Raw genomic sequence first — 143,568 nt, 5'->3', positions numbered from 1 at the left:
AAACTTGGCTGGTTGCAAAAATTTATCAAAAGAAAAGGCAGCAGTGGCACAGCCCTGCCGTAGCTGACCCACCGACAGTGGGGGCTAAAGTCTGCTTTTGCCTGTGCTCAGCTGCAGTGCTGCAGCGTGGGGTTTGCTGGACCCATTCCTGGTGTACATGGGTACGAGAGTCTAACAGGGTGCTGGGGAAATAGCTACCCAAAGAAAACTCTGGTTTCTTGATATATTCACTAGTCAAAAGCGAAAGTTCCTTACTTACAAAAGGAAGAAGTAAAGTTGTGAGCCTGTGGGACATTTGAATTTAAAATAGGATCTGGTTGGGATCTGTATCTGGTTGGGATTCGTATCTGATTGCTGGTAGACTTCCAGGAACTGGTCAGTCCTTGGCACAAACCTGGCGTAAAGGACCAGGACTGTGTAACTGCGGGGACTGCATTTTTCTAGATTTTCCTGACTATCAAAAGTCTCATTTTCTTTCTTTCTTTCTAAATAAATGTACTCAGAAAATGTTACAAAGAGCAGTGAGTGGTAGGCCTGTAAGTTGAGAGTCTCCTGCTTCTTACTTCTCTTAAGTTGTAGCGAGAAGGATGATGAAACGAGGGACAGATACTGTGAGGGGAAATCTAAAATCTGTAGTAAGAGTAGTTCAGCTAAAAATGCTGGATTCCAAAGGCTCCTTACAATATGTGGGTTTTTCACATTCAAAAAGCAGTAGTGCATTTGTGGCCTTGATGGTGTCTGAGGTCTGAAAAACCCTCGCTATCCTTTCTATGGATTTTCTTCAGCCTTCTAAATCTCAGTGATATGAATCAATCATATCTGAGCACCTCTGTAAAAAATCTCACGTCCTTCCCACTATGAGTTTCACCCATCATTCCCTTTTTCAATCAATAGAACAAAAGCCAACTTCAATCTTCATTCACAATTGGTACAAAAAACAAGTTTGAGGTTTGAAAAGAAAGTTTTGCTCATTTCTTCTTAACCCAACGCCTTTCCCTTCCCTCTCCTTCCCCCAGTATATTTGGTTTCTGCCCAGGTTTGGTAATGAGAGGGGCCTGGCAAGAGACTATGAGTTCTCATGGGGTTTCTGACGCCACGGGAAGCAGCACCAGCCTTGCCTTTCATGATAACTGAAAACATTTTAAGGACGTGTGATCAGAAACCCTCTGAGATTTACCAAGATGGAAGTGTTGAATGACCAAGCAAATGCTGGAGCGGTCATCTGAGCTGACGCTCCAGAGGCACCGTCACCTCTTGGTTGTACAGACTGGCACAAAGCTTCGTTAAGTCAGACGCCAGGTAATACCTAACCTGAACTTTTTATAGACCACCTGCTCAGGAAGTTTCATGGACAACACCAGTGGTAAGATCAACGTTTAAAGGGTTTGTGGGATTTCAGGGGTGTTTGGACTTGGGAGATGGAGTTTCAGAATTTTCATGGCTCTTTGGCACCACAAGCATTGTGAAGCATGGGCACCAGGTCAGAGCGATCTCAGGGTCATTCGTAACCATTAACGAATGGCCCAACCTTTCTGCACAGTGGAGGTTTGGCTTTGCTGTGATTTTTGCAGCAGGGAGGAGAGTTAAAGAGCAGATAAAGGAAAATACAGATTTGTGTTTGGTTTGTACTTGAGTGACTGGAGCCCAGTCCCATAGCCCAGGAGCCGGCATCCCTGTAGCCCTGTGTGCTCAGAAGGAGGGGACAGAAAAGGAGGTGGCATGAGTAAGGACAGGATGTCACTGCTGCGGAAACGCTGGGAGCTTTAGGTGAAAATTAGAGCAAAGCTTGGATTTTTATGCTCGTTAATTAAGGCTAGCTGATTCCTTCACTTGTTTTACTAGACGCCCTGGCCGACATGCAGAATAGCCACGCAAATTACCATCGTCACAGACAACCCCTTACTTCACCCACTGCCTGGTCTTGCAGTGAAGCAAGCCTGCTTGGTTTTACAGTGAAACTGTAATTCTGTCCTCTATATCACAATCACTGCAGGGCACGAGGCTCCTGGAGGTGACAGAGCCGGGGGCTGACATTTCCTTCCAGGCTGCCATGCCTGGCCTGGCTGTGCTGCAGCGAGAATCAGCAACCACGGGAGGAGGGTGGAAAATTACCTGCCGAGTCATTTGGTTTCCATACGAGTGGTCCCCTCTCAGTTCACTCCGCTGCAGAAGTTTTCTCTAAACACGTATTCCTGCAGCTCGCAGCCAATTCCACTTGCTTTCCCTCCTGCAATTTCTCCTGTCCTTGAATTTGATCGAACCAAGCTGTAACCAGTGCGGTATTCAGGGCTCGGAGGATATCGTTTCATGAGCTGTGCTCCGAAAAATTAAAAGAGTTGACCCATTGCTCCTCCTCACCCGTCGCCCCCAGCCCCAAACATGCAGCAAGGCCTGGGCTTGACTTGGGGAGTTGCTGAAATTTTATTATCTTAGGCAGTTTTTCTCTGCAGATTGATTTCCGTGAAACACCTCAGGGTATTTACTAACATAAGCATTGCTCCAGTGGCACAGGCTGTTTGTTTACATCGATAGGAGGAAAAGAGCCCTTATTACTGAGATTTTGCCTTATTCCCTCAAGCTTCTCCCTGGGAGCCAGCACGTAGGCAATATTGATACCTGCTTTTTTAATTTAGAGCCAATTTTCTATATAGATGGATGTGACGATGCATAAATAATACACCGCTTTGCTGCGTGGATTGTTTATTCCAGACCTCATTGGCATGCACAGCGCACAGGCAAACCGAAAGCTTCTCTGGATGGGTATTGTCAGATAACTTGCCAGGTTGTTCCCTAGAGAAAATCGTCAGGCACACAGAGCTGGAGTTTGTAAAGTCCTTTTCTTTTATCCTTTCAATGTACTCTGTGCTGGTACAGCAAAGTTCAGGCTGAATCAGCACTCCCATTAAAATTCCTTATTTTCAGGAGTTTATACATTGCCCATGAAAAGAAAGAGAGCAGGACACAATGTGCGAGAGCGGAGCTCCCGGGATGAAGTCGTTTGCACTAAATTTTAAAAAGCAGACAAAACCGAACGAGAAAAGCTGTTTGTATAGCTCAAACCGTCGTGCGGGGCGCTGGGGAGATCGCGCCGCGTGACTCGGAGTGTTTGGCCTTCTGGGCAGGCACCCCCCTGCCTGTGCCCCGTCGTCCGCCCCTTGCCCCACGGGCGGGAGAAGGGGCCCTTCGCGTTTCAGAGGGCTTCTGGGCTCCGAGGGGACACAAATGCCTGGGCAGCTTGTTTGCTGAGGAGTTTATCATGGTACATGAAACATTCTACTTAAATAGATTATGGAAGGCCCAATTTTCCCATTAATTGCAAAAATCTCAAGAACTTCATTATAAGCAGGCCTTAAATGTGCAGTTTAGTGCCTTAATCACTTGATATGCCATATGCCATTCCCCAAATCAAATACTGTGAGCAAAACCTACTCCTAAGTGCTTTATGATGAACTCAATTTACAACTGGTACCAAATAATGTTCAATTCTTTCTTACTGTCTCACTGCTGGGAAGTATCTATATCTGCTGCATTTTTTTCTATGGAAGTACATTATTGAATTTGCTGAAATGTGGAGTGAAAGGGGGTGGATTTAGAAATGTTGGATACTAAAGTCTGACCTGCTCTTAGTCTGAGGGCAGTCTTGGTGTTTTCTGAAAAAATGGGGAATGGCGACCAACCCCTCTGTCTCTGCCTGGCTCGCAGAATACTGGTTTGCATAATGACAGCATATTAAATTTACATTAGGTTTATAGTTTATAGCAGTGCCTCACTGGCTGCATAATGAATGGAAGCAGCCGCAGCATCCAGATGCTGGAATGGCCCATGATTTTGGAAGCTAATGTGAGTATAAAGCATCTTCCTCAGCTGACTGCATGCTGCTTGGTGTTAGATGTTTCAGATTAGCAAGAGCCCACCTCTTGTCTCAGCACCTAGAGATGACAAGGGAAAACACTACTGACTGGATTAATTTTTTTTTAAATATTTGTTATTAAATTTTGAAAAACGCAAGCGTGGAAATATAGGCCTGAGCAGCTTAGTCAAAGCAAGCCTATTGCCCAGAGGAAATTACAGCGGTCTTGCATGTATTAGTGGGGAAAAAAGGAAAACAAAAGATATTTTGTTAAATGAGACTTGTTTGAGTTGTCTGCTGGAATCGTTTTTTTGTTTAGTAAGTAATTTCCAGGCTAAGCTGCAATAATAATATAAGCATGGTAATAAGATAATGAATGCTGATGGATAGCTGACGTAAATTTAGATGAGTGATCCGACTGGCCTTATAAGAGCAAGGTGTCCTAGTTAATGGGCAGGAGAGGCTTGGAAAAATGAGTATGTAAAGTATGTTGAGTGAGGCATAAGAGCCAAGTTAAATGCAATAATGTTTTAGACCTACTTTCTTCTGCGTGGTGGCCATCAACATGATGCAGTCCTGTGCCATCAGCCTCAGGTGAGGAGGCTGCCCGTTGAAGACGACTGGCAGGGTTAAGGCGTTCGCTTCTGCATCTTGATTGGAGGCACCTGATTTGATTTTAGCAGCCAAGCTGTGCTAACACATGTGGCTTGTTTTCTGATGCATATACATGAGGAGGGCTTAGAGGGACTAGTCAATGGAGAGAATGGGAGTATTGGCTCTTTTTTATACTATTTTTTTTTTTTAGACCCGCAAATTCTGTGTCTAAGTTAGGCTTTTAGGCTCCCTCCATAGTCATCAGAAACAGTTAAGCTGCTTCTACGGGCAACTATTCTAGTTGCTGCTGCCATTCCTCGTCCTCCTTGTCTCAGAGCCCCTAACCAGATTAGCGAGAGGAAATTAAATCATTCCCCAGAGCTGGCCAGGGTTTCCTACCCACCCCAGATTTCTCTGGGAGGCAACTGAAGCCCTTGTAGGAGCAGAAGGCGAGCCTAGTTAGTTAGAGAGTTAACACGTCAAACCTGGTACTGTCTGTCACACACAGCTACAAACAAACAAAGAAGTAATTCTAATCTAGGTTAGACCAACCTGTTAGATCAACGGCTTTGCTCCTGCCTATGGCAAAATGCTCCTCTTCCTTGCTGTGTGCTGAAAAGACTTGTGTTGTCTCTACTTTCACCATTTTAAGCAAGCTTCCCCCTTCAAAAAAATACCCTTTTTTAAAATTTTTATATTTCTATGACCCTTCAGCTGAGGAGCAGGTCCCGGAGGAGCACTCACACAGCCAGTGTCACAGCTGCTCTTACGCCAACAACCCTGCCCGGCCGAAAAACTCCCACGGGCACCGGGACACCTGATGCAAGCAATGCAGAGCCCTGGGGGACTTGGTAAGCAGAGCTCATAAGGCTGACAGTGGGAATAAATGTACTTTGGGTATAATAGGTGAGCTCCCACAGCTCCACGTTAGCCCCACAGCAGCAAGAGAGAGCACCTGGAATGCTGCTGGGGGGCAGCGGGGGGCTGAGGACACCTTCTGCCTTATCATGGACCACCCTCGTTCAGCTACCTGGGGCAGTCACTTACTTTCTCCAGGCTGTCTTTACTCAACAGCACTGCTCACTATGAAGCTAGTTGTCTCCTATTAACAGCCTGGGGCGAAACCCAAGATATCTGGGTGTCCCCCATTGCTACAGCCCCCCCCGGCAGTGTCCCGTCCCCTGGTCAGGGCAGTGCAGGGCCCCAGCCTGGCCAGGGCTCTTGAGGAGCAACGGGAATGCAAATAGAGCTTGTATTTCAAAAGTATTAGTTGTTGTTTCAGAATTATTAAATCTAGCGAGAAAAAAATTATTAAATCTAGGGTTGGAAGGTGTCTATTTGGTTGAGCACTGCAGAAGGGTGGCAGCTGAGGGACCAAGGGTCCCTCCTTTCCTCAAGCACTTTGCTTGCAACGTCCCTGTCACAAACATGGTATTTTTCATGATGAGAGCATGTGTATTGGACAGCATGCACAGAGGGTGCACATATGGGCCCACGTATGCCAGGTCCTATACCTTGTGCCAGCGTCTCCTGCTCTGAGCGGTGGCTGGGGACGCAGCGAGGCCAAAGGCTATGGTGGCTTCAGCTGGAGGAGCCACCAGCCCCTCGCTGGCCACAGCTGCCTGACACCCCAAGCCGTGGAGCAGAGCAGAGCCGTGGTGGGTCGCTCGTCACAGCCCGGGCTCTACCAGGGTACAGCCACCCCTGGGTGTTGGCAGGGACCGGCTGGATGAGGCTGAGCCCCCGGCGGGGGGGACGGGCAGGAGGCTGGTGCCATTATGCTCCAAAATGGCTTTGGGCAAGATGCCTCACGCGAGGTGGGGGGCTTGAAAAATTGCTTGAGATGTGCAGCCAGCCCTGGCACGTCTCTTAAATGAGAGCCATCTTTTTCGCTGGGATAATCTGTCATACTTGAAACATCCTGAAAGGCTGTATCTTTCCCCCTAACCACGTTTATCATTTTAATTTAAAAGCTTTTTAAAATTATCACCCAAATAAATGATAAACAGTAACAGGGTAAACTGCTCTGAGCTCTCCATTAGTGCAAACAATGTAAAGCGACTGTGCTCTATTTACAGAAAATTAATGAACGTAAAAAAGATGAACTGCACGTCATTCTAGTGATCGTAAGTTGTTTTTCATGCAAGGAGGCTTGCAGCTTTATACATTAAATTCTGGGACAAAAGAAACATCTCCGCAATATTAATAGTTGTAATATATGATTGTATGTGAAGGGAATAGAAATAACATTTATTTTATTTAATGAAGACTAATGAAGTTGTTCTGATCTTTCCATTACAGTTCCAACAAGTTTTTCTAATCAAGAAGATCCTTCTTTTTGAAAGCTAATTTTTCATTTTAAACTTCTGAAATGCCAGCAGAACAGTGAAATGCAAAGGCAGTATTGTAGGATGTCAGAACGTTTCCAGTTCTAATCGGAAATCGATGCGTTTCAGGGGTTTGGTTTTCTTTTTGATTAAAAGAAAAAAAAAATATCAGGCTACTACAGAAAAGTTTGTTTTTCTGTCATGGTCCTTTATCTGTAGACAAACACGGCCGATGCTGTTCAGTGGGCTTATCCACGGCTGGATGGAAAAAGGGTGTCTCTTTCCTGAATCCGATCAGGGCGGGATAGTGTGCAGTTTGAAATAAAGGACATAGTGTTGAGGGATGGAGAGAAGGAAAGAGGTAATTACTGAAGCCAACTCCTCGAGGGGCACCAGAGGCAGCACGGGTAGTCTTTGAAAAGTGCCCTCAGCTCTCTAAGCCTGGTTACAAATACCGGAAAACAAATAAGACCAGAATTTTTTCTGGGGGGAGGGTGTTCATATTCAGCTTCACAAAGGAGCATGGCCATAGGAACCCACCCGTCTTTGGGACGATGCAAAGGGAGGGCACGGACCTAGCCAACCATATGCACGGCTGGCAGCAGGGGAGAAGGGCACTGACGGTCCCTCTGGTGTTGAGGGCACCCAGACCAGCTCACGGACACGACAGAGTGCCTAGGGCGGAGAGGGGAAGCTCCTTAAGAGGGGACACAATTTAAACCTGTAACTCATCTAGTTCCTGGGCAAATGAGCTAGCAACAGAAACATGGAGGAAGGGGGAAAAGACAGCTCTGCCCTTTCATTGCCACCTGCTCCCGAAAACCCCGTGGGAATGCCCGAGGGATGCTTATTGCCGATGGGCGTCTCTGTTTAGGTGGACCTGCCCCATGTCCCTCTGGCAGCTGCTGGGTTTCAGGCCACATGTTGCAGCGCCGGCTCTAGAAGAAAAAAATGGGGAGTAGTTGCACAGAATTTTGTTGTCTTAATTTCTGTCGTATATATCTTATGCTGTATTGGTGCTGCTACATAAATCTGCTGTCTAACAACTTCTCATAGCATTAATAGGGTTGTTGAGCCTTCAACATTTTTCACACCTGACAGTTTCTTAGAATGCATCAATTATTTTCCTACCTGTGTTCACAGTTTTGTTGTCATTTGGAAGAAGGAAAAAAAAAAAAGAAAGAACAGAAAGGATTGATTTTATTTGTGATTTAAACAGAAGAACTGAAGTCTTTCTTAGCCTTTACATAAGCACAAATGTGATAACCACCAAAGCTGATGGTGAAATCTGAACTGGTGAACTGCCATTTTCAGGCCGGCAGGTGTGAAGCTGAAGAAGCAGGACAAGAACGTCATGCTGAAAATAAGATAAATAAAAATCACTACCAGTTAGTGCCATTTCTAGCTGCATTGATGCACCGAAGCACATGTAAACACCCACAGACAGACACAGAAAATGTTTCTGTTCTATAACATTTTATTGCTATGCATTGGATAAAATTTCCCGGTATCATTTATCTTGGGCTGAGAAACAACTGGCTTCTTCCATTCCTCCTTTCTTTCCTTAGCGATTTGGCTTTATTTTTGCGACAGCCTTGTGCCCCAGGTCCCCCCCCGCCTCAGTTTCTCTTCATTCCTCTGCTCTCCCCATTAGACACCACCTCTCCTCCAGCTTTACGCTGGAATGATGCCCTGGAGGTGGCAGGCTGGCGAGACCTTCATGGCACCTTCTGCTGTCTCTGATGTTTCTGGCACAGCAGCATGGCGCGCAATGGCAGACAGGTTCTTGTCATACTCATGAGCCCTGACGTCATACTAGCCTTTTTTTTTTTAAAAAAAAAAAAAAAAAAAAGAGACAAAAAGGCTTTTGTCCCCATGTACTTTGTGCTTTCCCTCAGCAGTGTCACCCACACATTTGCTTGACTTCTTTCTTGCCCTTACACTCATAAAACAGAAAGCTGACAATTTTAATAAGTATAGACTTTTCTGCCTAATTGAGATTAACATAGACAGTTAAAGTATTAGCACAGGAGCTGAACCTTGCTGCCTTTCAGGAATTGCTCATCTATTTGCTGGGTCAGGTTCTGATTAGTTATTTTAACACTTACTTAAATATTTGCAGTGCAATGTCATGGGATAGACCCACTTACGCCGTCCTGCCCTTCACTGCAAGCACAGGGAGAGAACCCCTCCCCAGCGTGTACACACACACATGTGCACGTGTACGCACACATATATGTGATGGTCATGCTCTGCCATACTCTCTGGTGTTAGCCAAAACCGTGAGCATCACAGCCGTGTGTGGTCAGGAACCAGCTTGACCCAGCAACCTGCCCCTTTGCAGCCCGCGGCTCCTCCTCGCGCTGGTGCGGGTGACGCGAGACGCTGCTGCCCTCCAGGTGAAACGGAGCAATACAGCGGCTCCAGAAGAAACAGACGTCACATTAAATTTGTAGTGGTTGCAACCACCAGTAACCGCTCGCTGGGTTGGTGACCTTGAGCAAGTCACCTTCACCCATGCCTCTGCCATCCCCAGAAACACAATGCGATTTCTGGAAGACCTGCCCCGCTGGCCGTGAGCGCTTTACGAAGCAGAGGTGGAATTTCTTAGGGGTTTTTTTGGTACTTTTGTGCCATGTGGTGGGGGACTGACAGCGTTCTCATGCACCAGCCATTGCTGGCTCGGGGGGGTGGCAGGACGGGGGGAAGCAGGGCGGGGGGGGCAGAGGCTCAGCCCGCACCCCAGGGAAGGGCAGTGAGGTGACTTCTTGGCCGTACCCCGAACCCCGCTCCCCGCCGGTATGTGTTTCTCCTTCTGGATGCTTCCAGCAGAGTCCCAGCCCCGCGGGAGCTCTGCGCTTTGCCTGCAAATGACAGCCGGGGGTGGGTGGATGCAAGAGGTAAATCTGGAAGGGGCCGTAACCCCCCGACCCCCACGGCCCTGCTGTATTTGCCAAGAGGTGGCTCTGTCTCCAGCTACCCTCCCCCTTCTCCTTCCTTGCCCCCTCTCAGTTTCGGGGGTGTAGAGGTCTCTGCTGGCTCTTCGCATCACAATTTATAACAAAAACCCCATTCCATGTTGCAATGGAAGCAGTTCAAGGCAGAATTTGGCACCCGGGGGAGCGGGGACCCATCTGTGGCTCCAGCCATCGCGGCTGCTCCCGGGAGGGCAGCACAGGGCCGGGGCTGCGGGCGCAGAGCAGGGAGCAACGGGAGAGGGGAAAAAAATAACACCCAGGGAAATTATTTACGTGACTTTGATTTCTGCACAAATCTTGCCCTAAAAAGGGCACAGCTGTCACTCCATTTGTCAACATCAGCAAGTAATTATGTAAAGAAAAACATCATTGTACTTTTGACTTTGATGCTTGTCGTGTCGTCCAGAGACCGATAGATGGACCACTTGGATTACGCGAGGTGATCGCACGGTGTGAATGCGCAAAGCTGGAAGGCTCCTCTGGCTTCAGCTAAGCTTGTTATTTTTTCCCCCTAATAATAGAGTGAGAATTGAGAAAGAGAGAGAAAATTAGCAGGAGAAAAAGCAGCTCCTCTTTGTTGAATAGACAGTTTAATTTATTCCTGAGCACAATGTACCTGAAGAATGATAAGAAACAACTTTGATATCGTGCTAAATAAATAAAAAAGAGCTTACATAACCTAATTTTCTCTGGGTCTTACAGCAGTTTCTATTTTATCAGCTTTCATTTAACCGGAGCAAAATTAATAAGGCGAGAAACGTAGGGCTACCTGGAATACTACGAGATTCCTTAAAAAGAAAAAGAAAGTGTCTGTGAGCTAATTATTTTGTGTGCAGGTCGCTGTGTGGCAACTCAGGAGGGCTGACCTCCAGGAGAAGCTGACGCTGGGCGAGTGGCACCGACGGCTGTGTGCCCAGGCCCCCGGGTGACTCCGCGGGGGGGTCCTCGCCCCAGCGCTGGGGCTGGCCAGGGGCTTGGGCTCGGCACGCCAACGGCAGCGTCGTGGGGGCGAGGGGACCAGGGCAGGAGAAACGTCCACCTGAGCCTCAGCAGTGTTGAGCGCAAGCTCAGTGCTCCCGAGCATTGCAAACACCCCCAAGATTTCAGAGGAAACCGATGAAAACAAATTAAAATGATTTACTCCGTGTGAGAGCACAAACAGCCCTTTAGTCAATAATTTCCGCCTGTTCTCCCCCCTGGTTCCCCAAGAACAAGAACTAAGTAGAAAAGAAAGCAAAAGATGAAATAAACATTTATATCTATATATTTCCAGGTTTTGATTCTGCTTGATTTAGAGATGAACCAATACTGCAACTGCAACAAGAGGGGACGGTGACGGCCCCGTGTGTCCCTTCCCCACAGCGTCTGACATTCACGCGCAGGAACACAGAACCCATCGGTCTGCCACCAGCTGAAGGTGGCTCCAGGCTTTAGCCTCTTCGGCTTTGAGTATGTTTTAAAATCAGCCTGGAACCAATAGTGGATAGGAGTGTTCAGATGTAAAATCCCCCGTTAAAAAAGCAGTGGTGGGCAGTTTTATTATTTTTTTGTCTCCAGTTGCATTGCAAAGGGGGGTGGGGGTGCGTGCACACGTAGAGAAAAGCAAAAAAACCCACCCCACCTGTGAAGAGGCTCCTTTGCGGCAGTTTTACTTTTGATGAGTAAATCTACCGTTAACCCGAAAGGAGGGTGTCGGTGTGTCTCACCAGCTGGGCAGGGGGAATGGCCTTGGTGCAGGAATCCAGCCTGCAAAGCTGCCGCAGGTCGCGCTGCAGCAACCTCTGTTGGGCTCCGTGTTTCCGAGAGGCTTTAAACCGCCACAGCAAAAGGGGGAAAATCCCGTCCTTCAGCCGAGGGGCCCGTGCAGCTGCCACGCAGCTGGCAGGTCCTGCTTTTCCACCCTTGGGCTGAGCTTAAAGGCTTCTGGTATCGAGCGGGGCCAATGCCAGGAGTGCCTGGGAGCTGGCTCACCCTGCTCCCGACGGCGATGCCCGGCTGCCAGCCGCTGGTCCCAGGGCAAAAATGACTCTCGTAATGGCCTGACACAGAACTGAGCCTCTTACTTTACAGGCGTTGTAACCGTGCTGCTGGAAGTGAACTTGTATATGCAAATTGTACATCAGTAAACAGTGACAAATGTGGCCTGATTCCTCGGGCGTCAGGCATTTACACTGGTATCTTTTGTGCGCTGGAAACATGAAATGGGACTGGGAGAATAAATCAGCCAGTGTTAAGGCTTATTTCACTAGAACTTATCTTTTTTTACAAAAGGAAGAAACTCCCTGGTTGTGCAGCACACTGAGAGACGCCAGCCGTGAGGACGCAAGGGGCGCTTCTGGCTTGCTCCCTGCAGCGCCTATCGCTGCCCACTGCTCAAATAATGCCAAAACTTGGGTGCGCGTGGCTCAGCGAGTCATTGCGCAGTGCAGTTCCCCCTCTGGCCCGCGGTGCCAGCCTCACTGCCTGTCCCACAGGGACGAGTGACGTACGGAGAGGGGTCACAGGCAGAGGTTTGGTGCCACTCCTGCAAGGGCACCCCTCGCCCCAAACGCACCTGAGACGGGGCAGCGTCACGTCCGAGCCGCGCTGGCACCATGGCTGGGACTCACCGTCGCCGTACCAATGGGCTTCCCACCATAGAGAAGATAACGCAGGAAGACAGCAGGCTGCAGATATGCCTTGTGCTAGGTTGTGGTATAGAAATATATTGCAGATGGCATTTACTTAAGAGACAAGTAAATTTTTATTTGTGTGTCTGCTCGGAATAAACTTAATTAAAAGCTAAGCAGAGTGTTTTCCTCTTCACTTAAAATATTACAATTAGAGGCAACATCTGCGTTGCACAATTTATTATGTGTATATGCGGTGTTGTAAAATACACTTTCCCAACATTATAAACTGGTGCACAAAAATCCTGCAACTAACTAATTAAACAACATTAAAATGCTAATCTAAATTGGAGTAAGAGAACTCAATATACTTTCTTGTCTTTAAAGTGCTTTTCTTATTCCATTACAGAACCCCGGGAAAATTGTGCTCTGGGGTGAGCTGGGGGGGTCCTTTCACCATATATAAGGTCTGTTAAATATTGTGTTGAACTCAGTATTGGGATGTTAGAACTGGAGAAATGTTGCGCAGACTGTCCTTGAAACAGCAAGATTTGAGTCAAACAAGACTTCAGGGGTCACAGTCACTGCCCTGCGTGTCGCAGGGAACAGACAATCTCTGCGCTTTACGGCACATGGCGAGGATGGCTTTTCATCCCCAGAAGTCACCCACCACAGAACACGATGGGAGTCCTCGCTGCAAGGACAAAAAGAATGGCTCGCTGCCACGCAAGTGTCCAGCTGTATTCAGCTTTCTTTTGCGCTGGTGTTGCATCCTCTCCCTCCCTCCCTCCCTCCCTCTCCCCTTATCTCCGACCTCAGACAACTCCTTAAACAGTCCCCTCTGCTTCCACCCATCCTGCTGTTAAACCCCAGCGGGGTTGCACCCTCCTGGGCGCTGCAGTGCTTGCAGAAGACCTTTAATCCTGTGCCTCCAGCTGCATGGGCAGGAAGGTTGAGAGACACGGGAGGCAGAGCAGCTGCTCATCCTCTGGTGTGTGGTAGGTGCTCGACCCTTCGTGGAGTGACTCACACCCTCAGGAGACTGATTAAGCAGAGGAATACCTCTGTGTGGGTTATAAATAGCCTAAGGAGTACATAGCCCATTTCGAGGCAAAGTCAAGGGTTGACCTTGATTGTCGTCATGGCAGCTTAAATCAGCCTGTGTGCCTTTGCCCAGGGGTGGATCAAGCAGGAGCGCCGGCAAGAGCAGGGAGAGCTGCGAGGAGAAACTCCTTCTCTGGGGACTCTCCTCCGCCGCTGCGTTACCCGTGACTGCAGCTCCCGCTCCGCATCAATAACTCCGGGTGTAAATGCAGATGCATTGCATGAAGAAGCCTCAGGCAGGACCCTTCACACCAGGTACGTTTAGTCTGAGGTGATGGATTTAGCCGGCGTACAAGGGAGCAGCCTTTCCCACCAACGCAGCCAAGTTTATCAGGGACTGTGAATCGACGCCTACAAGTAGAGCCCTGCGATTAGCGAGCAGAAGTGGGGACACATCAATAGCATGTCTTTTTTGGAAAGACCCATTAACCCCACCACCACTGTTAGTCCAGAGATATTCAACAGGGGGTTGTCTCGTCTCTGCGCTTTTAACCTCAGCTGTGAGCTGCTGCTTCAGCTCTGAGAGTTGATTGCGTTCCCAATTCTACTTAAGCTGGCAGAGTATCTTCATACAGCCCATTACGGCTGCCAGTCACCTAAATTGCATAATTCGCATTGATTTGATTAATACAAAGAGTTTTTACCCATTTGGAACGGAAACTGGTTTTCCGTTGCCGTTGGGCACGCAACGCCTGGAGACGAATGTATGCCGGGCTCGCTTTGCTCCCCGACGTCTCCCTGCCCACCGTGCGGCTGGTGTGCATCAGCTCACGGAGGTACCTCGCCGTGCAGTCAGCGAGGCACGTTTCAGGCCGTTCCTGCTCGTTTCCCACCCACCCGCAATCATGTTCAGAATGCTGCGTTTCCGTGTGCTCTTGCCACTTGTCTTCTATCAATGAGATGGAACACAACCACCCGGTGCTATGACACAGCCACGAGGGAACGCACCAAACAAGCTCATCACCTCAACAGCCTACGTATTTAAACAAAGTCTTTAAACAACAAAGCAAACTCTTTTCCTCCAAAATGAAGCCATTTGTCTCCTAAATGGGAACTTCCCTATGATGAAGAAATCCAAACTTCCATTGTGGTCACAGCTTCACTTCAACACTGCTTTTCTCCAGTAGCTATGGAGAAATGTAATGATAAAAAAGTAGAAAATTGTATTTTATTGTGTCAGTGAAAGGTGGGATGAAGAGAAAGGAAAAGCTTATTTAAAGAAAAAAAAAAGCAGAGAGTTTCTATTACAGATGAAAGATGTAACTGAAAACTCTGGAAAGCCAGATCAAATGCCATACAGATAGATTCCCTCAGTGATTAATTAGTTTGTCAGAAAAAAAATCAAATAAACTGTGTTTTTCACTGTTTCTTTTGCTGGATCCCATGTTATGCTCTTGGCAATCCCAAGGGGAGCCCTCTGCTGCTGTATGTCACAAACCACTTTGTTCTGGTGCTCTCTGCTCAGTCCCAGGCTGCTCCCGCCTACAGAGAGCACGAAAAGATGACAGAAAAACCTTGATGCCTGTGGGGAACAGTTATCGTTGGGGGAGGGATCGTCACTTTACCTTTTATTGCACTCTGTTTGGAGGCAACAAGGCTTTTGCCGTTCAGTCCTTTGCACTGCAGTCTGCATTGCTCGCCGACTTTAGGACAAAATGAGCTGCTCATTCTCCCTCATGAAAAATACCCCATGTCTGGAGAGGGAGAAAGCGTCATATATAGCCACATATATATATATATAGCCATATATATAGCCATATATATATATATAGCCATATATATCTATAACCATATATATATATATATCTATCTGGCTGAACCCTGTTTGTTGTACAGCCAGTGTAACAGAAAAATTGGTCAATAAAAGTTTTGTGAAGCTATGGGAACTGTGCAGCACAAATGGAAGTGTATACATTAGTGTCAGACCTTGTGGCATATGATATATGTTCTTAAGGGGAAAAAAAAAATCCTATTTAACCACTGTGGTAGTAATAGTGCTTTCAACTTGCACTAGACGCCCCCTGGACTGCCACCTTACCCCACGTGGCAGGCCTGGCACACGCCGCTCTGCCCTGCAAACCTGCAGCGCTCTGCCGAATGTGGTGTCTCAGCTCGGCTCATGGCTCAGCTGCGGGAAGAAAGATGGACGAAGACAGAAATTAAAATGATGTAACACTCAAGGAATCAACAGTTTCCTCAGCTGCGCTTGTTGAGGGAATCTGGGAGTAAAATCTGCTACCCCACCAGTCTGATCCTGCCGGCCCCACGTGGCAGTTTACAGGCAGGCGCAAAGCCCCGCTGCCCCCGCACTGACCCAGGAGCCAGTGGGTATTTTTGTGATTCCTCCAGCTGCTGCCGGAGGCACCTTGCTCCGTCCTGCCGCAAGCTTGGGCTCCTCTCCCAGCCCACACTTACCTTCTGGGGCACAGCAGGGTACCACGTCCCACTGACTGCGCTGCAAAACACGGCATGTCATTCTGCTGAGGAATCGGCTCCTCGCTCCTTTCTGTTTCTTACTCCTTTTTCTTCTGGTCCTGAGGGTCCCTGGGGCCGTGCGGAGCGGGGCACGGGCGAGATGCTCTCGGTCCTGCATGAGCGGGATGAGCCCCGTGCCACGAGCACCTGAATGCTGGAGCAGAAATCGTGAAATTTGAGCCTTATTTCAGGCTACTGAAAGAGGACTGGCTGTGCCAACGATGTTTAACAAAACATCAGTTTGTCCTGGGTCAGCAGGCACCAAAGGCAACCGCCTGTTCCTGCCCATCCGCTGCCCAGCTGAGCAGCCTGGACCTGCCTGCTGGCCGGGCTTCTCGGTCGTCCGGCTGCCATCAGTTTTCTTCGAGGCTGAAGAAACCAGAGTCCTCCCAGAAGCAGAAGAAATCCTCAGCACGTTATTTTTCTACGGTTTGTCCTGTGCCCTTCACAGCCAGACTTTCTGTCTGCCGCCACTGGCAACTTTGTCCAGGAAATTGGGAGCCTTTTCCTCTTACACTCCGTCGCGAAGGAAAAAACGTGCGTGACTGGGACCTGTGTTTATCAATGTATAGAAAAGAAGTCGGTTGGTGCCAAAATAGCCAGCGACACCTGCCCTGGCCCTTAGATGTACGAGGAAGATATCCATGAGCATGAAGCAATTAAATCTAAGGGAAATGAAGCTGTGTGGAGGTAGGCAGCGGGCTGCCCGGCCTGGCTGCCTCCCCGCTCCCCGTGGCTGACCCGCACCGCGCCAGCGAAGGGAGCGCGCGGGAGCTGTTCGCCCCTCTACCAAACCGGGCGTAGGCTTGTGGAAGATAAAAAAAGGCAGCAAAGATATCGCTTGTGCCCTCCCAGGGCAGAAATGACGGGGAGCTGAGCCCGGGGAGCTGTTCCACTTTGGAGCAGCCAGAGGTATCCAACCTGCCCATCCTCGGTTTTACCGCAGGTAAAGCCCAGGGGTGACAGGAGACAGGAGGAAAGCAGAAAGGAAAGGTTTTGAGGTAGAACCATTAACAAATCCCTGTAAAATATTTTTTCCACTCTCGCTGGTTTTAAAGTATTTTCTTTTTTTTTTTTTTTTTAACTGCTCAAATGATTCCTCTTTTCCAGGCTGAGATTTGATTTAAAGCGCTGCTGGCCTGCTTGGATCTGTTCGGACAAGCCTGCAGGCAGATCCCATTAGCACCTACTCTTTCCCCCACCTTGGTGAAGTCCCTTTGCGTGACCCGGAGGGTGATGAAGGGCTGGAAGTGTGAACTCAGAGACAAGCAGAGACCGCAGTGGTGAGGACACGTGCAGCGACCAACTAAATCACCCACAGAGGCCACGTGGGGAAAGAAAAAATACCACAAAGAGCCAGACAGTGCAGTGTAATACATACCCACATGCCTCTGTTTCTAGAATATTTGCAACTTCTATTTCCCTTACTTTTAGCAAATGGACCGATGCATCACATGTCTGATAATTCTTAGGAAAGCTCCCTGTCTAAATTTTTTTCTTCTGTGAAAGCTTTTAATAATTCAAATCCAACCTAGAAAATCACCGCAAGGGACACTTTGTCTTCTCAGCTGCGGAGCGGAGAGCTCAGACCCTGCCTCTCTGCTGCTGGACTACTCAAGACTTCCCCTCACAAATTATTAGTCCTAATTTAGCTTTTATTAATTGTGTTTTTTCCTAATTTTAATTCTTTGGCCCGAGAGATTGGCTGGTTGACATGACCCTCATGTCAGCCCATCCATCAGCCAAAATCAGCCTAAATTTTGCCGGCCATCATGCCTGTTAATCTGGGCAGCTGTGGCAGCACTAATTCAAGGGGAAGGTACTGGATTTCAACAGTAGGGACCACCATGGCGCTCCGTGCCTCGATCCTTAGGCGGGCTGGCAGAGCAGGGGAGGTTATCAACTCACCAAAGAATAAGGAATTGTACATATTAGGAGGTATTAAATAGTACGGGCAAAATGTAACAGATTAATCTGTCTTTTTTGTTAACATAAGTACCTGGCAAAACATGGAACTTATTGGAAATGATACACACAGACACATGCATAGATATATGTATATAAATCTTATGGGTGTGCATGGGTTGCAAAGCAGGGAGGTTGGAAATGCACACCTTTGCTTCCCAGGGCTACAGTATTTAGCGATTACTGGGTTTAGATCCTCCCACTACGTAACTGCCAGGAAGAAAATTATTTTTTGGTTCCTTTCCTCCTGTACACTGTTAATTTTTTAATGTCAAATGTAATGCTTTTGACACTCATAAAAAGTACTAATTTGTAAATTAATTTATTTATAGGCTTTTCTACAGAGTTCGGCACCATCGAGTCTGAGTGCCCTTCAGAAGTTGCTAGGTGACACTGTCATACCTCAGTCTGATGAACAAATGAGAGCTCGTAACGTTGATGCAGTGGCTTCAACCAAACATCCTGCTTTCAGTTTGATAGAGGCTTTTTGGTTTGTTTTTTTTTTTTTGCAAATCATTGTAGGTTTGTTATGAACTGCAAAGCAAGATCAAATTATACTTTTCACCAGTTATGATTTAGTTCATAACTAAAGTAGTTCATAAAGACAATGCAAATCTTTCCATGTTGTTTTCATAGAAAGCAGAGCGAATTCTATGTTTGCATGAGCAACAATATTCAGAGACTGATCCAGAAAAAAAACATTTTCACAACTTCTAACCTGAATTGTGTTTATCGAAGATGTCGCTAATTCCTTGTTTTCCTGCCTGCGCTGAAATAGGGCACAGCCGATCTGAAGAGCACATCATCTTTGTAACACTCCTTCCCATTCAGGAAGACTAGTTAAAAACCCACCCGTACAGGGGAGCCGAGGTCCTGCATACAAACCAGGAACGTAGGTGTGTACGTACGTGCTTGTGAACCCCGGACAGAGGAGTCGCTTCTGACAATACGGATCCTTTATCAGAACATGTGTATTTTTTTCCAGCTCCTTCCCAGTAGCTGGAATCCATAATAGCTAATATTAGAGCTTTATGGCAGGGAAAGGGATGAAAACAGCAAATACACTTTTATTTTTTTCACATAATTTTCCTTATTTTCTGTTCTTTTTTTTAATTTTTTCCTTAGAACATACATTTCCTATTTTTTTTCCTCCCTGTTTTGAAATAGTAATGACTCCACATTGACTCAGGGTGTTCACAAGGTGTTTCCACTTCCATGGAATTGGTGAGAAATGTGTTTCTAACAATGTCTCTGCAGGCAGGAACCCATGGAGCTGGGAAATGTCTCTCAGTGGGCGTCGTGCAGCAAAGCTGGGAGTTTGAAAAGGGGCTGGCGATGGGCTTTCAAGGCTTTGGCCTGGCTCTCTCTAGCAGTATTTTTGAGATCCAAATTGGCATTGATTCGAGATGTGTTCCTGTGCAGGGTAAACAATAGCTTAAAGCAGCTGCTAATTAGCTCGGCTCTATTCTTTTCTGGCTTTTCATGTCTAGATACCTCCTTCAGAAATAAGAAGCAGACGGAAAACATCCAAGCAGAAGAATCAGAAGGCAAAGTAATGGATGGGGATTGCAAGTGAAAAATTAATGAGGAAAGACCTCATTTCACATAGCTGATATAAAGCCGGGCTGCATCTGTGCACAGAACAGTGACCCAGAAAGAGAAATCTGTAAAAATTTAGAGCGAGGTGCAAAACTTGGTGGCCTCTTACCCTCTGAGATGTACCGACAGTCACAAACAAGGATCCCTTGTTTATGGCCACTGCGATTTGGCGATTGGGGATATCGAACCTCCTTCCTTATGCAGTCATTTTTTTCCTGTGCATTCATCATATATAAATATAAATGTTATGTATATATATAAATAAAAGCACTTAGCTTCTGGCCAAGACGAAACCCTTTGTAACACCGCTGCTGCCCATCCGGCTGCCTGACAAGGACTGCCTTTCTGGAAAGCTTGGGATCGTTCCCAGCGCAGGTGAGCAGGTCAAACCTGTGTTTGCGGGTGCAGCAGTAGTCTGCAGAAAGTCATTCTTGTGAAAAAAAAAAAAAAAAAAAATTATTTTAAAAAATTATATTTTTATATATATACTAAATGGCACCTGGATAGTATTTAAAAGGATGGAGAATATTTCTCATTATTTTACAATTCAAACCCTCAAATAATGGGCATCTCCTTTCATAGCTGATCCCGGGAGAAAAAGACCTTCGGTACCTTGCATGACAGGGCTGAGATTCTCACCCCAAACACTTGCTACTTAATGCCTGGAAACAGAACTCTTCACAGTTTGCCCGGGAGAGAGAGGAGCATCTGCAGGAGTGCCAAATCAGCACGCCAGTTTGAATTACAGCCCTTGCTCGGTGCCCGTTGCCCTGAGTGGAAACTTAGGAGAATGATTTAAAATGAAAACTTTTGTCTTCTATATTAAGAACATCTCAGGTAAGACTGAGCAGCTCATTCTCTGCTATTAAGGAGTCTCCAGGTATTACCACAGCACTTATCTCTCCTACTAATTTCTCCTGACAATCTTTGCCTTACAATTGGAATAAAGGGATCGAGGCATCATCTGCTATCGCATTGCATGCATAAGTAGCATCATTCGTTAGCAGTCAGTCTAATTTGATTGTTTCCAAACCAGAAAGGATGATTTTCAGCCACCTCCCAGAACAGATTCAAAGGCTATAATCAAAAAGTCTTCTCCGAGAAGTTGTTCAAAGCTGGTGTTTATCACTCTTCAAAAGACTGTGAAGACAATAAACTACTCAATTTACTCTAATGAACAGGTGCAATCTGAGTATTTACTGTCTCGTTAGTATTGACTGGCAAGACCTAAAGGAATCTGAATGCCATGGATGTCAGCTGCTAGACTGGCAGGACGTGAAGCAGTGATGATAAATATTTGTAGTTGCACAAGAGGCTAATTCCAGTTTATTTTCTGAGGTGTTAACTACTGAAATTAATAACATTTAAAACTTGCGCTTTGTGAATCTGTTCAGATTTCCCTTTGAAATAATCGTTGTTAGTTCTCATAAGGTTGCAAGGAACCACCATACATCGGCAGGGATTTCTCCTGATGAATCTCATCTGGGTTCTCTACATTTGGCACCAACATTTCCTGCCCTCTCCCGACCCCCCCTCTTCTGCCAGCATCCCAGCCACCGACGACTTAAAAGCTTGCTTATGCTCATATCACTTGTGCCAGCCAGGCAGGGCAAAGGACTGATATTTCCCCACTTACACACTGGGAGGGCAACCACAGAAAGACTGGTCCCCCCTCCTGGAAGGTATTTAGCTCTGTCAGCATCCCCGAGCGGCACCTGCAACTGATGAACCCTGAAGCCGCGGGTTTTACTTTCCTACATCAGAGCTGCCCAGAGCCTGGGGGATGTCAGCTGGCAAAGCAGCCTCACCATGATTGTTTTAGGGTATTCATGTATTTTTTGTTTAAGACTGCTGTTGCAGAGGGAGAGACTATTAGACCATCTGTTGCACAGCTTTAGGTCTAGAAAAATACACACATCCCAAAGTCTGGTTTCTTTCTGTCTTAGCAGCACATTATCCCTTTTGCTACTGGCAACTGCATCTTTCTGACCCTGCGCTGAGGGAAGAGCATCCCCGGGGGCTGGCTCAGGAAAGCCTGGGTAGCCAGAAAGTGGCTTCTTCACCTCAAGATACTAATTAAAAAATGCCCTTGAGTTACCTCCAAGTCAGGTAACACAACAAAAGGCCCCAAAAGGCCTGGAGAGGGATGATGTTCAGTAAATAACAGGACCTGTAAGACTTCACAGTTGGTGACAGGCAGACAGTTTCAATACATACAGCTTAAGTCTTACTGAAAGTTGTTTAAAACCATGTATGTACAGTTTCTTTTTCAGAAATAAAAGCAACTTGTTCACTTTCCTTTTCCCAAATATCTGATTATTTAGCAGAGTTGAACTATTAGTAGCTAAAAAAAGAAAGAAGTATACACAAGCTATTAACAATATTTTTACAATAAATTCACTGGTTTGCTTTTTGTGAGCTGAAACAATCTTTTCGATGCTGACAGACAACTGATTAGAGCTAGATAAACAGTATTACGCAGACCAAATATTTCTTGAATGTGAGCATTTAGGGGATTCTGAATAATTTCCTATCCCTTATCAATCTTTAAAATGATTTTCATTTTTCCCTGAACAGCGTATCTAAATAAATTGCAAAACAGGTTTGTCCGTAAACCGTTGACTTTGACTATCTGCTTTTTCTCAAACACGACTAATTTGCCCTTTAAGCTATTTCCTGCTTATTTTTAGGTGATTGTAACTTTCCAGTATGAGAATAAAGCATTATTATATGTAACAAATAGAGCACATCTAAGGACGTACTTTCATTGAGGTAGTTTTCAAACTTTTGAAGTTTGTGACCGTTATCTTGAAGGTTAATGATGATAGGAACAATAGCAAGGCAAGAGGTGCTGAAACTCTTACAATGAAGGAGCAACAAAGTGGATATGAAGCTTTAAGGTACTGACATTTATTTGTATCTATTATCCTGTATTTGACTAACTCCGCAAATTCCATTTTGCTTCAAGATTTCTGCGTGTTTATAGCAAAAGCATTGTATGGAAAGCTGATGTTTTGAAAATGGACTGATCTCATATTAATTCCGCATCATGATAAAACTTTTGCCATTATCCACGTGGCTGCTATGAAATATATGATTCTATTTCAGTTGATTTAGAAAAAAAAGTATCAATTTCTATATACTGATACAGAAATCCAGAAAATCTAGACTGCAGCGAAAGTGATGAAGCCAATTTAATTAGAAAAAAAGTGCAAACATGAAAGATTTTCCCATTTCTCAGTATATGCAGGACCTATCCCTGTGCCACTGAATGCAGCAGAGGCTTTGCCACTGACCCCAGAGGGTGGCAGGGGCTCCCTCCAGCACAGCACCCACCCCTCCTTTCACAAGAGAATTCCCCTGTCTCTTCCAACCTGCCCGTTAAGTCCAGTATGTGCTAATGAAATTGCTCTAATGCATTTGTGATTACTGATCCAAATAAAAAATGTAGCTCCCCTCAGCAGAAACCAAAGATGATAAAGCTTACAACAAAAAAAATATATATTTTCAAATGCTGTGATTAAAAATCCAGTTTCAGAAACACATAATAAATATAAACCAGAGAGCATTCTTAAAGATGGGCTATAGATGATTTCCCCGTACAGCTTGTCTTTTAGTTTCTCCGGTTGCTAAGATACTAGCAGTATTACCTTTTGCTATGTCTTTGGGATTTGAAGATTTATATTCTCTTACCCCCTGTAAAAGTCTCCTCCATGTATTGCATCCATACATTTACCTGCACCTTTCCTTTCGGAAAGAGCAGGTGGAGAGCGTAGGTGAGATTCTCCACACGTATAAAGCCACGGTTACTCCAGCGGAGCACTCCTACCTTACAACCACTTACAATCTGGCCTGGTAAATGCAACTGCTTTATTTAGAAATTAACAGTTTTGAGGTTGTCATACCAGGTAATGTAGACTCTTCTATAAATGCAAACAACTTCACTGACCCAAAAGATGCCAGAATTATTTTATATGAGCTTTCTAATTTTCCAAGTTAACTTTCAAATTCTATGCTCAAATACCTGATTGCCTCAATCAAAATAATTTTGATGTCTAAATGGTTTTGTATTTTACTGCCCTACCATCAGCCTTGAACCATCGCGAAGCCTCCAGGCTGGGGAAGTTATCCTCAGGATGTTATAAATGATGATGTCCATTTCCAGGAGAACGGAAGATGGAGTGATTTGAAAGAAACTCATTCTTTAAAGTTCATCACTCTCACTAAGCGTGATTAAACACTATATAATTTAACATTATTTGCTGATAGAAAATCAAAGCATTTGCCCCCAGCATGCTGACATTTACAGCAGTGGAGAACATTTGCACATTTTATGCTTATAATAACAGATGAGGTATGAAATGGATTCTGATAATGCTTTGAACACCATGGAAGTCTTGTCGTTTATCACAGCATATGAGCTTGCTCTGGATCCTTACCATTATTGTAATATATTTCTATACAGTAGAAGTAAAGAAAAGCTTTATTTCAATGATGGATAGTGAATCTTCAGAAGTCCAGTACGCGGGTTCTCTTCAGGCAAGCCCCACTGTAGTGCTAATCTAATTTCTAGCAGTTTTTTTGTTGTTTTGTTTTTGTTAATAAAGACTTGGGTAGAAAAATAGCTGGTGTGGATTGTCTGTAACTCCTTCCTGCAAGGAGATCAGATTCTGTCTTGAGGTGCCCTACTGTCTTGTATTTCTGTGAAACTACGATCTATCACAAATAACCAGTTATGTGGAATAATCTCAAGAAACTGCAAATCAGCCTAAATTTTAAATGAATGCAAGTCAAATGCACACATGGTGCCAGATTACTCCTTTTAAATAAGCTGCTTTCCAAATCAGTTATTAGGATTTAAAATATTTATCTGGTGTGTGCTTGGACTCTTTTATTGAAAGGTGCTGGAGACTTAGATTTCTTTGCGCTGTAAATTTTAGCTTTGGGTTTTTTTTCATCTGAGGACTAATAGCTGCAAGCACAATTCTGGCTCTTTGATGCGTCTGGACTATATTCCCTCCTTACTGTGAAATTGAAGATTATGAAAAGGAGCAAAAGATCTCAAGAACAGATTCCCATCATTTATATACGTTCAAAATTTTTCAGAAATCGTAACTGAATCTTTACAGCACTACCTCCTCTCAAAACAAGATCAAAACCAAAATAATTTTAGCCAACTACAAGTGTGGGGCCATTCTTCACAGTCCTCCATGATTAACCAAGAATGGCTACCATGGATGCATATTTACTCGTTTTACTCATAAAACCTGTTAGATATGCACTTCAAGCCCCGAGTGACTTCTGAACGATGCTTGAAAGTAGTTTAAGATTTTCGTCTGGAAATCTCCAGAAGGCCTTGGACATGTTCTTGTTCTTTTATCATTGTGGAGCGCTCTCAGTCTTGATACTTAGTCCACCTCCCGCTCTATCCCATGTACACAGTAACAGAATGAAGAATCTGCTCTCTGCTCCAGATCTTGGTTTAGACTGTGACATTACTGGCCACAAGCTGCCTAAACACTGTGAAAGAGGAACCATTCAGATCGAGCATATATAGATGTTTGTTCTTCCTGGCAAAAGTCTTTAGAATTACAGTATTAACAAAACATAATAGGCACTAATAACATTTCAGTTGAATCCAGCTGATTTTAAATGAGGTCTATTGACCTGCCTGCAGCTTACTGATTTACATTTGTCCTTTTTTGAATAAAAGCAATAAATGTACAGGAGCTCCCTAAATGATCTGGTGGAGGTTAAATAGAACAATGTTAGTAAACCAGGGAGGAATACCAGCATACAAAAGGAAGGCCCCAGCTGTGTTTGGACTCATCTTCCAACGTACTGGCTGCTTATTTAAAATATTTTTCAGTCTTTGGGAATAATACATTCTTTCTGTTTGAGGTTCTTTAGATGCCCAGCATCTCATGCAAGGTATGATGCCCAGGAGGACTAAAGTATCTGCTGACCCAGTGAAACAGCCAGTGGTACTATAAACATAGCAGCTATGAAACCAACGCATTCATCGTTAGAGCCCAGCTGCACTTTCTGGCTGGCTTCAAACTCTTGTTATCTACTTGGATTTTTGTAAAGATTTTGACACCGTTTCCCACAGCATTCTCCTGGAGAAACTGGCTGCTCATGGCCTGGACAGGTGTACTCTTCGCTGGGTAAAAAACTGGCTGGATGGCCGTGCCCAGAGAGTGGTGGTAAATGGAGTTAAATCCAGTTGGTGTCCGGTCACAAGTGGTGTCCCCCAGGGCTTGGTGCTGGGGCCGGTTCTCTTTAATATCTTTATCAATGATCTGGATGAAGGGATCGAATGCACCCTCAGTAAGTTCGCAGATGACACTAAACTGGGCGCGCGTGTTGATCTGCTTGAGGGTAGGTTGGCTCTGCAGGGGGATCTGGACAGGCTGGACCGATGGGCTGAGACCAATGGTATGAGGTTCAACAAGGCCAAGTGCCGGGTCCTGCACTTGGGTCACAACAACCCCATGCAGCGCTACAGGATTGGGGCAGAGCGGCTCGAAAGCAGCTCGACAGAAAAGGACCTGGGGGTGTTGGTTGACAGCCGGCTGAATATGAGCCAGCAGTGTGCCCAGGTGGCCAAGAAGGCCAACAGCATCCTAGCCTGTATCAGGAACAGTGTGGTGAGCCGGACTAGGGAAGTGATCGTCCCCCTGTACTCGGCACTGGTGAGGCCCCACCTCGAGTACTGCGTTCAGTTTTGGGCCCCTCGCTACAAGAGGGACATTGAGGTGTTGGAGCGTGTCCAGAGAAGGGCTACAAAGCTGGTGAGGGGTCTGGAGGACAAACCTTATGAAGAACGACTGAGGGAGCTGGGGTTGTTTAGCTTGGAGAAGAGGAGGCTGAGGGGAGACCTCATCACCCTCTACAACTACCTGAAAGGAGGTTGTAGAGAGATGGGGGCTGACCTCTTCTCCCTGGTGACAAGTGATAGGACGAGAGAAAACGGGTTCAAGTTACGTCAGGGGAGGTTTAGATTGGATATTAGGAAACATTTTTTCACTGAAAGGGTTATTAAACATTGGAATAGGCTGCCCAGGGAGGTGGTGGATTCACCATCCCTGGAGGTGTTTAAAAAAAGGGTAGATGGGGCACTTAGGGACATGGTTTAGAAGTGGCTTTTGTCAGGGTAGGTTAAAGGTTGGACTCGATGTTCTTAAAGGTCCCTTCCAACCTCAGCAATTCTATGATTCTATGATTCTTCCAGGGACTGCAGCCAAAATGGAGAACAAGATCTAAACAATTGAAAGCATAACTGAGAGCTCTGACAAGTTTCTTGTCAGGGTTATCTGAAGCAGTTGAAGAGATTAGCTGTGGCTGTTGTGCCACCCTCTTGATGAGGGCAATAAACTGTGGCAGAGAAATAGCCCCCAGGGCTGGCAGCAATGACATGCTAAACTGCTCCCCCCCCCCCCAAGTCCCATACAGACCTTGACTCAGCTTTGTGGGGTTGAACCCATGGCAACAGCAAAGCAGAAGCCAATGACTCGGTTTCTGTGAAGTCAAGGTCAAAATTCAGTTTCTTTGGAGCCAAAACTTGACCCTTTAGTTATAGCGTTGATCATTCATAGAGCTCTGCTCTCCTGCTGAAGAACACAATAACCACACAAGTTCTCTGGGCACTAACAGGGAAAGAAACCTGCAAAGTATGCCTGGAGGTGGGATCCTTCAGTAGCTGCACTGGGGACGGTGGATAACCATCGCCTTCAATGCCTTCAGACAACAGACAGTTACCTCTCTGACGTTTTTAGAAAAAATAGTGATTCAGATTCTATTCAATCTCAGTCTTGTTTATGTAGCTGAAAATAATCAGGTGTTATATTAAAGAGCCGGGCACCAAGTTCTGTTCACAGTTGTCTCATGTACTGATAATTGCAGCAAGTTCCAATCACTGGCAATGTCAAAAGTACTTTGTAGATCTTCAGTGTTATTTGGTCAGCTCTCACCCTCTGTGATCATTATCTTCAAGAGTCTCTTGTCTCCGCATTTATATTTTTACTCATCAGTGCTGCTTACAAGTACCTAATCATGCCACATCCTGCCCGCAGTCACCTTACCCCTAAAGCAAATAGCTCTGTACTCACACACCACCTCAAACTGCAATCAAACAAATGAATTAAACATTGCGGCATCAGCCAACAAAGTGGCAAAATATACACAATTCAGCCTTGGGAAAAGTGGTTTCTGTGCTGGAGCACGATGCACATCTATCTCTACATAGTTTAAAACCTGGTTTTGTATTTCTGAGTCATATAAGAAAAGAAAACGAACTGGATTCTCCCTCTATCACACCTGAATAATTCTGGATTTTTGACTGAACAGGTATTGCTGATATCAAGCAGATAACCAGCTATAACTGCCAAAGGCCACATCTCCAAGATGCTGTCCTAAGACAGACACGAATGAAGTGTAGACGTGTGTGTATTTCCCGCACCTTGTCTTCAAAAAAACCCCAAACAACTTGCCTCATTGGGAACATGAGCGATGGCTCTTCACCGCCCATTGCGAGCAGCCTGGGATTGCAGCTGTTACTCAGCCAATAGACCTGCAAAGTCAGCTCCTCTTCACCTCTATATGAGATGCCACCTTCAGTTTGTCACATAGGTATAGCTCTGTATAGCTGTTGCACATGCAGTATCATTATTATAATAATATCATAGACCAAAATAAAAAGTATACAGTAATTTCACAACAAACCCCATTTACGTTAGTGTTTTATAGTTCAAGTGTATGAAATGTTGAATATCACCAGAGATATATCACCAATATCACTCACTGAAAAGTGAGACACCTGTTCTGTTGTGAAGCATTCGCATTAGAACTAATGGAACATGTATCTTGACAGTATTATTAAATATGTCTGGAAATAAAAAAAAAACCTACCAAGGAAATCCAGTTAGGGCTTAATAACCCGTTTAGTAAATACACTTCCCCTCTTGCAAATAAATTCATTGGAAGGCTTGCTTTCTTACTGTAGGCTTGCTTTCATTGGAAAAAAATAACGTTATTAAACTCTAGATCCTAATTCCCAAAGGGACTGATAGTCCTCACTAATTTACCTCATGATCAAAGCAAAGTGCCTGATCACCATCTTTTTAACACGAGACAGTTCATGGTCACTGCTTACCTGGGAGCACAGAAACAACCGCACTGTTCAGCAGTGAATGTAGGTCCTGAGCCATGGCAGCATCCGCTTCGGAGGAGGGATGGCAGCATCCTCACCCAGGAGGAGGGGTACCAGGGGAGAGCGTTATAAAGCTGCAGAGCCAGCTGGGGTGCAGAGCCCAGGTCTTGCTTGCTTTTGTTTCTGGTTGTTCCAGCTTTCTCTGTCCTCAAGGGTCAGGGACGCTTTTCCTCTGTGTTGCAAACTCTCCAGGTAAATGAACCTATTGGACCGTTTTGTTATAATCCACCACACAACAGAAGTAACAGATTGTAGGTCCAGCTGTAGTGTTATTTAAGCCATGCAAATTTGGATTCTTTCTTTCTTTTAACTGAAATAACTATTTTTGGTTACAGCCTAGAAGCTACTTAGAGAGGGACTGTCTTCCACTTCTTTCATGACCTGACATAGCAGGGACTCCATCGCTATAGAGCTTTTAGGGGCTATTTCGCTGAAGATCATAAGCAATCCTTCCTTCATGCCCCTTCTTAAAAGGACCCTCTCTTAATTATATGTCATTTCTGAACGGTTGCCAGAAACGGTTGCCCAGCTGTCAGGGCAAAATGCATGGCAGAATGGGTCTGCAGAAGCTGTGATGAGAAAACATAAAATTAATTATTGACTTTGAATTCAGGAGCGTCTACAGGTCTTCCAGATTTGCTTAAACAGAACCTGTCTGGCCCTTTTCCGTATAAACTCAGTCCCCTCGCACATTCAGATAAATTTGTTATCTATTTTTTATGATAAGCGTGGCCTACTAGACAGAGGGGTGGCCTCTGAAAACATGAGTTTGCCACTCGCAGATGACAACAGGAAAACCAATCCTCTGCCTCCATTTTTATCCTCTCAACAACACACCAACTCATGACCATATTGCATTTATTACTATAAAAACACTTCACATTTTGTAATAAAATGAAAAAGAAATTGCATCTTCTTTAAGTTCAAAGGAAACAGGCCATTTAATGTAAAAAAATAGCTGTGAATCTCAAAGACTTGATCTTGTCACCCAAGGTCCGTTCCCAGCTAGTGAGCAAACATTTGAGCAATCTCACACTCCATTAACAATAATCTCAGCTATGCCTAATTCCCTTCCTTTTGTACATCATACAAAAAAAATCTCCTTCTGAATTGTTTTACAGCTGACAATTAATACTTTAACAATTACAGTTCTATATGTGCTCTTGCTCTGGCTACCAGAAACCCCAGTAGCAGATACGCTATTCGATTTTGCCCGAGTTGCTTTAAAGTAACATCTTGAATACTCTAGTGACAGTAATTATTATAACACACATAAGTTAAATTAGTATTTGCTAAATACGTTATTAAACAGATCACACACTGTGACAAGCAGTAAATAACTAAATTAATATAGCATGTATAAAAAAGGCTAAAAACCTACTTAAATCAGAACCAGTGGTAGATACACAAAAGTTCAGATGGCTTGAATTTAAAACGTAGCTAAGATTTCACCCCACATTGTGAAGAAAAACTTGGGAAATGGTCTTATTAGTCAACATTTCTATAAGAAATACCAAAGTCAACTTTCATTGCATTGCAATAGTGATGATGGTGACATTTTATGTTGTTTTTTTTTTTTTCCTGCATCTTGTTGCCCCGAGATACTGAAAAGTATGAATGTATGATGCATATTTTGGCCATTCTATACCATGTAATTACTGCAATGTGATTAGTGACCTTCATATATTGCTTGTCAAAATCTCTGTTAATGAGATCTCCATCAACTATTAAATGTAACCACCTGTGGGGAGGAGCATGATTTATACTTGATTGAATGCAACAATATTATATAATAATATACGGAATGGAAGGAAGAAACAGAATTTCTAGATGAAAAAGCAGGAACAACTTCAGAATTCTAGAACATAAATCCTTGAATATGACTTGCTATATCTGTCTGCTTTTGTAGGTATGAAGACGTAGACTCCACCTATCCCTGAGTTATCCTGTCAGTTCTCATAGTCCAGTATTTGCATCCTTCTACTTCATAAACTCATTTGTCCTTTTCTTAACAGTATCAGGTCAAACCGCAGCCTGCATAAAAATACTGAGCTTACCATTCAGGGAAAACAGACTATAGACCTGACGGTGTAATATGTATAAAGTCCATATATTAGAAACCAGAATATTCTCTGTTTTCTTTCCAATGCTGTTATTCTGCAAATACCCTTAGTACCAGGAGGTAACGTTTTTTTTCCAGGCAGAACTGTGATTTTCAAGTTAGTAAGGTCTTTTTAAGACTTTGATAGTAAAAACCAGAGTGTGATGTGTTACTCTAAGACTTGGCTTCATATAGAACGGCTCCTCTTTCTATTACCTCAATAGCATAATAACATTGAAACATCACTATTACTGTGAAATAAAAATATTTCTTGTTGAAAGGAAGTAATTGTACGTTTCTCAGCAACTGTGTGATGCTCATATAACATTCCTCAAACGAGACAAAACCAGGAAGATCAAGAAGTCATGCAACGACAAACCCAAACTATATATGCACTTAGGGAAAGTTGTGCGTTGGAGATGTTACTGCAGTGCTCCAGCAGGTTTGTAACTCCACGTGCCTCTCTCTCCTTTTGTAGTAAGCATCACGGTTAGGTATAAATAGACTTTTTATTATCCCTATGGTAGCCTTCTCCACAGCTCCAGCGGGCTGTGGGTCCCATTTCTAAATGTTTCTTCAGAGTGTCACTGCACTCACAGATCGCCGATGGCTTCCATGGTTAAAACTGTGAGCATTACCTTCAGTCAGTTTGCCACCGTCCTGCCCATGAGTTGTTACCCTGCTGGGTACAAGGGGGTAGTGGCCAGAGAAAGGTCCTGCTGAAGAGTCTGTAGCAGTAGATTCCTCCTCTGCCCACCTATTAAAGAAATAGTAGCCGTCTTCGGGTGTTTGTTTCCTGAAAGGATTCACTTCAGAGGCAGAAAGTCCCTGACTTTCTGCGTCCCCATGAGACACAGCTGCTGCTGCTGGATGTAAAAATGGTGACACGCATAAGTGGCTGATGTTTTGCTCTAGGTCATCATTAGATACAGGTGATGCACCAGAAGTAGTTTGCTTTCTTGATCTCAATTTCTGGATTTCCAGATCCTGTTGTCCTTTAGGAAGCTTATCTAGTTGCTGTGCTTTCAGAATCAGAGATGCTCCAAAGGTTCCTCGTAGAGCAAAAATAACAAACCTGATGAAAGAAGAAGAGAATGGATTGTCTTACGAGTGGGTTCCTTCCATAATAGGCATCACATAACACAAATCCAGTTGCTAATTTTCCATTGCTCTACAGGCATCTGGTAGACACCTTGTACCTGGTAGATGAAAGTGGACTCCTGAATATTAATACAACATGTAACTATACACATCTTGACCTGTATAGAGTCAACTACATGTACATAAATACTAAATAAATGATAATAGAACCATTTGATTGCTGAACAGTACAAGAAAGATACACAGAACCTCACCAAGAGATGCAGCATTTGAGGAGATTGAGATTGCGGTTATACTGCTAAAAAAGGCTAAAGAAGGGATCTTAATTTGGTAGATAACATAAACACAGAAATCAAAAAACCTCAACTTGTGGATTTGCTCAGGAACCAGTAAAAAAAATATAATTGTCCTACCTGCCCTTTGCCCGACAATGAACTTATGTAACTATAGACTGCATGCAGCGAGGGGGCACAAGCCCTCTGTCCATGTCATGCCAGTTTTTTCTGAAAACCAAAGTCTCTTTCAAAGCATCTTTCTAATAGGATTTGACCTTTACGTACATGGCCTCAATACACATTTTAAAACAAACGTGGGGACTCTTTGAAATTGCATTAATAAAGCTGTCGTCTTCACATCCTGCTGCTAAACGTATGCATAAATAACAAGATTAAAAAGCCCAACAAACTAGACTGAGTAAAGAAAGGGCTTTTAAGGTGATGGATTACTCAGGCCTATCTGCACAAGTAGGAGCGGGTAGACATGTATTTGGTGTGCCTGTGCTCGGGCTGATCAACCCCATAGCACTGGGAACCGTGCAGTTGCCAGTTACAGTTGGGCAGCTAAGGGCACAACTACAGAGGGCCCAGGTCCGTCTCTGCAGATCTGGTGCGGATCATATTGTCCTCTGTCTGTCCTCTCAAGTTGTCCTCTGCATCTTCTGTGCAAGTTGTGCGTGGAGGAAGGAGGAGGACCTTCTGACCAGGAAGGAGGACAGAGAAGGGAAGGAAAACTGTGTCTCACATCCCATGTGCTGCTTTCACTTGCTCCTGCCCTTCCCACAGCCCTGCAGGGTGTGAGACTCAAATACCTGTGGGGCCTCTGCAGGGCTTCCTGGCAGACCACTCTGTCTTCCATGGCTGGAGAAATACATCTGGTTTGTATGTTGAAATCCCCTTCCCTTGCCAATGAATGAACATGAAATTCAGATCCCTTTCTTCTTAGACTCAAGGGTTTTAGTACCTAACGCTGTGCAGTTTGTGTCCCAAAAAAATGTTCAGAGGCAGTTTTGAGATGCAGCTGCAGAGACGATGCACTGGCAGAGGGTGGGCCGGGGAAAGCCTGGGGGCAGGCAGGGCACAGGCGAGCCCCGCAGAGCGCCCCAGCGTCTCAGGAATGTCACCTAGCACAGGTGGCAGTAGCAAGAGGAAGAACTAAAGAGAACAAGGATTTTAACAAAGCTTCTTACAAAGAGACCAGAATCTCAAGGCTCCTACTGGTTTCTGAAGGAGATAGGGAGCAGGCAGCATGGTGAGATGAGCCAACTGAAACTTAAAATTAAGTACATTTTAACAAAGGGTGGTTTCACCACTGCTGTGATATGCTGACACAGCTAAGTTGTAGCAGAAACTAGGGGCTGGATATTCTGTGAACTGAGGACTCTGTCGAAAATAATCTGGGGTACCTACATGAAGAAACAGCAGTTCTCCAACTCTGAAGATATCAAGATACAAATCTTTAAGCTCAGTATCCTGCTGAGGCAGCAACACGTTTAACCTTGCTGAATGCCCAAGCTGGAGATACGAGCTCTCTAATCACGTGTTTGATGTAGCTCATAGAAAGCTCAGGGTCAAAAATGACACTGTGAATGAGGACTGATAGGAAAACGAAAATCACACAGGACCAAAACAGACTGGAAAAGGATGCCCTGCCTAGAAGACATGAGACCTTAGTGAACTATGTGTTCTTTATCCTGACCTGAAGTTATATAATGTAACATGAAATCACAAGGGAATCTCAACTCAAATGGGGAAATAATAATAATAATTTGAAGAAAAATATTTAGTCTTAGACAAAGTTAGGTCTCAGATTCTAATGCCTTAAAGAACTTACAAAACCAGATGCTAAAAATATTTTCCTGATTCTTTCAATATTGGTGTGCTGCACCACTGCTTGACAATTAGGATGAGGAGAGCAGCAACGAAGTCATAGAATCATAGAATCATAGAATCATAGAATCATAGGGTTGGAAGGGACCTCTGGAGATCATCTAGTCCAACCCCCCTGCCAGAGCAGGGTCACCTAGAGCAGGTTACACAGGAACACGTCCAGGTGGGTTTTGAATGTCTCCAGAGATGGAGACTCCACCACCTCTCTGGGCAGCCTGTTCCAGTGCTCTGCCACCCTCAGGGTAAAGAAGTTCCTCCTCATGTTTAGGTGGAACTTCCTATGTTCCAGTTTGTGCCCATTGCCTCTTGTCCTGTCCCCGGGCACCACTGAAAAGAGCCTCGCCCCATCGTCCTGACACCCACCCTTTAAGTATTTATAAGCGTTGATAAGGTCACCCCTCAGACGTCTTTTTTCCAGACTGAAGAGACCCAAATCCCTCAGCCTTTCCTCATAAGAGAGGTGTTCCAGTCCCCTAATCATCCTCGTAGCCCTCCGCTGCACCCTTTCCAGCAGTTCCCTGTCCCTCTTGAACCGGGGAGCCCAGAACTGGACACAGTACTCCAGGTGCGGTCTCACCAAGGCAGAGTAGAGGGGGAGGATGACCTCCCTTGACCTGCTGGCCACGCTCCTCTTGATGCACCCCAGGATGCCATTGGCCTTCTTGGCCACAAGGGCACATTGCTGACTCATGGTCATCCTGTTGTCCACCAGGACTCCCAGGTCTCTTTCCACAGAGCTGCTCTCCAGCAGGTCAGCACCCAACCTGTACTGGTGCATGGGGTTGTTCCTCCCCAGGTGCAGCACCCTACACTTGCCCTTGTTGAACTTCATAAGGTTTCTCTCTGCCCAGATCTCCAACCTGTCCAGGTCTCTCTGTATGGCGGCACAGCCTTCCGGTGTGTCAGCCACCCCACCCAGCTTGGTGTCATCAGCAAACTTGCTGAGGGTGCACTCTATCCCCTCATCCAGGTCATTGATGAATATGTTGAACAGGACTGGACCCAGTACTGACCCCTGGGGAACACCGCTCGTCACTGGTCTCCAACTAGACTCTGTGCCCCTAATCACAACCCTCTGAGCTCTATCTTTCAACCAGTTTTCTATCCACCCCACTGTCCATTCATCTAACCCACACTTCCTAAGCTTCCCTATGAGGATGCTGTGGGAGACCGTGTCAAACGCCTTGCTTAAGTCAAGGTAGACCACATCTACCGCCCTCCCCTCATCTATCCATCTAGTCATGCCATCGTAGAAGGCTATCAGGTTAGTCAGACATGATTTCCCCCTGGTGAATCCATGCTGAGTACTTCTGATAGCTTTCCTTTCCTCCACGCGCCTTGAGATGACACCCAGAACGAGCTGTTCCATCATCTTTCCAGGGATGGAGGTGAGGCTGACCGGCCTGTAGTTCCCCGGCTCCTCCTTCTTGCCTTTCTTGAAGACTGGAGTGACATTGGCTTTCCTCCAGTCCGCAGGCACCTCGCCTGTTCTCCAGGACTTTTCAAAGATGATGGAGAGCGGCCCAGCAATGACTTCCGCCAGCTCCCTCAGCACTCTCGGGTGCATCCCATCAGGGCCCATGGACTTGTGAATATCTAGATGATCTAATTGGTCCCTCACTCGCTCCTCCTCAACCCAAGGGAAGTCGTCTTCTTTCCCTGTTACTTTATTCAATGCCTGGGACTCCTGAGGGCTGGGCCGAGCAGAAAAGACCGAAGCAAAGAAGGCATTCAGTAACTCTGCCTTCTCCACATCCTCCGTCACCATGACTCCTGCCTCATTCAGCAGTGGGCCTACAACTTCCCTGGTCTTCCTTTTGCTTCCAATATACTTGTAGAAGCTCTTTTTGTTTTGCTTGATGTCCCTAGCCAGGTCTAATTCCAAGGCGGCCTTGGCTTTCCTTGTTTCATCCCTGCACGCTCTGGTGGCATTCTTGTAATCCTCCCAAGGGGTCAGTCCCTCCTTCCACTTATTATAAACTTCCTTCTTCCACTTGAGCTTTTTCTGAAGCTCCCTGCTCAACCATGCAGGTCTCCTGCGTCCCTTGGCCGATTTCTTTCTCTTAGGGATGCACCGATCCTGAGCTTGGAGGAAGTGGTCTTTGAATATCAACCAGCTTTCTTGAGCCCCTTTGCCTTCCAGAGCCCTAGCCCACGGGATCTCTCCAAGCAGTTTCTTAAAGAGGTCGAAGTTAGCCCTCCTGAAATCCAAGGTTGTAATTTTACTTCTTGTTGTTGTTTTGTGGATAGTACCCATGATCCTGAACTCAATCATTTCATGATCACTACAACCTAGGGTGCCCCCAACCTTAATGTCCTCCACCAATCCCTCTGTGTTTGTCAGTACCAGGTCCAGGAGTGCTCCTCTCCTTGTTGGCTCCTGTACCACCTGTGTCAAAAAGTTGTCATCAATGCACTGGAGGAGCCTCCTGGACTGTGCATGCCTGGCTGTGTGGTCTTCCCAGCAGATATCGGGGTGATTGAAGTCCCCCATGAGAACCAGGGCCTGCGCTTGCGAGGCTACCTTCAGTTGCGAGGCTACCTTCAGTTGTCTGAACTGAATTGTCAAACCAATTTTTTTTCATTGTCCAAGCAGGAAGAAAAATTTTAAGTAAGTGGTGCAACTCGGACAAAGCATATCTACGTAAGGAATGATTAAGGTATGAAGCATCAAAAGTAGTAAGGTTACCATATACATATATGGGAACAGAATCATTACGTTTTTCGAACCAGATTTTTTCAGCAACCTATCAGAAAAATTATCCCTCTGCAAATATCATTCAGCCTCAGCTAAAGCTATCTTGGACATACCTGATCTTTGCACAGGGGAAAACTAAGATTCTGGATGCAGAAAATTATTTGATATGGAATAGAATATAGAATAGAAACAGGTTCTTAAATTTGGCTTGGTAATGCATTGCGTAACATACTAAAGAAATAGAATACATTTTGTAACTCTCAAAGCATATAGGAATATTTCAAAGACTTGCTTTCTAGTCTTGATCAGCTCAACAACATTTTGTTTGTAATAGTGAACAACTATGTAGCAGATTTGTACTGGTAAACTTTGAAGCACCCCAGAAAGGAAGGTTTTCCTGATGGGAGAACAAAAGCAGTAGATATATAGTGACTTATCTAGGGCTACGTAACTGAATAAATGAATGGTTCGTGAACTGGAAAGTCGAACCCGGGCATGTGACTTCCACACTGATCACCAATCCCTGTGCAACACATGTGCCCGACATCTCTCGTTTCTATATACAACATTATTGTTATTTCACTTAAATGCCTACACATCCACAAAACGAAAATTGAGAGGAAAAAAGTGCATCATCCAAACCTTGGCAAGAGTGCGATGACTGGGGTAACAAGGCACAGTAAGTAGAAGGTGGGGTCTGAAAGCTGTTTCTCCATAATCCAGTAGGGGCTGGTGGGAGGGTTGCAGATCACGCAGGCGGCGTTGTAGATCAGAGAGAAGACGAAGTAAAACACCACGCTGCCCATCATCGTTACCAAGTGGAACAGAGTCTGTAAGCAGAATTGCAGGAAAAGACAGTGATGCTGGTGAGACTGACTCTGAATGTAAGACAGGAGGATAGAAAGAGGGATTAGAAAGAACGTATCCAACAGGTCCCTGTTACTGAAAAGTGCAGCAGGAGAAATACCTAGGAATTAACTTACAAAACAACAGTGACAGGGAATACAGTTCTTTAAGAAACATGTCCTCATATAATGATGTACCAATTGTGTACTGTCCTGTCCAAAGGCACAGTAGAAGCAAATTCTGTCACTGTGCACGTGAAGATCTTATCCTGAGGCAAATAATCAATTCTGGCACATCGTGAAATCTCAGTGCGTCTGTTACTTACTTTTTGTGACCCAGAATTCAGGTAAATGACTCTGAAAGACAATGCCAGGTCTACACAGTATGCTATGTTCAGAAAAGAAAAATAGTCACGTGAACAGGACAGGTCAAACACATACCCACGTATTCATTTCTAGAGCCTGGTGCAAGAGAATGGTCAGGAGGGAGATGGTATTGATGGGGTTTCCAAAGGAAAACACATCTGTGTCAGAGTCCTTGTACGTCTAGAAAACAGGCAGATAGGCTGTGAGGAACCTGACTATTCGGAAGTGAATTTTTCTATTTTTTTAAGAAGGATGGAAGAACGAGAATATTAATGACGCCGGTACTTACCAAATAGGGGACAAAGAAGCAAATGAGGCTCTGATAGAAGGCATCCAACATTGTAATAATAAAAGTTGACAGGTTGTATATCTGCAGGAGTTTATAGATAACAGTCATTATGATGGGACACACATCCCTAGTCTGATCTGCAGACATAATTGCTGTCAGTTTTTGTTCCATTCAGACTATTGATTATAGCTAACTGGTCTCCCTTCATGAGTAAATGCCTCTTGAGCAGCTGATTTACACCATCTCTGAACAGGCATTTTCTCTGTATTAACTAAAGAAAGACCTTAGGAAGACTAGGTAGTAAACTAAGGGTCTTAAATGCTCAATGTCATGAATACCCCATCCCCACCCCCACCCCCCCAACCCCATTCCTTGAATTCTTTTTCAAATACAGCTCTTCCTAAACCTATAGAATTGGTCAAAAATTGCCAAAGCAACAACAATGACGTCTTCAAAATGGTAAATAACATGCATTTTGCACATATGTAAGGTCCAAGAGCTTCTAAGAAAAGGGATGGAAAATCCTTCAGAGAGAATCCTCAGATTCTGCACTCCCTTGCGTAGGTTTCTCAAAACATCATTAAACATGATATGAATGACCAGTGACCATCAGTGCTAAAAATCACGGTCCAGGATAAAAAAAGCATGTATTAGGAGAAAAAGAAGGAGAGAGAAGAATTCTTAAGTACCCTGCAATTTTGTGATTTAAAACTAAGGTCACTTCAATTTTTGCTCCTTAATATTTTCATAATTTCCTATTAAAATTGTTAAGGCAATTTGGGAATAAGTGCTACTGCACTGTATGTATATGCAAAACCAGGTATGTATGTCTGTACCTGTGCACTCCTCGCAAACATACAGAGATCAGACTGGTTCTCTAAACAGGACAGGCAGATTGAGGTAAAAACATAGCATATTTTCTGAGGGTTATGAATACTGACTATTCAAAGTAAAAGAAGTAAACAAATGAAAGTTCATCTCTGGAATAGCCTAGGCACCGTACCGTGACAAAATCCTTTGTGTATTAAAAGGTGTATTTCTGAACCTGAGAGTAGAAAAAATGTCGGTCTGTTTATTGATTTAAGGGTTTGCATTTTCTTGTCACTTTTTGCTGTAATCTTTTTAACAAGCTTTTCTTCTTCAGTAGGTTGAGACTGTTCAAATCCGAGCAGGGACCAGCTAAGCTACTTTACCCTCATTTGTCACATTTCTCATCCTATTTTATTTATTTCTCCCTATGCCTTCACTGAGAAATTTTCTATATATATGGTGTGCACATACATACATACGTACAGACACACACACACGCGCGTGCACACTTGCTCCATCATCTCTTCTTCAGATCAGAAAGACCAAACACAGGGCTGATTCACTAGCACATCACCTTACTTAGTACAGTGCGGCATGCTGGTACCAAACTGGATTGCTCCATATATTTAATGGCAGAATAAACCTTCCCATTTACATCTTCTAACTCTGACCAAGTAACCCAGCCTCGCTTCCAGGAAGCAACTTCAATCATACGTTCCTTACCAGTTCTTCTGACAGCTACAATCATACCTTCTCTTAGCGGACATCAGTAAACTAGAAACCATAAATGGATCATTTCATGCCAAGTAAGTCTAAATTTGTCTTCCCTCCCCCCTCACAAAACCAAAAAGCCTGTGGTCCTTCGGCTTATTGAGCAGTTATTTCAGCAACCAAGACATACCTCTGAATTTTGTCCATTTTTGTACAACTCCGGCAAACCTAAAAGTGTTTCTGCAGAAACATCTTTATCCAGGACTCCAAAGACAAGAGGGGGCACTGAGGTGAAGAAGAGATTGAAAAAAATCATCTGCCAGTAGTCTATCATTGTGCTGCCTGAGAACCCACAGAAGAACTGGTACCAGAAGAGCAGATTGACGTAGCTCTGTGGAGAAGAAAATACAAACGTGATATTCTGTTAGAAGCTGAACTGTGGGTCCCCACATGCACAGAAGCACATCTGTCGTGCTGATGTGATTTCGTTTCTCTTTGGGTTGTGGGAGTCGTGAAGCTGCACTTTTCCTGTGGCCACCCCTTTATGTCCTCTGTTCCCTACTATTACAGCTGCTCTGGGCCCTTTAGTTTGCAATGCATACACGGTCTACGTGTCTCTTCGTTCCTTCCACCTATGAGGTTTGTGTAGTACATTGGTTATTAACAGAGTCTCCCAAGAACACATAATTTTGGTTAAAGGTACCGTCAGTAGACAGCTCTGCACTTTATTCCATAAAGCAGTGTATCTTAAAGGAACTACTTCACACCAATCCACGGTGATACAGCTTTTTAAAAGCCATTAGATTTCTTTAGAGAAAATATCAGAGAATAATTAAGTAAACTGTTCACATCTCTGAGCACCAGATTTTAAAATCCTTTTACAAACTGGTTGTCCATGCAGAGTCAAAGGCCTCCTGTTCCCTAATGGCACTGGGGAGATAATAGGACAGCAGCATCCCAGTCTGGAGAGCTGTTTCACGCTGCAAAGAAATATCCTTTGAACTCAAAAAGGATGCCCAATCAAGAAAAAAAAAGTTTCCATTTCCACTATAAATTTTAACACTTATAAGAAGTAATCCTTATTCAAAATTATTAAAAAAAATCCTCCAACAGATACTTTGAATTCTAAGTAAATACTCTTTCATGCTCAGAGTGTATTTCATGTCAAATGGACTTGTTTGCACAGTCTTGTAGAAACTGTATTACTATCAGGTTTTTCCACTTTACATTATTCTTCAATGCACAGCTCATTTGCATATACATTAAATTTTTAATAAAAATGCCAGATATGACTGCATCATTATTTGCAAGTGGTTCCTATCAAACTAAATGCAAAAATTCCGAGGTTTCACAGGCAACCAATTCTTAGTGTGGAGTCATCTTCTATATTCTAGCACTAATAATCCGCTCTTCCTTATGCAAATTTTATTTTGAGGCTCATGGGTATTATTAATAAAGTTTCTTGAACTACCATATAAAAGTTACTAAGCCTCGAGTCCTTTTTCCCTCAGGAATAATGTGCTTTCAAAATACATCTAGAATCCATATTTTTCTCAACGCTTTATGTGGCACATTTCTAAGAAGGAGGTAGCATACCATAAACTTGCAAAGTAAAGAAACAGGAACGGTAGCTTCATTCAAAGTAAGAGAGTATAACCTGCAAAAAAAACCCCCAAAACAAACGCCCTCCGAGCCCTGGACTTAACCCTTGCTAGGATGAAAACTTCCAGAATTTTAATAATCTTACCACATTTTTGTAGAAAAAGTAAATCACCATCTTTGCCAGGCGAGCATAACACCAATGTCCGTGGACAAGAAGCAGTTTTTTGAGATGCTTAAATCGGGATATTGCAAAGTCACTAGCCATCACAGCCTTTGGTAAAAAGAATAGAAGTTAATTTACAAATATCTTTTTCCCACCCAATATGATGAAATATGAACACGGACACTGAAATTATTTCCTACTATTGAATATTGTAGAAAACAAAACAACAACACCTTGAGAAAATAGTTGGAAATTTCTATCTCTGCAGATCTTTCCATCTTAGGAGGATAAGGAAGGGAGTTATGTGGGAAAGAATTTGGGGCAGAAAACACTGAAAGAGAATCAACAAAACCTGGAAATACTATAGCAGAGATGATTCAGAAACCAGATGCTAACCTAACACTGGACAGGCATCTGCTGATTTTCCAGGCTTATGAGCAAACACACATTTGTCCATGCATGCTAATTGTTGGCTCCAAATGCTCTTTTTTGGCTGGACCCATAATTATGAACTGCATATTAATTTATGACAGTAATGATGCCAACTTGCATTTTAAGTTTGACACTCAAGAGTATACGGCTGCTATGAAACTTATTAAGCAGCAAGAGACCACGTAACAAAAGAGGAAAGGAAATAAAGTGAAGGGATACCTGCATGCCTTCTTGGCCAGATATTCCAATTCCAACATCAGCTGCTTGAATCATACTTACATCATTTGCACCATCACCTAGAATAGGAAGACAAGAGAGAACAATAAAGGTGCAAGAAAGGGTACTTAATACAAAATGCCTCTATCAAAACAAGAAAAAAACCCCAGCTATGCTGATAAACAAAGCCTACTGTGTACTACAATACATCTTAATTAGCGTAACAGATACTCAGCATCAAGCAATCATGACCTCTAGGCTCTGATCTTGGTTGGAACATCCTTCTTCCCAGCAGACCTAGATCCACCAGGGCTAAGCACGACATTGGGACCTGCTGGGTGGTGGCCTGGACACCCCATTACCATCTATATCTGCATCACTTTGTATGTTTCTGCTTGGTGAACTCCATATGCTCAGCAACATGCTTTGCAGCACCCTACTCACTGAATTCTCCAAAGTACATCATAAATTTTACTGCAGTTGACAATGTATCAAACCAATTTCAGGAGTTATTCTGCTCATTTCAACTTGCAGCAACATGTTAAATACATAACCAAATTTCCATGGAAAGAACAGCCATGGTTGCTGCCTGGAGTGTGGAGATTGTGAATAAGGTTGGCTGGTGAAGCAAAACAAATGAAGCAGAAGGCTGAAAACTTATATTTTGAACTCCAAGGCAAAGCAAGAAATTTTAAAATACATCAGACTCTTCTGGTTTGTCCACAGAGGTGTATTTTTTAGCTTTAAGTCACAAAAATCAATCCTGCAAGGATTTTAGTGGGATCACTTACCAAAAGTGGAGCAGGAAACTCAAAGCGTTTCACATTATTTGGAGGTAGATAGCAAATGAGTCAGCGCTTAATACCACTCTGGGGATAACTGTGTTTTTACCAGCTGGGAAAATCTGACAGCAAAAGGGCTTTATGAAAAGACAAAACAGTGACTACTATTGATGGCTTTCCATGCCCAAAAGCGAGGGCATTCTGGAGGGAATGCGTACACACGTTTGCACTGGTGTGCATGAAAGGGACTGCTGGGAGATTCTGAATTTGGAGTGCCTTCATCTTGTTTAAATGGGGGCCAGATTTGCTTAGTGAAAGCTGAAGGAGGACTTTCATATCGCTTTTGATCAAGAAAGACTATTCAATACTATTTTCCCGCTGTATCTATCTGAGGTACAAGAAATAGCTCATAAAATATATTCCATACGTTCCTATAACTCATAAAGAAAGAACCTGCTTCCCATTTCTCCCATGAGATTCAGAATGGAAGTACCTATCGACAGGGTCATCACTTTAAGCTGCCTCCGGACGAGCTTGACCACCATGCTCTTCTGGAGAGGGGTGGAACGGCAGCACAGCACCGAGCGGCAGTGCTTCGTCAGCGCCAGGAACTTCTCCTCCAGACCCCCCTGGAAGATGATGTTCAGCGTCCGTCCGTCAATCACCAGTCCGAATTCGGGACTGGGGGCCTCAGAGGCTGAGAAAGATGTTGGGATAAGGCCAAAAAATTTCCTCTGTGGTTTTTCAACCTCGTAATTCTTCCTCACCTCTTCCAAGGTTAAATTCAAGAGAGATTCACAAGTTTCCTGTGAGAAAACAGAAGTGGTTCTAGAAATAGTTATCTCCATCTCCCTTTACAGCACAGCACCTTACGAAGCGTATGTAAAATCATGCCAGTGAGTTTAAGCCTATCAGATAAACATTAGGGAAAACTGACTGGGAAATGCAATCATTCATCAGACTATTTCAATGATGTCATCAAATCCTTCAGTGAAAACGCTGTGCATCTTTGCAGCTAGTTACCTGTAGCAAGGAATTATTTTAAAAGAAAAGGAGGACATATTTGTATTTACAATGATGAGAGTTCCAAAATTTTTTTTAAAATTCCTTTATTTCTAAAGGAAATTTTAAAAATGTAGTTCTGATATGAATGATGTGAGATAGCGCAACATTTGCTTCCCTCAGAAATAAACTGCGGTAGAGAGACAGAGGTCCAGATTTTCAAAATTACCCAGTAACTTTGAAAGTTTGGCCTTTTCTAAGTCACAAATCAGCTGTGTGTCACAGCTGGAGACAGAAATAAACTTCATATTGCCCAGCACTGTGCCTCAAAAACACAAACAAAGTCTTTCCCTCTTCCCAAATCTGCCTCATTTTGGACCAAAGTCCCCTTTTAGATGCAAACAACCGGAACTGACTTAGTATCAAATACAAACAGATTTAAGGGGACCACTTTCACTTCTCCCATACAGATGTCCTAAACTGGCACACCACTATCAGAGAAAACCCAGAGTGATCTAAAAGTTATTTTGCTGCCTGTTAGTACCAGAAATCCTCCTTCTGTGGCATGGCACTGAATACCTGAGGAGCTAATCACTCCCTTTTCTACCTTTTCTGTCAGCTTTATTGAGCGATGATTCAGTTCTAAAATGTTATTTTCACTTTATGTTGCATAAGGTACATGTGTAGGATGTTTGCAAGATTTAAATTACACTTAAGTGGGAGGTTCTGGAATCAAATGTACCTCTGACATCTAATAAAAAGCTGCATCTAGCCTGCATGCTGAAAACCTCTAAAAAAATATCGAAGCAGCATCATCTTTCTGTGAACAAACCAAAAATTGCAGTGGAAATTCCTGGTTTGCCTTGGCTTGCCTTTTTAAATGAATCCCCCAAACTACCTACTTGTGTTGCTTCTTCCTAGAAGATATTTAGTTTTCAGTGTTTGAATAAACTGCTGGGCTCAGGAGGGACAGAGAGTCCCTTCCCACTGAAGCCAGTTAAAGGGTTAACTTTGGCAAATTAGTGGGTTAAACGCTTTGCATGTATTATTTGTTTTCCTCCAGCCACTGCCATTGGGAGACTCAGAACCAGTGTCCTCGGGTTCATTTTGAAAGGGAGGGAACCAAATGGTATTGTGGAGCAACGCCAGTGCCCACTGAGCCACAGGGGATCACACAAGCGCCCGCGTGCGCAGATTGCGTCCGAGCCTGGATGGAGGGCCCTACACCGTGCTCTAGGTGCGCGCAGGCGCCTGTGTTTCCTGGAGCCAGGGTGGTCCCGCCTGCAGCATCACTTCTCTGACAGAAACCATCTTCTAATTTCCATCCCAAATATATTCATTCTGCCTTCCGTTAAAGCAGATATGCGTATCAAATGAAATTACACATTGAAGCAAGGAATGTATTCCGTGCCAAATTCCATATCATCTTTGCGTGTTTCCCTATTTCCGTGACATTAAAAGAGAGAGACATTTGCATAGGATTTTATTCTTGTTTGGAGAGCTACTAACTGCAGACAAAAGCAGCTAGAAAGTAGGCCATCTCACCGCTCTATACAATTGCCTATCACAGCAAAAACAGTCGGTATTTTAACTGCATTTAATTAATCCTCACAATAGCTTTATGGAGAAAGGCAAGCTTGTATCTGTAACCCCTCTTCTGTGGGGAGAAAAACCGAGGCAACCAAGACCAGTGAGTTGCCTAGTGGCAGACAGAAGCCCTGCCTTCCCTCCTCATCCTCCCGTCCACCTGCGGAAAGGCTGGGTTACGTGTGACCCACGGCAACTCCTGTTACTGCTGAGCAGGGCCACAAGCATACGCTGTCTAGAAAGGACAGAGCGGCACACCGGGAAAGGGCAGCGGCTGCTGCCTGGGGCACCTCAGGGACACCCGGGGCTATGCGGGAAGTAAGAGGTCACTAGCAAGGCAGTGAACAGGGCAGCACAGCTGGCACTTTGGACCCTGTTTTGGGGCTTTAGAAATGGTCAGGGCTGACCTCTCCTTAGTAAACGGGTCTGGTTTAGCCATAACGTCTGAACTCAGTCTCCCCTAAATCCACCTCACAAAGCCATCTGGCCCACCAGGATGCCCGGAGAGATGTAGGCGTGCACAGTGGAGGCCATTCTGCTTTCCAAAAGCAAGGCATAGTTTTCCTGGTACCCTACTTATGGTGCTTCACAACCTGCAAAAGCCAAAGTTGCTTTCCTAAAACCTTTTCCTTTCACCATCCTTAATGGCATTTACCCTCTTCAAAAGTTAGGACTCTATTTTGTCTCTTCTGTTCAGACGGTTTCAGGAATAGCCATAGATTGCACCACAGATTGTTCACTGTATTTTAGTGAGTCACAGGAGCTGACAGACGCGCCCTTGAAGCGATTATCCTCATTTTGAAGTATGGTTGCTTTGCCTACTGCCTGACCTTCTTATTGCCCATGCAAATTCAGGGAATATCTGTGCACATCAACAACCACGTGCGCCACCATGGAATGTCAAGAAAGTGACTGTGTTTTTAACTGCCCCACAAGAGCTATATTAGGTTTCCAAGAAGGTGAAATGCTGCTTACACAAAAAGATACTGGATTAAACTGTTCACTAATAAATTTCTGATTAAGCCTAATCCTATTAGGGAACAGGCGACTGGAAAGTTCTGAATTTAAATAAATCTACACCTGCATGCTTTTTCCAGGCTGACTCATACAGCACTTTCCAAACGTCTTCTTACAGATATCACCTAGGGTTAAAATATCATTGTAACTAAAATTTCTATTGCAAGGTGAAAAGACAGTTGTCAGTATTATTAAGGAATCAGGCACTTAAACTGCATATTACCTTCTTTCTAAAGCTCGCTATTCAGGTAATTTTTTTAAAGAATATTTTCATTTGGAAAAAACATTGTATTTTAATTGATTAAAACTCTACATAATTGTCTTGTGTTTCAATTCATCCTATTATGTGTGGTCTAAAGAGTTTCTGGCCTAATGCTGCTATATGAGTTTTTGGTTGGCTGTTTTGTGTTGAACGCAGCTTAAAGCAAAATAATGCCAAGCTGCAAGACACAAGAAAGGGAAAAAGATAGCAAATTCTGTGTGTCTCTCTGTACTCACCTTGTTTTCAGTGTTAATGGTGAAGACGGTGTCTCCTTGGTGCAGGAGTTTACAGGAATATGCAATGTTAACTGCTGTTTCCTGTTTGTCTCCTGTCAAGACCCAGATTTGTATCCCAGCTTCTCGAAGAGCCGCAATAGTGTCAGGCACTCCGTCTTGCAGCCGATCTTCAATCCCTGTGGCTCCTGGGCAGACAGGAAGAGAAGAAATGAACTAGTTTTCTTTCATTTGGAAATGATTTCGCTATTTTCTTTTTTAAGAAAAGGTCTTTGACTTCCAGTCATGATCCTGAACTTATCAAGAGCTGAGCCAAGGCAGTGTCCAGCAAATAAACACACCGGTGCAAGATCTGTGTTTGGATTAAGGTCTGAATGTGTCAGCAATCAAGTCCTGGCTCTTCATTTTACTCGTTGCTAGAACAATGCGTTTCATTTCTTCTTAATAATCCAAAGTGGCAACGTACTGGCAGAGGAATTACACCATATGCATTTTTAAAGTACTGCATTAAGTCCCATCAAAGCAACCAGAGAAAAGAAGAACTTTGACTATTTCGATGAATGCTATCCCTCTTGTCAAGTTAGATACTTCGCCCATCAAAGCGAGAATAAACGGTACAGTAACTTTTCTTTTTTAAAATGCACAAACTTAGAAGCAGATGCCAACACTCATCCTGATGGTAAATCACCATCTGAATGTTATAATGCTCCTCTTCCTATCTCTTCCACTAGAGGTCAGTTTGAAGATGCCGAACTGTGACACATTAAAGATAGATACTGATTTAAGCTAAAAGAACACTTTTTGTGAAATAAAGTATGAAAGCACACAGAGCCTTAAGAGTTGGCAAAGGTAACAGACTCTGACAAGATCTACAGTATCTCTTATGTGGTTCTGCTTATGGCATTTACTGTTATTACTCTAATTTTTTAAATCACTGCAGAGCTTATGAGAAGCCATAATGCTAATAGCTTGCAATCAGAGAAATTAATGATAATGAAGTATGGGCACAGATTGTATTCAGAGAAAGATGAGACTGAGACAATTCTGAAAATCAAAGTCTTAAAGAACAAAATTTTTCAAAATAAAATAGAAAAGAGAGCACTGAAGCGCTGTGTAATTTAACAGAATAGTGTTGTCAGATAAGACGGTGATGGATGATGCACAAGTGCCAATGAATGTAAGTTTTAACATGAAATATCCTTTTTATAAGGTGCAAAAAGCAAACATGACAATGCAACAACAGCATGAATTCACTAGCAAAAATCCTTACGTGTGGACAGCATTTTAAGTTACCGTTTTTTATAATACAGTGTAATTACCAAAATTGCCTTGGAATTTGTGCTCAAAACTGAAGTTAATTTATATTATTTTATAGGTTTATCTAAGGACACACACACGATTGGATTATGGGAACTTCATTATCTACTATGCCAGCTGAGCCACAGTAACAGCTGATGTACATGTTCTTTGCTTCTGGCACATGATAGTTTCAGTAGACTTTTTCAAAGTTACTGCTGCTCAAAATGCACGAGAACTCGTTTAGACACTGTCATTGGACTGTATACCCTAGCCCTGAGATTTCCAAACCTCAGAGGAAGACTTTTTGATATAAATTAGTATAAGCTGTTGTCTGTCTGATTGCCAAGAATATCACAGGAGAGCAAGTGATGCTTTATGCAAAGACGATTCTTATTTTTAGCTACCCAGCAAGGTGAGTTTGGTCTCCAGATGCTGCGCTGTCTCCATTAACAGTTCTTCTCTGTTGTCAATTGCAGCTTCTGCCTCCCGACGAAAATTGGCCCATTTTTGAAAGTCATCTTCATTCAAGACCTGCATAACACAATTTAAACAGGCCTCATTTTAATTTTAAATAAGAGAAGAATGCCAAAATTCTGGATCACAGAGACTTAACTCCTATCCAGGCTGGTAAAGTACTGTGTTGTCTTTAAAATAACACAAACTTTTCCAAGAGAAGATGACAAGAACTAGTACTAATGAGAAAAACAGACCTGCCTTCCTGTTTGTATAAATGGCCTATGGCTGAGACTTAACAACATGACCTAGAGGGACTCCTGATCACACAGCCCTTAGCTGGGACGCTGAACAGGAACACACAGTTTCTGAAGGTTGCTCTACATTTCTCTGTAGCTTGGATATGACCTATTTGTTGCACATAGACAACTTCTGTATTAAAGTATCAGACTAAGATGTACTAACCCAGGCTGAGGGCAAGATTTTTGAAAGCTGAATGCCAAGCAAACCAGAAAAAGGTTGGCTCCCCTGTGGACTTTTTATTTCTTGCTTGGAACCACTGTAGAGAAGGTCAGCTAGAGTTACCATAAGAGAAACAGAAATGAAAGTTTTGAGGCTGACCAAAAATCCATCATCTGTTCGAACCGAGGAAAAAGAGGGAAAAAAAGACTGCAGAGCGATCAAATAGAGAGACAAAAAGATGGGCTGTATCTGACTTGTTCTCTGAAGCAGAAAGAATTATAGCCATTAAATTTTTCTAATAAATCTATTGACATGTACAGAGCAAAGCTGTAAACGATATTAGGTTAATGCCCTCCTACCTTCTTAGCTATACACAGAGTTCTCAGGCCATCCCGGGCATAGTAGTCCAGATGCTTCTGTGTTTTTTCTTTTATTCTTTTCATTCTCCTCTCCGCGCTAAGGTCAGCTGTGAAATACAAGGAAAAGATTCCGTATTTTAAACACAGATAATTTCAGATCTAATGGCCTAGGATTAAAAAAGAGTGGGCATTACAGAAAACTAGATTACAGTACAACAGCAATTCCTTTAAAAGCTCAAAACTGTTGTCTGCGCATAAACTGAAAGCTTGCGGAAGATCCTTGTTTCCTTTAAGATAACATTACTTGGATTTTCTTGTTTGTTTATGTTATAGCACTCTTGCTGACAAGCTGAAATACAATGGTCAGGCCCTTATGACAGTATTATTGCAGAGTACGCAATCCACATGCGTTAGCGCTGACAGTGAATTTTAATTAGACCATTCCATATTCTAAACATTACTGAGGTTAAATAAATACCCCAGTTCTGATCTGCAGGGATAGCACTAGAGAAAGCTTATTCTTTTTATGTGCTTCTCATGCCTAGATACAATATTTCATGCAGAAAAGAGTACTGCAAACTTCTCGTGCTTCTTTATATGAGACACAACAGAAATAGCTCATTGGCTAATTACCTTTGGCAGAGTCTTCCAGCAAGTCCATTATAACAGAGTCAGCTCCTTTTGTGTAGACAACAATCTCCTTGGTTAGAGGGTGCCTCACCACTACAGACATCCTTTTCCTTACTGAGTCAAATCCCAAAGTGTAGAGAATATCGAAAGTCAGGAGTGTGCCTTGCGGCAACCGTACCGTCACCTGTTCAGGAGTTCGGGACACTAAAGTAAAACTATACGCCTGAGCAGCATAGACAAGCGCTGCCTCGTCTGGGCTCTCAGCCTCATAACAAAAGTCTGTTGGCAAAGAACGGTTAGTCACGGATTTAAAAACCTCATCCAAGGAAGCACTACCAATATCTGTGCTGCCCTTGCCCTGGAGCTCATCACCTCTACTGCTGGCACTGCAGTCGTTGTCATTGGTGCAGCAATCCAACGCAGCAAGATGCTCCTCAGTGTTCCTTGCACTGAAGCTAGCACCTAGGTCTGAACTAGACTGAGATGATGAAAAGGACTGACTAAGGCTTGCTAGTTTTAGCCTTTGAAATATCTGATGAATCTTCTCCAGGGTGATTCCTGAAGGTTTTATTGGTGGTGGGACTGTGACCTAGAAATATGAGAAAACCTATGGTTAAAAACAAATACATGCGAACTACAAGATACTTTTCAAAACCTCAATATATTTTTCTGTATGTAAATGATGATAATTAGAAAAGCAACTTTCCCCCCCCCAATTTAACTGTGGTGGGGTAATTCAGTAGAGGAGTCATAGGTGAGTTGGCATCCAAATTTGATGGTGATTTGTATCTCTACCTCTGAAGCAGAGATGAAATCAAGCCCCTGGTAGTTTTGTCAATGGTATGGGAGATCAGAGAAAACACAGTATGTTCAACAAACTTCCTACAGTATATATAATATAAAATTTAAAAGAAAAAGTGCAGATACTGTGCTAGCCATAGCTATTCATCTACATAAAACGCCATGCTAGGAAGGGACATACACAGGAAGGGAAACAGTAGATACTACACAAAAGGTAACAGAACTAGAGGAGAAGTCCCAGACTATCTTTTACCATTTCAGGTTTCGCTGAACACTGCTGTATGTTGTGAAATGGAAGTATAATCAATTTGCCTCATATACTTAATTACCCTTTGTCGTGGCTCAGTAGTTGTGGAGACCAGGACTGTATTGCAGATGGCAAGGGCAAGAAAGAAGTCAGTAAGGGATGTGGAAGTCTTCATATGTATAAAAGGAGAAAGATTTTCAGTCTGGAGTGCAGCTTCTCTCACTCGCCTCAGCAGCCTGCTATCCGGAGTCACATCCTTTTCCTGGAAGAGAAGTTACTTGAGAGGATTATTCCCATTTACCCTTGACCTCAAGGAAGAATATCAACTTGATTTCTTCTTCTTGCTTCTTATTGAATTTACACCTAGAATTATGTAAGCTAAATACCTTTTGTACTTAACATCTAGGGAAAAAAGATAAATTTCTAAAAGCCGCATAACTAGATAATTAGAAGGAAATGTATCTTGAAATAGAAGATGATTTCAGAATTTTATTTCTTTTGAGATCTACTAGAAATCAAGAATAATATATACTGTATCCTCCAACTTTGAAACTGCTGACCAGTGAATTAAAGGGCATTCCAGACGGAAGTGGATTCGCGATCTCCCATTTCAGTGTGGGACCTGATTGTTATTTCAACAGAGCATGTATTGTGCTTATGGCTTGGTTACGCAGTATCACTTTTTGTTTCCAGAGTCATTTTGCTCTGCACCCAGAAAGAGAAGCTGTCTCAAACTGTTCTTCCTCAGTTTTACAATAAATAAATAAATAAATACATACTTCATTTGTTCCTGAAATGTTACTGTAATTTTACTAGTACAATCTTTCTAATCAAACCTAAATTTGCAAGCCAAACTACTTAACAATGTCACTTATCTACAATTTCATTTGATGTAGGGCTATGGGAGTATTACTTTTAATGGAAATTTCATGTTAGCAGAGCCTGGTTTGGATTTAATTCAGGGCCATATTTAACAACAGCTTACAAGTTTAAAAGACACCTTCCTGTGAGCCAACACTTTTGGATGCCTTCTTTAAGGAACTGCCAAAGTGATTTAGCTGCTTTCTAGTTCATCTCGGCTATTACCCTCTCCCCCTTCAATCTGGCATGGTTTTCCTAGGTTCCCTAAATATGCAACAGAAGTCATCCAGCCACCTTCACGGCTGCGTTGTGCTGAGCTGAATATGTTGCATTCTAATTCCTGCTTGCTAAAGTGAATAACGGTTCTTAAATCATCCTAGTAATTGCAAATAAATCTACTGCTTATTTTGCGGCACAGAGCTCAATTGAAATCCTAAGATGGAACAAGGTTTTGCCCTTTCTCTGCCACAGGAGGCTCTGGTTCCTCTGGCTCAGTGTTTCCATGCTTTTTCATTTCACATATGGGGAAAAGTTTTAAGTATAGATGTAGTCCTTTCTCTAGCAAATACACACAATGAGGATAAGTCTGATTTTTTAGTTATCATCTCAGGTCTCTTAAAAAGGATCAGAGGCTGAAAAGTTAAAGCTGTCGTTCTTTAGAATCGCTTTCACAATATTGTACTGCAGCAGATGGTTACTGTGGGCAACTGTGAGTCTGTGGCCTGTACTGTGCTTCCTACGTACAGCAATCCCAAATAGCTTAACTGGACAATTCCAACGAAGAACACACGTGCAGACGCAACTCTCAAAACATTTATGTTGGGAATTATATTAAGTCTGAAACATGAACGATTATAAACGAATTGACTCTTTGGCCCAGCTATTCATATGATTTCCTCATGCATTGCTACAGTTAGAACGAACCTCAAGAACCACGAATTACTACACACAGATCTCAGCCTCTCCTTTCCGTCATCATCCTACACAATTTCTTTTGCATATATCTCCTCAATATCTGCCTCTAGTTCATGCCAAAAATGACAATGCACTAGTAGGTATTCCACTTCAGCAGAAACTTTCTGAACTCAAAATATTACTCTGGAAAAACAGAAAAGTGTCAGGTCAGTTATGACCTCAGAGATAGGTTTTAAAGACAAAGTAATATAAAAATCAATATTTATCAGAAAAGTTTTTCTCATTTCCTTTTTCACATTCAGTGAAAACAGGGCTGTCCTGAATTTCGAGCTTTACGGAACTACAGGAGATAAAATTTAGATAAAAAAGTCTGTTAATTGACCAGCCTGAACATATATAAAAACAAACAAATGAACAAAAGAAAGAAAAGTGAAAATAAGAAAAAGAAAGAAAGTGAAATAAAACAGCACTAATGATGACGATCAGTTAAATGTACCACCTTTTCAATGTTACCAATTTTATTAGTAAAAATGCTGATGTTATAAAATGGCTAGTGCCATTCAGATTTTAAGATTTCCTCATTAATTTGGTAACATTTCTTTTACTTGATGGCACTAAAACCTGATGACAACAGGACAATTGAAATCTTCATGAAATGCTTCTAATAGCAAGGCACTATTTATTGGAATGATTAAATCTAGAAGGAAATGTGCTGTCACAATCTTAATTCATAAGAACACCTAAAGGTAGACAGAGGAAATGTTACTGCTCTGTCTTGTTCCAAATTTGCTTATCATTTTATATTTTTCCTACTCTTTTAAAGTTCCTTTAAGTCCTTCTGTCAACCATAGCTCTGTTGTTTTATAACACATTATTTTATTTTTCCCTCTGAGAAGGGCACAAACTGAAACACAGGAGGTTCCACCTGAAAATTAGGAAACACTTTTTTACTGTGAGGGTGACAGAACACCGGCACAGGTTGCCCAGAGAGGTTGTGGAGCCACCATCCTTGGAGATACTAAAAAGCTGTCTGGTCATGGTCCTGGGTAACTGGCTGAGGTGAGCAGGGGGGTTGGACCAGATGACCTCCAGAGATCCTTTCCCACCTCAACAATTCTGTGCTTCTGTGACGTCTGTCTCCCTCCAGACTTTTCATAAACGTTTATGAAATGAGTTAATCAGTCACTATATTTATCATGGGAGATTTCTGAAGTAAAGACTACACTGTTCTTCTTTCCTTTGCATTCCACATAAAACCTAAGACACACACAGACATCGCACATTTTTATGGTATCAATATAAACACTGTAGACTTGGCAGCAATTTTCAACTATAAGTTTTCAGAATAGCTTGAATTTGTGTTCAAACAGATCTGTTCAGCTCAGTCTCTAATTTTCCAAGTGTAACTGTTAATGGGTAGATCTCCATCTCCTTGTAGTTATGTTTAGTATGAGTAGCAAGGGATATGGTTGCTGACAATAAGCTAGGAATTTGCTTTTCCGTTGTCCAAGACATGGTCAAGCTCCTTCCCACTGAATAAACTTTGCCACTGAATTTTTGGAAGCTGTAACTGGACATAGGATTCACCATGTCTGATGAACTGCATAAATCGTATGTAAGGAGGCTCCACAGACTGCTATGGATCATGAAGACTATGGCAAAGGTATTGGAAGGGGCAAAACCACAGGGTGAGTCCTAGGAGTTCGGCTTTGCATCATACCTTGTTACTTTTGCTCCAGAAAAGACAAGTAATGCTATTTAGTTATTCTTCTAGGATCTGCAGACTGCAGTTAATTAACTTTATCAAATGCCATGAAAAACCCATCATCCTCATCTCTATCTCAGAGACGCACTGAGATGAACGTTAATTGATAAGAGCTTCTCAGATTTCAGCAAAACATCAAAACTTGTCAAGCAGAGAACACTCTCACAAACAGGCAGGCTGAAATACATTCTGTAGCTGCAGAGCTTCCTAATTGCAGAACTGCTCAGAATACTGAGACAAAGTTCAAACACGCTGATTTGCAGGCACAATCAATTACCACTGTACAAATGCACTTAAAATACCACATGCAACCTGCTTATCACTGATTCATGTAAGGCTGATTGAGAGTAAGTAAATTTTGTGATTACCGCATAGATAATTCTCCTTTAAAAACTGTTCACATATAAATTTGACATTTGTAAATTATTATCTTTTGTTTGGCACAGTTTCTTTCCAATTAAACTCTACATTTTGTAGGATACTATTATGTTAACGGCCCTCTTGCTTTAAAATGCTTTTCTTGGCAACAGTTCTGACATGCAGGTGCTCATAGCAGATGCTGCACTAACCCTTACCCAAAAACCACTGTGTCTTCTCAGCAGTGCAAAGTTCTTCAATTTTACTATTACCTGAGGCTACCAGTTTTCACGAACAGTTTCATGTGGCTGGCACATCAAGCCTTGGAAACTCGACATTTATTAAGAAAAAAGCCAACAACAACAAATTGTACAATGTCAGCTACTGGCCTTTGGACTTTATGTTTTTTATTATGTAAAGCATTTCTTTTTTCTCTTGCATTTTGTTGGTCTGAAGAAGCTGAGGCTCACAATTTCATCGTGAGGATTGTGTTTGACAATCATTGACTGCCACTGAATACTTCAATACTTTTATTTTAACAGAGCCATTTATCCAGAAGGGCTCTGCAAACCCTAAATTAATCAAGTCAGATAGCAATCTTTGTGTTTTCAATCACACGTTGTTCAAAGATAGATTTTTCTTAAGAAACTTTGACTACTGAGATACATTCAGGCCCATGATACTATCTGTATAACCGGAGTACTCAAGACGTTACAGATTCGTAGCAAAGTACAAATGCATCAGACAAGGTGATACAAGTTCCAAAGAGCAGGAACCAGAGACAGAGAGAATTTTACTCTCTCTATTTTATTAATAGGAAATTGGTTTGGCTAGTAAAGAGAAACACTACTGTGCACCATTTGAAGGATATCAACATACAGGACAACCTCTGGGCAACACCTGTGTCTCCATTTTAATACATCTTCATATTTGTCATAGAGGTTAAATGATTTATCCACAGAGAGTGACACCTATTAGCAGCTAAGGCTGGTTATTTCCTTGACAGCAGCTTCATCTTCCTCTACAAAGGAGATGTTTGATACTAGTTCCTCAGATATTGTCTTTACAGTAGGAAAAAAAAATAACATGGCGGTTTATTTACAGAAGAAAGCGAAGAGGCCTGGCAGTAAAAAACATAACTGGGGAGATATACTGGCAAGAAATTCCTTTATCACATTTCAAAAGTCATGGCCCATGGGTTCTCAGCAGCCCACGGGAACTGGGCTGGAAAATGCTAGGATAACAACTGACAATGCCCCATATTCCAGGAGCAGGAAGAGTACTGACTGATATCTACTACATGGCAGAAGAACTGAATGAAGCAAGTAGGATCTTAAAATACTTTGCCAAGAAGAACAACTGCAGAAAGTAAAGTTCTGAGAAATCTATATTTATGAGATTTTTTTAAAAAACACAAGATTTGGAAGGGTTTTCCAGCGGTTTAATGTTAAATGGAATTCTAATTTTGAAAGGTGTTCAACTTTCTCCTGGAGTCCATAAAAGGTTTTTCTGAAACGTCTTTTAAAAAAACTTTCAAGAAGAAAAGAACAGTCTGACTATAACTAGGCTGTGTTAGATTTTGGGAAGTTTCAGATGTAAAATTCAGCTGAGTCTAAGATTTTCCCAGAATTGCACTGAAGACATGTACTTCCAAGTCGGTACTTGAAGTGAGGCAGAGGCCACTCTGAGCTACTAAAGGGGGACACTTAGAGCTACTAAAGGGGGACAAGGCTCTTCAGCATCTTGCAGAGTTCAACATCTTGCAGGGTTTAAGGCCTTATTCCGATAAACCCTTTTGGCTTAATTTATATTATCTTTGTGAAAAGTACTGCTTTTTTTTTTTTTTTTCTCAAAAAAATGCAACATTTATCTTTTGACACACTAACAAACTTCCAGAACTGCTCTGGAGAGTGCTGCTTGACCCTTTTGCACGCACAGTGGTGCAAGGGTGGCTGAAGACTATATGTTGCAGCGTTAGTAGCAGAAGCAGTCTGTGGCTTTCTAAGCTATGTTGAAACTCTGACTTCAAACCCATACCCTCTTCCTGACCATCATCTCCCCGGAGGACCTGTACCTCCTGTTTCTGCAAAGCCAGGCCCCAGACTCACATCCCTAGCTCCTCTTGCACAATCCCAGCCCGGTATCCCCACCTCGCTTTCCTTGGTATTTTAGCGTACCAGAACAGTACAAAAAGTTCATTCCCCTTTGTGCAAAGTACCTCTTGCTGTTATGAACCACGGCCTCAATCCTTGAACCTCAAATTCGTGTCTTCTCCACCTATCAAGCAACCATCAGAAGAACTCACCTTGTATCCCTACTCTTCTGCTGCAGTCTTTGATACAAGGACACAGATTCCCAAACCTTCACCTGGCTCTCCCCCGACTGCAGCCCACACACTCTAAGCAGGGACCCCGCTGCTTTGTTTCCCCCTTCCCTCTCTTAACTCCACCAGGGTTTGGATTTCTCCTGTCCACCTGTTGGCTCCCCATTACAAAATGCAACAGAAAAGAGAACTCCTTAAAATTTGTTAGCTCAGTCTGCTCGTACTCACAATGGTACTGCTGAATGCCACTTGAGACTGGTTGCTGTCACAACGACCGAGTGACCTGTTCCTTGTATGCCCCTGAAAATGAGCTCTAGCACTCTGGCACCTCCTTAAAGGTCTCATGGTCCTCTGCTTATAAGCGGCTGGTCTCTCAATATTCATGGGAGGAAGAGTGAAGTGTTGAAGCTTTGCAAAGTCCTCGTCATCTAAATCCAACTCTTTGTGGGTTTCCAGGCGTCTGGCTGTAAAAACAAAAAATGAAACCTCATGTTGTCTTCTGCTCTTTGCATTGCTCAGGAGGAATTCCTTGGTTGGTTAAAAAAACTGAAACAGACTAACCCAAAGCCAAAACATCTCAAAAGCCAGCACCAGAAGAACTTCACTATCCACTACAGTTTCTGGCAACTCCCACTCTCCAATGTTTATTTTTTCAAGAAAACAAAAATGTGTTTTCAAAGCAATCAGTCACTTTTATGGACTTCTGCTAATGCTTGGTCTCTTTAGCTGCATTTTGCAGTTGATTTGAACAGGAGAGTGAAATATTGTAATTCACAGATTTGTTAATGTTTTCAGTCAGAGAGCACAAACTTCTTTTTGGCAGCTGCTTGCCAGCTTAATAAAATCCATCTCACTACGTAGAGAGAGAAAGCAGCAACCAAGAACGGGCCTGAGTCAAACCCCCATATTCAGAGCACTGAATGCTAGGGTCGGCTCAAGAAAATGTGTAGCTGTACCTTTCATATCACACAGAAGACTCTGTTAATTACTTTTGGACCCACTGAGTTTAATTACCAACTAATCTCAGTTTGTAAGCTTATAAAAGGTTGGCTGGCATTCATTTAGAAATGGAAGAGAAAATGTTCTCTTTGCACTCTCGAGTGGGTATCGAATGCAGGGCAAAACCCGAGATGTCTGCAGAGGGAACTGGAAAACCTTTCCCATCTCACTTCGGAATCATTTAAAACACCTTCACTTCCGTGAATCTCCATAACAGCAGTCCCTCACAAAATGGAGACAAATCCACAAAGCTCTACGTTCAGTCAGAGGGCTCAGTAGGTTTAAATGTTAATATTTAAATTAATAAAATTTAGTTACTCAGAGAGAAAAGCAAACATAAGAAAGCGTCTCTCACCATTTTCCTGATGTGAAAACTCAATTCCATCAACAGTACAGCGTCGGAATACCATTTTGTTTTCTGTTAGTGTCCCAGTTTTGTCTGAGAAGATATACTGGATTTGTCCAAGATCTTCAGTAATATTTAGGGCACGGCACTGTATGGGCAAATCTGCTTCTTCATCATACAGGTCAATGTCATTGTGAACCAAGAAGACTTGGCCCAACTTGACTAACTCAATGGACACATAAAGAGAAATGGGGATTAAAACCTGAAAAAGAGTTTAAATGCTCAGTGAGGGGTGAGACAAGTCTTATTGCTTTCTGTCAGCAATGTCCTGGGACAAGTATACTAACAATTTTCAGAGAAACAGTTCCTCCCAGAGACATATTGTAGGGCTGAATAGTAATAGTTCAGGGGGTGGAAAAAAATCATGCATATAACAGCTACGGATAAAGAGGAACAATAAGTGACAAATTTAAGACAAAATTCCTAGAATACCAAATGCAAAGATGGGTCTTTCAGAGGACGCCCTCACAAAGCACATTTTCTGGGCTGAGAAGCATGCTTGCTCTTATCCTCCTGAAACTCTGAAAGGATGCACTAGCACAGACTCACTCTTAACGTAGAGAAGTTTCACAAGTGTCATGGTTTAACCCCAACGGGTGACTAGGACCACGCAGATGTTCACTCCCTCCCTCCCTCCCCAACCCCCCAGTAGGGTAGTGAGAAGGGGGGGAAAAGGAGGTGGTAAAAAGGAAAAAAACACCCAAAAACCAAACAACCAAAGAACTCGTGGGTTGAGATAAAGACAGTTTTGTAGGTCAGTAATGAAAGAGGAAAAAAAAAAAGATAATAATGGTAAAAGAATACACAAAATAAAGTGATGCAGCACAAATTGCTCTCACCACCCACAGATCAGCTGCCCAGCCCATCCCGAGCAGTGATCGTGGATCCCTGTCCCCCAGCCAACCCCCGTTTCTATACTAAGCATGATGCCTATGGTATGGAAAATTCCTTTGGCCAGCTTGTCCTGTCTATGCTCCCTCTCAGCTTTTATGGGAAGCCGAAAAAGTCCTTGATTAACTGTAAACATTACTTAGCAACAACTAAACCAATATGTGTTATCAACATTATTCTCCTACTAAATCCAAAACACAGCAGATACTACCAATAAAATTAACTCTATCCCAACTGAAACCAGGACAACATGCAATTACTTCGCACGCAGCACTTCCCACCCACTAGCTTTCCTGCCCTGAAATAATAATGAATTCTTAAGCTGCACAAATATTCTGTTTCAGTAATGAAGAATAATCCCCCAAGGAATCTGTGAGCAGCTCTGAAAGCTATCTTCACAGTTCATTCATATTAAATAAATTCTGTCCACTTAAATCTCAGTAGTTACATCAAGAAATCTGAAAAGTAAATGTAATTTTTTCCCCCATCCCATAAAATGTTCTCTCCCAATTAGGCTTAATCAGACTCAGATATACAAGCATCCTACTTCTAATTTAGCTCCTTTCCTAAACCAGCTGAACCAAACCTAGTTATTATTCCCCACTGGCAAAACCGACAATTTTTGTTTCACTGTTTTCCTGAGATATTAAGTGGCATTCTTATTTTGGAAGTCTGTCCATAGGCGGGGAAAAAAAAAAGCTGACATTTGGATGTAAACATCCTCTTTATTGCACACGCTAGAGATTGTGGAGTTATTTAAAGATATAATACACGTCCTTCCTATCTATACCCTTGTGGGGTTTCAACAGCAAGAAAGAAAAATCTGCAGTTAGAAAGAAAAAAAAAAAAGAGAAGACACATTATTTCACACTTGGATGATCTGAAACACTCCTAGCAGTATTTTCAAATAGGATTAAGGAGGCACTGCACAGCTATTAGTTGATATTAATTGTTCCTTAGTGATTATACTTAGTTTTCAATAGCTTCTTCCTTGGAGGTAACAGGGAGGTTTTCGTCTTTTACCTGCAACAGGATTATCATTGTCAAAAACATGTAGAAACCGGCGAGAACTGGAGACAGAAAACTGCCATTCTCATCTGGGACATCATAAGGCGGATGCTCTGAGAAGTTTCCAGTCCAAATGCCATGCCCTGTAGGAATGATATACAATATTGAAATACACCGAGCAATAAGGTGATTGACAAAGCTTCTGAAATTTGCAGATATGGACTGCTATGATAATTAAAAAGAAAGAACATTTCCAAAGCAACAGTCCCCAAGCACTGCTGTAAATCTGTTGGAGAATGCAAAGTATGTGCAGAGCTCTGTAGCACATGCATATAATTGATATGCTAGTAAGAAATGAGCGGTCACGGGTATTTTTATTCACCTCTCCTTCAGCAGGTGTCCCCCAGGGCTCTAGCTCTGCACAGATCTTTCCTCATTCTATGTCTTGCTGTTGGACGACTCCATCTCTACCACCTATCTTTAAAAATCCTCAGTGATGAAGACTCCCATTCCTCTTCCTAACAGAAAGAAACCTTATAACCTTTATATGGACAAACTGAAATCTTTCCGATCCTTCCTGACCATTCTTGATTTCAATCTGTCTTCATTAGAGTTGACAATCCCCCTATAGTTCAGTTTGGGCAGCTCGTTTTCACTTTCCCTTTGATTAAGTCATACCCCAAAACTGCTTCTTCCCCTGTCTTAAATATCAGTAGGTGTCATTGCATGACTACAACAAAGCCTGCATTTCAGGACTTACCATCACAATGACTTTACCACTTTTCATGCTGCCCTTACTGAAATGAACTTTGCTCAAGGATGTGACTAAATTTACAGCATCAGAAACTTCACACACAGCTAGGACAAACAACTCGGTTTTCCTCATTACGTCATTGCTCTATTAGTCCACTTTGCATATCCAGCTCTGATAAAACTTCTATTAGCACCATGTAAGCAAGCGGTTGTTTGGCCGCACTTGCCTAATAAAATGCTGCCAAAGGAATTCAAGTTATATCTTGAATACCTTCTGGCTGCTGGAGACCACAGTCGCAGCTGAGCAAGGACAACTATGCTCTACAAGCCACTTCTTACCCCAGTTTTTCACTGTGTGCAAGAAAAATCCTGATAATCGATCCACCAGTGATATTTCTTCCCAGAACTCTACATTCAGACAAGGCTGCAAAGCAAGAACTGATGGTAGAGCTATGGGACGTTTTGAATCGATGAAAGCTAATGGACTTGTTTTACGTGTTTCACTTAGGCTATGAACATTTTATATTCTTATTTTTTTCTAAACCTGAATAGATAAATTGGTTTTTAAATGCTGATTTTTTCATCTGAGACTGCTTTAAACCTTAAATTAAAGGACTTTATTACTCAAGGGCCCCTACACACCAGACAAAGACAAGTCTCTAAATCTACATGACAGCAGCCAGGGAACAATGAAAATAAAGTCTCTCTCTCCCTCACACAGAGCTCAGTTGTCAGAGTGAAATCCCATTTCCGTGCCAAAAAAGCCCACTGCAACACAAAGCAGTAAAATTTAAAAAGCGATTAAGTCAGTTCAATTGTTTATCTTTTTTGGATGGCCCTTACTTCTAATGGTGTTACAGTGATGACTGGCTGGTGTGTCACATCACACGCCTCCAGGGCAGGTTCAGGAAAACTTGACAGTGCCACGTCATTTGACTTTGTCGCTACAAAACTAATTCAGAGCAGTAGCGCTAAGCAAGTTATCACCGAGATGGAATCGAGTAAAAAGCAAAGGGGCTTTGAACACAAAGCGCTCATGGGAGCCTCTGTTATCTCTTTAAAGCAGGGAGCCATTCAAAAGTCAGTGGCCTTAAAATTTGGCCCTTTCCTCAGGATTATGAGATCCTATTAATCCTGACCTGCCTGGGACAGATTGCAATCAGAGCTGGAAGGCAAGCAGGTGCTTACATGCAGGGAAGATGATGTTTTTGAGAATAGCAAGCTAGTAAACTCGAGTTAGCTAACCCCAGTTCCTATATTCAAGTGTGCTCCCTTGCAAGGATCCCAGAAAAATGCAGGCTGTTCCCACCTAAACAATTAATCCACCTCACTGCCTGCTGTAAAGGGGCTTTTGAGAAGGAAGGTAGCTGTGGAGAATAAACCGTCTGAAGGAGTCATGTGCAGCTCATGGGCTGTAAATCAGGTGGCTCTGGCTCACATCACTCCTGAACATATTGGAGAAGATGTTACTGAAGTGAAGGTAAAGCTACATCATTTTACTCTTGTTGTTACACACAAGGAACAAACATCCACTCAGGCAGCAGGTCTCAGTTGGCAGCTATCAATTCCTTCAATGCATCAAACCCAGTGGCTTTCACCTGCCTGCTTTACACATATTTTACCACAGCGGAGATGGGTGTTATCTGAAATATTTACAGCCATGGCTGAATTTTCTTTCATCTGAATTGCTCAGATTTCCCATTTTAACTTGTCTATTGGAAAGCCCAAGGAGCATAAAAACCCCGAGAGCACTCAGCTCTGGATCTGATCTCGTTCATGTCTATAAGATCAATTTTAACCACTATTTACAAAAAAATAATGAAACAGAAGTGCTTCGTACCTACAGCTCCAACAAGACACATCACGAACAGGAGTCCCACACATAAGAATATATCCATATTCATCCGTCGCTCTACCTTGCTGCGCTTGTAACGAGGACCACTGTTATTTAGCATGGCCTTAGTTTCATGACCTTCAAAACAGAAATGAATATCAACATGTTTATGTAATATTTTGTAGTTTGGTTTGTTTTTTTCTTTTTTAAGTATTTCTCTCACAAAATGAGCAGGACACTCATAATATGTTAATTTGACTCTGGTTTCATTTAGTATGCTCACCTTCTCATTTGACTGAACAACAGCATATGTCAGAGAATAAATCTAGAGGTTTATAAAAGACCTCCATTACATTACAGATTTCAGCTGTGATATACATTTTACTTTCCCAAGGAGCAGATTCAGTAGGATCACAAGGTTTATATAAATATTCCTATGCCAACAAGGAAAAAGAACAATAATATTATTTTTTTGTATTTTACAAACAACTTGATTAGGTGCTATGCAGATTCCTGAAATCCACATATGAATAGTTCTCAGCAGTTCTTTAAAAGCCACTAGACACACTTCTTGTATTAACTTAAATAAAATCCAACATGTCAGACCCAGCTGCGAAAGACAGTAATGTTATTTAGTTTTTCACTATGTGGTTGTAAAGTGCTAACAAAACAGTAGGACAAGAAATAAAAAAAAAAGCAAACGATCCTTAAAACTTACTGAATTAGTATTGAGATGGTATATTTGCAATGGGAAAATAGGGATGCTGTAAGAAGCCAAGAAGCAGAAATTGCTTTTGCTATTCTATTAATGTTATCTAAACTGCGCCTCCACAATTGGGATACCTGGATACCATCTGTTGCTATATTAAATGGTATCTTTTATATTTACTTCTACAGTCCTTTTCACTGAGAATACAGACCCTGCAGACTTGTATTTCATTTTCATTTGTATGTGCATGGTTTGTGTGAGAGGGATGGTTTTCCAAGCTACCTTTTGCCTTTCTCCAGGGAAGTGATTTGGAAGTTAGGTACGATTCAATCATGCCTGCTGGATTTTTCCCAGGTTTACATCAAAGGTTATTAATTGAGGCAGAGAGCAAGAGAGAAAATTACTCTCCAGCCTTATGTTCAGGACATTCACCCAAGAGCTGGGACTCTTGTCTTCCTTTTCCAATGAACATGTAATTATTTACACAACCTGGAGCTACGTCAGTGGGACCAGCTTATACCACCAACGCTCCTTCCTTTCCAACTCATGCCTATGTACGTACCCACTCATTCCACAGAGTCGGGTATTCAGGGTACAACTTGCGAAGCAGGAGATGTATGTTCGCTCCCATTCAGGCAGAACTGAGAACAAAACCCAGGTCTTCCCATCGGTGAGCAAATGCTGTAACCACCGAGTTACACAGAAGAGGAGGGTACTGCTGCCTGCACTTCTCTTCCCCCAGCAGCTGTGTGAATCTTGTTCCTCACTTTTCTTTTATGTTGTCAGGCTTAACGGAATGTTTTGTGTTGAAACCAAAAAAGACAAAACCATTCAATCCTTCCCAGAAAAGCCTCAAGGAAATGTCAATGGATTTATTTCAGGAAGAAAAAGGGAAGAGATTTCTTTCCAAATATCAGCTCAATCATTCCCTTCCAGTTCAGACCAACAGGAAAAGGAGACATCTGTAATACAGATATCACCTTGCAAGAAACAGAATATCAGAAATAAGAGGAATAAGCTACTTTGTTCTCCCCTAACCCTCACAGTTTCATATGCTGTGCAACACAGCTGCACCTACCACCCCACTAGTACCTCGTCTCTCTATTTGTGCAGGCTGATGGGCTTATCTAAAACTTCATTCTGATCCTTTATTATTTGAAAAGTGTGTAGTTCTTGCTGCTGCCCCTATCACAATGAGAAAACTACACTGGCTGTTGCTCTGTAATGAGGTTGTTGTGCATTAGCGCTATTGCTTTGTGTAGAACCATTTGGGTAGCCATGAAAAGTATAACCATATTTGGGTCAGATGAGAACCGCACAGGCTGAACAATCCCATTAAGTGACGGCTCTACTCTTCACAAAGACTTCCATTAGAGAGTAGGGTTGAGAAGTAGAGTATTAAAAAGGGAGAATGTGCCATCTTATAATGTAACTGATCTTGACTGTTCAGAAAAGGTCACAGACCATGATTAAAAGCTAGAGCATAATCAATGTCAAAGAACCCTAGAAATAAAGCTGGTACTGTCACAAGTGAGTCTAATTTTAGAAGAAAATGAATAAACTTTTATTCTGACATTAACAATAAGATGTCAGTTGGAAATTGAATTGAAGACTTACTCAGATCAAAGACACCACATCTTGAAAATGACTTTAAAACTCCAACCTTTCCTACTAGCAGCTTAAGCAACGTTAACAGAGATCCATATTAGGATCTGTGCTGGTAGTCAAAGGAACATACTGGGAAAAGACTAGAGAAGAAAAATAGGCACCTTAACAGGAGAAGGGAAGAGAAGTTATTCCAATTCTATAGGGAACGATTCCTACAGAGGTTTTTATATAGTAGTTACTTCCAAAAAAATAACTGATGGGTTTGGCTCTCTCTCTCCTCCTCTGTCTGGTAGGCACCATTTTTACATGTGGTGTTCAGAGAGATGGGCAATGAAAGACCCACAAAGCGAAGGTTACTTTGGAAACATATGAGACCTGTATAGTCATTTAAAGTCCATTTTCACAGCAGTGAAATAAAATGGCCAATTATCAGGTAAAATAATCTGGATGGTGGAGGTTAATCTAAACTAAATAACTCTTACAAAGATGGTGACTTCTGTTTTCTCTTAGGTGGCTCAGCCTTGAATTCCCTGCTGCTGATTAGACATAAAACAGGTGACATGAGTCTACCGGAAAGATAAAAATAACCAAAAATGGGATTAATTGTTGTATTTAAATTTACTTTTATTTAATCTACAAATAAAGAGGGTAGCTGATACTCTGTTTCTGGAGCAAAAGAGGGCACAGCTGGCAAAGCCAATGTTAAATCATGCTCACTGAATAAAAGCAGTGGCAACACTCCAAAAGTAAAAGATGCTGAAAAAAAGATGAGCTGACCCACCACTGAACCTGGCAGTGCTGCATTTGATCTGGGCACTGACACTGTCTTGCTTGGTTCATGTCTCTACTGCATGAAGCTCATGGTTGCACGGATGCGCTATGTCTATGTCAGCACAAACCTGTGCTGCTGCTGCCTCTTCTGTCACCTCCAGCTGCTGTTCTCACTGCCTCCTGTGTGCTGGCACGGGCACAGCTTGGCTTTGGGATGATTTTTTTTTTTCTGGGCAGATCTTCAGCTCCATCAGTTTCTGCCCTGAGGAGCCAGTGAGACCTCCCTTAGGGCAGCCATGTAGATTTTACGCCAGATGGAATTAGTATTATAATCAGAGCTGCAGATCTGAGAGTTAAACTCACCTTAACAATTTTTACTCGTTTGGATATTTTTGCAAGGTATGACAACAATAGCAAGATATTTGACATACAGAAGGGTACCGTCACTTGCCAGAGACCCAGTGCAGGACTCTGGGCTTTGGAGATGGATGCGTAATACCTTTACTTCAAAAAGTTATGTAATTTTCCCATGCACAACCAGTTCTTAAAAGAAAATGTCAAATTGTGGTGCAATATTAGACTACACTTATTTACTTCTGGTTAATTACAGGGAAATTCTATGTTTAGCTAAATGGAAAATACATCTTACCTGCATATATAACAATTCCTACTGCAGCCTCAGTATTTCTGATTGTACATCCACGAAGCAAGAGGCTTTCAATGTTAAAACCAATCCGTTCATGATTTGGCTGCTCCCTAGAAGAAATAAAATAAAATAAAGTAGTGCCTTTTTCTGTTCTACTATATAGTATTAAACAAAATTTTTGTGGCCATGTCTCTTTCAAGTTGAAACCAAGGAACTGTGAAGGCCCTGTTTTGCTTTTATTTCACTCAGCTTCAATAAAGACTCCAGTAAAAAGCGTCAGAGAAGTCTAAGTATTTCTTTTAAAGACCACTTTAATGGTGTTTGTATCATGACGGCAATATGAAGCAAGTTTGGCTTTCACTTGGTGCCTTATCTGGCAGATTCGGTATCTCATAAATGAAGCCAAGATACATTATGTGACTTCAATCAGATGAAACCCTTTTAGAAAGCTGAGGAGGGTTTGCCTGCTGGTAGAGGTTCAGATGAACACATCTGCACCCTGCAAGAGCTTCTGTGCCTCTGTCAGCCCCCAAAGGGCTTCTCATCTTTGTGAAGCTCAGTTTGCTTGAAGAGTCTCTAGGGCTGAGGCTCTCTTCCTCACTCTCACGCTGGATGGAAAACTTTTCATCCTGGCTGAAGATGTCCTGTCACACACCAGATCCTTCTGCTAGCAGAACAGGCGGATGAAAACTTAATGAAAATTATAAGGACAGTGCTCCATCAAGCAGACGATTTGTTACTTGTCTCTGAAAATGGAAGCATAACACTGCTTTTGCTCCCAGTTTTTGTTATATACTCTGGTAGGCTCCTCCTGAGATCTATGCCAAAGCTGAGATTTTTTACTTCAGTCACTCCATCCGGTTTTGTTGCATAAATATCAGCACACAAAAAGAATTTCTTCTAAAATATGTATCTTCTGCTACTTTGTATTTTATATTTGGCATTGCATTTACCAGTAAACTGCAGCATCACGTAAACGGAGGGCAAAGTTAGGTGCTATCTCAGGGCTAAGTACCGTCCTATGTCTGTGTGCAGCTGCACATGATTACATGACACCAAATAGACAAGTGAAAAGGTTTAGGCACCAACAACCTACAGCTGGCAGAATTGTAAAAAATAATGCCAGAAACCTGTTTTTCTGGGAATCTGTATTCAGTCTTGGTGTACTCATTTAATAGAAACCTTCTTGCATCCCCTTGAGCAGAATTTGCTGTGTTCAGGCATGTCAGATGGATGTCACTAAGTTTGCTCTTACCATTTTTAGCAGAGAGAATACTGCTACTGTTTTATAGCAAGGCAACAGAGCCTCAATAATTTATTAAGGGTTCTTGGAGAAAAATGTAACCTGTTCCAAGTAATTTGCGTTTACAAAATAGCTCGAATAACAGCAAACCAAAGACAGAAACTCCACTAAATGTTAATAAATAATTTTCACTGCCCATTATTTCATCTACCCCTGAAGCAGTGAGAGAAAGGTAACCAATTCCATATTCCACCAAGCAGGTGAGATAATAGGCATTTCCAAAAGAGACTTCTGTTACAGACTTTCAATAGAATCCTGGCTCCTAAAGGTGTGTATTTGTGTGTGTTTTCTTGTGACGTATCACCTAGATTTCTATAATCTCATGCTCTTGTGCCATGTTACAGCAGGCTAATTGGAAGGATTGCTTCAATTTAGATTACACCCAATGGTCCTCAAAGCCAGCAACCACAGTCAGCAATCGATACAAACTTGACCTCTTTTTGCCTTTTAAGATATCACAGTAGAGGGGAAATGGCGTTGCTATTAGAGGCATCATTCTTACAGGGCATAAATCCTCAAGACCCGATTAAGCATGGTCAGTGCTAATGGGTGAGAACCCCCTGCTTATGTCAGAGGATCTGGCCGTTTGCAGCTACTCCAGGTGCAACACTCTCACTGCGTTCTTGCAGAGACATTAAATCCTAGTTTAGCTACTAGTAAACTTAACAAATCTGGGGCATGGATGGGGATGCTGGCACATTCATGCAGTTAAATTATTTGTATAATGTGGAGCATACATTGGGTCTGGGGCAGCAGGTATTTCAGACAGTTCTCTGGTGTGGTGTGGGAATCAGCATGGACCAACGACTGCTCTGAAGAGGGCTTTGGGAAACAGCTACCCTGGACTGGGGCACAAGAGAATTTTAGGACATGAACCATGCCATACAAATTTGCCTTATAGCCAGGGAATGGGCTTAAATCTGCTGAATTTGCTAGTATAGATTTCCCTGTTATGCCTGTGCCAGAATTATTTAATGAAGAAAGAATATAAGGAACAGAGGACGTGGCTTTTTCCACACGTACATAGGTTTACACTCAAAAAAAAAAGCACTTTTTTATACTAGTCTAAAACATTGGTTCAGTAGGATTTTTCTTGCTTGCTTGCTTTTTCTATCTGTAAGAAGAAAATCACATTTTTTTGTCCTGGATACCTTTTCCCTGTGGCCGTAAGTATGAAGAAACTAAAGCCATGCAGCTGAATATCTTTAAACATTAGGAAGGATTTAGATTTAAAATCTAGCCTAGCCTAACCCTCAGGTCAAATGTAAACGAGCTTATGTCTGAATTCTGAAAAGAGCTGAAACCTTGTGCAAACAGTTCATATGAAACAACTGCAAATTCAGTGTCAAGCCTTGGTCCTGCCTTGCCTCAAAGCACGTATTCCAGTCCACATCTTATATTGACTTCTGAATCCAGGAATAGGTAACAGTGAGATCCATCAATTTCTGCAAAATACATTCCTTCCATCCAAGAGAAATATTAAAGTTCAGATACAAAATGCATTTATGGATAACAAATACTTACATGTACCCTTTGAATTTATTGAGATCATTGTTAGGCATTTCACAGATGATGGTGTTTTGGAAAAATTCGGGTTCAAACAAAGTATTCTGCAAGAGGAAACACACTGAGGATGAGCGTCCAATCCAATGAGTACTTGAAAAGATAAACAATAAGAGCAGCTAAATATAGGCCACAGGATAGTTGGGGTCTGGAGCACTTGCCCTACGAGGAGGAGCAGAGGCAGTTTGCTCATTCAGCCTGAAGCAAAGGTCTGGAGGGGCTGAGTAAAGATCTGAGATTTTTCCTCTCTTGGATTAACAACTGGTTAAATTAAATGAAGAAAATGCTGGGTATTGGACAAGACATCACAGATGCCAATTAGTGAAAACGTCTGTCTTCATTTAAAGTGAATGTAACAAATAGTTCAAATTATTTATGAAACAAAACTAGCCTTCAACCAAAAGCAAACTCAAATGAAAATAATTTCAGGATTTATCAGGAGTTTGAAACTTTTTTTTTTTAAATATATATAATATCTAAGTACAAGCAAGTAGAGAATCTGATCTAAAAAAAAACGAAATTGGAGCAAATATAAAAGCTTGATGACTATAACGGCATTTTGTGTACCTTCTGACCCATGTGGCTGAATGTTAATAGAATCTCTTTTGAGAGGTATCATTCACCTCCACTGAATCTTGTTCAAGACAGTAAACTCAACAGGAAAATCAGTACATATTTGGTTGCGCTGGAAATATTTGTACAACAGGAGATCAGGAAGATGCAAAAGTCACCTAGAGGATTCATTACTAATGAAGAAAGCTAATAGGTTTCTAGCAGGAAAGGGGTAAAGAAAAATGGTTCTTCTCTCAACATTTTTTCCTTTTGATGACAAGAGTTTTACTTTTGAAAATGAAATTGAAAATTTACTTTTGAAAATCCCCTTTTATCCCCTGGCATAAAAGGGAAAAAAAAATAGTCTTCCTTAGTCTTTTACAGGTAGGCAAATTCAATATTCCTAAGCATATCCTAAACCAAAGAACAAACCCCGGTTCATATGTATTTCCTCCTTCCTTAGAGTCACACTTTATAGACACAATTAGATCTGAATAAGTTTTGTAAAGCACATAAATGACAGGACTAAACAAAGTTCAAAGAACAAGGAAGCAGTGAGCCCACTAAAACCTGTACATATGATATTTAGCACACTGGGGTTTTTTTTTAGCCAATAGACTGTTTACACTAATACGTTAAAATAACAGGTGAATATAGTCGGCTGTTTAAGCTCTGACCTTCCTGAACACTGGCTGTCACCACGGTCAGAACTGCATTCCAATCTGCCAAGGTAACAAGACTTCGTAAGTTTAAACACTTCCGGCCATACAGTTTATCTGAATAACAACTCAAAGTCTAAAGAAAATAACCTTGACTAGGCAGTCTGAAGCATAATTCAGCATGTGGGGATTTTGAAGACTTCCTCATGTTATAAATGACTGAGGCAAAAATTTGCATTTTGTATGATAGTAGAGGACTCTGTTTTTCTCTAAAAGCAAAAATACAGAACGTAGCGTGTAAACTATGGCTACGTGACACAAAGGCAGAATGTTTATTTTTTGTAGTGAAGTAGCCAGTTTATTGGGTTTCTTGCTAAATCTCTACATATTGAAAATTTTCAGTGTTTCTCAGGAGAAAAACCTCTCCCCAGTCATCATTGGAAAGCGCTGGCAACAGTACGCTTTATACTATGGCATCCACAACCCGAGAAAGCCCTTAATTGTGCTTGCAAAGTGATTTCCATTTGAACAAAGAGCAAGTAACGCTGGAGTACAGCACCTGACCACAACTGGCCACGGAAATGGAGTGCTTTTGTTTAATAAATGTGGTTGCTCACTGGCAGCTGTGTCCCACCCACCAATAACCCCAAAAGATCTTCCTAATGGCACTGCTACTAATGGCTAAATAAATGGACATAATTCCTAGAATTACCTGCCATTTTTTTGGATTTACTGTCTGCTGGAGTGATGCCAATGGAACAAAATATTCCTCTTCACATGCTACAACTCCTTAAACTTGTTCTGTGTTATTTGAAAAACTTTCCTGCTCTGTTTGAAAAGATATTTAAAAATGTAACAAGAACAATTCTCCCTAAGTCATATTTTCTTGTTTTCTTCAGGTTTATCAAACACAAGTCAAGAGAATATACTAGTAAAGTATTTTTAAAAAGGAAACGATACAGCCTATGGAAAAAGGTGACTTTAGGCATCCAAACTGAATCTCTGCTAACAATCAAAATGATGTTAATCATATAAGTTTTGTTTAACTTCACGCATTTTAATTTACATTGAGTTCCTATTGAAACGCTTATCATACTCCTGTAAAAGATTCTGCTATTTCATTACAATTTAGCGTGCCTTAGAGCATTTCCCAGTTGAACTGCCATACATCCACCTGCCCAGCAAACAAGCAATGGTATGTCAGCTCCAACAGAGAAGCAAATCCATCAGGAAGCCCGTGGCCGCTTTGGAAGGGGCACCACGAGCTGATTTCCAATTTCCAGGCAGAAATAATTCACTCAGTATTTTTTTTGCTTTGGTGTCGGATGTGCTGTGTGTCGTGACACCCTGTGGTGCAGGGATGGTGAATACACACGAAAGATTTGCTGCTGTCCCAAATGGTGGTGCCACGTGTTGCTGCTTCAGCATCTGTTGATGCAGTTTTCTGCAAACAACTACTGTCTGAACTAATCTTCCTTTATATACAGCCATCCCTGGGCCAGAATAACAAAAATATTTTGGGATAAACTGCTGCTTTCCATACAGGGCATAAGCTTGGACAGCAAAATGCTTTCATAGCTCTAACGGGGCAACCAGCCCGTCAGAAGCAATTCATGGCTGGAGCTGGTGTGCTGACGGGCACAGGCCAACCCCGCGCTGCACGGGCTGCGTTTTCAGCAGGCTTACCTGGCTGGAGAACCCCATCACCACTTGTCGTTGTTTAAGGTTGGTCTCTCCATCGAGGTTGGCAGTTTCCAAGTGACAGATCCCGTTCTGATCAGAGGAGTACAGCAGGAGGATATCGGCTGGGATGGTCTCGTTGCACTGCAGCTGCACAAAATCCCCCACTCGGACGTCTTTCCAGCATTTCTCAACATAAGCATGTTCTTCCCTGTGGCATTAAAAACACGTCATGTGTGAATAGCAACATCAGGAAGTCAGGCCTCCTGGTCAGTGAGGCTTCAAAAAAATAAAATAGGGGGGTGGTGACACATTGCTGTATTTTTTTTTTTTTTGAAAGACACAGCACAGCAAGCTAGTAATTAATGATTTAGGCACTTCCATAGTATCACGTCCCCATATATCACGTTCAAATAAAATCTTCACATGGAATAAAAAGAAACTACAACAAAAGTTCTTTTTCATTCTAGTATTAGCCCTATAATCTCCACAGCAAAAGACATAAAGTTGTTCAGACTAACAGAGGTGTTTTAAAGTATCTTATTCAACAAATACAGACAAATTACCAAAAAAAATCATTGCTTTGAACTATGTGACTATTTCTCAGGTAATTTCCAAAAACGACATACAGACCCTGAAAGAAACAAACTGCTACCTCAGCTACGCTTGTTTCAGGTCTCTCCAGTTTGCAACTCTCAAAAGGTAATTACAAATCCTGAGCTTAGCCCACAGGAACAACTTCAAGACGCAGAACAGCAGCCAAATGACCTCTTAATATTGAGCAAAAAGATGCAACTGGAGTCCAAGTGTAATGGAAAAGTTAAGATAAGAAATAAAAAGCTTCTAAATTAAAAAAAATAAAAAAAGGAAAACCAGCCTTGGAGTTCAAGGAAAAGAAATGACTATTTCATCAACAAACTGTTGCTCAATGTTTCAGGAAATAGCAAACTTTTTGACGTTACCTTTTCAATAATTGATCCTTCAACTGCTCTTAATCATCTAAGCAAACAGAAAATCGCACACTAAGCTTTAAAATTAGTTAATGGGAAAACTACACGGGCAACAATGGCCCAGTTCCTCTAACTCTCTGAGAGGAAATTATTTTTTCAATATGAATAATTGAACCATCTTATGTCTTGTTCTGCAAAAAGGAAAACGCTCTTGATACGTTAGCAGACGGACAGTAAAAGGCTTCTTGTTATGACTCAGAGTCTCATTTTTCCTTAAGTTTTTAATCATCCTCATCTATCGCCTGAAGAATATGGTCTTTCAATGAAGCGTTTGTATCATGAGCAGGGGAGCGGTGACAGAGTAGATGAAGTGTTTTGCCACAGCTTCAAGCACAGGTCCAAGCACTGCTTGAGAGCCGGGCCAAAGGCTGCTCCCCGCTAACCTGCCCGCCGGGAAAGGGGCGCCAGCCGTGGCGCTGCCAGGCAAACCCTTCCGCGTGGCTGCTGCCCTCATCGGTAAAGCAACATGAAATAACAGCTTCCTGCAAAGGTTATGCACACCGTTCATTTCTGTGCGTTTCCCAGTGGTATCCACTCTTTCTATTCAAAAAAAGAACCCCCAAATCTGAACTATTTAAATCCCTTTAGTGCTAGATGTCAGGTGCTTACTAAATAATGGTATTGTAGCAATAACTTTTCCTTCTTACATTACTTTTTCTTTCCTGAATTTTTCATTCTTCTTTCTTGTTTTGTCTGACTCTACTTACCTGCGTGTCCTTTTTTTTTTTTTGCTCAACAACAGACATAAAAGACCACACCAAAGAACCAAAGAACAGAGGTTTGTTGTAAGTTAGTTTGATGTTGCTGTGCATTTAAAAAAAAATAATCCAGATCAATTTCTATTTGAAAATTATTTAAGCAGGTGCATGTTGAGTATTTATTGCTCTACAAAGTAGATACTAATGTTAATATTGCAAAACAACTATGTAACTATGAATGCTTCCCATGTCAAATGCTTTCTGGGTAGAACTTCTTAGTTTGTTTGTTTAAAACATAAAAATGAGAGTACAGAAGCAGTTTAGAGCAAGCAGATGGCTTTTCCTGCTATCCTAAGACATTTGGATGCTGTGTATTGTTTACATATAATGTTTGCTATGACTTCTGCAGGGCAATCCTCCTCTCTGTATGTCAACTCTTGCACAATTCTGAAGTTTATGGAACGCAGTTCTGATTTTTTCTGCTCACAGAATGCTATAGAAGGGCCTTGCCCAGCTGGCTGTCTTCCACATCAGCCTTAAGAAACCAGGTTAGCAAAAATAATCCACAGAAATCATAGATTTCTAACATTTTTGCAATAATTCCCTATGAAACACACATTACACGTAAAGCTTCAGGTTCTGCCCATTCACTAATTATAGAGCAGATGGTGAGTCAGAAAAGCCAAATGATCTCTTTCTGATCAGAGGAAAAGCCTTATTTCGCACAGGGACTAGAGTTCAGGAATTGCTAGAATCCCAAACCTGAGTTCAGATGAACAGACTGTTCCTCTCTCCCCATGAGCACTGAATTTGTTAAAGAAATGGATTTTCTTTTCCTAAAAGAACTATTCAGCTGGAGCTGTAAGATTAACAATTTCCTACCACGCAAAGGTTTTCTACAACTTTGTAGAGAATTACCAGTGGACGAAAGGAAGAAAAGTACTTCACGAGGAACCTGGCACACCCCACCGCAGCACTGGCCCAGTTGCCTAGCAAGATTTTTCAAATGAAGCAGCTTCCTTTTAGCAATTGCTGTAACTGGGAACGCTGCCCATTTTCTGTTCAGTGATTAAAGTTCATAGCACAAGCTCCGGTTGCTAAATAAACAGAGGAGCTTCATAAATCTGAGATGGTCTGACGAGAAACATACGAAAAGGGCAAACGCATTTATCCAATAAAATAAACAAGATGTGGTGATTTTCAATAGATGGAAAGCTGGAAATCTGATTCTTATAGCATGTGGCATCAGGGCTGTGGCCCATCAAAGACATGATCTAAGATAAAAGTTTCTCAGTACCTTCTCTCCTTTACCAGCCAATTTATCAACAGCGCACTTAAAAAGTGTTCCCTTGCTGTCCTGGGATAATGGGTACCATGATAATGCCCATCAGAGGATAATGCAGAAAAAAAAGAAGCAGTTAGCCTTGAACAGTCGAAGTGAAGTCCGCCAGAATTTGCTATTGGATTCATCATATCTGACAAGAAGGCCTGAACTAAATAGACTTTATGAAGTCATTTCTGGGAAGACAGGATCATAAAAAAATCCTGCTGCGGTTGGAGATTGTGGGCGAACATGAATAAATTATTGACTTTGTGTCAACAATTTCATTTCATATTCTTGGATTCAATAAAGATAAATCTCAAACAAAAACTGGGTCAAAATGGATGGTGAATGGGAGCAAATAAAAATTATTGTTCTGCTCCCCAGAGAAGATTAGGGTTTTATTTTTCACGTGCACGCCACAGCACACCTATGAGGCCTAGATTGTCTTAGAGAAAGACCTTCAGAAATCTTTATCACCTAGAAGTATTGCGTGAACCAATTAGTTCAGTGAGTCTTATTCCCTTGAATTAACTGCAAGCTCCATCTCGGGATCCTTTGCAGCATGAAGTGAAGACATCGTTTGCTCTAACTTTCACTCCCTAAATTGCCACTAGGTTATAGCACTTAGAGAAAAATATCAGTGTCACAAATACACAAAACCAAATGTTGGTACTTTATAATATGTAAATTCTCTAGAATGTAACATTTGAAAACGACCCCCCTCAAGCACAACCTACTTTATAAAAAATGCTCACATTCTGAGATTCCAGTTCTACACAGACAACAGGCAGAATCACACAGCTGCTTACCCTTTACGGGCTGTTTTTGCAAATAGAAATCCCACAACTTTTTGTGCTATCAAAGATTACACCAGCATTTACATGGAAAAACGTCACAAAATGTTTTCAAAGACCACTTTGGCGATGACTTCACGTTTATGAGCTACTGCCATGAAGCTGAAAAACTGACTAGGAGCAGATTTAGGACTTGAGGAAGGCACTAGACTGGAAAGGAACTGATTCTGAAACCTGTCCGTAGGTCGGAGCACAGCACAACTTGGCTGATAGTATTCCTGAGCTAAAGAGATTATCCGAGCACGAGAAGGTACTGCATTGTCCGTGACACTTCATCACTGGCTTCTGCCACGTTACCATTACAGTAGCTGGGGAGTTTGTTCTTGTGTCGTGGACATCAGCCCGGCGGCTTCAGTGAATGATGCCATTGAGCAGTGGCTGGTCCTATAACAAGCCCTCGTTAGCAAGCAGCAATAGCCTTTCCCCACGGCCCCAAACCCACTCTCATCATTCATCACTACTTTAAGACAGCTATAAGCATCTTTTTAAGATAAAGGGAGTGAAAATTTTCTGTAGTCTAATAACGCACATCTTTACCATTTTGGCATGCCAAATTCCTTAATGCTAGTTACAGATCCTATCTTTTTATGTGCTAAAACTGTTTATAGCATCCTAACAAGGAAGTTATACTCCCAATGACAGAAGAAGCTCATATTCAACTTCTGTAATCAATTAAAGTTTATGTGAACTTTAAGTAAGTATCAGAACTATTATAAATGTATTATATGTCCATATGTCACCTTTTTTAATCTCTGTCTTGATTTTATAATGACCTGTACCAAATGAAGAAATAAAATACAAGTAAAAAGTATTTTGAGAACACATTTCCTTAGACTTTGCTAGGTTCATTTCGTAAGTTTGTAAGTTATGGATTATTGTATTCATGAAAATGTAATTTTTTTTTATTAATACTCCCTTGAACAAAATGCTATTGCTATGTGTGTGCCTGGCACCAGCTGGAACGAACAGGTAACTCCAAGGTCACTTCCTAAATGACTGCAAATCAGTCTGTATTCATTTCTGTATTAAAAACTGTATTAGTTTCTAAAGGACTCCCATTAATTTACTGATTTCTGGAAGCCACAGCTTAGATCAGCGTTTTTGCTACAGTAATCTCCGTACATGGCCATATAGTTCTTGAGGTCACACAGTAGAGACCTGCTTCTCTCCACGTTTCAATGGTGTTTTAAAAATTCAGACAGACAGGATGAAACTTAATGCCATGACGTCATGACTCTGCAGGTCTCCAAGTCAAAACCGTAGGTTCTCATTTATCTGCCCTTTGTCTTTAGTCATTAGCTTCTGCTGCTCTCCGCTAAACCATTCCACCTTTTCTGTGAAGCAGCTTTAAATGCCTTGGCAGGTAATAGATCTCGACCAAAGCTCTGATAAAGCAATACACAAACCAGTGGTAACATTGGCTATGTATTTATGGATTTTCTTCCACAAAGACCAAGGATCCTCACTGAAGCAATATGCACTGACTGATGAGAACTGCTAGCTCACTGCTCTTTGACTTTCAAGTGCTGCTGCCTGGACCAGCTGAGCGTCAAAAACTTGACATTTTTCTTTTGCATTTAGTCACGTATGCACATCACATATTTTTTCACCACACAATCAGCATGCTCACCATAAGATGAATGCACATTTTAAATTTTTCTTCATAATTTTAGTACCACTGGTTTCAAGCAGTTGCACAGTGACACAACAGACCTGAGCGTACTGTTGGTTTAGGCCGTTTTCCCAGCTCACTGGAATCTTGAAGAACGCCTTGGCTGGCACAAACAGAAGGCACTGTTAGCGCCTTCAGTAAGACCCACTGTTAATTCAGGTATCCAGAGTTAAACTAGGTACAAGAATTCCACAGTACCTGAAGTACATACAAACGTTACAGGGATAGCAGAGCAGATGATGCCCACAGCCAGTGATAGTCCCACACAGGGAACAATACAGCCATGTTTGACATTAAGCAAGGGAGAGGCATTGGGTCTTTCTTGAGGGATACCGAGTTGCAATAATTTTATAGCACATACTAATCCTGCAGTCATTGTAACTTATTCATATTGCTGCTTTTATAAGAAATAATTCATGTTTCAATTGATCAAAGTTCATGCTTTGCAGCTGTTATAGGAATGCACTTTCAGCCATGCAAGAGCTGGAGATCTTCAGGAGATCTTCAGTCTCCAGTTGATGAAATTCATACATTCAGAGAAGGCACCACTGAGTTGTAGAAGCCTTGATATTGCTATACTCAAGAAAATTGATTGCAATTTTGCCTGAGGAAATGTGGTGGGACTTCAGAAGGACCACAGGCTTTAGACTCTCTTTTTTTGGTGCATGAAATGAACCCACAAAAGCCTCCATCAGGCTCCTTGTTTTTGAAGTTATGCTTTATAAAGCAGAAAGAAAAGGCTCCTTAACAAGTGAAAACTCAGTGCTGCTGAACAAGACTTTAAAAGAAACCATTGCCAACAAAATTTTTGCTTACTGTGCCCTTGACAGGATGGTATTTTTATCTCATCCTGCTTTCTACTCTGCAAACTTTCAGGTTCACCCTGGGTTGAATGAGCTGCATATGATGTTTCCTGGGTCTACAGAAAAGCTGTCTTTTTTTTTTCCCCACCCCTGAGATTTGAGAGTAGGTCAATTCTTGTTTTCAAGCATGCTCCCTACCCTTCTTTGCTATCTTCCAGATGCTACAGACCTCTGTTGGTCATTGCATCCCTGGCCAGACCCAGTTGCTCTCACAGACATGGGGAACATCCAGGGGAGGTGCAAGTTCTCCTCCGTTCAGAAGGTCCAGCTGACCAGAGCATATGAAGGAGGTTGAAACAGAAAGGTAGCCTTCATCTATCCAGCTTCCCTAATTTTAAGAAAATATATATTCGGTAACGTGTAGGCAGGCAGATCTCCATTGCTGTCATAGAGATAAATTACAAAACTTTAATTGACTGAAATATTTTAATTCTCTTTCAAACCAGTGAGCCTAGCTTAAGCCAATTCCAGCTTTTCAGCTGTTGGCAGTTTTGACTTTGTGCAACACAGAGATGAGTTCTTTGTTTTTTCCTTATTTGCACATCACTGCCCTAGGACTAACCCAGAGTTAGAGCTGATGCAGAAATCTCTAATTGTTCTAAAACCTTACACTGAGCAGGTGAAGAGTCACAGCTAAGGCCAGCCTGAATTTTTTGTATCACAGACATCAGCGGACCTACAGAGGAAGAGGAGATTGATGCTTGCAGGAACTACTTTAAAATCAAGGGGCCTAAAAGCATCACAGAGGAACTTTCTATTGCCAGAGCAATCAGGCTGTCTCATTTAAGGAGCCTGTTGACTGACTTAGTTATCTGGCAGCTCCACAGGATGATTCAAAGCATATAAACTAGGCTTCTCTGAGTCACTGTCTCAGATATCCGAATTTAGGAGCTTAAAATTAAGCAATGTGAATAGCTGAAATAATGTTAATGTCTTTATGGCTGCTCCTGTCTGATACATGTGCATTCAGTCAAGTGCGCTACTGTGCCATCTTGGACAGTGCACAGTCATTGTCTGTTGAAACACTGCGAAAAAATTAGGTTAAATCTTCCAGAAGCGTGAAATTGATGTAAAAACCTGTCTGGATGCTACAGAGTATTTACAGACCGTTATAGCTTAATCCTAGGAGTATATCAGATCCAGTCCATACATTAATTACATATCAAGTAGTTCCTTGAATGTTATAGGTCTTCAAGAGAATAGCTTTTAGCAGCTGTTGGGTTGACGTTCACTTACAGGTTTGTATACGACATTCAGTGCCGGCCCCTGTTGTTAGTAAGTTAATGACAAACTGAAGAGAGTTCAGAGAAAAGTAACCACAGTAGGTCTGGAGGGACTGACTGACAAAAAAGACTAAAAGAGTGATCTATATACAGATCTTTACTAAAAGGCACCTGGGCGTATAAAAATGAACATGATAAAAATCACACATATTTGAGGATTATAATTAATCTTGTCCCTTCTCTGGACACGTTCCAGCACGTCCATATCTCTCTTGTAGTAGTGGCTCCAGAATTGGACACAGTACTCCAGGTGGGGTCAAAACTTACAATTCCAAAAGTTTTGGTTCAGAAATTAAAATCTCCACAGTCTAAGTTATTGCATCTCCCCAAGACAATTTAATGCCTATTAATTGCTTCCTATTTTTTTAATTAAACATTCTTTAAATACACTACTTGAAGTGTCTTTTCCTTTATTTGAGTAACAGACTGGACTTCCCATTTCAGCTGATCTCTGTGAAAAGAAAATTAGAAGTAATGTGTTTACAGGGTAGCCTACTTAAATTCAATTTCCTTTGCTCTACGTTGAAAGAAGGCAAGTTACTGCATTTCCCCCAGTCTTCAAGGAGGTTTCGGAGAACATTCAGCATTTGGAGATTGTGCTGCCTTCGTCTTGCTTTTGGAACAGCAACCAGAATTCTTGTTATTGAAATCTGAAATAAAGGCAATATACTCTCCAAGATTAACTCTTCAGACCTAAGTAATCTTACCTTTTAGGATGGAAGATCAGTTGCTCTATTAAAAAGTATTTTTTGATGCCACATGATTAACAAAAGTTGCAGTGTCTTAAAAAAGACTTTCACCTATGTTAAAAAATTATCTACAGCAGATGATTCATTAGGAAGAAAATTAGAAGACATGCTCTTCCATGACTTTGCAGCAAGCAAGAAGAACAAGAAATATCAGCTTCCCAAAGCGCTATAGAAGCCTGATTAAAATATTCATGACATAATAAGCTGTAGCTGCTGATCTGATGGCAATTGTAATTACCCGTGATTTTTCCAGACAGGATGAATACTATAGTCTGAAGCCCTCCTCATTTTCCTTTCCCTTACATCACCGTTTTGGGACATAAAACTTTGGTGAAAGACAAGATTCTAGACAAGATTTATTCATAGATCATAGTATTTTTTATGGGATGGGACAACCAATTTTAAGACAGGCCCATGTCAAGTTTCTTCATAAGAAAGTACTCATAGCTATAACTTGAATCTGGATCTGTACGTGTGTTATAATTCCATTATGGACATTTTTCTCTTATACAAAAAAAGTTTTATTGTATTTCCAACTTCCCGTGTTCCCATGGTAAAAGGGTTTCAGAAATAAATTAACATGGTTGCTTTATGCAAAGAGGAAATAAATAAGATTCCTATGCAGATCCATTCATCAGTACCTACTGCACCACCTGCTCTCTTTCATATGGGTTTTAACAAGTGTTAACAAATAATCCGTTGCCTCATGGATTAATACAATATTGAAAAGATTAAAAAATTCAATCAGATTGCAATCTCAAAGGTGGGCAGAAGAGGCAATTTGGCCACCCTACCCAAAGAGCTACAATTATTGACAGTCTTCATGGTAAAAAAGAGAAGAAATCTTAAATGAACGGTATTTAGACACTTGTAAAATCTCTGCTTTTTCAGACAAGTTGGCAAGGAGAGCAGCGCGGTTTTGTTTCTGACAAGTCATTATCTATATGTGGGGATAAGTTTAGCCCCCAAACAAGCAAATCCATTGTTTTGTTGTTTGACCAGCAGCTTATAAAAATAAAAATCTGACAAACACATGCAAGAGAAACAAACAGAAATGACAGCACCATGTGATAAAAGCCAGAGTTCTGCAAGATCTTGCTTATGAAAGAGTACATGATATACAGCACTGTTGATTAATTTGAGGGATGACAAGCAACATTCACAGAGAAGGAAAGTTTCGGTCTTCTGACTCCCAGATGCAATATTTTAACAGGGAGAAGTCATTTTCTACCTTGCTGAGAACAGTTTTGGTACAATAAAACATAATTTTCAAACTTCTGAAAGTTCTAAAATCAAGAGATCAAGAAATATTTTGAAGAAGTGAGCACAGACACATGTAGTTAATTCATTTAGAAATGACTGAACAGAGGCATATATTACTATCTCCCATTTTTAAACTGCATTTTTATGGTTTTATTTTACATAGAGGCTAGTAAAAGAAATGCAACTGAAAGCTAGTCTACAGCGTACAGTATAAAATTAAATGTAGTTCAAAGGAGTATGTTTTTAAGATGTTTCTTGGCAGCTAAGAATGCAAATAGGTCCCATGACAGATCTTGTTTTGTGCTACCTTATATTTACAGAATTATGACCTCTTGAAAACTCCTTAGAAATCCAGGTGTTCAGTAGCTATTTAAGCACCTGTTTTCAGTGCACCCCACGTTTAAGAGGCCAATGGCCACCTCAATAGCATGAAACTCAAACTTACCTTCCTAATTTGAAAATGAGGTTTAAAACAAAAAAAGAAATTTCTTTCCCTGTATCAAAACAAATGCCAGGTGTTATGCAGTCACTATGAATTTTACATTTTACTTAATCACCATGAATTTCCAGGAGTTTTTTTTTTTTTTTAAACAAAAAGCCTCACCGTTGATAAAAGATCTCAAGCCAACTTTTTTTTGTAATAAAACTTACCTGCTGTAAATGTAGCATCCCATATGATTGATTTCTTTGTCTAGTTTATACCGCCGAAAGTCCTCCCAAGCATCTTTAATGGCTGTAATGGCCATTATAACACAAATTGGGATCACAGAAACTTCTGGTTGGAAAGCATTCACCACTGGCACAAAATTCAGCATTACAATGACCACAAAATAAATATTGGCAAAGCGGTGAAACTGCTCATAGATATTTTTAGGGAGGAAAGTCAAGATGGTATATTTTGTTGTCTTAATTTTATTGGAGTCATAGTATCTGTTTGGATTTTCCTTCCACTTCTTACTTCCAAAGGGCAAATTAGAGATGATCACTCGTTTATTTTCATTTTTCTTCTTTCTTTTCTTTACTTTTCCTCTCTTTTCCAGCTCTTCATTTTGGATTTCAGTGTCTGGAGCACCACATCGGCAGCAGGATTCCTTGAAAAAATGTTGTTTCCATATCATTCTAGAGAAGCAGCCTGGAACAATTTTCCTTGACATCTTGTTTTTCTCTCAAAACGTAGCCTCAAGTTGAGAACTGACAAAGTTAGAAGAGTTCAATAATCTGGATAAACTCCCAAGCGGTAGAGAGAAGAGTCAAGATGTCGGAAGCCCAGGGCAGACTTCTCCTTTGACTCCAGCCTCCACCTGCCGAGGGACAGGTATCATCCTGACTCAGCTGCACCGGGTCCTAGAGCCTGCTGGGGAGGCTGCACCTCACTTACGGCAAAAGCATCCTGAATGTTTTGTTATTCCTGTTAGCATATGCCTGGAGGCCCCGTTCAGAGCATTTCCCTGGCATCGACTGTCTGTTCGCATGAAGTGTCTGTTTTAGCACAGAGCAGTGACAAAGCCAAGAACATACCCACACCCCTCACGGTTCACTCCATGAGTTTCGGAATCACTTTATAAGCCTGGGAGTTGCCAGGAAGTTCAAAGGTAATGGGCAGAGCTCTGCGTCCCAGAAGTCAACAGAAATCTGCTACAAGCCTCAGTACAGACAGTATTTCTCTCTTTTATGTCCTCTATCTACTATTTGTTTTCATGACCATAAGATGGACTATTAAACAAACAACCAACTCCCATCCCCCCCCAAACCAAGCAAACCTACGACTTGGTAGTTGTGAGAATGATACATAGACATAGGCAGTTGAAGGGCAGTTTTACCTAGATTGCCCCTCAGCCTGATCCTTCTCCTCTGATAGACCTCCCGCTGCTGGAAAGCCAAAGCGTCCCTCTCTCACCCAGTAACCCCTTCCAGCTTCTCATTTCTTCTTCCTCATTGGTCCTTGTGCCTCTGACACATAAGTATATGGCACAGATGAGGGCTAATTTCCAAGAGAGCTAATGAGATGTGTACAAAATACAGTAATTTTTTTTTCTATGGCTTAGGCTTAAGGAGAGGTAAGAAAAGGAGGAAATCCAAACATTTAAACTTCTTTTAAATGAAAACTCCTGTCTATTGCATTATGTAGTGACAAGCTAAGTAGTCTCAAGTCAAGTTAGTACTTGGACCAGAAACTCTGATGAAATCGAAATGTTGCAATAAGAATTGCACTTTAAAATATTTCTTCCTTCTGAGTCAGTAGTGAGCAAACATTGCAGCTTACTGCGGGTGCTGTACCATCTCCAAAGCGAAACCGTGCTGTATTGATCACTTGTGTCTACTGGAAGTTGTATAAATTTTTTTTTCCGCTTCTGGTTATGCTTCGCCTTGAATGTAGTTGATTATTAATTTTTGTATTAATAGTTTCAGCATGAGGTGTCCAAAAGACATTGCTCCAATTTGTTAAACAGCCTCAGAAATCATTTCCAGACTTGGATACGTTTCATTTTTCCTCCAGATCCTTCTACTACCTGGAGAGGATGTTGTGTGTGTTGGCAAGCTAGTTTAGAAACTTGGAATGAAAACTTGTATATCAGCACACACTGCTGTGGCATGAAACAAAACTTCAGTGATATTAGGATCACTTAAGCAAGACAAATGAGGCATTTTTAAAGGCAGAATAAAACTCTCTTATAACAGGTTTCCAAACTTAATGTACTCCAAAGGTTCAGTGAGGGAATTACTGTAAAATCAGATGAGCAGCTTCCACCACTCCAAATGCAAGGAAAAATAATTGGTTTAGTTTACTTACTTGTCATATACCCTGGTTTTAGACAAGTTTATCGTCTTATCAAATTGGTATTTTCTGTAGTCTTCAATAGCATCCTTAATCATACTGGCAAGGAGAACCACAATCAGAGGCAGCATGGTAATCTCTCTGTGGAAGACTTCCACTTGTGGGAACCAGTTCAGAACCACCAGAAAGAAGAAATAAAGATTACCCAGCCTGCAAAGGTATAAAAGAAATTAAAAGTAGTCAGAAACTAGAATGTGTCCTTTTCTTAATGAACATCCCCCTTTTTGTGTCAAAGGAACATTAATAATTTCACACCTCTACCCTCTTCCTTGTTTCACTGAATGAATTAAACAGTTACTTAACTGAGATGCTAATTTTTTTTCTTTAGAAGAGCCTGTGAGATATATTTTCATAATATTATAGCTACCTCCCCTTTTCTGTATCTTACAAACGCTTTTTATCTCTAGGAGCTAGAACGTCTTTAATGCGCTCCCACTGCCTCAGCCTTGAAAATAAGCACAAAATCAAACAAAAGCCAAAAAACCCTTAAAAACCCAAACCAATGTAACAGAATGGGTGTAAAACCCCACTTGTTCAGAATTATGGAAATGTCCCCATGCGGAATCCTTGCAGGTTTCCACATGTGGAAGGTCAAATTGCGCATGTGTAAATCTAATATACGGAATGAAAATTTCAAAGCTAGAGATAGATATGCAACTTTTATTTATCTTTATCACAATGATATTTCCCTGAGCATCTCATTGACGTGATTCATTATGCTGGGGGAGTACATAATTTCAAATCATCACTTGGAAAGAAACCCAACCTAGCACTTGCCATCTTGGATATAAAACACTGTATGCATATACAAGTATACTGTTTATAAGTCAGTATTCAAAGTCACTTGCAAGCCATAAAAAATGTACTAAAATTAACCTATGAGCCTCTGAGATCTACGGAATTTCATAGGTACCTCAACACAACCAATGAGTATCTTTTTGTGTTCTTAAAAATTAGAGGTTTATTCAACACAGAAACAGAGGGATTTTTAAATAAAAACTTGCCGTTCTTACATGGAAAATTCATCCAGCATTCAGACAAGAAAGCTGGCCAGCAGTTTAAGCACACGTAGGGATTACTTGCTTTAAACCTCCATTTCCCTCCAAGTGACATTTGGTTACAAATAATCATCACCTAAATTTTAGTAACATGCCAACTACAAAAGCAGCCCTTCTCCATCACCCTCAGATGTCACAGTTTCAGAGAGAGTTCTTTTTTTACCTGTGAAACTGCTCAAAAAGAAATTGGGGCAAAAAAGTGAACCACGTGTATTTTGTGGTCTGTATCCTGTTTGCAGAATAAAACATAGAAGCTTGTTTCCAGTTGTTCCACTGTCTCCCATTGTTGGGAAACACAATCCTCCATTTGTTTAAGTTGAGTTTTGGTTTGTCTCCGAGAGGAAACAGCAGTGGTGTCGATTCTGACAGAGCATGGGAGGGACTTTCAGCTCCTAGTCGCTGCCAACGGTACAGAGCAGAGTCCACAGACAAAGCCATTCACAGCAGGGATGTCAGGCTGAAAGACAAGTGCATGACAAGGACTGAAAACCAATTCCATTCTGTTAGAAAATGCACTTCGTGTCTTGCTATCAGAGGCTTAAAGCAGCAAACAATACTCCTGCTCAGTGCGTTACATGTTCAGTCCTCGAGCTCAGCACTTTCTGCAGAGAATACATAGAACAAAAGGTAGAGCAAAATCTTCAATATGGAAAAATCTATTTCTATCTCTGGGGAAAAAATATTCCAAATCTATTTTCTGTGTGGTATAACAGCAAACTAACATAGATAAAGCCAGTTTATCAGAGATGAACAATCTCTTTTCCATCACAAATTCTCTATCATTTTCCTCGGTCATAAACTGCCACCAAATCTATTCAGGCGCTTTTCTTTAAATGTCTGACTTTGTTACAATAGTTTTTCTATTCACACTTATTTACAAAGGGACCAGTTCAGGTGTTGAATCTTAATAGCTCGGATAACAACGAACTGCAGCATCAGCTTAATCTCATTTACACTCGTGTAACAGTTTTCCAGAGTCTCCATAGAAATCTGATTTGAATGGAAAATGCCAGTCAGCACTAAAACAATGGATGTTTTATTGGTTGCAAAGATAAAGGAATTAAGTCTCCCAATACTAATCCTATTATCATTGAACTCTTGTCTTCTGACTTGTTCACCCATCCACAACTGCAATTGCCATCCAACGTGCAGGATGCTCGGGCTCCGGCAGCGCAGGTGTATATGCTGTTACACTCAGTGCAAACACAGTAAAATCTCAATCCAACAGCTGGAGTTTGAGGACCGCAAGCTGCCTTGCAATGACGAGGCACTAAATGTGAAAAAGCAAACAGAAAAAAAAAGGCACTGGCCTTGTACAACCTCAAGGTTCCACTAAAACAACCATGTGAACTGAAGCCACCGCACTTAGACTGTGGGAAATACAGAGAGAAAAAAATCATTTAAACTCTGACAATGGTAATTTAGATTAATTCACTGAAGAATTGGTTTATACTTTATTTAATAGCAGCTGTATTTGAAACAGATTGAGAATATCTGTACATGTTTGTACAAGTCTAAATAAACACATTTCAAATATATCAAACCTTTGAAATCATTTATGCCTTCATTACCAGTGATTCTTTTGTTTCTCTCTGCTTTTCAGCTTCCTTTTTCCAAAAAGTCTACTTTCCACTGTGTGCAATATGTGACTTCCCTTGCTCAAAAAAACTTTAATTCAGAGTTCAGGTTGCTCGGCAGCGCCGGGGGATCCTCTACTGTGTTGAGCATGAACGGCTAATTTGTGCCTATCAGAAACTTGGAAATACTAGCTCGGCTGATACAAACTTAAATCCCGAACCTAATGAATCTAGACTTAACATCACATTCCACTGACAGGGAACGTTGAAAGTATGAATTGCTGGGAACATGCAAGGGAAGATAAATATCACAAGCAGCAAGTGAAAGGAGTTTTTAACAGAACTTGCTGTTACTTGTGCTGTGCTTCACAGACTGGAATTCCAGCATTTATCCCTTGATTTTAGATGCCTTCACTGTGTTTGCAATAACTATGTTCACCCATTGAAAGATGAGCCACTGCAGGGTAAAGCAGCTGCCATTGTGATAACGGGTTCATGTATACTTAAAAAAATGATGTCCAGATCTCGCTGAGTGTCAAGAGAAGCAGCATGCCCACAGGATCCCAGGCCACAGATGAACTGTATGCAACACGTAGTAAGTCCATGATGGCCTGCATGGAGAGGGACAGCGATTTGATGAAGGTGTGCTGAACCTAAATCTGAGCATCAGACTCTCCTTCACTCTGCTTTTGGGCTGTGTTCCTGGATGGACCTTTGGCACCCATGGGAGCGTTGTGCTGATAGGCAGGAGAAGAAAATTAAGGCTTCGCTAGTGAGAACCTTGAGACAAGACACCAACAAGCAGCTGCCTCTTAGTACGATATAGTGGCATTGAGTTTATTCTGTTTTACTATGTGTGAACAGCTAGGAAAAAAAGACACCTAGGCACAACAAGAAGTATGAAGTACTGGCCTGGAGAACTGAAGGAAAGTCTTCTATATCTTCCAAGCTATAACAGCCAACGGTTTTGGACAACTTGGATCTCAGGAGCCTTTTCTCCACAAGATACCAGATTAAATTACTAACACGAGAGAGGACTGGAAACAGAGCAGACTTGACAACAGATTTCCTTGTGTCTGGATTTTAGCGCACTTGGTGCTTTTTACTGAGGAAAATCAATCATTTGAATGTGTTACATTAACATACACAACCTAAAGCTCTGAATGACTTCATGCAGAACCAAATAAATTTGTAGTTTAATCCATAGACAGGACCTCTTGCAATCCGTGTTAACTACTCTGCCAATGCCCAAATGAGTGAGAACTTTGACTGAAACCAAAATGATACTCAACCTAAACTACCTTAGAGCCAGCACTTCCTTACAGTATAACTTTTAATCTGTGGTGCTGAAAGATGTTACAATGAATAGGCAGAAAATAATTGTTGTCACTTACTAAAACAGGCACAGCGATCACTCAGTGAAAATGCTATGGTGAAATGGTGCAGCTCATGTTTGCTAGTTAAAGGCTGGACACTTTTGCCACCTTGTTCTGAGCAGTAAGCTCTCCAGTTGATTTCAGCTCCTTCATAAATTAATATCTGAACAGTGGATGGAAGAGGGGCAATCCTTAGTGGCTCAGATACACAATGTATTACATGTCTTTAACCACATTATATATATATAAATAAAAGTTGCACATAACAGATTTACATATGGAGTTACACACATCTACCAGAGCACCAAATTCTTGCTGTATTTGAGGTATATCAAGGTAGGCTGATGTTCCTTAGAAATTACAAATGAAAAAAGGCAACAGTTTCAGGCATATTACTAAAAATAAAAGCAGACAAGATTAATTAAGGCAGCTTTACACATAAATAGTAGCATATCTTCCACAATTTCCCCTGGGAAATTTTTTCTACAGCTTCACAAATCACTATTAGGCAAGTCTGCTTGACATTCAAGATGCCACCCCATCTTTCACTATTTCCTTAGTGTATAAATCAATGAAAGAATGACTTAGTTTTATTCAGTTTGGAAATCAACCCTCTCCCTCATGGCTTTCTTTGAAATGCAGTGGTCATAAACAGTGCCATACCCATGAAGAGACAGGCCAATTTGTGCCACCTTGCAATTAAATGTGTTGCAGGAGATGTAGAGACCTCGTAACATAAACCATGCAAAACTAGGCAACTGTAAGTATCTGGATTTAAATTTAAAAATTATGCAGATGGATGGATAATCAAAGGAGCAATCTAATGGCTTTCTTGACATATGATTTTCGATGCTGGCAATGAAAAGAGCAGAAGCGAACATAGTACTTATTATTTCGGATCAGTAAGAGTAAAAAAGAGTCTAAACTTGCCATCAATGTTAGGAGGAAAGAAGAAAGAACTCAAAGACGTTTCCTTCTGTAAAATGACAATTTTCTATAATTCAGCCAACAGCTTACAAGAATCTTTCAACTTACTAGCACTTTGATGTGTTATGCCAGTTACTTTCTGTATGGTAGGAAATCCATAAAAATATTGCATTCCTCTGGCAATATATCCAACGTATCTGTCCCAACTCTTTCTAAAAGAGCTTCATAAAATCCCTTTTCTGCAATTCTAGAATATTTTACATGTGCACACCCATTTGATTTATGTTTTTACAGAGATATTATTGAAAGAACCCATGAAGTGTGAATTTTTTCAACATACATTTACTGAAGTGACTGATTTTCTTCCATCTAGCTAGTGAAGCCTCAGTACAGCAATACATATCCTGAAAAGGAAAGATCAAGGTGGCGCAGACCTTTCCAAGACAGTTAAATTCGGGATTTGCCATCTATTCCACTTCAGCATAGAGATTACCAGTGCTAATTCCAGTACTGGCACATTAGAGCTATTGCTGTTTTGCCTAAGCTCCCCTTTGTCAGCTGCTTCAGAAATGCTTGCCTTTAAAAGGAATCAGCAAGTTCCAGTGGTCTGCTTTATTTCCAACTGGGATTTTGAGATGTCCTGCAGCATGAAGTCAGGAATGCCAGAGAAGCACCAGCCATGGCTGTGGAATGTTGCGTTATGCTCACTGCCCTGTAACTGCTCAAAGTGCAACACCACGAGAAATACGAGGAAACCACATGGCTGTGCTTCAGCTCAGCACTTGTCAGACTTGGAAACCAGACTTGGAAAAGAAGCCCTCTATGTCCTTAAAACCACAGAACCTAATAAGTAGAGAGGAAGCCTGGAGAAATTATTCAGTTAAATCATACAGAGGAATATCCATGAAAATTTCCCTCTATTGCTATGTAGTCATGGTAGCATAAGCTTTTAGTGTCTCACTGTCCAGTCTCTTGTGAAGTTGCACTCAATTAATGCTATTACCATCATTCTCAAGAGCCTGAAAAACCTCAGTTTAATTTTCCCTCTTTCTTTCTTTCCTTCTATTTCATTATTGATGGATGTATTGTGGGCAGCCCTCAACAGGGCAGAAAAATTTTTCCCATCTGTAACTCCCACACAGTTTTTCAGGGAGAAAACATTGGGCGATCTAGCCTAGGACAAGTCGTCTCCCTCCTTGTGTAGATGTCCCTCAAGGTTCCCACAACCAGAGACATATATTCATTATATGAAATTATAAGGAATCATTATCTTACTCTTCCTTTTAGGAAAGGCACTTCTTCCCACAGTCCAAACTTTTGTCACTCTCCTCGGACCTTTCAGTGGAGCTACTGTGGTATCAAGAGACAGGCAAAAATCTAAAACATGTCTAGGTATCTCAATTCCTGAACTTCTGCACTTGGAAGAAACAAGACAAGCAACATAATAAGTGATTAAACTATAATCTATTTATAGCAGCTAGACACCCAGTTACGCTAAGATGTGAGAGCAGAAACGTGTAAGCTGGTGTTAGCACAGGAGGTTAGGTGCAGTAGTCACATTATTTCGCAAGCCTGCATCAAAATTTTATGGAATGTGAAGCAATAACCAAAGCGTGAAAACCTTTGCACCTCTTTGCACTTATGGGGGAAAGTACATCCAAGAAAGTTGTCAAGATTTCTGATGTTTGATGAAAGAATGAAGTGAACAATACACTGTAAATGAAAAAGGTATCATTCACACTGTCGTCAGGAAGCTCTTGAAAAAAATCAGAATTTGTTTGCAACAAAAGGAGGACTGACATCATACTCTTTCTGTAGAGTCTGGGGTGTGATTTAATAACTTGTATCATCAGGCAATTCAGAGGCACAATGTCATTAAACAATTTTTTATTTTCCATTTGCATATGGATTCAAATATCCAACTTCTATTAACTAAAAAGAGCGCATCATGCTATTCTTGGGAAAGATACACAGGGGATGTGAACATGTTTGGAAACCAGAGAGAAACAGGATAATTATTTGTTCCTTTTGTGGGGAGAAGAGCTGAAAGGCATATTGGGTTGGCAGAGACAGAAGGAATGATGCTGAGTCCTTTCTGAGTGAGGATTTCAACATGTTCGGATAATTCAGCATTATCAGAGATAAACTACTGTATACTTATCTGTCTCAAGCCCTGTCAGGCAGGCCTATGTTTATTTTTTCATTATTTTATATATATATATACACACTCTAGTGGGAATATGTAGGCATTCTTACACAAGAGATGAAATTTCTTGTTAAGAGTCGTATCTTAAACAAGAAACAAACCAGAGGGAAGACAGCTCTATAAAACTCGGATGCAGTTGGTAGGATTTGGCATTTTTATCCCCAAATGTTTTCAGCTTGTCTTTTATTTGTGAGTACTGCAATTGTAAGCCAGCAAAAGCGTTTGGGAAATATTTCCCTTTATTGGAAAAGAGATGCTAAAACTGCCCACTGATGGCATTTTCCTCTTGCATCCTTGTGTTGACAATGGGAAGAGCCCCTCTTGATTTTTCATAGATAGCCTATATGATTAGCGTCCTCCCTGTGATTGTTTAATCTCATCCAACAGCAAAGAAAACTTTCCCTTTACATGACAGAAACAGACTGCATCAGCGAGTCATGCCAATGCTATTAACAAGGAAGGATTAGATATGACACATACTTTACAAGTATTCTTTTTAAATGCTACCTCTTTTTTGAAGATTCTTGTATTTAAAAAAGGTATTGTTGGCTGCAAGAGACAGCTCATCAGAAAGTCAGCAATAAGAAAACTACTTTTTCTCTTTTGAGGTTGGCTCATTCCTGCAGAATGACAGGCTCAGCTGCAGATCTCCGCATCCCAGACTTCAGAAGCTGGAGAGAGGAATCTTGCCTCTCTCCTGCGTATGCACAAAAACTTGTACACAATCATGCCTCATGTGCTGTTTATTAAAGGAGATGATATATCCACATTAAAAGAAGAATGATTCTGCTCATAGGCATATGTAAAAGTAACTTCAGAAGCTAGCAATACAAAGCAGCAACTTTCAGAGCTATCAAAGTAAGACAAGGTCTATAACTCATTTTCAATAGTTTGTTGGGTATTTCTGAAAATCTGACTTCAGGGCAAAATTTCAGACAGGGTGGAGCTTATTTTTGAAAATCAGTACTGTGAGAAAATGCAGCGGTAGCATTTAAATGAAGATGCGTGCATTATCAAGAACTACAATTGAGAGAACGTCCTTCCAAGTTTTCACCTGATATTTTCATTTCTACATTGCCTCTAAGGCAAGAAGGCATTAAATAATACAAGTGCCCTCTAATACTTAATTCCATTATTCCAAAACTTTTATTGTATTTCCTCATTGAAAGAAGTAGCAATTTTTCTTCTTGATGCCCTGTATGGGCAATGTGGCACCCATTCAAAAAAGCCATTCCAGAGAAGGTTTGGCTGGAGAGATAAACATTACCTCGTGAGCAGAGTATTACAGAAATTTCAGCCACAAACTTCTTTATCTGCTTTGCAATTATCTGCGAGGAAGCTCTTTCGTTTTTTGGTGGTACTGTATAGAAATTCTTCCTCAGTCACATCAGTTCAGAGGAAATATTTTGTGGTTAAGATTAATGGAAAAGGGGAAAGCGACTAGGAAGAAGGAGGAAAGCAATTACATTGATTAGTAGCATACAGACCACAGCCTAAAATTATGCTGTAACATTTCATATCAGAGAAAGAATACTTGCAGTATGAAAGAAAGTTGCTAGAAATGAAAAAAGCGCTCCAAAGAACTGCTTCATTCAAAAAAAGCTGGTCATTGCAGACTGTTGTCATTCATCTGACAAGGGAAATGTATTATGGATTAACAAATATATAATCTTTTTGAGTGCAAGTTTGTGTTTGTGTGGGATAAACAGAAAAGAGCTTTTCATAAATCTAATACGTCATTAGACCACACGGCTTCACTATTCTATTATTATATTAGATTGACATGTTTTTCATGTCTCAACTAGATTCTCTTTCCTTGGGGAATAAATCCAAAAATCTTGCAATAATAGGTTAATTATTAGACTATTTCTGGAGGACAGACTAGATTTCAGTGCCTGATGCAGAACTTCCCTTTAGCTTGATCAGTGCAGAGGCATGTTCAGGCAGCACAATCTTCTGCAGGGCTGCAGCTGTGTTATTAAGACTGGTTTCAAAATAGATGTGCTCTCAGCACATGCTGACATACAGGTCATACAGACAAGGATGATTACCAGATATTATTCAAGAAGGAAGTTGCCAACTTGCAAACAGTAGTGCTGGATGCCGTCTTTAGATTCATTCTGTGAACAAGGAGTTTGCTTTGGTCTCCCATATTACACGCTCATTTAAATGAAGCGTTAGACTATAATTATTTGGCTAGCTGCAATGAGCATCATTGCTGCCAGCATGCCCAAATACTACAGTGATCTATTCTTATTACATTTGGGCCCCCTGCACTTTTCACAAGCGTAGGCAGAGATAGCTTCTGCATCTTTACCACCTTCCAACGCAGTAATTACATTTGCTCCGCTCACACCTTCAGCTGAGGAGACACTGGGAAGAGATACTCGCACAGAACTTTTACAAAGTCCAAAACCGTCAAGGTGTTACTTGGAGACATCAGGTTGAAAGGGCAGCCAGGGCTGTGGTTTTCATGGCTTTGAGTGAGATGCTCTTGAGGTTTCTCTTGTAAGTTAGTGCTCAGATATGGGCAGTGAATTCCACTATACATCCTAAAAATCTTTTATGTGCATATAGCTTTTCAAACAAGTAAATATAGCTCAAGACACAAGACTGCAGGCTTCAGGCCAGTGCAGAAGTGAGAGCAACCATTGTAAGAAATAGTTAGAACTACACATCTTGACACATATGTATTTTTGAAGATGCACATGAAGGTACTCTCCTAAATAGAGATGTTTTATGAAATCAGGCCTTTATTCCTCTTATCCAGAGAAATATAAGAGCCATAATACAGGAACTCTTATTCACACTTACATTTCACTTTAAATAACATTAAAAATTTTTCTATGCCACATAAACATACATTGGCCTTAACAAAACTGTATACAATGCAAACAAAGGTATGTGCCTATACCATGTACCATGGTCTTTGCAAAAAACCTCCATGTAAATTCTTACATACAGGCAAACATTAAATTATTTCTTTGTTCATAGAAGAAAGAGTAACTGACAAAGTTCATGAAGAACAAGTGAAATTAAAAACATTCCAGACCCACCTCCTTCCTGAGCTCTAGAAAACTACATCTCCATTCTTGCCATAACCTGGTTATCAGAAAAGAAAACCCAGATAAGGAAATGAAAAGATGCATATGCTACACTACCTCTCGCTCATTCATCTGACACGTCACACATCTCCAACTCACCTCTAGTTCTTGGTAAACAGCAAGTTCTGCATCTGTGGACTCTGCCTTGTTTATCCACAAAAACACTTAAGACACTAGTAATCAGAGAAAGCAGCAGCAACCTGTATCACCAGGTGTTCTACATTTCTGACTTCTCTCCATGGTGCGGAAAAGTCCATCTTTAAGGATTTAAAAAGTATTGAAGAATTTTAGGCCCTGTTATTCAATTTCTTGTTGGGCCCAAAACAGTCAGTCTAAAAACACTAATGGAATAACGGACTGCAATAAGCTCTCCAAAACATAAAATAAGCATGACAACAGAAACTCTGCTGGAGCAAAGTAACTTCCATGGCACACACAACCCAGGTGGCAATCAGCATTGCCATTTGCTAAGCCACCTCCACCCAGATCCTGGAGAAAAAGAAAGCACGGAGAGACAGGTACGCCAGGTAGCATAGCAAGGCAAGGTTAGGGTGAGGCAGACTGTGGCAAATTGTACCTCCACTGTACTGGAAACTCATTAAATCAGAAAAGATTTGCGTGGTAAATGATGGCAAATATACACATCCAGCACAGTATCCTAGGCGGGGGTGGCTTTTGCACAGCTGGCCCTTGTTTTTCTGAATTTGTCACATGAGAAACATTCCCATTGCCGCAGGTTGGGGAAATTTTCCCTTGTGCTCTCCTCTGGCTATTCAGAAATCTTTTGAGTTTGCTATCGCAAAAGAGACTAATAGCTGTTTCAGTCCAATGTATGCCTCTATCTCTAGCTCTTTGAGTGGTCCTGCACACTACTTAATTAGAAGACCATGTATTTCAAACTCCGGCAATGGCAGAATTTACTTGCATTTTAGCCCAGAAATGAGGACACCAAAATTAGAGCAATTGTCTGAATAATAATTTTTTTTTGTTTGTTCCACTTAATATTCAAAATCAAAGTGAAGTGGCCTTTAAAAGACAATCTAATATTTATAGCCTGTATGATTATAAAGCACTTATGATCAAAATTATGTTGCAGATGTTCATGTGGGAACTCAGCAGTGCTGAAAAAGTCCAAAAGGAAACAGAAAAATTGAAAATAAATTGGAAACTGACCAGAAGATCCTTTATATGTAAAAACCTTTTATGCAACTATGTTTTTGTGAGAATGTGCTGACTCTAATTTCAGTTCTCCAAATCTGAATATTAAACTAAAGTGCCTCAAAGAGAACAGTTACTTATTCATATGAAATGGAAAGAAAAAACAGAGAGGCCAAAACAACTGCCAATTCAGTAGGGCACAGCTCCACGTCAATCAAAGATCAAAGGAAAGCTTAATCAGGATCTAATCACACAGTATTGTTGAAGGCATGTCCAGTAACACCTGGGCTGGTGACCCAGGTGTGTACACAGGATAAAGTTCTGGTTTGGTCAGGAGTGATGATTTTCAGGCCTCTGAAAGAATGACATGAAAAGGCCTTCAGTCCAGAAAAGTGCTCCTGGCAGTAGTGCACCACACTGAGAGCATCAGAACTGAGAGGACCGTGTCAGCTAGTGGAGGATGGAACTAGGTTAAGACGCAGGAAACCCATCTCCCCCCCTTCCTGCTCAGCCACAGCTTTCCTTGGCCTCAAAGTCAACCACAAATTTCCATATAAGAATCTGAGCGCAAAATGCATAATAACACCATACTTCTGAAATGCTCCTCGGAAGCATTAATTCTTTTTTAAAAACAGTAGTAAGATTCCCTTCAATCCTATCTCTTTTTTCCTCCTATACTCTTTCATCCTCCCCCAGACTAAGGTAACTGGGATGCACATTTTTGCATTCAATTAAACTAGATAGATAAAATAGGGTAATGCAACAGAAACCATTTTATAAGACCACAAAAATTATAGTACAAAAGTTCACTTATTGACAAGCTATTTCTCCCCAACCTCGTGTTAATAAAATCTAAAAGACAAAAATTCACAATACTCAAGGCTAGTTTTCTTTCAAAGGTATCTAATCACCTTATTCTATCTATATCTCGAATCCTTTGCGATTTTTCTCTTTCCTCCTCCTGTCAGGACACAGCAATATAAGATTAACCTCAGGAAATGCCACCTTGTCCCAGAGAAAATGAGTCACTTGACCGGCAGCCAGGTTGGGCAGCAGTGACGGGGGAAAGTGGGCAAGGAGAGGGGCAGGGGTAAATGCTGCTGCAAATTATTACAGGCTCTTTCTAAAGCAAGAAACCAAGGAGCAGTTCCTACAGGCGATGTTCAACAGAGACAAAGGGAGATTACTTTTGTACCGCGAGGTGACTCAAGCCAGACCTTTTGCAAGGGAGCTCATTATTAAGAAATCTTGGGAAACTTCACATCTTATTCCCACTGAAAAACACATACCGAAAACAAGAGAAATGAACCCAGTCACTTCAGAAACTATGTATTTAAAGAATATCAGATGTACTGCAGTGAGGCAGCACAGAGACTCAAAAGTACATTAAAAAGGTGAGCTTCAGAAACATTTCAGAAAAATGAATTTTACTCCATCTACTCAGGCTGCACGTAGAGAAAATAGTGATTATATTTAAATATCAGCACTATTAAGCAGAACTGGGACAGACCTGATGAAGCACCTCTTTGTTATTCAGCAGCGCAGTTCTTTTATAAAATTAGGCAAGGCAAAGACTTGCCAAGACAAATGGGCTGATGGGAAGCATAAAGCTGTAATGTTCCATGCCGTGACTATTTTGGGCCTAAAAGAGACAGTTATCCTAAGTGAGCATCTCCTCATGCTGGGGTACAGATACTTCCTTGCCAGAATCACTCAGGAGCACAGACACAAAGTTCAAACTTCCTCTCCCAATCTATGTTCAAGCTCTACGTTTCTAGCAAGGTTTAACACAAAATCTGTTACAAGGGAATGAAAAGTAAGCTTTGGTAAATTGTTATTTCTGGTCTGAAACTTCATATGGAACCTTGAAGTACAAAGCAAACATATGAATCTGTCATCCTGAAGATTCCCTGGGCTCAATTTTTTGTTGCTTTGCATCTTGTGCAGTCATTTACATGAATGCAAAATCATCATGATAGTGAGCAATCAGTTGACTGATTCCAAAAAATGAGAGGCAGAACAGGATACAAGTGATATCAGAACAGCAAGTGAAACCAAAGGGAATTTAAGAAATGTAATTCTAAACCGGAGTTTCACTTGCTACTGGTTGCAACATCTGAGACCATATTATCATAACCTGTGCTGTTAATTACTACCTAATGAATGGAAATGAGGAAACTTTAATTCTACTGGAGATTGCTTAAGTCTGAAACATACCTTTAAAGCAGAATGATAAGTATCAGACTGTGAAAACATTCTGAAGAAATGCCTTAAATGACAAAAAACGTATTTTTCAGCTATTGTTGTTTTAATTTCTAAAATATCCAAGAAACTGTTTTAGAACCTTGATTCTGAAAGATGAAAAGCGGTTTTGTTCACCCATCCCGAGGGCTGTTTGTCTGGTTGCGGTAGATGAGAACTTTATACTAACATAAACACTGGCACAAAGTCAGGTTGATGAAACTATGTAATTAAAAAGCAGAACATGAAGTAAACCGTCAGTCTGATGATTTGTAGCCAAGGCTTGTTTCAACAAAAAAGGCAAATCCTTTTTTCCTTGCCTTTAAAGTATGATGGTGGCTGATTTCTGATGCAAATTGAAAGACTGGTTATTCAAAGTACTCCATTCATTTCATTATAACCCAAAGCAGGTGACATTCAAAGTCAAACACAACAAAAAGTGTTAGTAAGCATAAGTGCTGTGTGTCTGATGTATAAATGACTTCATTTCTAGGCTGACTTTTTACATACAATAGTTTCCACTGAAATTGCATTAGATTATGAATCTGTTTTTGAGTCAAAGGACAAAAAGTTCTTATCATCCTCCTCTTGCTCATACTGTTGGCACAACAGAGACGGGCAGCCAACTCTTCCTAGAAAAATCTTAAGTGTTACAATGGGCCCCACAGAGCGCGTGAAAGAGCTTCTCTACCGCTGCATCCAAAGGCTGTGTTTTTGTCAGAGCAGTCTACTTGTGTGTTACTACCGTGATTTCAAGCTGACGTTTTTTTGCTTTTAAAAGCACCTGATTGGGTTTATATCTTCATGCTGAAGCTGATTACAACCTGCTGTCACACGTGGCACTCGACTCAGTCATCTTCTCCAGTTATCAACTGAGCTATGTTTAGCTGTAACCCTGAAGTGGATGATGGAAACCGTAATTGTTTAACAGCTTTGTTTTGAGCAGGCAATACTATGAGCCTATGAAGTAGTCAATCTGACTTCCTGGAATTTGGCTCATTGATCAGTTATCTTATGTAAGCCCAGCTGACCTGCTGAAAACAATGACATTTCTTTCCCTCTAAACTCAGAGAGACAATTTCAAACCTTCAAACTGTGTTCCCTTTTTCTTTTCTATTTCCTAAATATTGTCTCTAACTTGAGTGTCCCACTGTTCCTTCTCATTACATCAGCATATGCTGAAGTTATAAATATCATAGGGTGCTGGGAGTTACGTTTCCTGGAATAAAGGTGCGACATTCATAGGCTGCTTGCAATAACTGACTGACACAGTCACTTGAGTGGGTGAAGGTTATAACGTAACCACCGCAATCTGTAGTTACTATTAAACCAGTCTAAACCAGAAGCTACTGCACAGCAATTTTACTGTTTCCCTTAGCAGTTACAAGACAAACTCTTTAGGCAAAATCATCTATTTCTATAGCCAGTGTACCCCCGTTCTCATTCATCAATGCACTGCAGCACCTCAAGATGTGGTTTGTTATGGTATCATGTGAATTCCATAAAAGAAATTATTTTCAGGAGTAAGCTACCCTTCAACAAAAACCATAGGTCATGTTGGTCAATCTCAGATATTACGGATTATCTGAGCACCTTTTTCAGGGAACACTAGTATGAAAGACAATGTATACACCTTAGGAACCTTGTTCACAAGGGCTATTGGCGCAGACTTTACCAAGGAGCTGTATTTCCATTGGTAAAAGTGAGTTGTTTTTAAAACCGAAGTGTCAAGGCTCCCAGATTTGTACTGTCTGGGGCACGAGATTGCATAGCCTGAATTCCTATTAATACTGGCCAAAACTTTTATCAAGTTGTTCCTGTATTGAGGGTAAGTCTGTACTTGATTTAATTCTTGATTTGATCATACCAAGAAATAAAGTAGAGGTTTCTCCTAAACCATATCTTCCTTAATTTCATAAAATACAGGTATATAGCATATACAGACACATTCAGGGTGATTTCCTACAGTAATCTGAAAGGAACAAGAACAACTTCAAGGCTATCGTACAGGAAGCTCCACCCTTTGATGACAACAAATGATGAGCGCTGCCAGCTGTTGGTGATGGTTCTCGGGATTTGTGGTACAACATGAGGCAGTTCTCCTCAAGAGATCTGTCACCCGCTTTGCTGTATATAGACGTTACCTAAAGAACACAGCACAGATGCTAAGATTACAGAAGGAAATGTATTTTAGTGATTTTTCAGTGGAGAGGCATGACAAGGGGTTTGCGCAACCCTAGCTAACCACCAAGGGCCTACCCTTGTCGCATCTGGGAGAGGGTTTTGCAGACGTGGTTCCTTAGTTGCCCAGACGCTGGACAAAGCTAAGTACATCTTGACTCCATCCGCGCTCCCTTAACTAGATTTCCTTCTAATAGAAACCACAACATACAGTCAAGTCTGCTTTGCCCTCAAACCTCACAGCTGGGAAGCGCTTCTGGCTATCTCTGTTCAAATTAAGCCCCTGAGACCCCATTACTGGATTAGAGCTAAAAGTCCACAATTGCACTGGTAACTAGCGACAGCTCCAATGAACAGGGAAGAGTGTTCAAATATTAAATGATGCCGTATCCAAGGGAGTCCGGCTCTGATCAACATAAGAACAGGATAAGAAATAGCTTACCACGTATTTTAAAGCCCTCTGTCTGTTTTGTAATCATTAACTAGGTAGCCATTGTAAAGATTTGATGATGTAAATGAATGACCCATTTTGCAAATAGGAAAACAGCTTAGTGTCACAGCAAGGACAAAAATTCAGGAACAAGTATCTCAGCATTAACTCCATCCCAACAGGATCTCACCATACAGACAGAGTTGCCTGTGTAAATATAGAAATGTGTGAGTGCGTTGGGTTAACCCACATCAGCTGGTTAACTTACAAGTTACAGAGCCTGGCAAATTTGCGGCTGTGTTTTTAGCAGGCACAATACTTTAAAGGCAAATAGCAGACAGAATATGGGATTGAGGGCTCTGTTTTGGTTTTTTTGTTTGTTTTTTTTTCTATGTTTACATGTTTTAGCTTTGCAGGCCACTCCCACTTTTAAAGAAAGATTAACATATTATTTTTCCCCAATTATGCATGTAACAGCTTTAAAGTACGCTGATGCCATTTATTAGAAACAAATGAACGTTTTAGTGCAAACAGGCATTTCCATTTGTCTTGTTGCCTATAAGGAAAAATCCTACAGATTTTATTAGTAAAAAGACACTTCTCTACTGACTTGCATTCTGAAAGTAAATTTATTAAAACTTTTCCCCTAGAAGGGGCCCTTCTTGAACTATAGAAACTAAACAAATTTCCTTTCTGAGCTATATGGTGTCAAGAAACAAATAAAAATAGTAAGAACCTTTCCTTTCATATACTGCGTAAGAGTGAAAGTAGAATTAGAAACGTGTCTATTGTAAGTTTACTAGTTGCACACAGCCCAGTTTTAATTTTCACTATGCAGCGCTGCAGAGGTTAACAGAACAGGCACAAAGGCAGTAGATGGCTGGCGCTGCACGCTCAAGATGAGCAGAAGAACTGCTTCAGAAAAAGCTCACAGATGCTTCTACTGAAAATATCGCCACTCAGTCTGTATCAGGCAGCCAGTGAGGTACCAACAGGGCAAAGACAACTCTTTAAGTAGCATGTATTTATTTTACAACCCGCCCACCCTGCCTGCCTGCTTCCTCTATTAGAGCACTTGGCCGTACACATGAAGAGCTCTCCTGGAGGCAGTTACGTTTATGAACTGTTTGCTCTCTGCTCGCCTTGCAGCCAGTAGCGGCACAACCATTATTCACTCCGAGGAAAAAGGAACCAGGTGAAGAAAAATGACTCTCCCTGAATACCCTCATAAATTCACATGGAAAAATAACCACGCACCACTACCCAAAACCTTTAGTTTTATTAATGGCACGAAGGCAGTATTACTATCCAATAAATCTTCTTAGCTTCACCTACTGGTCAAAATGGGAGATGCACCATTTTGGCCAATTCTACTAGCCTTCTTATTACAGGTCCTGCAAAATATTAAATCATGTAATCTGGTTCACAGGACTGCCTGCTGGCAGGAATACACTCCTGGAGAACAAATAAGTAACACGGGAGGTTGAGCACCAACACATCTCCATGCTCAAGTACAACTCCAACGGCCCTGAGGAGGGCAGTAGGATAAGCAAGTGGCGGAAAAAAAAATAATAATCTGAACATAATCTGAAACCTGAATGAAACCTAAAGGAGAGTGACAATACTGACAACAGTGTCAGAGGACTGGACCGGAATACAGATCTCAATAATACTTATTGACTTAATAGGCAGTGAAACGTTCCTTTCTTGATGGATAATTTTCACTGTTCATAGCATGATGATAATATTTACCATCCCATAAATGTGCTTTGAGGCTAGCAACATAAAAATAGCCAGATGCTCTAAGTATTACAAGAACTACAGGAAGACCAAACTGGTGGTTATTCGCTTGTAGCTGAACTGGCTTCAGTGCAACTGTTACATCACTAGGGGAAATGAGCTGAACCCTCCACATTTAAAAATTAATAAATCCCCCAGCAGCTGTACCACAGTCCTAACTGCAGAGCTGAAAGTGCTAGACCTCAGGCCTATGGGAGACTGTGTGTGGTTATTAGTATGTGCCTTTTGCAGATACGAAATGACCAACAGAAACTGCTGTGTCAGGAGCCAAGGAGAGCACTGCCACCATCTTTTGTAGTTTGTCTAAAGAAAAAAGAATATAGCACATGCAAACCGAAACCGAACCAATTCATGAGCCAAGTGCATGACTTAAGTGCCCATACAATAGTTCAGGTTATATTAAATATAAGAAAGTGTTTTTTCAAAAATAAGTGCAGATGAAGCAGTGATTTCACATCTCTTCCAACAGTGCATCTTCCTGGACTCCCACTGTTTGCCACTGGTAAGGCAAAGTCAATTGTGCCTTTGAACCAAACTGCATTGTACAGGGGCCAGGGGCAGAGGGACTTCTCATAACAAGTATAGGAGTGAACAAAACCAGCATCACTGCTCAGCTTTGCAAGAATATGCTGTAGGCAACATGTTTCTATTTAGCCCGAATGAAAAAGGAAGCGTGTGCAGTCATGGTATCAGTCTGTACATCATTCCCCTTTCTCTCCCCCAGCAAGAAATTTTGAATCAACTAAGTTCAAATTCAAAGACATTAAAACCCTAAAACTTTTGTGAAAATAAGCACCCAGACTATAGAGACACCCTCGGTAACCTCCCCCGAACAAGGGGGTGCTGTGCAAGTGCAGTTGTGACATTCTGCAGTGGCTGATACAGCCAGGAGACTCTTTCCTCCTCCCCCAAACCAGGCTTTAGAAGTTGCACTGCTCAAGCAACTACTACTTTTTTTTTTTTTTTTTCCCCAAAGCCTGACATGCATAAACACTATGAGGGCATTATCCAGGTTACTGAAATGTGGTATTATTAGCAGGAACATTACAGATTCATTTTTTACTACAGATCTTTAAGTGGGAGGCTCATTATGGTGTTGTTTTCAAAAGCTGAGAACAAGTTTGCAACTTTCCAATGTGCTCCACAGGCTTTGTTCTGCTTTCTTTTCTTTGCCAGTGAGCAACATATTCTCCTAAACTAAGAGACTTTTTTTTTTTTTTTTTTAGAGGCAGCTGCGGGAGACAGGATGGAAATAGCATTAAAACACATTTTCCACAAGAATAATGTGAAGTCTACCTTGCACAGCTTAACATTTTTAATCGCTTCCATGCTTATACCTTACGTGAGGAATAAAGTTAAAATGATTTGTTTACTGAATGGTGGCAAGCCTAAAAATGCACAAAACAGATGAGCGGATACTCAAGTATCTGCTTAATTACAGTTAAATATAGGAGAACATGTATAATTTCAGCCTTCAATACCCGCACCTGGCACTACCCACTTCAGAGCTTTGTGTGATAAGCACTCTGAGCATCAGCCTTCCGATGGGCCTGGAAACAGGATTCAGGCATAATGTGGGTTGCCCGGCCATTGGGTTGACAAAATCCCCTACAACACTGAAGGTGCTGATACCGATCTACCTAATTCTGTACTAATTCATTATGTCTGATTTGAGGTTATGACTCAACATCATGGCCAGATTCCGGAAGCGAGGAACCTTCTGCAGGGGGTCTCCAGCTCTGGAATAATCTCTTCTCATCACTGAGTTTCAGGTCACTTTAACCACAGGGGACACAGGCCAGTGATGCCTTGCATATACTGAAAAAAATGATAAAACCCAAGGAAAAGGTAACAAAGACTTACTGCTAAAACAACAGAAAGGAACTATGACAGAAGAACTTTGAAAAATGTGTATTTCTAGGCAAACCTGAGGTGAGTACTTTACAAGTACTCTTTGCAGAAATATATCACTGGGGAGACAGCAGCTGGGATGAGGCGTGCATGAAAAATTATATTTTTTTACACGGATTTGCACTTTATGATGGGGACACCACAATCCATACCAGGTCACCTCACTTGTCACTGAAACGCAGTCGCCTACAGAGTGGAAGGTAGTTACCAATTAAGACAGATAGCGACATTATAACAGCTTTGAGCAAGGGATTTCAAAAAGCCATAAGGGGAATTTTAGGTAGGCAGAATGTAATTATCCATTTGGCATTCAGCCAGCCACACACAACTTTCTAAACTCTGCATTCGCTGCCAATCTAAATAACACCGCATCCCCACAATTTGCAGCGGCAGGATTGCTAGGCAGGTCACAGATTAAGCACTAGGTACCTCATGAGCTATTTGCAGGATGGTTATAGCAAACCCTGCTGTCTGGGAAGGAAAAAGCCCGAAAAAGAGCCAGAAAAGTATCAGGCAGCATGACAAACTCTCTGCTACTTTGAAGTCAAGGGCAAAACCTTTTTCACACATTAGAGATATAAAAAGTTATTTGGCATTTCAACCTTCTTGCGAGCAACTGCAGCCACCTGGCTTGCTTTCAAAGCTCCTGCCCAGACAGGTCCTTTATTTATATAGCCCCTGGGGAACGTCACACATTTCTGACAGCTCCAGCTGACGGGCACTTTCCCCTCCCTGTTCCTATCTGCCTGTATCTGTGCTTTGGCTCACGATACCTTTCTGTTTCCAGACATGCTGCTGAAGCTGGAAACAAGTGCCAACTGAATCGGATCTTTTCAACAAGACACACTCGAAGCTATGTTCTCTGCACTTAACAGGCCATCTACAATCCTCTGGGCACACGCTCTCGCTCTGTTTTCCTTCTCCACACTGTGCTATTCATTTGAGGAGACAAGCATATTACCCACGTTAGCAACATGGGTTGGAAAGAAGCCCTCAGAGTCCATCCAGATCACTTCACCTACTTAGTGCTGTAGTCTATGATGCTCTTTTCATCCAGTCTGTTTAAGCACCGTTTTGAAGAGAGCAACACAGTAGACCGTAGAGGAAGTAAAACCCTCCCCAGCTCCTGAGTGCTTTTCCCTGCTGACTTACTAGACAGAGTGTAAGTGATTTCTGCTGGTTTCTCAGCACGTCTTTCGAGGAATGGTTAGAGCTTGAAAAGTAATAGCAAAACCCAGAGATTCATAAGGGAAAATGTATGATACACTGGAAGTACATTTCTTGCTGTCAAGATTAGAATAATATTTGTATCATTTATAAACTTACAAGATCTATGGATTCTCCTTTATCTTCCTGCTCCAGGGGATGAACCTGTTCTGATTTGAGAGATTAAAAGGAAACTCTTGCGAGGTTATGCCCTGGGCTGTTGAGTTTCAAATCACAGAATCATTTGGATTAGACAGGACCCCTCAAGATCCAGCCCCCTACACAAGAGGAGGGCCATCTTCAGAGTTATATCAAGTTGCTCAAGGCCTCGTCCACTCAAGTTCTGTGTATCTCCAAGGATAGAAGCATCACAGATACTTCTTTAAAAAATTCAGAGATGTGCAGACCAGAGGTCTGACAAAGATAGCAATTCCTGTCTGTGATTGTAATAGCTCTGGGGAGATACTCAGAGGCGAAATATCTATACTCAGATTCTAATCCGCCTTTAGCTAAAAGGAAAGGTGAGAGTCCTGCAAAGCCGCATTTGAGAGAATCTATCTGAGATAATACAAGGAGCCTGTCTCTTCTAATTATGTAAACTGTCTAGGGAAATAAGTCTACTAGGCCAATGCTTTAAATTTAGTATCTACATTTAGGAGGTGTAAATATCCAGTAAAGGATAAATAACAATTTCCTAAATATCAGGAAAACCTAGGAAAAACAGCACCACCCACTATTACTGTAGCACTATGGTCGTCCAGATATGACACCGATGAACTTATTTAGAAATCTCACCAATTTCACACCACCCTCATTGCCTCAAACAACCAAGCCAGTCACACACAATATAAACTGCCAAATATAGGTGATTTGGGAGAGGTAGGCATGATCTGAAAGGCATGGTTTTTTACCCAAGTAACTCAACTTTTTAAGTAACTCTTTTACTAGAGCCATTTGAAACTGGACAAGTAGTGGAAAAAGGATAGGAGAAGAAATCAGGTACTCTTCTTTCTGCATTGTAGAATTCATCCATGCTCCAGAGAGGTACAGATTAAAGGGCAAACTTTTCTGCAGCCAGACTGCAATATGACTCGAGTTTATTATGGGTAGGGTGCCCTTATTTTTAATTATCAGTGCAATACATGTTTTAGGCCTGTTAACCTTGACCGAATGTCTTTAATTAGCTACCACATCAGAAGTGGGACACCTACATTATTTTCAACACAAAGTAGTTAAGCTATAGTAGAATGATTCAAGGATTTACTCAATCAAAATTTAACATTCAGGAAAGTATGATACTTGTTTTCATTCAGAAATTAGCTGCCACAATGTCTTTAATGCAACTCCTTTGACAACAATGTTTTCATTATGTTTAACTAAACCCAGCCTTTTTGAAGCAAACTGCTAAATTTTTAATTAAGATTTTAATTGAAAGCTCAATTAACGGACACAAACAATCTGGAATTGTATACTCAGATCATGATATGATCTGAATCAGCGTGGAGTAGACTTCAGGTGTGACAAAACCGACAAGATATGGTCAGCAAAATCAAGACTATGAATTTTTCATTAAAACCATAACGGATATGTGAAAGCTTTGCAGGAAAGCTTCAAAGTTGAATCATCTCTTATTTGAACACATTTCTAAGGAGCCGTAGTAAGGATTAGCGACCCTAGGCCTGATGAGAGAAGACTGTGAGAGATCCAGCCAGACCAACTCTGTCCACCCTTGGCAGAGAGCAGAGTACGTGTCACAACAGAGGTGCCAAAGGGCGCTTAGAGCATAAGGTTTGTAAGCTGCATTACGGCGCGTGAGCTGTTCCTACACGATTGGTAGTAAGGGTAAGAACTAAAAGTTAAGCTAATCCCCCACACCCCAATAAGTGCCAAATAAACAGTTTGAGGTTTTTTAAGCTCTTATTTGATTGTCAGCTAACAAGAACCATAGCTACACTCAGGTATATTGGATAAATTATTCAAACTACAGCAGTACAACTCCCTCATTTTCTAGCAGAAATCTTCTCCTCTGCTCCTTGAACAACCCCAGCTAGTCAAGCAGAAACCAGACCCAGCCATCTCAGGGTATTCCATACATTGCCTCCTCACTGCCAGCCATATCACTAATGAAAAGAACCACGATTTTAAGAGAGCACATGTTTAAAACCGTGAGGGCAGTGTTAGGTTAAGGAGTGCAAGAAGTCATAATGCGGTTATGTTACATCATTCACTTGGAAGAACTGCTATCAAGTCCATGAAAACAGCATCCATGCCACTGAAAGACAAACAATAAATACAGAACGCTATGCTGTGTGATTTTCTACATCAATTATTCCAGCTGCGGCTTATTATTAGATGTTATTTAAAGCATGACACAAGTGTTTGAACAGGCTAAGTGGCAAGGAAGCAAAGCATTACAGGATATTTTCATTTTCAGGCTCCTGATTGTAAAGCGATGTATTCTTTCAGCGGCCAGTTCTGCCAGAGAAGTCAGTTTAAACGTTTTAGATTTTTATGTGGGTTTCCAAATGGAAAGAAGGACTTGTAGCCAAGCAACACGTTTGACCAAAAGATTGCTAAACTCCTGGACAAAGCACTACGTTAGCACTTGCCATCTAGAGCCCTAGAGGTCAAATCCTGCTTAAGTCACTCAGGGAAGGTGACTGGAGAGGAGCTCGTGTTTATGTACCCAGGGAATAGGAGTTTCTGTCATGAATCAGCAGCAGCATTTGGCATGCTCGGCAATCTGAGCTGGGCATGAGCTCCAGATGTTGCAGGTCACTCTTAGAGCTGCTTGGGAAGCTCACAGGTCATCTGTGGGCCTGTCTCTGGCTGCTGTACAGGTTGTGGAGAATCAGGCTTCAGCAGAGCTTACCGCCAGGCATTTCAGGAGATCAGGAAACTGTTTCTGAAGCCATATTTTTAAGCGTTCTTGGCAGCCAGTGGCTCTTGCTGAAAGACTCCTAGGCAGATTTGCAACAGAGCTCAGAATGGAGTCCTAAGCTTAAGCTCCTGACAATCTGCGAGCTTCCCAAGGAAGAAAGATTTCCCGAAGAAATCTGTCATACCTTAGTCACTCACCATCATTCACCTGACAGCAGCCCAAACATGGTTAGAAGAAAGTTAAAGAAAAGAGGTTGGGTTTTCAGCAATGTTTCTAGGTAACATGTTGCAGAAAACTAATGACCTGTCAGGAATTATTCAAAATACACTCCTTTCAGTTTTCTCCAGAGAGCTCAGAAAACTGAATAGATATGAGAAACTAAGATACAGAATGGCAACATCGGACTTCCTGATCATTTCCTATTTTCTCTATGAAACCTGTGCTCCCTAACGGTCCTTTTAGTTCTTAAGCTCTCCAGATGCAGAAGACCAGAGGAAGAGGGTGCTTCTGAGCAATGAAAGCGAACTTGCAAGCAGACTAACCTTCTGAGTTGCTGCCACTTCATTTTCCTGGGCATCTGTCAATGTATTCATCTGTGCTACTCTGCTGCACAGAAGTTTTTTGCTTTGAAATGTGTTAACACAAGGCTCAGTAATGGCCCTTTTAAGCAAAAATTCCATTGCACATGCCTGGGTAAAAAGCAAGATGAGACCAGTGACACCCATTTGGTTTTCTGACACAAAGATTGGTGTCTCAGTAGATTTATGTCATATATGGACACTCTGTTCATTCTCCTAGGGGAAAAAAATAAATCTTTTTTCATGTTACCCAGTACGACTGTCCTCAAGCACTTTTACTGAAGTAACTTGAAAAACACAATGACAGTTTTACAGATACAGCTGGAAAATGGCACTTAACTAAAATGCCAGGTTAAATGACAGATCAAGCAGTTTGGAGAGGCAGCAGACAGGGATATTTTAGAGTTACAGTTCTCTTGATTTGTTTAGGGAAAAGGGATTTTATTCTTAAGTAGTAGATTGAAATCTTGTGGCTTGAATTAGAAGAAAAATCTGTCTCTCTGTTCACCCCTCCCACTGTTAAAAAAATTAAGTGTTCTAAAATCCACTTCATATTGTCAGTCCTCATCTATGAAAACCCTCTTTGAGACATCCTGCAGCAGAAAGAGGCAGCAATATCTTCAGGGTCTCTGTGTCTATTTGGCAGCCAATGAACTTGTCAACACATTCACCATTAGAGCTCTAGCAGCATAACCTATTCTGGCATAATTATCGCATAATGATTTTCTTTGACTGTTCCACAGGAAAAAACAACATGTTTATAGTTAATAATATTCTAGCCTTTATCTCAGTCAAAACTGCCAACTGAGGAACAAGCTAAAGTAAAGTTTAAATTAAGATTTCTTAAAATGGTTATCCATCTTTTCTATCTCCTGGTAAAAGTGGGATTTTTCGATAATCCCTCCTCTGCATGGCCTAATACCTCTCTTCTGTATTTGTACAAGCCATACGTAGTATAATACATCTCAACATTAGGGACTGGATTGCCCTTCCTATTTACCACACCTAGGAGGTACTGATGTACCGTGCCGTTTTCAACTTCAAATCTCCTCCCTGTTTCAAACATCCAGATAAATCAGCCTTGCAGCACGCTCTAAAGGCCACTAAACTTTAGTTCCAACAATTTTTTTTAACAGTAGGAGGAATGTAGTCTCCAAGGTTACTGGGACACAAGTAATTTAGAAATTTCAAGTAGCTCATTGAATTGCACAGAGAAGATATGTTCCCTGCAGGAAGCAACGCTGTGAAAGCAGATAGACATTGTCTGCATTAACTGAAATTTCTGATTGCTCTGCAGAGTCAGCCCTGCTCAGCAACGCAGGCTGGGGGCCATGAAAGCCTGGATTCCTGCAGTGGGGTCCTGCTGACCTCTCGACTGTGCGGATGGAAAAGACTTGGCAATCCCCATGCTTGGGGTTCAGAACTGCTTCTGAGAGTCCAATCAGACTCTGCGTGGACACCCACGATGCTGTACTCATGCCTGTCATCATGGAACAGAATTTGCAATTAGATGCAGAAGCAAAGGGAACCAGCTCCTTTCGATTCCCGTCATACACAGCTCTGCTCTGTAAGGGATCAATTGCCTGATCATTTTCTCTGATGCATGCAGGAAGGACAGCCCTAAAGACGTTTTCTGACCTTTCCTATCTCCATGAAATACTTTAGGGTAGAGTCCAAATATCAGAATTAGTGTATATTCCTCCACTTGTAACAGAATGAGCCAGGTAAAGGCCTGATCTCAGTTACCCGGGCAACCGCAAACAGCACGGCCTGCTCATACTCATTAGAACAGTTTTTTAAAAAACATTCAATCCTGGAGTCTGCAGTGCTTCCAAGTAATTATATTCATATGGTGCATATATGCTGCAAAAATAGCTTCTTCATTTTCTGCCAGCCAAATTAACCATGAAAACGGACCAGTTTAAGAATGTAATTATTATAGAATAATTTGGGAAACGAGGCAATCAGTATTACCTCAACCTGGGCAGCCCGATCTCCTGGGATTTCACTCGCCTGAGGCTTTTCACAAAGAGCAAGACAGCTTGGAGCATGCACTAGGCAGGGAGGGCAGGTAGGCAGAACGAGTTGTGACGCAAAGGGCTCTACTTTGAGCTTTGTTTCTGCAAAAACACTGCTGTAAACCTTCAGCAAAAGCTCAGAAAATGTTTGGTATGGCAATGGGGAAGGGATTATCACCCCCACGCCGGGAGCTGGGATCAAATGTCTTCAGAGCTTAAACAACTAGTTAAATGATCCAGACAGCCCCATCTGAACTGCAGTTTGAGGAGCAGGAGCCTCTGAACTTAAAATGGGACAGTCAGTGGATGTAAAGGTAGGGCACACAGGTAACTGTATCAGGGAAAAAACCTATCTGTTTCCAGATAGAAAACGTATTTCCTATTCTGGACCCTGAGACTTTTAAGGTGGAGTAGGTTCCACAGTCTGTCTTTCAGGAAGGCTGTGTGTCCCTCCGAAGTTGGTGCTGCTGTGCAGGGACCGGTCCTGGTAAGAGGAAGAACAAATTTCAGCCGTGGCTGGCAGGTTCCCTGCCCCAAAGTACGGGCCACCTTCACCTCCTGCCCCATCCCGGCAGCAGCAGTCAGCGCAGCTTGCTTAGGCCTTCAGACGCTGCAAAGGAGCTGAAAAGGTGCTTTGCTGCTCTCAGCAGCCTGCCCTCTTTGCTTTCCCCTACAACTTGCCCTTCCATGCAGGAACCCAAAACCAGAACCTCAGCTGGCCAGGCTGAGTTTAAAACAGCTTGTCTCCTGCAAACGGACCTGCTGAACCACCTACGAGCAGGGCTGGAACTTGAGGTGAAGGAAAATAAGACCGAATGTTTAACACAGCTTCCTAATGCTCTCAGCAGCAAGTCAGAAATCCCTCGCACAGCTCTGCAGCCCCAGGACACCGTTCAGCCACCTGGAGATGATGACACACAGCATACCCCGTCCCCCCTTGCTGAGAAAGGAACGAGCCTTTCAGAGCAGTGAAAACACAGGATGCCTTTAAAGACTGTAACTAAATGAAGATTTCAAAGGAGAAGCGGAAGAACACACTGCTGCCATTACAAGCAGTCTTGAGCATTGGTGGAGATCTAAAAGAACAATTTTAAAGATGGCAAAGAACACAGAAAAGTGGGAATCAGATCTTCTTGGGAGAGATGGCATTGTGTTGATGAATCTCTCAGCAAAGAGCAGTTGATAAGTCCTTCCTCTTATGTATAATGCACACTGGATGGCATTTCTCAGTAGTGGTTGACCAATTAGTGTATTTACTGGAAGATGAAGCAGAGCTGAGTTCAAATAAAAAAATATTATCATCTTTCTTCTAGCAAATTTTTTCAGGCAAGACTAGTTAAGCACTCTGGGTCATACAGACAGGTTCAGTATGCATTGTCCAAATTGGGTGAAAACAGCGCTGGAATGAATCATGCTTACATCTCAGGAGTTCCCCTCAGACCTTTGGAGTCTCAACTCTGGCCCTACCTTCAACGCCCTCACACGTCCACCTCAACTGCACTACAAGTGTTCCTGGTCTTCCCTCAGCCTTAACGATCTGCTAAGCCACTTCACAAGAAAGCCAGTTAAAAGAGGTTTTTTCTCACTTTTTGCAATATGCAGATAGGAGAGCACTGGACCTCCTGGGATCGGTTGGGAACAGGCCCAAACATAAAGGCAAAAATTATTCTTTGAATGCAAGTGTAACAGTTGCACTGCAAGCTTGTAACATCTGAAAATTAAGCCTCTAGTGTTCAAAGTGATGAGGGAGCTAAATTCATAAGGATTTACAGGACAGTTGTGAAAAAGATCCAGGGCAAGCACCTAATTTAGACATGGTTAACTGGGCACTAGAGCTGACGCCGTTCAGAAGCAGGATGATCCCCTCACTTTTCCATGGGCTATAGGAGGCACCTAGCCCCTATGACTAGCTGTTACAAATTCCCTGCTAAATTCCAGGACGACTTAACTTTAACAACAAAAGTTGGTTTTGGCTTTTATTTCCTCTCTGCTAATGGCAGGGATGGAAAAACAAAAAAAACCAATGTTATTTATGCTGCTCAAATACCGCAGACAAATTTCAGTAAAAATACAGTATTCTGAAAATGCAAATATGGATTTCCAGGTTACTGCCCTGGCTGGATAACCTCACATGAAAAACGTCAGCAAGTGAAAAAAACAAACAAAAAGCCTCTACTATTGCCCCATATTATGGTAGTGATGCACTGTTGTTTTCAAGGCTATTTCTACACCTGTTATGAAAAGAATGGATATTGATAATTACAAAAGACTTTTTTCAAGTTAGATGTTGATAACCCGTTTCAGTTCCTCTACTATAAAAAGAAACAATAAACATTAAGGCACAATGAGGTTTATGAACATGAAGTCATTCTTTAGATGATGCTTGAAAGACAGCAACCAAAAAGCCATCAAGACTGTCCAAAAATAAGGACAAGTGTGGATTTTTACCATTTGGAAGCAAAAAAAGATACCTTCAAAGATATAGTGACCATAAGTCAGTGTACATAAAGCAGGAAAACGAGAATAGACACAGCAGACAGCAAAAGCAATTAATAGCTATGGGGAGTGTTAGCCGGGGCACTGTCAACTGATTCTCCACTTTTTGTCCGTCATCTGGAGTGACTGTCACAGAAGCTGGTCACTATTATCCTGACTATAGACACTTTCTCTATAGGAGATTTATCAAGGTGGACATTTTTATGAAATACCTTTAGAAACAAAAAAAGCTCTTTTTCATTATTTTTCATAAAGTGAAGATAACTTGACGAGGATCTTCCAAAGCGTCTATGTTTTCTGATATAACCCATGTATTAGCTGTAAAATCTTTAATATAAGATCAATTTGTTAAAAAAGATTAGTATAAATCCATATGAAAACCTTTGCGTTCTTTTAGAACCTGTCATTTCCTGTTGAATGTTCTCAGTTGGCAATTGTTATTGTACCTGGTGTGTTTGGTTTTTTTTTTTTTTTTTTACTTTCATGTATTGTGAGCTGGGTGGAACAAAAAGGTCTCTTACATCAAAGAACAAATATAAAAATAAGTTCTAAAAGCCTTGCAAAGAGGATGCTTTAGAAAACACATCAGATGCCATTCTAGTGTCCAAGCAAAGTAGAAGTTATCAAACCATACATCTAGAGTTAGAAAAGAATGGTTCACTCCGCAGGAAGAAGATGAAAGCTCCCTAGCTGTTAACAAAGACAAATAATAAGTAGCTGTTAATGTCTGTATGGATATGAACAGCTACAAATGAAGGGCCGTAATTGCTACTGTGCTCTGGCTAAAAACTGCACACCCTTGTGATGTTTGTCACCTCTCTTCTATCAGCTTCTCGACGCTTTTTCGGTTGATGTTAATCCCATGGACTATATTTGCACAGAACACCTCTGGGTAAATACTTGGTTCTGAGATAACTCTAATCATTCAGAGAGGATTGAGAGAAGACAACTTCCACTTCCAGGAAAAGGTGATTCATATTCCACGCTGCGTGCTTGGCTGCACCCTCTCTCAGGCCAGTTCCTCTCACTTTTGAGGTGGCTTTAGCTCTTCAACTTCGTATCCTCAGGAACATGAAGGGTGTATTGCAGCTGCTTTTCTGTAAAGCAGGCGGCTTTTACCATCTGGTGCACTGTTTTTCTGTGTTTAGATCAGACATGTGAATCAAGCCATTTATTTATGCATTTACTTCTGCATATACTGTAGGCATTTCTTCCCATTCAAAAGAGGAGGAAATCTTTGAACACAATGAATATTCTTTTTACTTTATTTAAATTAAATGTAGACTTTCACTCAAATGAAAAACAAAACTTCAAAAAATGATTGGTGGGGTCATCTGAGCAATTATTTCAACATCAGAAAAGTTTTATAGTATAAAGGTGTTTGCTCCAATTAAAAAACTGATGTAAGGGGGGACCCTACCTTTAGAACTGTATACAGCATTACCCATTCTACAATAAACTAATCACCTTATTTTTTAATCAGTCCAGAAACACACATCCAACTGTTCTGGCATCTAGGATTTTCACACTGGTAAAGATAAGCTGCATAGTACACAGAACCATCAAAATTCTGTCCTTATGTCTCTTCAAGTCCAAAAGCCAGATTCTTTAGCCAAAGCAGCTATACTACAATCTTTATGAAATCTTTTATTTATTTATTAAATCCTTGAATCGATTTAGCACCCCAGAAAGTAAGAGCCTACTGAACTTTCCATTTATTCCAGTCTAGCTCTGACCCATCATTGTATTTGACATAAGTAATTCATCTTGTTCAAGCCCCTGTTTAAAGGTTATGACAATTTGCACAGGACACGATAGAACTTGTCATCACTGACAAGGCTACAACCTTCACTTGTTGACATCTTATCAAGTAGTCTCATTCTTGTTCAAATCTTGGTCAGAGTTACTTAAAATGACAGTTTTCTATTGCCAACGACTGAGTCAGCCTGTAAGTGTTGCCCAAAATAATGCAAATTCATAAAAATACATGATAGGAGATAGTTATTTTTAACATGTTTGACTTGGTTCCCGAAATATCACTCAGTGACACAGAATAATAACTCATGCAAAGGGTGAACCAGCTAGAAAGCTGGAGTCGATTTACTCATGGGATTGACGGCATTGCAAGTAACAAGACAGGAGGCTCTGCCGCCTCCTACTTCCTTCCTCCCCACTGCTACACCCAGCTTTGCACAGGACCTATAAACACACTCATTGTGCAGGTCATATATCTGCCAAACTCTGTCCAAACAGCAGGAGACCTTGAACTGCTTGGTGAGAGACACATGAGATGAGACAGCAAAATTCTGGGTTCAGTCAAGATAATATTAATTTGCCATCTAATCAGGATTTTAAAGCAAGCCTTCAGATAAGAAAGAGTTAAACATTTTAACTGTTAAGCGCCTTCTCTCCAAAGCACAAGCTTGCAAATACTGACACAGGTACACCCTTAATAATAGTCAGATGTAGCACATCAGTAAGTTAAGACAAGCTGAATTTCAATATCACAAAGACCACGAATCCCAAGTTAAATCCAGGTTTACGGCTACGCAAAGTATGTTAAGTTAGGCAATTATATAAATGAACTTTTCATTATCAGTAGCCAGAGTTTTGCCACGTTCTCACATTAGCATACAGCATAGGTCAGAGCTCCTGTGGAGAAAGCACTGTCCCCAGGCACTGAGCCAGCTGGTCAGTGGTTTCACAGCAGCCATGACCCTTTAGAGCCACCACTGACCCTGCGGGTGAAAGAAGTGCAGTCTTACAGGAGCTGATGGAAACCAGAGACCGTCAAAGCTGCTAGTGATGCTGAAGCTGACACTAGCTAAGAGTCTGCATTTAGTCTGGGAAAGGCAGACTCCCTCAGGGGAGGCACAGTGACACAGAAGGTACAAGTCTAGTCTTTGAAATGAAATGCTAAATATATTAATAAAGCTGCTGAGCAGAACTGATAGGTGGGAACAGGAAGCTTAAAAAAAAAAAGCACAAAAAATCCTACAAAAACTCAAAGAACCCAACAACAACAAAAAGGAAGAGATCCAAAAGATCAAGACATGAAACATTAGCAATAATTGATTTGCTTACTCTTCACACAGCCATTGGCTTTAACATTGTTTTTTAACTCTGCGTTCCCATTGCCAGCTCATTTCTTTTCCTGAAATAGTTCCAGTTCAATGGGAGATAAAAGTAATACCCGGAGCCCCGGTAGCACGCCGTGATCGTATAGTGGTTAGTACTCTGCGTTGTGGCCGCAGCAACCTCGGTTCGAATCCGAGTCATGGCATCACCTGGCGGTACCATGGCACACGGGCTCACTTTTAGGGGCACAGAGTCTAGTTGGAGGTCAGTGACGAGTGGTGTTCCCCAGGGGTCAGTACTCGGTCCAGTCCTCTTCAATATATTCATCAATGACCTGGATGAGGGGATAGAGTGCACCCTCAGCAAGTTTGCTGATGACACAAAGCTGGGAGGGGTGGCTGACACACCAGAAGGTTGTGCCGCCATATAGAGGGGCCTGGATAGGCTGGAGAGTTGGGCGGAGAGGAACCTTATGAAATTCAATAAGGGCAAGTGTAGGGTGCTGCACCTGGGGAGGAATAACCCCATGCACCAGGACAGGTTGGGGGCTGACCTGCTGGAGAGCAGCTCTGTGGAAAGAGACCTGGGAGCCCTGGTGGACAACAGGATGACCATGAGCCAGCAATGTGCCCTCGTGGCCAAGAAGGCCGATGGCATCCTGGGGTGCATCAAGAAGAGTGTGGCCAGCAGGTCGAGGGAGGTCATCCTCCCCCTCTACACTGCCCTGGTGAGGCCACACGTGGAGTACTGTGTCCAGTTCTGGGCTCCCCGGTTCAAGAAGGACAGGGAACTGCTGGGGAGGGTGTAGCAAAGGGCTACCAAGATGATTAGAGGACTCGAACACCTCTCTTATGAAAGAAGGCTGAAGGATTTGCATTTCTTCAGTCTGGAAAAAAAGACGACTGAGGGGGGATTTTATCAACACTTATAAATACTTTAAGGGAGGGTGTCAGGAGGATGGGGCCAGGCTCTTTTCAGTGGTGCCCAGGGACAGGACAAGAGGTAACGGGCACAAACTTGAGCATAGGAAGTTCCACCTAAACATGAGAAGGAACTTCTTTCCTTTGAGGGTGGCAGAGCCCTGGCACAGGCTGCCCAGAGGGGTGGTGGAGTCTCCGTCTCTGGAGACATTCCAAACCCGCCTGGACGCGTTCCTGTGCAACCTGCTCTGGGTGACCCTGCTCTGGCAGGGGGGTTGGACTAGATGATCTCCAGAGGTCCCTTCCAACCCCTATCATTCTGTGACTGTGTGATTCTGTAATGCATTTCTAATTAGAAGACTTTTATTAACATAATATGAAAAAAGGAGTAAGTTTATAAAATCTAGAGGTGAATAGGTTTCCTTTATCTTTTCTGTTCCCAAGGTGGTGATCTAATCATGAAGACATGTGCCCTTTTTTGTTAACAGTGTCTTGTTCTCATGGATGCCTGCTGCCAATAGTGGGAAAACGAATATAAAACTGTGTTGTCTGCATTGGGGTGGTATTTGGGAGACCTTTACTGGTTTTCACTCTGCCACAGGCTTGTTGTGTGACCTGCATCACTTTGTGATACTTTTTAAACTACCTAAACTAGATTGCAAGATCATTGGGGCACAACTTCTTATTCCAAGTATGCCACTAGGGACTAATAACAAACATATTTATTGCACCCCTTCCCTTAAAACTCTAAAATAAAAAATAACAGAATTTAACTAATCATTGACTGCTGAGCATCTGTTCTGAATTTATCATGACCTATAATAAGGTTCCTGTTCTTCCTCTTTCCATTGAGTATAGGATTTTTTTGTTTATGACAACTTTCCTCTTAAATCAAGCGTTTGTTTCTAGATTACAGTTCTCATTCACTACTGTGTTGAAGATTTATCTAGCATGTTGTTATGAAGTTACGTGAGTTGTTTTCCAAGCTGATTTTGAACCTGGTTTAATCATGTTTTACATTTGTCTGCTCTCTGTGTTGGAAGACTTCACCTACACTAATATATCCTGCTGAATTAAGTAAATCTTTTGGAAAAATATTTATGTCATGAACCAGATCAACCCCCTAACTTTTAAGCTAGTTTAACCATTATTTACATCATTAAGCTGTTAAATTATCAACTTGAGATTCCTAGGATCTCCAAGTCAAGGCAAAGGAATACATTACTACATCTTTTATTATCAATGCTCCTTCTTGCTTTGTACAAGAAGCAGCCTCTGTATACAAGACGAAAATCTAGCTGTGTCTGCATTGCTGCGGTAAAACTTTCTGCCTCTGCCCTTCTCAGATGTCCAAGATGCAAGTTTGCCATTTCATTCATAGCACAGCAAATCACTCTGAACCTCATCAGTGCTCATCAGTGAATCTCATCAGAACATGAAAAGACAGTTTTTCCACTAAGCAGTTGCTGTCCATGATTCTACCACCATTTATCTTTAATTAATATCCTGTTATTGTAGACAGTATTATGTTGCGCTATCCAGAGATCGCAGAGTGCTTCCCTTTCCTCAGCAGCACCTTACTTGCTTTGGCAACAGCATATTGCATTTCTAGATCAAAGAACAGCTGTTTCTCTTCATTAATCAATTATTTAATCAATAAGTATGTGATATGCCAAGAAGGAGTTACCATTGAAAGATGGGTAAAATTTGCACAATTGGTTCTGACACACTTCTCTTGCGCATGTGTGGCTCTGGCTTACAGCGCTTGGTTTGACAGAAACTGAAGCCCAATTCTGCATTAACAGACAATAAATCAAGGGCCAAAGCCAACAGAATCAGACATATTTCAGTTTGCACTCTTACATCTACCTCTGCTCTTGCCAGACAGATCCAGAGAATGAGCTGAATGACCTAGTTAAAACTGCCCAATTAGCTGAATGAATGACACACCGCTGAAGAAAGTGAAAAAGAGCAATTCTCTAGGGATGGAGCTGTCAGGGACTGTGCTGGGAGTGGGGAAGATCATCCTACTTATGATGAGACCAGTCTTAAGTTTCTAATCCTGTTACTCCTACTTCTTGCAGATATAGGAAACTTCACAGAGTAGGTCAGAAGACTTATAGTGGAGGATGTATTATTTTCCTATGGGTGAGACAGATTGTACCCATCATCAAAGAAGAAAGGCCAACACTTCTTTCAGACGCTATTATAAACTGCACTAACTGGGAAACAAAATAGCAAAACCAAACCGAGAGCTCATCTATTATTTTTTCGTATTTTTCACTAACAAAATACTAAATTTCTCAGGCTTATTTGCCGAATGGTAGCACCTTCTACATTACTAGGAAAACAAATACATTTACCATTTATTTCCCATTATTATGCTTAAGGACATACAGGTTTCACCTCAAGATAGCAGAGGAAAAAAAAGTGAAAATACCAAAATAATAGCAACACTTTGGATCAAGAGAATGGACCAAATTCAGTTATGCTGATTTCCTTTGACAGCAGCTCTACAAAGGCAGCAGAGTTACAGTGGACTTACAGAACATATTGAAGGATAGCCTCTCTCGTCACGTCAGCCAAGTCTCCCTACTCTGTCACTGCAACTGCATCGGTGGTCTTCAAGATTTCCAGGTCACTGAGAAAAAGTCTAATCATGACACATTAATTAATACATTCAGAGTAATACGAGTGTCTCATCCTCTTGACGAAAAGGCCATAAGCTGAAAAGGAACATTTACTATTCAGAAATTGGGCAGAATGTCACAGATTGCACAGGGGTCAAAAAAAATATAACACCTCACCTCTAAAAAAAACATTTGATGTAACCACTCTTTTAGAATCATGAAAAGGTTAGAGTTGGAAGGGACCTTAGAGATCATCTAGTTCAAGCCTCTGCCATGGGCAGGGACACCTCCCAGTAGACCAGGTTGCTCAAAGCCCCATCCAGCCTGGCCTTGAACACTTCCAGGGTCTGGGCATCCACAACTTCCCTGGGCAACCTGTTCCAGTGTCTCACCACCCTCACAGTAGAGAATTTCTTCCTAATACCTAATCTATATCTACCCTCTTTCTTTTCTGCCAATAGATTCTTCTGCAGCCAAAGAAAATTAGCAGAGTGAGTGCAATGTTACTCAATCATGTCTGGTGCTCAAACAGTATGGCAGGATTTCCTTATTACCAGGCACTAATGATGTAGCATTTAGGCATGTGATTATCTATTATTATAGCAAAAGGTTGTATGGTATCTCACAGTGATAGTGTTGCCAAATGAGCAATTAAGAAGCAAGGTTTAGAGTCATTGCTTTTGACCAGCTGTAAAAGTAGATCATAGCTTGTGGGATGGTAATTCTTCAGCAAGGGACATGCTCTTGTCCCTCCAAACCTTTTCTCTGTGGTTTGCATGGAAGTGATGCTGCTCAGGTAAACCATTTTCTCCTATTCCAAACCCACTCTTTTAATTTCTCTATCCCACAGAAATTTCTATATGCTGATGATGACTTTATTTTTTGATTCACCTCATTTGACTAGCCAAATTATTTCAGTAGTGACAAACTCATGACTCTACTGCAGTCTGTACTGAATGGTTTTTTTTTCAGGCAAACAATGAGTCTTGTGAGTGGAATGCATTTCTCCTCACAGAGATGCTGAAAGCAAGAGAACTGGGAACGAGGTATAAATCACAAGGTACAATTTTTTCCAGATGATGCAAAGCTATAAAACAGGCTATACATCTGATCTTCCAACATGCCCTTTGGTGCCGTGAAAGTCCTTATATCAGATGTCTATAGTTGAACAAATAAACGTTTGCAGTCCAGACCAGACATCAAGACCTAAATAAGACTATAAAATAGAAGGGCTTCAGGCTCCCTCCCTCCCAACACCAGTGCGTCAGATTTTGCATACCAGAAGGGAAAGGGTCCTGCAGTATAAGTGACATGGCTCCAGCATCCGCTGCAGCTCACATGGATGAATTCCTTCCTCATGTGTTGCTGGAGTAGCTGAAGGGGAGGCAGTAGTGACTTCATGCTGCATCCTTGAGATTAGCGGATGCAAAAAGGAAACTATCCCTTTGCAAGGACAATCAGTACCTCAAAAGGGATGTATAGTTTAAGAAGCAGAGCATGTAGCGTCTCTGGGAATAAAATCAGTATTTATTCTTCTTCCCTGTACATAATTAAATTCTCTCTCACATTTTTTGTTTCAGCCCTTTCCTCTACCTGAAAATAACAGAACAATAAGAAAAATGAGAACACACACATGCAACTGAAGACAGGAGAACCCACTAACATAAAACACAGGTCTTGTTTCTAGTTCTCATTTCCCAAGAGGGAGCTTTTCTGATAAAGGAAAGCAGTACAGAGTAACAGTGAATCACACATCTTGGAACACGAAATTTCAACATGCTACGGAAAATTGTAAATGTGATCCTTCACTTCAAGATAACGCAGTCATCGTATTCAGTACTTATAGGTAGGAGAAACCAGTTATTTTACAAAATCATGGGAATGTTTCTTAATTTAAAGTCTGTGAATAAAGCTAAACCCCAAAACAAGCAAGGTCATTATAGCAATTACAAATGTTGAGTGAACTTTGCTGTCCTCTGACTGCTTGATGTGAGATTCCTCACATACACGTTAGCCAAAACGAGCTTACTGTACAGTGTATTTTCTTCATGAGTAACCACTTTGGTCCTTCGTAACTCTTCAGTGCTATTATAAATCAAGGTGGGTTTCAACAAAACCTTTTCCACTCTCAAAGATTTTAATATTGTCAAGATTGTCCCTTCACCTTTCAATCAATTATGAAAATCAACAGAAGGGGAAAGTGTTATTTCTGTAATGAACAGCTTTTAAGTGCACAGAACTTATGTGGCATACAGATTTTACAATACTTACAAATTCGATATGTTCTGCACAATTGCTATATTAAATTAAATCACTAAATTCCATCTGCAGACAAATTCTCCAGATACTTTGGGTTTCTTCCTATCAAATAGCCTGCAGGTGTGCAAATAAGCATTCACAGTCCATACCAGATGTCAATGTCTAATTAAAATACATAATTTTAAAGGGTATGCTCTTGATGCTATCTGTGATCTGTGATATTCTGTACAGCATATTGCTGCTCTTCACTATCAGTATGGAACAAACAGATGTATTGACAGAAACTGGTGACATATACAATTGAATTACTAATTAATCAAATTCTTCGTAGAAGTATAACGAAAGCATTAAATTTGATCCAAAGATTGCCACTACTTTCTCAAATACCACAAGGAGCTAAAAGCTGTTTCTCTCTCATTATGAAAAATGCAAGACCAATTAGTACCTAGCTCATGCACACAATTAAGAGGATGACCAGTATCACGGACAGCAGGACAAGCAGTAACTGCATTAGTCTGGATCTTCCACTTCTGATGGACCGGTCCTACAGAACTGCCTATCAATGGAGATTTGTGAAAATTCCAGTGTTTAAAATAGTGACACCCCCAACATAAATGTTTGAGGGGGGTGCTTCAATACGGTTAGCTCAGAACAGGACAATCACTGTCAAGTATTTTCTAGACAAGTAATGAGCAAATAGTCTGGCAAACCCAAGAAATATAGTAGTCTAGGAGAAAAGCTCTCCTCTCCATCCTTAATACGGGAAATCTAGTCACATCTCTCCCTAAGGCAACGTTCTAGATTTTAGTCACAATTTCTTCTTTATAAAAAGCTTAGAAAAATAAAGGTCTCTGAGCATGTGTTGAAAACTGAAATGTATAATAGCTTGCGGAATTTCTTGGAATTTCTTTAAAACTCTAGAAATATCCTTCTCTTTTCATCTCAGAGAAGGAAACTCTTGTTCATAATATGTACATATTAATGAAAGTTGCATCTAGATCAGGGGAGGACTACAGTCTCAAGTGTCAATGTGGATATCAAAGACAACACTAAATCAAAGACCCTGTCTTTAGAACATAAATAACTAACAAAGACACACTGAGGATGAGGAGCTACTTCATAAAACAATATGACCAGCGGGGTGGGGGAGGCTGGATATTCTACTTTTTTCCCTTCTTTTGCAAGTATCAAATCAGGAATTTCTTCTTTCATTTTTAACTAGCTATTAGTTATGAGATTAGTTATAAACAAGTAGACAAAGCAACATAAGAACTGAGAAGTTTTTCAATTATTTTAAAGTTAGAGCAATTTAACCACCTTTATTTATGTGTTCTTGAGGTGAATGACATGAGAAGCACCAAAGCCGATTCATTTTTGTTACAAGGAGGCTGTTTAAAAGTTGGCTCCAGCAAAAAAAAAATACCAATGAGACAGATTCAGTACAAAATGCAGTTATGGTGTCAAGTTTTGTATAACAGCTGCTCCATTGTGCAGTAAACACAATTATGGTATCAAGAGGCACTAATACTGTTTACAATAGTAAGACTTAAAGCAATTAATCAAAAGGCAATATGGTGGCATAGAATGGATTCTGGCAAATTGCCACCGTGAAGAAGAACAGAGCCCATCAAACTAATAATAATAATTGCACAGATTTCGCCCCCCCCTCCCCCCTGCCGTAGCAGAACTTTCTGTCCCCTATTTACACATCAAGTATTGGGTCAATGAGCATTTGAGAAGTTGTCTTTTTTCCCTTGGAAAACACACATGCACATACACAACTAAAGGACAGATTTCACATCAGCCAAAAATGAATACAAGCATTTCTGCACTCTTGTTTATAAGGGTAATAATTCTCGGCATTGTATTTCTACGACATAAACAAATAAATAGTGACAAGTGGTATCAGAATATGCCACCATGATCTGACTAGCAGAAGGTCTAGGCAGGCAAATCTAAAGACTGCTCTGCAGACACCCTTTTTAAAAAAAATAATTTCTTGCTTATAAATTAGAACCATGGGTCATTAAGCTTTCTGTGCTAAACATAATGTTACCCAACTAGTCAACCAAGGCAATGAGCCATGAAGGACAAACTAGATTATATATTTTCCTAATTTCAGTTTGGAAAACAGAAGAGAAACTGTCAAATAGCAGTGATTTTGTTCTGTATTGATCTGCAATCATGTAATCCAGCTATGACATTCAAGAAAATATTGCCTTGGAAGTTACTTAAAAAAGGAAAAGCTCCACATTCTCTGTGCAGAGAACTTTACATCTGTTTTACCTCATCCTCACTACTTCATAACACTTACATGCATTACCAAGTACTGTGTACCTGACCAAAAGACTGCAAAACATTCCAGGAAACAGAATGCATGATCACAAGAAAGAGTCTGTAGCCTTATCTGAACCTTTTTGGAATCTTTCTTCCCTTTTAGGATATATTCCATCACTTACACTGCCTACGACAGTCCTGAACTTCTTTTCTATGTAACCTTTTGTTAAGTCAAGCTTTGCTCGAAGCTTTTCAATAGATTCTTTTCCTTTTAATTACTTTCCTCACCTCAACAGGACAACCTCATTCCTATCCTCTTACCCAAGGGACATGCCCTGGGTGTTTCCACAAAGACTTGAGCTCTTCTGTTCCACTCTTTACTAAACATCACTTTACTGTAAAGTGATTTTTGAAACCCACTTTGTATTTTTCTAAAGTCTTGTATCTATCATCAGTTTCTGTAAACAGAATTATTTATTAAAAGAGAATAATAAGAGCACTATGAAATGGTTTTTGAGGGAGTAGGTTAACTATAGATTTTCCAGTATGTCTCAGAGCTTCCCAGCTTTTTGTGTTTTTAGTGCTCAGCATCATCATTTTACTCTTTTCTGACAGGAACATATTAACTACATTTAAACTATCTATGACAGTTTAAAAATATTTTACATTATTGATTTTTTTTTTCAAAAGCACCATTCTGAGTGCATTCAATAATAACATTCCAAGTTCTACCCAGTCAGATATTTTAAATGAGGACATCTTAACATAGTACACAATTTACAGGCTTGTCTATTCTCTTAATCCTCCATCAACTTATGCTGAAAAAGACAACAGAAATTCTTAAAAAGTTAGCACAAAAACTGTGACAGAGGGTGGTGGAAGAAATTGCTTGCTGTGGTAATTCACTGGAACAAGACAGTGAATAAAGTTTTCTTTCAGATAGTGTATTTATGTACAAGGTGTTCCAAAGTGATTTACGAAGCACAAAGTTATAAAGCAGCCTGGCAAAACAGATACTGTGAACTGAAAGACACATTATACACTCAGAAAGGTTCCAGAATGTTTTTCTGAAAATTAGGCATGTGAAACTAGCTGCAAAATTGCAAATGCTCAGGTTGAGATGGAAAATGAGGAAAAATAGTGGAGAGCATTCCCAAAGGACTACAACAGGGTCTGGTGGATGAAGGATCATCCAAATGTCAGGATAGGAAGAGAAGAGGAACTTTTATTTTTAATATTTGCCCAATTACCCCATTATGTTGACTGATATGCCATATTCAATTGAACCATCAGACCCTGAATAAATATCAGTAGGATTATAACGTTAGCCTTGAAGTAATGCCAAGGGGTTCATCAGTCTCAGCCTGTCATGGGAGACCACAGGGAAACTGCTAACTCCATCCTGATCACAGAGAAACACATTCAGTAATGTTAAATGGAGGTCCACAGAGAGCTTACTCTTGCCAGAAAATACTCAATATAAATAAATCATAATATGTAAAAAATGCATATTGCCAATCAAAACTGAACTCTCTTAGAATTCAGGTCCTTCTCAGACCTTCCATAAGGAAAAAGCACCAAGTGTGTGAATACATGTTGGTAAACACACATACAATCTCTCACACTATTTTAAATTGTCCTTTGACGATCTTTCTCGTCTAGACCTTGAAGCATGAAAACAAGAGCGTGTATCCTGGTATTTGACATGTGACCATACACTGTAGTTCCAAACCAAAAGCCTCTCTGTCTTCTTTTAAATAACCAATCCCAGAGATCTCCGCACGTCAGAAACCAGCTACTCTCAAGATTAATCCTTCTTGATACAGTGGTAGGCATGGAGAAGACAGCAGGAGTTGCCTTCTCTTCAGTAACCAGACACCACGACGCTCTGCCTAAGTATTTCCGCACTGTCTTTCCCAAGTTCTCCATGGCTGGATCAAGGCAGTGGCCGAGCACACCTTCCAGATTGCCATCCAGAGACTTGGCTTAGAGTGTGAGGTCTGTCTTCACAGTCTACTCCACACTAAATCTCTGTGCCATGAAAACTAAGGTTGAAAAATTTTTAATAAAATGGATATCATATGGCAACAGGCTTAAGAAATTCTGAAAGTTAATTTTGTCCATTTTTAGATAATCTGTCCCAAATGCATGCTGTGTTATAGAAAAAAATCTGCTAAAATGAAAAAGGAATCACATTAAATACGAAAATGTGATAACACAGATAAAAAACCCATTCATTAAAGTTCATTTTTGTAAAGGAGAAGAAATTTATATCTCAGCTGCCATAAATTGGATTTTCAGCATTTAAAAACCTTTCTTTGCTTATAATAAAGACATACAATAAGACTGGAAATGCAAAACTTTTCACAGGAGGGGAACTCTCCTTTCTGTTCTGATCCAAGTGGTTGAAGCAGTGATTAAAACCTGCAGAGTTTCACAGCTGCAGCTGAAACAAGCCATCAAATGCGAAGGTTATTTTATGGAGACTACTTAATAATCTAAATGGATGTACAGGTCTCTCACTTCTCAGTCTTTGTCATAAGAAATCAGTGATGAAAAGAACATTGCTGACATCTTTTGTTGCAAAGTATCAATGTTTTATCCTTTAGATAAAATAAGTGCAGTTTCTTTATCAATGCAACGAGTGGCAAATAAGTCAATCTGAAAAAACACATTTCAGCTCTGTAAGGAGGAGATTGTTGGAAACAATCATTGCAACAGATTTTTACTTAAAAGACTATATCACTGATCCAGAAATGGTTATTTCATAACATCATTTTTTTCTTGTTAATAAAGTTTTGGTAAGTGAAAATTAAGCATAGAGTAACAGAAGTACTTTAAATACCCGTTTTTATTTACTGAAACTAAATGCCAAATGCAAACTACATTTTGTAAGAATTCACAGTGGTCATCACTCCAAACACAATAAAATCTGTAGCTGATTTTCCCCTGCTGAACCCCACTGCCAAACACTGAATGAAAGTATTAGCTTTCTTCTTCCTTAAAAAATAAATATTTTTGAGTGTATTGCTCATGGTTATGCTCAAAGAAATACATAGGACAATGAACTCAGAGTGAAAAAAATAAGGTTTTCTAAGAAAAGAAGTGTCACTGTTAAGCTGCTAAGCACCATTCCACCCCCCTCCGGTATTGCTGGAGAAGGGATTTAAAAAGCTGTAAAAAGACAATAGAAAAGTTTGAATCTTTAAGCTTTCCTAGTTGGGATCTTATTACTATGGTCTCAGACAATCAATATTTTGGGAACAGTTTTCTGGATCAAAAGCCAAGAAGCATCACCCTATTCTTTTATTTCTCTAGTGTGATTTAAGTACTTCTAGTGCTAGAAGATACAAAAAAAAATACTTCTGAAATAGTCTCTCACTTTTAGAATTAACTTTTGGTTGGATAGATAGCAGCAGTGAATTATCAGATAATTAGGATTATGGCAACTTGTCCCATTCATTTGATTCAAAATATCCCATGTACAAGATATAACCTCAAATGTATACTTTCACTTTTTCTTACTTACTGAAGTCAGCAGAGCATCACAGCATCACATCTCAAAGACGAACACCGTCACATATGCCAATGTGACTCTGTGTTGTCTACTTATTATTTTGTCGGCAGATAGAAGTTCACTCAACCCGCATTTTGAGCTCACTAGATCTGAATCAACTCCAAAGCAGAAAGCTGTGCATCTGTGGTTGAAAGCGCTGAGCCCAAGCTAATGAGCCCCTTCGAGACGCAAGATATAATGGCCTGGACTCAGTGCCCGCTAACACAGCCACGGTGCAGCCTCTGCCTCAGACGGGACTTGTGTTGAGTAGGTGGAGCAAAGTCTGCCAGCAAAGGCAGATCAGCCTCCCCTTATGAGCCTGTGCCAGTGGTTTCATAGAGAAACTCCCAGATCACACAGGTACAATTGATAATGCTGCTCGCATTTCCTAGCTCAGGACAGATTGGAAACAACTGGCAAATCTTGCAGTAGTAATTCAGCAGGTCATGTCCCTGAGCTCTCTGCCCAGCTCCTCTGCCAGAGGTCACCACTCCTCATCACTGACCATGTGCCCGCGCACACACCTCCACCTCCTCAGGGCACCAGCTCACAGATCGGCTCCAACCAGGACACTGCTCTGGGCCAGCAACTACGAACCTTCCTGCTGATTCCTCTACACAGCAGTGACCCAGAGCTGAGGTTAGTAACTTCTAAAACTGCTGTAACAAGACTCACTCACACTCATCTACCAAGAATAACTGCAAAACTGTTTGCAGCAGTGGCATAAACTGGCTGTGTGTTTAAATTATGTCCAAATTACTTGGTTGCTGTGGACAGCACTGAGAATCCAACTTTGTTCAGGAACCAGACCTTCCGAAACCTGCCCACTCCTTGAAGATCATCACAAGAAGCAAAGGCAGACACTAGGGTCGAACAGACTGGAGTGAAAAACCTGCTTTTCATGTCACATACGAGTGTCTTTGGCTTTTAAGAGCCTCAGTTACAGAGAGGCAGAAATTTTGGCAGAAAGAATCTGCTTGTAGCTCCACGTTAAAATGGGAGCTAATGGCAGATTGTGCTACAGTCTTCATCAGCTTGGGAAGGGCCAGTGATACTGCAGGACTCTGGGGCAGCTTTTGGGCTGCCGCCTTCTGTTTCTCCTGTTTTTGTTCATTAGTTTGATTTGGGTTCTGCCATGCAGGATGAGAGTGCAAGGTATCATCTGTACTAAAGAAAGGTTTTAATAAGATTTGAGCTGATTTAAAGAATATTTTAGCCCCATCTATTACGAAAGAAGGCAATCCCTACTCTCTTTTGTAGTGCAAAACGATTATCTTGGGACTGGTTTGGATTTTAAGGTGAAAAGCCACAAATCAGTTCTAGAGCAGTAATAACTGATCAATCTTAGTTTAGGAATCTTATTCCTCCTCTAGCACAACAATATGAACCGGAAAAAACCCACCCATTCTGACTTCATTGAGCTGATTTTATTGAACTTCTAACTGTGAATCTCAAGGTAAGAAAAAAAATCTAACTCCAGGGAGAGAGTTTTAAAGCATTTTTATAGGAAACTTTTATTTCATGATTTTTACTAGGCATAAAAATGTTAAAACCCACAACGTTCTCAGTGGACACTTACCTCGCTTATTAAGACCAAAAAAATGCTAGAGAGAATAATTCTTGAATACTACTTTTTCCTCATCCTTTGACAAGCTGTCTTTATAAGAAATACGCTTGTCTTTCCTCTTGTCGACTACTTCACCATGTTGGTAATAGTGAAAGAACAGTAAGGGGAACACAGACACTATTTCAACCCATCTTGTTTGGAGCCCTTGCACGCAAAACCACAGCAACTTCAATGCTTACATTCCCTTGAGACAGTACAGAGTCAAAAAATAAGGGTTTTTTTCTCTCATTATCAGGAAAGGACACACATGAGTGGGTTGCTGCTAACTGAAATAGCAAAGAAAATAAAACACACCGTACAAGAACTTTAGCTATTTGGTATTTTAGTCTTGGAGGTATGCAAAACCACTGAACAACTCACGAAACAGTACAGCCTATCAAGCTGAAGGTGTAAACAGGGCTCTTCTAGTAAAGTCGATCCTTCCCATAATACTCTGGGTCTCATTAGATTACTAAGGAGTTCTTAAATACTTTATTAAACTGACCATTTTGCCTGCTATTGCTTTGGTCACTCTCAGCAACACACAGACAATAAGCACTGAAAAAAAAATCAGGACTAGACTACTGCTACAATACTGCTTTTCCTCATAAATATAGGCAAAACATGCAATTTCTTCTTACAGATCCTGTGTCTCCCGAGATTATCATAATACAAAGAGACAAGAGAGGGAAAACATGACTCTTTTCCCAAGTGGTTTTACTTTGACAGCACTTTCTACTTAGTCAATATCATTGCTTTTCTTGTATTCTCACTTTTTGTGTCTACATCAAGTTATTTAATTTCCTGGCACTATCACACCACCAGTGGGAGTAACATAGCTGTCACATCACCTACATATTTTCTGAGGTCTGGGGAAAACGGTGGCTGTGCCAGCTGCCAGTCAACCACAGCAGATGTAACGCAGAGGGAGAATGAAGGAGAAGAGACCACTGCAGGGAAGACCTTCACGTGCCAGTTTCTGTCTTGGGCAGGTCTGACACAGGAACAGAGAAAAGATGCAATGCAAAAAGACGCCGAAGAGGAGCAGTTTTGAAGCACATACAGCACCTGAACCGACCTTGCAAGAGGTGAACAGTTTAATTAAAGCTTGTAAATGAATGAGAGCTTCTGACAAGACACCACATAAGCACAAAGAACAAATGAACAATGGCAAGTCAAATAATAAAACCTGTGATGCTGCAAAATTACAATAAGAACACCAATAGGAACACCTACAGCTTCTATATCTATATCTATATGATTTATGTACTTCAAGAACTACTTAAGGTCAAATTTCCAGCTGTGAGTACTATGGCTGTTCCCCAAAGGTGTTTGAAAGCAGTGATTCATGTCCTCAAATGCTTTGATAGAAGCTTACTCAATGTGCCAATAGACTAATTAAGAGAAGAGGGGTGCGTGTACCTAATAGGATATTTGGCCTTAATATTTGCGTAACCTGCCAACTCCTTTCTTTATAACCAGGAAAAAAAAAATAATCTGACTAGACTGAAATCAGACGGGAGTTTGGCCTGAAGGCATACACACACACAGAGGTCCACAGTCTACTGGCCACACTGCTTAGAAAGCCTCAGAGCTCTCCAAACCTCTCTCTGGTTAATTAAATTCCAGACAAGGTAGAAAATTACGATATTAGCTCTGTACTCTCCATGCTGGCTGGTTTTATAAGCCATTCCTAGCAGAACTACCTGAGCAGTCTTTTAGCAAAAATAACACGAGTTAGTAAAAAGTAATAATAGAAAGCACCCACCCACCCACCTTTTACTTCACGAACAGCAAGCTGTACACCTAGTATGGAAAGGCTAATTCTGAGGATAGCAAGGTATCATCTTCCAAAGGCTGCTAACGAAGAAGAGTTGGAGCACAGGGAGGATGGCTTAGGAGAAAGGCTCCATCCCTGCTGGCTCCCCAAACGCCTCCTAAGTAGGTGCTGGCAGTTTGCTCTCCAATTCAGAACAGACTTTACAAGTTCCTTGCAAGACTCAAATCCACAAATTAATTTTAAATAAGAGGCTGCAAAATTGTTTCAGTGTGAAAGGAACATTAACACTGCCCAGTAGATGCAAGTACTGAATTCCTGAATTTCTGCATTTCAAAGGTACTTTTAACTATTCTAGGCTAAAATATGTATGCTGCATGCTCAGGCAAACCTCCAGCTGCATAGAAATGAAATATTACTGAAAGAGGTTGTTTACAAGAGCCGGCTGGAGCAGCTAATACATATTATAATATGCTAAGCTCCGATAGTCCCATATCAGTTGCAATTACTTAAAAATGCAGGAGCTTTAAGATTGAGGCAAATTAAATTCTCGTTATTCATGAAGTAACTAAAACAATGGGCAGAGAAATAAAAGAGTATCTGTGGTAAAAGGTAACAATTGGTAACAGAAAGGCTGCAGGCAACAAAATATGCTTGTTGACAGCACCCTGGAGAATGCTAAAGAAAACACCCAGTTTTCTTTAATTGTTTCTTACTTACATTGTTTGATCCAGGCACATAAGCTCTACTAAACCACTGAAAACAGCTTCCTTGGGTTTACTCATTACATACAGTTTATTTCAAAATGAGACTCTGGGTGCCTAGCAAAGACTCTCAACTTTTCCGAAGAATTTTTGAGAACAGCACAGACATGCAGAAGCCCAACCTGCACACAGAGAGGCAGGCCCAGGTCCCCATCTGTGAACAACTCGGCCCACTCAATCAAGATGTATACTCAAATAATTAAAAAGCTTTATGAAAGCAAGAACAGGGGAAGAAACATGGTGTTGATTGGTTTGTTCAGACTGATGCTGCACAGAACTCAAGCTAGGAATAAAAGCAGCACAGCCCGAGAACAAATACAGAACATGCGCCATTCTGCAAATTGAAGGGTTGTACTCTTTGCTTACACGTGTATAGTACCACCAGCAAAATTTCACCTACCTTTGCTAGCCCTTGTAAATTGAGAATAAAAATGAATGCTGGGTTATTTTCAGTTTTGTCATTGGTGGAGAAACTGTTAAAAGCATGTTCGCAGAGCTGATTTAATGGAATAACCACCATTTAGAATTAGATAACTTCAAATTAGGGCACGTGCTTGGAGGGAGCTGCCAGCAATGCCACATGGGAGAAAAATCTGCCCAAGTGCAGAATAACTTAAGGGTGTTTGCCATCCGAGGTGTGGGAGGGCACGAGAGTGAGCACTGGCCGCTGAACCTAAAGTTAGCACAGGCTGAGGAAACGGGAACAGGCAATTCCCAGAATAACATTATCTAAACATCGGCGCATCTCTGAAACGGGAAGAAAAAGTTGTTCAGCAGAAAATAGTACAAAACATAAATATGCGCACTTATTAACAAGAAAATAAAAACCTTACTCTTCAGTAGAACCCAGAGGTCTCTATTATAAAATATAATAGCAGCAATCTGCCAAAATTAGCTTTGTTTCAGAAGAGCGGTGGGTATGGGGACAATGGGGTATAAGGTCTCGATCTGTAAATACAGGGGACACAGAAAGGCTTACAAAAGGATAAGGCTATTAGCAACATTAAATAATTTAGAAAGAGGCTCTTAGGTTCAGGAAGTTTGGTAGCCCCTGCCCTGAAGCTTCACTATCTGCATTAACTAGTGCTCAATAGCTCAGAAGCCTAAATCCACAGAAGATTTGCACAGAACTTTATCCACAAAAGGTGGGAAGAACAAGCAGCTGAACTAGTGGTCCAAATTAAGCTGCAAAGATAGAAGAGAATTCAAATATTGGTACATGTTCCTAGTCCACACCCTCCTAATCCTCCTGAAATTACCATATAAATAAAGTGTCACTGTGGATTTAGTCAGTTAGTGATCACTCCCAGGTAAACCTCATTACTGGTTACGCTAATAGGAAGATTGCAAACAGATAAGAAAAATAAAGAGAAGGAGATTTGAGTCTACCACAATTTTGTAAAAAGAGTGTTTAAAACTAACCCTTTGTAAATCTTATCTTAAATACAACACTATTGCACAGATGGACAAAATACGGCATTAACGTTCTTCTCTTTTTGAAACAAATTACTATTAGCCACCACAACCACCACTCCTGCCCCACCTCCCCCACAACCCATACCCATGGACACGACTGACAGAGATTGATTTTTCAACTTGTCTAATTGGCCTGAGGATATAGGAAATCAACTGGATCCTGCTCTGCCTGAGCTAGCAGCTTTTCTGTTTGCTAGGAACCGAAAGCAAGCAAGATTACGTACTACTTATTGTTATGTCAATTTTTTTGCTAGAAAAAATTAGAGGTAGTTTTCTCTGCCGCGGTAATTATTTCTTTTGCATAGAAGCTCACAGTCTGTTTTGTTTGCTTGATGCTTGCTTTATTTATTTAATTTCAAAAAGCTTTTTTAAAAGACTGGAATTAAGAAGATTATTTCTCTGGAATGGGGAATGATGAAGGATGACTCAAAGTGCTCACAGAGGTAAATGCAAACACATCACCACTTTTCTCAAAGTTCACACAATAGCTCTGCAGTGAAATAGCTGAGGGCAAAGGAACAGGCAGAGTACTGACGCACCAGCGTTACTAACATACCACGCATCCTTTTGAACTCTTTTTTCAGACTCTGTAAGCAGTCCATCTTTGCCTTATTTTTTCCTTAATTCATCTTTCAATACTTGAAGCAGAACCAGTAGGCAACCTCTGAGAAACATTGCCCTGAGCACCACCACCATAAAGCCATGTTTCCTGCGGCTGCCTCCCGGTTAGAGTTCTTAGCACCTAACATTAGGGCTGAATTTACTCTGCAGCCTTCGCATTAGCGGGGTCACTTACTCTCTGTCTTCTTTCCACAAAACCTGTCAAACCTACCTGAAGCTATTGCAAAAGTTATCTCAGGATAAAGGGGACAACAGTTTTCACCAGCGCTTAAGCATCCCTCCTTAAGTGCTCCCCAAACCAGGCTTTCTTTAAAACGTGAACCAGGCATAAAGCTCACAAAAGATCCCAGTGCAGTATTCTCTTCTTGTTTTGTTAACAAAAGGATTAATTTTTTATTCCTGTCCCCTTGAGAATTCTTTCATTTTCATATTTAAACTTCTATATTTCTTCCCTGGGTCTCCCTGGAAAGAGATCTTCCGCAGTCTTCCATGAAGTACTACCAATATTAGTATTCTGCTGCTAATTCAGCTCCTCTGCTCCGCTGCCACACAGCAGAGTACCCTAATGTAATCATGTTGTCTGTTATCCGCAGCAATAAAGATTATCTTTTCTGAACCCCCTCGCATATTGGCAGTCTGTGATTTAAGGGATTACTCTTTGGAGGAGTTTAAAAACACAGCTAAAGTGTAAAACAAAACTTTACCAGAAACAGCTTCAAAAGTCAGCAAGACAACTAGTCCATACTCAGACTGAAAGTTCCTATTTTTATGCTCCATTTCTTTCCAATATGGATTACTTGTTACTGAAAAAGTCTCCATTTTGCCTGTTTTAAAACCTGGGTGTTTTTAAAGACCCTGTAAAAATTAAAAAGTCAAATCAGCAATCCATATTAATGTTGCTTTTTGTATTACTGAATTCTGCAGTAATGTTTACTGTTTCGAGGGGAGTTTATAATTATGCAAATTGCTGAGCAGTCTGCATAATGTACAACACGTTTGGCTTCACTGACTAGAAGCTGAGATACATTTCTTTAGTGCTGCGTGTGTGCTATGCAATTCAGTTTGCATTTCTTACGCTCCACTGCGCTGTACCTGTCTCCAGCAGTATCCCCTGCATTTCAGAATTTACATGCAACCTCGGTACCTTTGCTGACATTTGGCTTTCAGAAATTACTTAAATAATTTATGTGTGCCAACTTAACATTTTGCAAAGCAAAGCAACATTTTGATAGCCCTGCAGTTGCTGAAACCTAGTGAAGAGACTTTCGCCCTTTTCATCACAAGCTCAATTGTTCTTGTTACAGTTATAACTTAAACATTGTAAAAGCTGTTCTAAGCTGCATATATGACATTTAAGTGGGTGTTGTTTTTTTTTTAATCAAATCAAATTTTCTTGCATGTACTCCATTGCTTTAAACACTGCATACCTCCTTCATATCTTAAATATCCTGGCTGTAGTCACTAACAGACTGTTTCCTGATCCTGTTTCTAAAAGCAGACACCATTTTCACCTTCTCGTGCAAGGCAGTTCTGAATGGATACACCTATTCTGCTCCTGGTGTCTGGCCATAGTGCATAATACCAAAATGGTAACAGAATATTTTGAGGTGGGCTGGCACGGGCCAACAACTCCCCAGGCCTGTTCTATCAGCCTGTTGAAACATCCCATCCTGTGAGAAAGGTCGATCCACTCAATCACCTTCTAAAATACCACCTAAGCAATCACCAGGTCCCTGAAAGCCAAACAGAAGTGATTATATACCCCTATGGACAAGTGCAGGCAGTGATCAAGCTCCTCTGGTGTTCCCAGCTATGAATGGCTCTGTCACGACCTCGTGAATCCCATGTCCTGTAGCCCTGCTCATGAGTCAGGTTTCCTCGGCTGCACCCAGAGGGCGGTGGTAAACAGCTCCTTCTCGAACTGGCAACCTGTCACAAGTGGGGTCCCCCGGGAATCAATACTGGGCCCAACGCTGTCTAATATCTTCACAAGTGATCTGGATGATGGGATCAAGCGTACCCTGACAAAGTTTGCTGATGACACCAAACTGAGTGGGAAAGCGGACACTTGGAAAGGGAGAGCCACCCTGCAGGAAGACCTGAATCAGCTGGAAGAGTGGGCTAACAACTTTATGAAGTTCAGCCAGGACAAGCGTAAGGTCTTACACCTGGGAAAACATAATCCAGGAGTGCAGCACAGGCTGGGGTCTACCCAGCTGGGGAGCAGCTCTGCAGAAAGGGGCCTGGGGGTTCTGGTGGACAACAAGGTCGGTATGAGTGAACAGTGTGCTGCTGCAGCAAAGAAAGCCAACAGGATGCTGGGTTACATCAACAAGGGCATCACCAGCAGAGATAAAGAAGTCATTATCCCACTCCACTCGGTGCTTGTCAGGCCGCACCTGGAATACCGTGTTCAGTTTTGGTCCCTGCTATGTAAAAGAGATGTGGACAGGCTGGAGAGGGTCCAGAGAAGGGCCACCAAGATGCTCAAAGGACTGGGAAGCCTGTCATATGAGGAAAGGCTGAGAGAATTGGCTTTGTTCAGCCTTGAGAAAAGGTGTCTTAAGGGAGACACCTTATCACCGGGTTCCGGTATTTAAAGGGTGGCTATAAAGAAGATGAAGACTCTCTTTTTACAAGGAGTCACATGGAGAAGACAAGGGTTAATGGGTACAAGTTACTCCTGGTGAGATTCTGATTGGACACAAGAGGAAATTTTTTCACAATGAGAACAATCAGCCATGGGAATAATCTCCCCAGGGAAGTAGTGGATTCCCCATCGTTGGACATTTTAAGATTCAGCTGGACAAGGTGCTGGACCATCTTGTCTAGACCATGCTTTTGCCAAGAAAGGTTGGACCAGATGGTCCTTGAGATCCCTTCCAACCTGGTATTCTATGATACTATGATTTTAACTTTAACAACAGCTTCTCAGGATCACAGTTAACACTGGCTCGTGCCCCTTCTGCATACTTCCCCTTGTGCCATAACGGCACAATTTTAGCACGTGATTAATTAGACCCATTATTAACTTCAGCCCATCCTCAGGGTGTGGACCATGCTATGCAAACTGACAGACTCAAAACCATAGGTCTTGACTCAGCTCCGGTTATGCTTTTATAAGGTCTCTGTGGGACAGTGACGCTCAATTGACTTATATTACAGTCTACGAACTTAATAAAGATTTTATAGCTAGAAGATATCTGTGTCTTTTTTTTTTTTTTTTTTTTTTTTCAAACTCTCATGTCTGATATTAGCTGAAAATGGCTTTTGTCCTGGTACGAGCCTATAGTGGGTTAGAACTAGCCAGTCTAGGTCTAGGCATGGGAGAGACTGTACAATGCCAGTATTGATTTTCCCTGTTCTCTCTTGCAGTCAGTATGAAATCTGCTCTTATTAACTGTTTCTGAAAGATATAATATTCAGTCCACATCCACCCTTTCTAATAAAAGGAAAAAATGTGGAAGAGAAGCTTATTTTTTTTTTCACCTTGTGTCTCCTTTCCACGTTAGTTATTTTGTGTCTGTAGTTTAGCTGAAAATGGATTTTATAATTTTCTTATATCCACTTATTTTAAAAAAGGATTTTTTTTTTCAGCACTTTCTAGGCTCCCTTGTGTAATTATACAGGGAATATAAAACATTCTTCCTTCAGGGAATAAGCCAGCTCATGCAGTTAAGACGAAATTTTCCTTAGAGAGAGATAATTTTATAATTAGCCACTACAGGATTTCTTGTGACTTCCAGCCATTATGGGAGAAAAGATATTTGAACAGCCTGGCTCACTGGCCTCAAACAACATCACCGTCACTGCTTTCTGGCTAGACTGAAGTGGAGCAGACAAAAGCTCTGGTAAAAAAACCCAAACAGTCTGCCAATGCTAGCTATGCCTTCCCTTTTTTTTTTTCTTTCAGGTTTTATTTAAGGTTAATCTTAACTCACCTCTTGAGTTTATGTTGAATAAATTAAACATCATTTGTATCGGTCAGATCATTCACCTTCTACACCTACGTTCCTTCTGGAAGACTTTGTGTTTTTCATCTGCCAGATTAGATGATACTTCTGCTACAGACTTGCAAGGTCTAATACTGAATGTGCACATGCAAGACTCAGTGACATGGGATGTCAGTACAAGTCCTTTTGTTTCTTTGTGAAGTAGTTTCTTGAGATCTTTCAACAATCAGATCTTCTTGTGGCAAGACATGTAACTTACCAAAATATGCAAAAGTTCCAGCCTGCAGGAATACACAATTTCATGGAACAAAAGAACACGGGAACGAGAAAAGACGACTATAGAAGCACGGTGAGAAAATTACTTGTCCAACATTATAAGAAGAGACTCTTGAGAAACCCAGAGTACAAGTCCAGATCCTCAGTAAGAAGCCACCTTTATTGCTCTTTCTGAAAGGTGCTCATTTCCTCCGAACAGATGAACCATTTCCCAGCCCTGTGCCAGCTGTTACAGGAAATAGAGCTGGTATAGCATTTATTAACATTGTACCTTGGACTTCAGTGATCACAGCATCTCAACCAGATATTTAATTCACATTGCCATTTGTGCATTAAATATCTTTCAGTCATTGCTTCCTGTTCAAAAAATCTGCTCAAATCAGTCATACCCTTTAACATGCCATTTGGATGATTGTTGCCCAGTCAATTGCTAAGCAAACGCTGCTTAACTAGCCGTATCAGTGGGTCTAGGCAGCAGGAAAGCTTGAAAGAGCACTTGGGTAAGAACAAGTGAGAATGTTATGTACTGCAAGCCAGCCTGAGGAAAAACAATCAAAGAATAGCTCTTAAAGCCTGAGGAGATGAAACCTAATGATGGATGGATGCAGGGAAAAGAAAAATTTATGACCTGAAGCAAATGTAAAAGAACCATAATTGAAATATATTAATTTTAATCCAAGTTATTTCCCTAATGTTTTTTATTATCTTACAGTTTGATCTTGCTAAAGTTAATACGTGGTATATATTTCCCTTCTCTTTCCCCATACAAGCTTCATAGCCAATCCGAGCCTTGCCCCTTCCAGCTGCTTGGTGCAGTCTCCCTGACCAGGCTCAGCTGCTGCGAGAGGGGAGCGTGACCTTCCCCTTCAGCTGACCAAGTTCACAGGCTGGCGTCTTGACCAGAATTTACTCCTGTACAGGCTCCCTGGTCACAGCCTTTGCTTTCCTGAAGAGCCAGGACTGTTCCCCCTCTGTGCCTAACACAGCGTTACAAACACAAAGACCAAAACTAGCATTAAGCCGATACTCTCATATAGTAATTTTCAACACAACCTTAATACACATTTCCCCCCTATGGAAATTATTCAGACTAGCTATTGTCTACCAGTTCAGGAACATTTTGAAGTGATCAAGCATGGTGAAATACAAATTTCTCATATGACTACATTCATATTGCTTATTAAATTCTGACCCATGACTCTCATATTTTAAAAGAATCCTGAAAAAATGAACACCTAAACCAGTCCGATTAAGCAAAAGAAGTGGGTTAGCCCTGCACTCCACAAGCGAAGGGTTGAAGCTTCCCAAGGAAAACAAATGCTTAGCAGGCAAACACACGGAGACCGTATCAAGGACCTTATCTAAAAAGGGATAGTCAAATGGAAAACAGATGAAATTGAAAGAAGCTTAGCTTTAAATTTATTTAAGCAAAATACCACAACCTCAGTATTTCCAAGCAGAAAATAAATTCCTGAAATAATGAATTACGATTGCTGACAATTTGACAGATTTCAGTTGCATCTTATGGCTATTAGGATGAATATGCTTATATAAAGGTTGTACAGTTATTTCTAACACAAGTCTACAAACACAAATCAATAAGGTTTGTGAGAGGGCAGCTGGGTGTTCTGCTTTTTGCTGAACAGAGAAACAGAAGTATTCAAAAAGGAGGCAAGACTCGTACCACCTTGGAAATAGAAATACGGTGGTTATGGGTAAGGAGAGCACAATTTTCTTAGATAGTAAAAAAAGTGCTAACTTGATAATGCATGTATTTTGAAATATTTGCAGTTAAGCTGTTATAGCTGCAAATGTTCTCATCATAAGTTAGGTGAAAATGGACAGTAGATATTACTAAATAAATACTGTGACTTCAAGTGATGCGAGTGTAACTATCTGAAAAACTTCTTTCGAAGTTATTGTTAAGAACCTAATGAATGAAAATCACTTATGAAGACATACGTAAATTGGTCAGATTAACTGCTCAAATAGTGTGCTAAGGTTAGTTAAAAGGTTGAGATCTCATATTTGCAGTCCTTTTTCTCACCTCCAGCAAAAGGTAAATGCTAATATTTTACTTTGCTGTAATGTTATTCAGTGTTAATAACATACAGTGTCAACCTATATTTATTTTTTTTCTGTTTTGAAAGCATAAAACAGTTCCCCAAAAAAGCTGTAATAATTTTTACATGACTATATACAATAATGAGCCTCAATAAACAGCAAATATTTACCTGACTTCTTTTCAACAGATAGCCAGGTGCACAACTGCTTATTCCTTAGGCACCGCTAACATTTGCTTCCTAGAGACTTATTAATTTTAAATGCCTGTACCTATGTTAAAATAGCTTTAGAGCGCTTTTTTTCCATTTCAGAAAAAAATATTCTCTTAATTTCACTGTCATGTAGAAAGCTCTTTTGAGAGACATAGGAAATATTACAAGCAGAAAGAAAATGAACGCATTCCGAGTTGTTTAATATGTAATTCTAAATTCTGTAAGGCAAATGGTACGAGAGTAACTACAGCATACATTTTTTTTTTTTTTCTGGAAACAGATTTTAAATAGAGATGGGCTCTAATTTGTAACAGATATTTACAAAAGAGAACGGCCGGAGAATAATCTTCTTTTATGAATCACTGTGCTCAGATTTTTCATTACAAAAAAGCCCAAGAAGCAGATCAAATGAAAGTACGACTACAAAAGTAACAGACATTTTTCATTAAACTTGGAGAACAGAATATCTGCTTTATCTCTGCATACATTTCTATATTAGGTTTTGATTGCTTGATGGTATTCATAATAATTTGCAATTCTAATATAATTTTGTTTGGGATGAGACTCTGTAGCTATTTCAAGGGGTGAAGGGCTAATTCAGATGCTATTTATTGCGACTTTGAGGGCACTGAAATATGAAGGACTAATCTTGCTCCAGATATATTACATACAGATGACCCAGTAGAGCTACTGAAAGCATTGCTTTTGGGTTATTTGCAAGTCTTGTGATAGCACCTGGGTTATTCATATTGGAGGGATACCCATCACCAAAGTCATTTCACTAGCTTTAGAGAATTATTTTCATAATTTTATATTAATAAGAGCCTGGCAGAACACAGGCATGGCTGGTCAGCTGTTTCCTTGGTCCCCATGGAAATTAGCAGGCAGTACTTGCCTGAAGGAAAGCTTTTTTTCAGCTATGGCAGGATGAGGTAAGGTCTGAGCCAGGCAGCTCCATGTAGAGCAGACAAGACAAACCATGGAAGCTCTGCAATTTCCACTGGTGAGCTCCCTTGCTGTCATGTTTCTCAGACATCTGACGCAAAACTTCTTGCTAGCTGATTTCACCCATCTTACATGTGCCTTTTTTCCACCTAAAACCCGAAACAGCGCGTCCCAGGGGGCCTTTCTCTCCTGTAAAAACCTATGACAGTCATGTCGATGTATGCATGATCAACTCTATCTGTGCTCACAGCACAAGCCTATACCTTATATAATGGTTTATCAACTTGCCTGATGTTGAGAATGGGTTCGGAAGATCTTTACTTCTGGAGGACTAGATTCACCTCCTAGTGCCAATGCCTACTGTTGAAATGAGAAAAATAAAGTAACCCTCCATACAATAAGGTATGTGTATTTGAAGTAACTTATAGTCCAGAGAAATGCAAGCATACTGTTAATGTATACAAAAGGAAGCCAATGATAAAATATTGCTTATCAACAGACAGAAG

The 143,568-nt window shown here is 41.2% G+C and overlaps 1 protein-coding gene and 1 non-coding gene across 2 annotated transcripts; one reads left to right on the top strand and one right to left on the bottom strand.

The window, feature by feature from the left end:
- Positions 1-29,687: 29,687 nt before the first annotated feature.
- On the bottom strand, positions 29,688-86,999 carry ATP10B (ATPase phospholipid transporting 10B (putative)). The gene is made up of 22 exons (XM_063348993.1): positions 86,722-86,999; positions 85,456-85,650; positions 72,955-73,159; positions 70,019-70,104; positions 67,195-67,301; positions 63,464-63,595; positions 60,886-61,013; positions 58,921-59,173; positions 57,795-58,030; positions 51,428-51,607; positions 50,301-50,886; positions 49,668-49,774; positions 48,798-48,924; positions 47,098-47,282; positions 43,487-43,799; positions 42,215-42,291; positions 41,546-41,671; positions 39,989-40,189; positions 38,278-38,358; positions 38,064-38,168; positions 37,420-37,607; positions 29,688-31,888 (listed from the first exon to the last, which is right to left on the bottom strand). Exons 1-22 carry the CDS (start codon positions 86,994-86,996, stop codon positions 31,390-31,392), a joined length of 4,392 nt encoding a protein of 1,463 aa, XP_063205063.1. The 5' UTR covers positions 86,997-86,999; the 3' UTR covers positions 29,688-31,389.
- A 30,860-nt stretch (positions 87,000-117,859) lies between these two features.
- Positions 117,860-117,931, top strand: TRNAH-GUG (transfer RNA histidin (anticodon GUG)). The gene has a single exon. It is a non-coding gene; the product is annotated as a tRNA-His (tRNA).
- The last annotated feature ends 25,637 nt before the right edge of the window (positions 117,932-143,568 follow it).

This window comes from Chroicocephalus ridibundus, chromosome 11, assembly GCF_963924245.1.
Source record: "Chroicocephalus ridibundus chromosome 11, bChrRid1.1, whole genome shotgun sequence".
Taxonomy (NCBI): Eukaryota; Metazoa; Chordata; class Aves; order Charadriiformes; family Laridae; genus Chroicocephalus; species Chroicocephalus ridibundus.
This window is presented reverse-complemented; position numbering and strand designations above follow the sequence as displayed.

What these genes read in the sequence shown, in the direction of transcription:
- ATP10B (XM_063348993.1), bottom strand. Translation starts at nt 86,996, where the DNA reads ATGGCTTTGTCTGTGGACTCTGCTCTGTACCGTTGGCAGCGACTAGGA. An exon ending in AAAACCAGGGTATATGACAA is followed by an intron (nt 73,160 to 85,455) that starts GTAAGTAAACTA and finishes TTAATGCCACAG; the next exon opens with GGAAGAACATGCTTATGTTG. An exon ending in ACTTTTTCTACAAAAATGTG is followed by an intron (nt 40,190 to 41,545) that starts GTAAGATTATTA and finishes TCTTCTCCACAG; the next exon opens with AGCTACGTCAATCTGCTCTT.